We start from the raw sequence: 144,179 nt of genomic DNA, 5'->3' as shown, positions 1-144,179 counted from the left end.
TATACAGATATACAGTACAACCCTTTTAAAAATGTGATATCTGCCAACTTAAAGGTTCCCTCTCTTCTCTTTCTGCCTAGGATTCTGCGAAAGGAGCCTGTCTTCAATGATGAACTCCCAAGCCGTATTATTTGTGGCACTGTTGTGGTGAAACCCAATGTGAAGCAATTTACAGAAACCTCTGCAATATTTCAAGATGGGACTGTGCTGGAAGGCCTTGATTATGTCATCTTTGCTACAGGCTACACCTTTGCCTATCCTTTCATGGATGATGAATCCATTATAAAGAGTAGAAATAATGAAGTCACCCTATACAAAAGCATCCTCCCCCCATTTCTGGAGAAACCAACCATGGCAGTCATTGGCTTAGTCCAATCTCTTGGATCAGCTATCCCAACTGCTGAGCTTCAGGCTCGCTGGGCTACAAGAGTATTTAAGGGTCAGTGATAAAGCTGTACATCAGGATGTTCCCTATTTCACATCTTACTTAATATTTTCATGTTTTCAAATTAATAAAATTACTAGTGCTAATGTTACATGAATCACACAGAGCTGGCTTATATTCAAGTAAAACTTAACTCTTATATGAATGATCCAGGACCAGTATCTAAATTTCCGCTTTGTAACTGCAGTTACCTTGTCAGATCAGGGTCAAAATATTCTGAATGTTTAATATTTTCTGCAGGTACCATTGTTTTTTAAAACTTCTTTTTGATAATTCTTCACGTATATCCAGCTTCTCAAGGTTCTCTAAAGTTGTATATTCTGAAGTCACTTCGCTTAAAATAATGTAGAATGTATGAATAAAAAGATGGGTAGAAGGATATGCTTTTATCATAGCCAATTCTTCCTTCTTCTACAGGATTGTGTAAGCTGCCTTCAAAGACCACCATGATGGATGATATAGACGAGAAAATGGGGAAGAAGCTCAAATGGTATGCAGATATGGCCTTTTAAATTTCTACCCATGTAAGACATTTTCATACCATCACTTCAAGTCCTAAAAGTCCTTTTAACTTCTGGGACAATACTAAAAGTACTTTGAAGACAATCCACTACTATCTTTGTCTTCATTCTATTTTATTTTATTCAAAAGAAAGTTGAAATACAAAATGCCAAAAAAAGATAAAAAACAAAAGACTCAAAACAATCAAGATATTTTAAAACAGAAAAAAATACATATACACATAATCTCCTCTAATTGAATACTGATTAATATATTACTACAATATAAGTTCCCACTCCTTGCGAATCCCCCCATTTTTAAACTATGAAATCTATTTCCAAATTATTGACCTGTCTTCTATACACTATATTAATGACAAAATAGTTAACAGGAAAAGGAACAATAATAAAAAAGACAAGATTAAGGTTTCAAAACTCTGTTAACAAACATTTATTGTAAACCACTTGTAGAAAGTTTGCCACGGCATCTTATCTATCCCAAATCATCCTGAAAGTTAAAAGTCATTTGTCTTGGATCAAATATCTACATTTGTTTCTTATTGCCATCTCTTATCAATCGTTGTCCAATTAAATATGATAGATTCACTATCCACAGCGTGTCTATCTTCCCAATAAAATCCAAATAGTGGTTTCCAGTTAGGTGTAATAAATCCAGCTTCCAATCTCCCTCAGTCTTCATAGGAAAAAGGAATTTGTCACTTTCCCATTCAGATAGACTCCTAGTATTGTAAGGCTATGCAGTTTTGGACTTCAAAGAGATGCATGGGATCAACTCAGTTCTCTAGCTGTAGCGAAAATCTCTCTGGTCTGCAACTTTAAGTTCAGAGTCCTTTTGTGAATCTTTATCCAAACCTACATGCCTCTGCATATTTTCCATTGCCATTATCATGTCATCAAACTTTCTTTTCAAAAAACTTTCAACTAAAGATTGTCTGTAATCTGATATATTGGTACTTTGTGTTAATTGATCAGGGAACAAAGAACACTAAAACAGAAGGAAACAAGAAGATATTGTCTGGATATTTCAATCCAAGGTTAAAAGAAAAAAATAAAAGAGATAAACTTTAAATATTTTGGGAATTCAAAAAGTACAAAAATCCTGCAGTGAGAGTCCAGTATTAACGTAAATCAAATTAAAGCACTTCCCCATCCAGAAACTCATCATGCTTCCTTACAAAGAGAACAGAAGTTATTCAAAACAACAGAGCTCCCATTCAAATCCAGGGAGCAGCACTGCCAGAGAACCAGCTTTGGCAGCAAAAATAGCAGGTTGTGAGTAAGAGCGAAAAAGCCAACGTTCAGCAGCCACCTTGGGGAGCAATCTAGGACTGTCTTATGTCATGATACTCTTAATGTTGAGAAGAAACAAAAAAAAACCCCTCTGCTTCTTGTAAAAATTCTGGAGGAGTTTGGTAGCATTTTCCTACTAAGACATTTTATTTAAAGACATAAGCTTTCATCATGATCCACAGCTTACGTCATCAGAATACAAAATAACAGAGTTGAAAGAGGCCTTGAAAGTCTAGTCCAATCCACTACTCAAGCAGAAGATTCTATACCATATTATATTATAATATTCTTTCCTTACATATATTTGGCCCATGGCTTCCTAACAGAAACCAAAATTAAATAAAGGAAAGTGAGGCTTTCCTTAGTTTTTCCTTGTCCTTTGAAATGCTTCTACCAAACTTTCTGTTTTTTTTCTTTCTTTTAAGGTTTGGCCATAGTGACACCCTGCAAACAGATTACATTGCCTATATGGATGAACTCTCCTCCAACATAGGTGTCAAGCCCAACATCCCACTTCTCTTTTTAACAGATCCTTGGCTGGCACTGAAAGTCTTCTTTGGCCCCTGCAGTCCATACCAGTTTCGCCTCACTGGGCCAGGGAAGTGGGATGGAGCAAGAGATGCCATCCTAACCCAATGGGACCGAACACTGAAGGTCACAAGGACACGAACTGTGCCCAACTCTCAGAAGTGTTTCTCTTTCTCTGTTTTGCTCAAAATCCTTGTAATTCCATTTCTCCTTGCTGCTATTTTTATGGTGTTGAACTAAAAACTTCAATGTCAAACTAGACAATGTCATGGGATTCTAAACTATGTTTTACTGGAAAGCAAAATTATCTCAATTTTTATAATAAACATTTCAAAAGAGTGCTTGAATTTCACATATTCATATATTCACATATACGGAGTCCACATAAAATCTGAACATTTTAAGAGATCATCAACCAAGCATTACATGTACAGATTCTTGTGCAGATGCCAGACATCTGGCATCTCCTACAGCCTAAGCCAAAAATGCCCTGTAGAACTGACCAGTGACCTTAAGGGTTTTATGCAGGGGTGGGATTCTACCAGTTCGCACCTATTTGCTAGAACTTGTTGTTAACATTCTAAGCAGTTTGGAGAACTGGTTGTTAGAAGAAATTACTGGCCTAATCCTGTAAGGAAGGCAGGAAGGAAACATTCTGGTGTTGCTTACAGAAACTGCCTCTCCATTAACCCTTATTACATTCTTGCCAGGACTAGACTTTCTGTTTCTGGAACTTCTCTGGAGTTTTTTTCCCCTTCTTTGCTGGTATTTTTTTTTGTGTGGAGTGACCATTCAAAGTTACAATGGCACTGAAAAAAGTGACTTATGACCATTTTTCACACTTACGACTGTTGCAACATCCCCACAGTCATGAGAGGCCAGGTGAAGAGATGCGTGGCTCGATGTGAGTGATATTGAGTTGGCCACACCCAGCCAATAACATGACCACCAAGCCATGTCCACCCAGTCACATGACCACCAGGCCATGCCCACCACTTAAGCCACGCCCATAGAACTGGTTGTTAAAAAATTTGAATCCCACCCCTGGTTCTATGTGACAGCAATTCAGACACTGAAGGTGTTGCAATCCCTCTGCAATCTTCTCCAGTCTAAATTTATCCAATGCCTCCATCCATGCCCTTTATCAGTTTGGTTGTTCTACAATTGTATTAGCTTTTTTTCCCTTTAAAAGTATTCCACTAATGTTGGGTCTGGGTTCTTTTCTTGCCCATTATGAGGGCATCAAGTTAATCCAGAAGTAGTAAGGTCTGTTGCAATCTAGGATTGTATTTCAAAATCTTAATGTATTGCTAACTTTCCTCCTTCAAATATTCTCTAATTACAAGAGTTTCGTTATTTATTTAATTTATTTATCTTGTTTTGTCAATCACTTACAAGATAATAGGTATAAGTATATACATAGTTATGAATACATGAAATGGGTACATATAAGAATAATAAAAGAAACAATAGGACAGGGACGATAGGCACGTTGGTGCCTATTATGCACGCCCCCCTACAGACCTCTTAGGAAAGGGGTGAGGTCAATAGAAGACAGTCTAAGGTTAAAGTTTTTGGGGTTTGGGGAAGAAACCAATTCTATCAGGAAAGAAGAAAACATGTTTTGTATTATTCCACTTTAATATTATTCTGAAATATAAATTTATCTTTAGTTGCAGCAACTCAACTTTCCCCCATTTCAGTATCCAGAAAATAATGAGAAATATTAAACCCGGGTTCTGTTGTTTATTTTTCAGTGTTAATCATTACCACAATCTTGTAAGGGACAAAATTCTATTTTTAGACTTCTCCTTGAGTTGGTAGAAATGAATGAAAAGGAAGCAGACAACGAGGCTTCAATAGAAAAAAAATATTCATAAAAACTAAAGGAGTGTGCATTTTTCCTGTTCAGAAGTAAGGACAAAGGAAAGTAGAAAAATGATTTTCCAAAGATGTCCAAAGCCCTGAGTTTTTCTTCATTTGCCCAAATTATCCACTGATTTGCTCTTGGCACTGTGCAATTGGCAGAGTTGCATATAACAGCAGAAATGTGGTCAAAGCATCGTGTTACATGACTGATTCTAATCTCACCTATAATAATTGTATTTCCTCTTTTATATAAGCTTATAAGATACTTAAACTGGCTATAATATTTCACTTCATCATAACTTTCATAGTTCCAATATTTTTGTAAGTATTGAAGCAAATATTTAAAGCAGATCGTGTTAGAGGCTTACAAAATCCAACACTGCAAAAGCTTAGGTTACATAATCAGCGAAGTGTTAACATTATTTTAATAGCAAAACTGCCACTGAGTAGAGGAAAGTTTCATTTACTGCAAGAATATAGGAAAGTATGTATGTGTATCTCTTTGATTGGAAATGTCAGTGGAACTGGGGGGGGGGGGGAACAATCCTATAAAGTGAATCCCAAAATGAGAATATAAAGCACCAAGATGCTTAAATGCTCAATGGTGTTTTAATTCACAAGCATCTGACAAAATAATTCAATGCTAATGTTTTGTTCAACCCGTGTAATTTCATTTACACCAACTCCTTCAACCAGATGTTTCAACTCAATTATGAGGTGATAAATTTTCTTCTCTATATAGTTTTACATAATCCTTCTTTTGTGCAAAGCAAACTGTAATACAAAAACATTTTCTTAATGAACTGCAATACCAGAACTTCAGCGATTTAATGTCCTATCTCTTAAATAGACAATTAATCAGCATGTTTTTCTCATTCCAAACTTTGTTATAGTTGAACTCATAATTCCATTGTAATCATTCTATATAATCTACTCTAAATTTATTTTGTATTGGCATTTACACAATTGTGTCAGATGCAAGTAAGAGTTCAGTTAAAGCACTAAAAGTTTATTATATGCTACCTTTACACAAGAATCTAATGCTCAAGGCAAATTAGCACAAGATAAGAGTCAACAAAATTCACAGGAGGCTGGATTTAGGCCTCTTGTGGGAACACAGCAACTTCAAACTGATGATGTGTTTGACCCCACCTTCAGCCTTCTCCTGGTCATCTACAAATTGTTTCAGAACTTTTAAAATGGTGGTGCAAACAGAATCCCAAATACACATTTTCAGCAGGAAGTTTCCATTTTATCTTAACTTATATTTCTCATTGGAAAATCTTACCTAATACAGCATATACCTGCTATACATGTAACATTCCTTATATTTAACAGTCCAAAACTTCGCAGTTTTTGTTGCTGGTTTCAACTGAATTTTATTCAGCTTTAAAAGCATATGTAACTCCAATGTAGTTAACTAATTTTATCTTGTGTAACAATCTCAATGTTTTTTTAAGAAATTACAATAAATAATACAATTATCATCTCATCACATAGATTTTTTTGAGAGGGAATATGCTCACTATATATAAATGAAAGCCCCAGTAGACTTCTCTAGGTAACAGAGAAGCTGTGTGCATCAGAATCAGTGATGAAAGCATACAAAGTATACAATATAGAATGGCTCCAAAGTAATTTATAGTTCCCACCTTACATTTGTATGGCAGATAGCAAACCTATATAGAATCCATACAAGAAATTGAGATCTAAATCTGGGGTGTCACTCCTGAATGTTTATGGATAGAGCGAGTTGCACAGAATTCTAGAATAGTCATGGTCCCTAATGTATTTGACAACTTCCAAATCAAGAGTGCCTCTCAAAGAGGATATTCTGCCTCCCCTCCCCCCCAATATATAGGACTGTATTTCTTGGCACTTTATCAACAGACTCTTGAAAATGGATAATTTAGATATAAGAGGAGGCCAGAATGCAGGATTAGAATTGCAGAATTCACTTGAAGATTAAGTATATGCCAGCACTATATCCTGAAACTGGATATATGCCAGCACTGCACCCAGGGTAACTGGGGGCATGCCAGCACTACACTGGGTATATGCCAGTGCTACACCCTAAAACTAGACATGGAAGTAGACAGGTTTTCAAAAATACATTACAAAACAGGCATTATTCATTTCTAATTTGCACTTTTATTTGTAGTATTGAGATAAATAGATGTGGGAATTTTCTAAAGTATTGCCAAAAGTGATCCTGAATATCTTTTTCATTAATGTATTGGTACATAGTGGAAATCAAATGAATCTGATGTAGCTCAGTCTCTTAGGTGAGAAGCCTCAAGTGTTTCTTTCATTGGTCTGACATTGCTTTCTTATTCATGTCTCCAGTATTAAAATATCTGCAGCAATGATGGTTGGTCTTTGTCATATGGTATTTCCTCCTCTTTAAGATCTTATAATTAACTAAAATGCCAATATTTTTTCAGGAACACTCAGATGGTTAGAAGCAGTTTTTGAAAACAGAAAGCTGTCCTAGTTTCAGAAGGCATCAGGAGAAAGTGAAACAAAAAAAAAAAACCATTGAAGTCATATACTTGTGTTTGAGAATTTGGAGATGGATAAGAGCTAGAAAGCAAAGCAACCCTGCTTCAAATGATAAAATGGTCTCTTGAAATCAAGCCTGTATCTTATAAACTGTCCCAGAAGTCCAAGTCAAATGTAGCAGTTCCATGAACTTATCAAATGGACTGCCCCAATTGTATTAAAAAAAAAGGAACTGGAAAATACTACAAAATGTTTAGTTTGTGGGAAATGGGAAATAACACCTTTCTGGTTTCAGAGAATATAATCTATTACATTTCTTTCCACATCATTTTCATGTTTCACTTAAATCTGATCAGACAATTTTCAAAGATACGTGTCCTCTATGTGAGGAAATGTTGGGTGACCCAGATCAAATGTGTCTCCAGAATTTTGAAATTTGCAGGTCGTTTATTTCAAACTAACAAAATAGATATTCACATGAAATCTTCTCTGGAAAAAATTATCCCTATTGTGGGAGGAGAGTTAGTCAAAAACCAGAAGTATGGCAGCATCTTTTTATATTTATTCAACAGTTTATTCAGACTGTTTTATTAAAAGACATATAGTGTAAGTGTTCATGAACTCTAATGGTCTCAAAAGTGTTATCAGAACTAAGCAATTGAGAGAGGGCAGAGCTGGCATCGCGGCGGTACGACGTGCGATCTTGATCCTCCAAGATCGTCGTCAATATCTCCACTGCTGGATGGTCCCGATGGACCTAAACCATCCCGTAGAGACAGTGATTGATAAGGGCATGTCCTGTCGATCCCAGGGACATCGCAAAGTCCCTCCTTGATCCAGGAAAAGCCTTTTTGCCGGCGGCGGAGAGGCAGCCATTCAAGCTGCTGAAGCTGGGACAGCTCCAGAATGGAAGAGATTGAAAGAAAGTGTGTCAGTTTGGTGAGATGAACTTTTACTTATTATTTCTTGAAGAGAACACCCTGAAAGATTTAAAGTGAAATTAAAAGTGAAGAGAAAAGAGTTTAAGCAGCAAAATTAAACTAGTTAAAGTGAAAGTTTTTTTCCCCTTTGATTGGAATTTAGAATTTGGCAAAGCTTAATTTTAAACTGGACTAGTCTCTTTTAAATTTTCTATTTTTGTTTTTATTTTCTTAACAATTTTTTAAAAAGTCTGTTTTGATTAAGACTCTTCTTTCTGATTTGAGATTTATTTCTTTTCCAAAAGAAAGGATTTCATTTTTTCTTTTTGTTCTTGGCACTGGATATATGAGGGGGGAGTGAAAGTGAAGGAAAAAAAGTAGCACTACCATCTAGAGGCTTGGACATATTGTTTCTTTTTTCTTCTATTTGTTTATGTATTCATGTTATACTTAAGGACTCTGAGCTTTGCACTGGAAAAGATAGTGGGATGAGCATGGCAGATTGTTTATGCAGGTTCCCATCTGTGAAACTATAGATAACTAGAGTCTGGAGGTGAAGTTGAAAGAAAGAAGATTGAAGTGACCTTGAAAATACTGGAACTAGAAACTTTGAGTTGATTTATTAAAGAGCCTTGGATACTCAGTGGCAGTGGCTGGTTTTACATTAGAACTGTTTGTTACTTTTCACTTCCTTTTTTACTCCCCCTCCAGTTGGATTTTTATATTTGGATCTTAACCTTTCATTCCAGGAACTAGAATGTAATTTTTTTTTTTTTTGCTCTCTTCCTTTTCCCCGTCTTATTAAGAGAAATAATTGGATTAAGGTATACAAGTGCCTGAAGATTTTTTTCTCTTTTTATTTTTTGGTGTGGCAATTGTCTGCCTGTGCTCCTTTTTTTTTCTTTTTTTCTTTTTCTCTTTTTTCTCTTTCTTTCTTTACAGATAAGTACTACAAGATGAGCAGAAAGACAACAGCCCCAGCTTCCTCAATACCAATAGCCTCTTTACCATCTGGAGGACAATGGTCAATACAGAAAATTTTACAACAGGAGAAAGAGAAGGAAGTGACATTACAGATGATTATGCAAGGAATTCAGAAGATTGAAAAGAGAATGGAGAATATTGAGCAAAGAACTGAAAAGACAAATGAAAAAGTAGAAAATATTCAACAGATGATGATGATTCAAAAAAAATAAAGAAGATACACAAAGGGACAAGAAAATTGGAGATATTGATACTTAATTGAGCGATGTTGAGAAGGGCAGGTGTGAACCATTACGATGGGAAATTGATAGATCAGAATTCTACCTAAGATTTCAAAATGTAGAAGAAGGAAAAGGTGAAAATCTTGTTGAAATAATGACAGAAATACTGGCAGAAGTGTTAGAGATAACCAAAGAGAAAATGATGGATGGGATGGATGAAGTGTTCCGTGTCTATACAAGATATGCAATGAGAAACAGACTACTAAGAGAAGTTCACATCAGATTTACTAAGAAGAAATTTAAAATTTGATATAATTTGCCTACAAGAAGTACATATCAAAAAACAACATGAATATATATTGAAACAAAAAAATAGGGAAATTATTTATGTTGCTGGCACAATCTTTAAAAAGGGGCGTGGTATTATATATTAAAGACACAATTTTGGCGGAACTAATTTACACAGATGACGATGGAAGGATTTTGATGGTGGAAATAATGGACAACAATGTTAAAACTTTTAATTGCACATCTCTCCTCGGCTGGCCATTACTCCCTTTCCCAAAGGCGGTTGCAGCAGTGGTCAGAAATGGCCACCTCAAAGAAGAACCCGACCAGACAAGATTGTGCAGGAGGAAGTTTAAAGGAGAAGGTTTGACTGACTGGGTTGAATGGAGAACATCTATTTAAGGTACCTGGAACCTGAATTTTAAAGACATACTATTCCTAAAAAAGATTTTAAGCTGCAAAAGAGAAAGGGAAAGGAAATGGAATTGGCCTTTTTTCCTCTAACATCGACAGTTTTAACTGACTTGGAACATCAAGAAGAAGAGATTTGAATAAGAAATTGATACTAATCTACTTTGACATTAATAGGCTATTTCTAACTGAAAATAAAGTGTCAAAGGGATAAAGATTCTTGGATAATTTAAAAACTTTCTTTAAAAAAAGAAAGAAAGCAGCGGAGGGAAAAAGGAAAAAAGAGGGTGGAATCTGGAAAATGGAGGAGACCACCTGGAACTTAAAAAAAATTGATAGTGGAATTTTAACAAAGCTTGCAAAAGATACATTGTAGCTGAAACTATTACAAAAGAACGAACTGTTACAAAAGAATAAAGCCCCTGGAAAGAGAAAGTGAGAAAAGAAGCAAGAAACAGTTTTGGATTATTGGATGATTCCTGGAACTTTGGATGGAGGATCCTAATGAAATAAAATAAAATCAATTGGGGGTTGTTTAAATTTTTTTAAAATGGCATCACTCCTTGAAGAGTTAAAAATGAGACTTAAAGAACAAAAAGAAGCACAAGATGGAAGAGGATCTTTTGGCTTCGTATTTCAATTTTTAGAAATACAGATCTTGAACTATGAAAAACAACAAGAAACACTGGCAGAACAAGAAGGGCGGGACAACAAAGCCATCTTTAATGATCAAGCAATTTTAAGCGGGTTAAAAAAGTGAAAGGGGGGAAAGAGAGTTAAAAACTTAAGTACTGAAGCAACAACCAAAAAAAAAAAGAGTAATTTGAAACATAATCATAATATTAGGAAGAAGCAGAAGGGAGGATCACAGAAGGTAGAATCAGATAGAAAAGGAAATAAAAAGGGGAGGAAGAAGAAGAGAGGGAAGAGGGAAAGGAAAAGAAGCTACAAAAGACAGAAACAAGATGTAGAGGTACAGGAAAAATGTACAAGAATTAAAGGTATAAACCTATTTAAAAGACACAGAGACAATGGTTAAAATTTAACTTAAGGAGAGGATTCTGCAAAGGTGCATAGCATTGTTATATAATATGTTAGATGATTAAAGTGATAGAAAAAATTTCTATTGATGTGTAGTGGAATATTTGTTTGTAAAGAGAATAAGGCTCTCAATGATTTAAAAAGAACGTTTAAAAAAAACTGAAAAGAAATATGGAAGATTTTTATCAGTTGATAAAATGAACTTGAATAAGAATAATAACTTTATTGACTACTGTTAATAACTATTGTTTGGTTTTTTATTTAAAGACAATAATAAATAAAATATGAAATATAGATGAATAAAGTGAAAGACAACTGATATTACTAGGTAATGTTCGTTAAAAGAAATAGAAATGTAAAATATTGTTATTAATATTAATGGCAGAGCTGTATTTGTATAGAATAATTATTCCATTTACTATCATTATACATATATACACAGATATATATACATATATACTTTTTTCTTTTAAGCATTTACTGTGTATTTTAAGGGAATGTACCAAGCAGAATTCGATTGAACATAGGTATGTGCTGTAAAATAGAGGTTAGAAAATGAATGTTATAACTGTAAAGATGTAACTTAAATTTTTAAATAAGATTTGAAAAAAGATACAAAGGTGTTACACTCCAGTCTAGTAAGTACAGGGGAAAATTTGTTTTATGAGAAAAGATAATATGAAATTGTAAACAGGACAGACGAAAGTATTAAAACATTGATTAGAAAGATTTTAAAAATTAGAAAAAGATATGTAATTGAATTAAGAAAGGAATGAGATAATTTAAAATAAGGCTATAGGAAGTAAAGAAAGGGAAAAGCTATTGAAAAAATTGTGAAAATAGTTATAAGATATGGATTAGAATGTATAAGATAAATATGTATTGAGTTTATGTCTGTATGGAGAAGTGATAATCCTGGGGCCACGCTGATCTCAAAAAAGGATATTTTATTTGTATTTGTATGTTTTGTGAAAACTTAAATAAAACTTTTATTTTAAAAAAAATGGATATAATTAAACATAAAATGGAACTAATGGAAAAAGAGGAACTAGCACAAAAAATTAAAAATGCTAAACAGAATTACTTTGAAGATGCAAATAAACCAGGCAGATGGCTAGCCTATAAACTGAGAAAGGAATGAGAATCAAGAAGGATTAGTCAATTAATAAATGAAGAAGGACATGTTTGCTATGGAAATGAGGAGAAGAAAGAAATTATACAAGATTACTATGGAAAATTGTATTTTCAAGAGAATATTCATGAAGAAAAAGTTAAGAAATATTTACAGAAGGCGAATTTACCTCAGATACCTAAAGACATTGAAACAATGTTAGAAGGGAATGTAACGATGATGGAATTAACAGAAGCATTAAAAAAACAGAATGTTGGAAAAGCACCAGGTCCAGATGGTTTGCCAGCGGAATTTTACAAGACTTTTCAGGAAATATTGAATCTTCCCCTGTTAGAAATTATGAACGCAGTTATGCTAAAGAAAAGAATACTCAAAACATGGACAGAAGCATATATTACACTTATACCGAAGGAGGATACAGACCTGCAGCAAGTTAAAAATTATAGACCTATATCCCTATTAAATTCAGACTATAAAATTTTTGTTTCAATTCTGGCAGAAAGACTGAAAAGATATTTAAATAATTTTATCCATATTGGCCAAAATGGATTCCTGCCAAAGAGACAAATCAAAGACAATGTGAGAATTATTCTGGACACTCTGGAATACTATGAGGCACATCCTGAAAAGCAAATGGCTTTGATGTTTCTAGATGCTCAAAAAGCTTTTGACAATGTGAGTTGGCAATTCATTTTATTTCAATTGATACAAACGGGCTTTGATAAAAAATTTATCCAAGCCATTGAAACAATATACCATGAACAAACTGCAAAGGTTATGGTAAATGGAGAATTAACAGAATCTATAGATATAAGAAAAGGGACAAGACAATGTTGTCCACTGTCATCTCTGCTGTTTGTGTTAACATTGGAAGTGTTGAATAGGAATATTAGAGAAGAAAAAGAAATAAAAGGAATGAAAATCAAAAAGGAAGAGTATAAATTGCAAGCCTTTGCAGATGACCTGGTATTCATATTAGAAGATCCATTGGAAACAGCACCTAAATTAATAGAAAAAATAGAAGAATATGGAAAAGTAGCAAGTTTGAAAATAAGAAAGATAAAAGAAAGATATTAACAATGAATATGTTAGCAAGACGAAAGAAAGAATTGGAAGAAGTTCTAGAAATACAGGTCACAAACAGGGTTAAGTATTTAGGGATATACATTACACCAAGATGTAGTACACTGAAGGAGGGTAACTATTTTAAACTCAAACAGCAGATTGCAACAGATTTGATAAAATGGGAAAAACTACAACTATCATTGATTGGGAGAATATCTACAATTAAGATGAATGTATTGCCTAGAATTTTATATCTATTCCAGACAATTCCAATCTGACTAGGGAAAGAGTTTTTTGAAGACATAAATAGAATTGTGCTGAAATATATTTGGCAGGGTAAAAAAGCAAGAATAAAACTAAAGCTGTTACAAGATGCAAGAATAAGAGGAGGGTTTGCCTTGCCCAATTGGGAGTTGTATTACCAGGCGACAAATCTGATGTGGGTAAAAGAATGGATAACATTAAGGAACAGTAGACTATTGACCTTAGAAGGGCATGACTTGCTGTTGAGATGGCATGCTTTCCTCTGGTACAAGGGAACTAAAACACAGGGGTATTTTAGAAGACATTACATTTGAGAGGCATTGTTTTTTAATTGGGAGAAGATAAAAAGACAATACTACTTAAAAATTCCATTATGGATATCCACCATTGGAGTTTTTTCTTATCCAATAATATATAAAAAGGAACAAACAGTTAGATATAGTAAGATATTGAATGAAAAGGGTGAACTTAAATCTATGCAAGTGTTGGAAGAACAAGGTGTAAAAATGAACTAGTTTTTATATTTGCAAATACAGTCTAGATTTGATAAAGATTTTAAAACAGAAGGTATTTATGATAAGTTGACTGATTTAGACAAAATTTTGATGGGTACTGATGAAAAGGTAATTAAAAAAACTTTATGAACATTTATTAGAATTTAAATTGAAGGAGGAACAAGTTAAAGAAACAATGATTGCCTGGGGGAAAAATTTTGGATATGGGATTGATTTAGAAAAATGGCAAAAATTGTGGTCTCAAAATTATAAAATGACAATGTCAACTGCATATAAAGAAAATTTGTATAAGATGTTTTACAGGTGGCATCTACCCCCCATGAGACTTGCGAGAATGTTTAAGAATAAATCGGATAAATGTTGGAAGTGTCATCAGATACCTGGTTCATATTACAATATGTGGTGGACATGCTCGGACACAAAAAAATATTGGACTAAAATCCACACATGGTTGGAAAAAATGATAAAACAACATATAGACTTTAAACCAGAGATCTTTTTATTGGGAATTATACTGGAAATATACAACAAAGAGCTGAAATATTTGATTGCAAATGTTTTAACAGTGGCTAGAATTGCATTTGCTAAGAATTGGAAAAATGATAAAATACCTATGCAGGAGGAAGTTATTAAGAAAATTATGGATTTTGCTGAAAGGAGGAAATTGACATTTGAAATTAGAGAACAAGAAGATAAACAATTTTATATGATATAGGATTTGTTTTATCAATGGTTGGACAAAAAGATATGGTAATGTAACAGAATAGATAATCTTCTTATAGAAGTTTAATAGATTGACATAAAATATAATGTAGACATATATAACCATTGGATGAAAGTACAATATAAATTTTAAAATAAAATTTGGGATATCTTATATAAAATGATGGAATAAATAGTTTAGTTATGGATGATTACTAACCGATAAATATATAAGCATATGTTAGTTTGACAATGTGAAAGCTATATAAACTGTGAGTAATGACTATGAAAGGATAGCGCAAAAGATTTGTAACCAACTGACACACTGTATGTATGTAAAATGGAAGATGGTTTTATGTTTTTATGTATTGTTTGTATATGTTTGTCTTAAAAAATAAAAACTTTTATTAAAAAAAAAAGAACTAAGCAATTGAAATTCTTAGCATGCAGGAGAGGAAAGATAAGTCCTAATTATACAGTTTTAGCTTAAAATCTAATAGAAGCTGGAACATAAATAGACCCAAATATTAGATTGCGTAAAAAGGCAGCTTTTTATTTGTATTGTTTTGAGGTATAGGAGTCAATATCCATCTTAGGGAATCAAATGTATCACTGCTCATTTGCTAATATAATCAGGACCCTTTCTAATCTTCACATGCACCATTCACAGCAGGATCATGCCCCTGCCATGCCTTATGAGACAGGCCACATTTGAAGCAGCTTAAACTCATTTTCATCTATTCTAATTTAAATGTTTTTTCTCCATCTTACAAATCAATTTTTTGCTGTGGACACTAGGAGACTTGAAAAATAGTCAGGGAATGAAATCTACCCAACAATTTTTGACCACTTTAGGCTGGTGCAAATGCTTCCTCTCCTCTGGTCTCTGCCATTCACAGCCATTTTGGCTTGCGTTGCAGGACAGCCTGGCACTTGACTTCTGCAAAAGAATTTGTCCATGTAATACCTGACTAGTCAAGAGACCTAGATTCATTATAAACAAAGGTATTGTGTTGTTTTGAAAGAACATCAGATTTGGATTTAAATAAGTTCAGATCCCTCAATGTTGCCCAGAAGCTCAAATTAAACAGGAAAAAGTCAACTTGATTCTGCCAACTGTGTATTGTGAGTTCTATCACCAATAAATTCATTTAAATTCACATCTTCTATCAACGAGAGGTCATAAGGTCATACTTTTTATTGTTCTGTTATTTTGGTGTGGACTGACATTACATTTTCCTTTATATTCTTCCATGCCATTTTCCTACATTTCTGGCTATTAACATGTACTGCTAGCCATAGCCACTCTTTGCTAACAATACTACTCTTTAGTCAAGGAAAGAAATTACTTTTTATCCATGTCAAAATTCTCTTGGCTATAAACAACATATTTTTCTCCCCAATACTCCACACTTGCTGATTTGCCAAGGGCTCTAACACAGATGTCTTGAAATTGAAAATAGCACTGTTCAAAAGATTACAAGTATGGCTGAAATATGATGTAAGTTCTCTTAGAGACATTGTAGAAAGACTTTTTTCTTCAATGTTACTCAAGGGAAATTCAATGTATGTATCCTTCATAGTAAGGAAATGTTCTAAACAAATGGCACAATTTTTAAAGAGTTCCCTGACTAGTTTCTAAAGTTTGGTTTAGAAAAAGTCAAGGAAGAGTTTGATCTTCTAGAGAATACTTACATCAAAAGTCACTGTGCCTTCTCCAAAGCTCCAAAGTTTAATGCCTCTCCTCTGGCATGTCTAGCAGGCAGATGTAATAATCTTCTAGTCATGCAGAGGCTATGACCATGTGAATTAAGATAGGTGAATGTAGATAAACCTCTTATAAAAAAATATCTGTCCACCCAGATGAAGGCTATGCCTATTATTTTTTGGTTAGTTAACATCTTTGGATCTGTCATAGTCTGCTATTCTTGGTGAAGTTAGTTTAGTAAGCACTTTTTTAGTATTTTCATAGGAAATTCTTTCATGTTTGTATTTTATATATATACTGAGTACAATATGTGTATTAAGCATGTGATAAAACTATTTCCTTTGTTACCATATTTACTGTATAGACCCATCTTTATTTAAATACACTGCCTAATGTGAGGCATTGGTGAGTATTTATTCTGTTCAAATACTTCATATTAAAAATATTTTCAGGTGACTTTTTTAACTAGGTAAGAAACTCTGCAGTTAAGAGGTCAGAGTGGTCAGTGGTTTTGAAGTATGAAATTAACCCTGTGAGATGGGGTTGAGAGAGAATGAATGGCCCCAAATCGCCCAAGAGCTTCTGTGGTCAAGAGAAGACTAGAATCTCAGTCTTCTCAGTGTCCCTCAAAAGGCTTATTCACCCTTTCTGACTTCCCCACTGCCAGAGGGGCAGGCAATAGAGGCCCTATGTCCTATTTCTCAGTCCATGTATCTGTTAGAAATTATCTCTGTGGTGGGGCTGGGCAAATGGGGGTTTGGGAAAAACATGCTGTTCTTTGTGGTTTGTTCCTCTTGCACAATCCCTGCTCTCTATGACCACTTGGGCTCCAAAGGAAAAGCACTTGCCAGGCAAAGAGTTGCTTAATGAATTGTTGGATGGGACACAAGAAGGAGTGCAAACAGCTGCCAAGAGGAGTGACAGGAGGAAGAAATACTTGCTGACTGAGGAAAACTCTTCAAGAGGTCTAACACTGTTAAGGAACTGTAGGGGTAGCAAGGACTCAGTCCAAAAAGAACAAATGTCAATTCATGATCCCAAAGAAAGATTTATACCATCTGAAGAGAAACCAGAGAAACAAGATTTCATTTTAAATCGTATTTTATTCCAATTTCACTTAAAATTGTATTTCATCCAATTCCATTTTAAATTGCTTTTATCAAATTTTAGTAATATTTTTGGGGGGAATTCTGCACTTTGATATGGCCCAGGGCTAATAAATAAAGATTGAATTGAATTGAATTGAATAGAAAGGAGAATGATCTATCAGTCAGGATTGATGGTTAAGAGTGCACAGTATTGATGACTGTGGCACTTTCCAACTTGTTTAGCTGGAAAGAGCATGGTGGCTCTGCATGCTCCCACATGCCCCTTGTATGTATGTGTGCCTTTGAGTGTTCACTCATAGTGACTGCCTGGACAAGTCTGCAGTATTCTTGGCAGGTTTTCAGAAGTAGCTTGCCATTGCCTTCTTCTAAGTGCTGAGATGGCCTGGCCCAGGGACATACAAATGGCTTCCTACCAAAGGCAGGAGTAGACTCAGTCTAATTTAAAATTTAAAACTGGAGTTGAGTATGGAGGACATGATTGAATAAAAGAAAAAAAGAGACATAAGATCTAGTTAGAAGAATCCTATTAAATTGGAAAGCTGCCTTATCGAGCCAGTTTGTTCCCTAGAGCCCTAGTGGTGCAGTGGTTAAAATGTAGTAGTAAAGGAAAACTCTGCCCAGTGCCAGGAGTTTGATCCTGATTGGCTCAAGGTTGACTCAGCCTTGCATTCTTCTGAGGTCAATAAAATGAGATCCAGATTGTTGGGGACAATATGCAAATAATGCTTCTACATTTTAAACCGCTTGGAAAGTGTTGAGCCAAAAATCTGTTAGGTCATTGGTAAAAGATTCAGTAGTAGAGAAGGGTATGAATAGACATTACACTACATTAGGTTCTGGCACAGTAAATAATTGTGGCTTTGCTTCTAGCTAGAATTTGCATAACCTGAATGTCCAGTATAAAACTGATCTAGGAGTTTTCTTCCGTAACACAATAACTGTCCTTCTCGGTTGAAAAAGGTTGAATTATCACCTTGGAGAAAGAAAACAGAGAATTTTCTTGCCCACTTTTATCTTAGCTGCTGCTTTATAAATGGACTTATTCTCATATTTGTGGCTATTCAATGGTTTATGGAGAAAAGGATTGAATAAGCAGGAAGATCATTGAAGGAAAGCAGGCAGACAAAATGCAGCATCTGAGAGTATGGCCAGTGTTATATAAAAAAATTTTACCTCTCGGGATCTAAAAATAATATGCTCTTTATGTTCAAGTTCCCAACATATTTTTTTTCTTGCAAGCCCACCTTCCTATCCTGTCCTCTATCTGTATAATATTTTAGTTTTTCTTGGCATTGGCTTTGGTATTGGCTTTTTATGTGATGACTGGTTACAAAAGAATGGATCTACATGAACACTGCCATCAAATACATTAATATTTTCCCAGAATAAGAATTTGCAAAACTGGCAAGAAGAAATCTATAATCAGTATTGGAATTTATTCAGTGAATGGATTGTTTCCAGAACAAAAAGTTGTTAAAAAGATTTTGCATTTGTTTTCAGATAGCCATGCCAGTTCAAGGAGGCTCTATTAAATATTTGTCCTAAACTTTTTTCCCCTTGGGATATTAAATATTGTCCAAACCTCATTTCCTGTTGGAATCAATTTTATCAAATATTATCCTAAACATTGTTCCATCCCCTCACTACATTTCACTCTTTGTCCAAGTTTATGGCAGAAAGGAACACTACAGAGGCATTGCTAGTAAATCACCTTGAAGAGATTACAACCTTAAATTCCATGAAGACTTGCAGAAGAGAGAGTCAAGGAAAGTACAAAAAGCAAGCTGTTTGTAAAGTAAATGAGAAGACAGAACACATGAACACCCACCCCACAAATTTGTAAAATTATCCTTTCAGTTTGGAATTTTTGGAAGGAAGACTGTAATAGGGATTGAACTCATAGGGCTCTGGGGGTTTTTGGCAAAGATTTTTTTTTTCCTTCTTCATTTCTGTACCAACCAAAAATACCTCCTCTAAACAATTTCAAAAGTTAGTGTCCTTTTTTCACATTTTATTACATCATTTATTATTAAATATTTAGAGTATTCCAAAAAACAAGGGTTAAGATACTTATTGCTTCTTCATTCCAGAAAGTGTTCCATCTTTGATTCCTGGTTAAACTTGAAAAATCTCCCACCCCAAACACATAAATTTTGTATGACAACTAACTCTAATTTCTCCAATTATCATTTGATAAATGCAATGTCTCAAGAAAAAAGACAGGGTGGAAGGGATTAGGCAAAATTCATAGCCTTCTGGGTCTTTGCCAGTAGAATAGAAAAACCACGTGAGGTTTTGCCTGTTTGTTTAAAGCTCTCTGCATCTTGTTTGTCAGTATCCATTTCCCTCCAGATACTAAAGGAACAATTAGCTTATTCTAGAAGACAAGACACCAGGTAAAGACTGTTCCTTCTCTAATATTTTTCTCTTCAAAGCAGCTAATCCTGTTGAAAAGAAAACAAGTCTAGAAGGAGAGAAGAACAATTCCTGTTTGATGGAAATAGCAGGCAAGTGGAAGAAACAGTTAAAATTTGTCTCTTACTTACACACGCATGCACACTGCTAAATGAATTGGAAGCTTTCCAAGATCCTCTCTGTATTCATCTGATGTGATTCAATTGAGATTGTAAAGACAGCATTGGGGAAAGGATTATAACTCTTTTTATTCCATTCAAAATCTGAGCCCTCTACAGTTGTTCTACATAATTAAAAACAGACACAGTTGATCCCAATTTTCCAAAGTTATGGTTTATTTAACTCCATTTCATTTTTTTTCTTTTCCTGAAGCTAATGCATAATTGCTGACTGTGTTATATGGTGATAATTGTAATTCATATGTATTAATGGCAGCCTGAAAAAAAAGAATTGCAAAGTTTGACAAGTTAATATAACAATAATGCATGAATAGCAAAGCCTGATATTTAATCTTAATCAAAAGTATGATATGTAAGATATGAGCTGTAGAATCCTTTCTTACAGACGAAGTGTTTTAACCTGATCTACCCAAATATGGGATGGAGCATATCAGCCCCAATCCAGAAGCCCTTGCAGGCAGTCGCTTTCGCGACAAACTATTTTGTGTTGAATTTATATTTTGCCAACAAAGAAATAAAGGGAGACTAGCATAGATTTATTTCAAGCTGCTTAGCTCTCGTCAGCTAGCCATACCCTTTCTTGGAAAGGGGTATGAATCCTGGGTTTGAATCCCAGAAAGGGTATGGCTAGCTGATGAGAGCTAAATAGCTTGAAATAGATCTATATTAGTCTCCCTTTATTTCTTTGTCAGTAAAATATAAATTCAACACAAAATTTTCTTGCAGATTATTTTATTGAGTATTTCTGTGTGCTTTTCCTTTTTCTCTCTCATTTACCTGATTTTGGTCAATTAACATTTAGCATTTCTTAGATAATATCTATTCTTTAATTCCAAACTTGAATAATTATAGCAAAAAATATTTGATGGATTCATCCATACTAACAGGGATGGTATTCAAGGGGTTCAGACCAGGGGAACCTCTAGGGAAAATTTTAAGTGGTTCATAGAACCGGTAGGGAAAATTTTGACTGGCCCAGCTCGCCTCTCACCTCTCCTACATTCTATTGTTTATTAGCTCAGCTGATTCAAGCAGCAGAACAGATTGCTGCACCTCAGCTGAGCTAAAAAACAGCTGTAGGTCCGTCTTAGACTCATTTGTGTTTGGCGTGCCTCCGCTGAGCTTTCAGAAAAGTGTATCTGTGCTAGGTTGGTCTCATTTGTGTTTGGCACGCCTTTCTCTTTGCCTGCCATTTGTCTTCTCCCCATGCCGGCAGCTCCCTTTCTCGTTTCCCTATTGAGCCAGGATCCTCTTTAATGGGGAGGGGAAAGAGAGAAGCCAGCGTGAGAGAAGAAAGCCACTCTTTCTCTTTGCCTGCCAGCAGCTTCCTTTCTCCTTTCCCTATTGAGCGCAGCTCCCAGGATCCTCTTTGAAAGCGCACATGCCTAAGGTCTCCTCCCTTGCAGCCCAGCACTGTGATGAAGGAGATGAAAACATCAGGAGAAGCTTGGGGCTGAGAAAAACAAGCATTGCCAAAAAAAAAAAAAAGTTTTTGTTTGTTTGCACTCTGCAGCTTACCATCACAGAAGTTTGTTTGTGTGTGTTTGTGTGTGTGTGTACGTGTGTGTTGGGTTGAATAAGCAGGATGGCAACTCATTCAAATAAGTTTTTGTTGGGGGTAGGTCTTCTAGCCTTAGAAGGAGAGAGGGAAGGAGGAAGGGAAAGGAAAGAAACAGAGCAAGAGAGAGAGGAGGGAGGGAGGGAGAGAGAGAGAGAGAGGAAAGAAAGAAAGAAAGAAAGAAAGAAAGAAAGAAAGAAAGAAAGAAAGAAAGAAAGAAAGAAAGAAAGAAAGAAAGGGAGGGAGGGAAAGGAAGGGAAGGGAGAAAGAAAGAGAAAGAAAGAAAGAAAGAAAGAAAGAAAGAAAGAAAGAAAGAAAGAAAGAAAGAAAGAAAGAGGGAGGAAAGGAAGGAAGGGAGAAAGAAAGAAAGAAAGAAAGAAAGAAAGAAAGAAAGAAAGAAAGAAAGAAAGAAAGAAAGAAAGAAAGAAAGAGAAAGAGGGAAGGAAGGAAGGGAGAAAGAGCGAAGGTACAGTGAATGAGATAAGAATGGATGGACAGATGGATAGAGGGAGGGAGGGAGGGAGGGAGAGAAAAAGAAAAGGAAAGAAGGACCACAAACCCTGGTACTAGCTGCAGCTTCAGAGATTGCTGTGAAACAGCACAGCAATCCGGTCCTGGAAGGGACCTCGGAGGTCATCTAGTCCAGCCCCCTGCTCCAGCAGGAGACCTTATATCATCTTGATAATTTTGGTGCCTCTAACATAGAGGAGAAATTTCCAGAAATCCCTAGGTATTGCCAACCTCTCCTCCTTAGTAAAAAAAAACCTAGAGAAAAACTTCATGAAGTATTAAAAAGAAGAAAAGGGGACTGCTGTGTATTGTTTAATGGACTGCTAAATTGGCAAAATGGACTGCTAAATTGGCCATGCCCACCCAGTCACATGACCACCAAGCCATACCCACCAAGCCATGCCCATAGAACTGGTAGTAAAAAATTTTCAATCCTACCACTGCATAGCAGGGATGAGATTCAGCCGGTTCAGGTGAACCAGATGTTAAATTTACATCTGGTTCACCGAACCAGTAGTTGAACCAACCGGCTGGCCCCACCCACCCCACCCCTCCCAGGATGTCTCCCCGCAGCCCACTTTGGATGCAGGTAAGTGCAGGGTCTACATGGAGGCTCTGGGAGGGAAAAACCGGTCCGCCCAGAAGTTCTTGAAGTCCAGAAACAGGCCTGTTTCCGGTTTCCGGAGGGCCTCCGGAGCCCAGAGGAGGCTGTTTTCACCCTCCCGGAGGCCTGAGGGAAGCCTCCGGACGCTGAGGAAGGCGAAAAATGGCCCTCCTGGAAGTTCTGGTAGGCCACACCCACCATGGCCACACCTACCCAGCAACCAGTTGCTAGGATTTTTGAATCCCACCCCTGCTGCATACTCAATATAAGTTGCCATGGTTAATGGAAATGCATATCAGGATGTCCTGTAAGTCTAGTTCCAAAAAGAAAGCTAGGAGAATGGGTGCATCAGAACAATCCTATTCATTTCATGTGTATAGACCTGTAAGTGGATAGAAGAGTTACCCTTGCCCCACATTCTTGAGGATCAATGGCAGTGAAAGGCTATATATGCAAAAGGTTCTCCCACTGTGGATAGGATCTATGATTACTATGAGCATAAAAATGACAACGGCAGCAGGAACAATATCCTTCCTTTAATGCATTCGTTCATTTTATCTTTCTCTCACTGTTTTGAGGGAATTGAAATTAGTTTTTCTAATCTAGTGAAGCTAGTTGCAATGTATCTCCATTGCTTAATGGCTGGCTTCAGACTCCATTTAAGCCTCTATTTTTGTTGCATGATCCACAGTGTATCTGTTAGCATAATACACAAAAGCAAATATACTACATTATGCTTTAGAATAATGTATGCCCAGTTGGGTTATGAATTCTAGAAGAGTGAAAACTTTTGAGCTATAAGTGCCTTGGGCAGGAAAAAGGGGGCAGGAAAGAGTTGGAAAAATTGGAAAAAAAATGCATAAAAGGACTAAAAGAATAAAAAAGATGGTCAGATAAATGACTGCACAATAGAAACATGGGAAGAAATGTGGAAAAAATGTGGGTGGAGACCCGTGATGCACACAAAAAGAAGGAGGAAGCCAACTTTGTAAAAGAAGCAGTTCAAGCTTTCTATTATTGCAGAAAGAAGAGAAAATGGATACTCTGAATCAGGTTTGGGAGGAGTCTGTCACTTTCTTCCCAACCTGTTTGCACGATTCTTATTGAGTCCACATTGTGATTTGGAGGTCACTTACTCTATGGAATGACATTACCAATCACATGGTGGGTTGGTGTCAATGCTATTTAAGAGCCTGGACACTTTGGAATGCCACCTAAACTTCTCCTTGTGGAAATCTAACTGAGACTCTTAAAGTTCCATCCATCACTCTGCATACACTCTGCACACACAGATGCAGCTCTGAGAGTTGCATCCAATGATATGGAATGTCCTCTTGCCTTTCCAAATTAGTAACCTGAGTTCATAAGTGGCCCTTTGCTCTAAGTAGCCCACTTAAGAGCATTCCTGAAATAATTCGTTCTGCCTTTCATTCTCATATTGCTGTCTTTCATCATGGCCCTGCACACTTATACATTCTGTCAATAGAAGAAAGGGCGAGAAGAAAAAATGACATAAGAAAATAAGAAGGGATGGCCTACTCACAACTGGAAATAAATAAATCAGGAAAATATCTCTTTTGATAGAGGAGAACTAGAAGCACAGGGAGATGAAGTGATTGGATTTTTCCCCCTCCTATTTGCAAAATTTTCTCTTTATATAAAACCTCAAAGCTTCTCAGACTGCCGTGTCACTCTTTTAGTATTTGGCTCCTTCTTCCAGATTCTCCATGTATGGCAAAGAATTTTTAAAGTCTTATTTTTTTGATTTTCCATTTATTTTAATTCAAGTCAAATTAAAGTTTTCATATCCTGCAGGTTCCTTGACAGGCAATGTATCTGTATTTTCCAAACCTCTTTCCAGTTGATTCTTTGTGATTACGGTAGCTAAAGATGTCCAGAGTATGAGGTTCAAGCCACATTACAGTAGTTATCAGCAAGATTTGTTAAAGGATGGAAGAGACAGAAGGAGAAGAAACTGAAATTATCTGGGCAAATGGAAAAAGATCTGAACTTTTATGAACCTTAAACCATGGATTCAGGTGTTTTTTTTTAAATCATGGTGTTTCTGACAAAAGCAGGCTTGCCTTGTTGACTGCTTTGTAAGTTGTAAGAAAAAATATTAATAGAATTTGTTAAAAGTAAATTCCTAAGATAAGTTTTATAATTTCTACCCAATATTAATATAACAAATTTGCAAAGATACTATCTTGAGTTAATAACATTTATTGGAGACCTTTAAGATTTGAAGGAGGGATTTGAGTTGGGGTCCCCTGCTCTAGAGGAATTCTCCTGATCATTCTGTATTGTAGGGACCATGTCAAAGAGAGTAGCAGTTATTGGGTCTGGAGTAAGTGGGCTGACATCCATCAAAGCTTGCCTGGAGGAAGGCCTTGAACCCACCTGTTTTGAGCAAAGCAATGACATTGGTGGCCTATGGCGATTCACAGTAAGTAGATAGAAAAATTTTAATTGCTTTCTTATAGAAACAAGTATGATATGCAGACAAAGTTTGATAAATTGGAGTATTGAAATCCTCTTGGGAATTTTCCCACTTCAAAAGAGAATCCTATACAGAGTATTCCTCTAAATCTGACAGCAATCCTAGGAAAAATGTAGTTGTGTAAACCTTTTATGAATTGAATTTTGAGGTTAATCTAGCAATTTGTATCTTTTAGACAGGATTCCCCAGGGCATATACAGACAAGATGGGTCAAAAAAGTTATATGATTGAACTCTCACCCTGTTTATGTGGATTGGATGCATGATGCATATAAAAAAGTGCAAAGCCCTCTCTTATCAACATAACATTCATCAACAATTGGTCCTAAGAATCAACCTAAGAACTGTATATAAACAATTAACATATATATACTATATATATATATATATATATATAGAGAGAGAGAGAGAGAGAGAGAGAGACAGAGAGAGACAGAGAGAGAGAGAGCTTGCAATTGAATGCTGTGTCTAATTCTAATGCTGTGTCTAATTCTAATTTGCTGTGGGCTGAGCCTTCAATAGAGTTCAACTAAAGGTACTTTGTGCATTTTATGTAGTAGTTTCAGTTCATTACAGTACTTGATTGATTATGCACCATTAAGCCATTACTGAACCTCGGTGGCGCAGTGGTTAGAGTGCAGTACTGCAAGCTACTCCTACTGTAATTTAGCAGATCGAATCCCACCAGGCTCAAGGTTGACTCAGCCTTCCATCCTTCCAAAGTGGGTAAAATGAGGACCCAAACTGTTTGGGGCAATATGCTGACTCTGTAAACTGCTGTAAAGCGGTATATAAGTTTAAGTGCTATTGCTATTTACCTTTACCACATAGATATATCTGCTCCATGATGATCTGTCCCTAATCTGATCTTTCAGATCTTCATCATCACATATTAATACTTGCTCAAAAATTCCCAGTAAATACTCTCCCAGTAGGCAAATCTGCCTGGAGACCTACTAGTATAAAAATATTGCCTCAAAATAAGATCACTTTTTATTTTCAGTGTTGCAAAGATTAAATGCATCTTTCTCAATATTGCAACTCAGATAATGTCTTGGTGTTTAATCAATACCACTTATTATTACTGACCATTACCAATGAAATATTCCAGCCTCTCATCCCCAATTGAATGCGGTGTATATATTCTATGAGTTACTTGTTGCCTAGTGTGCTTTTTAAAACAAACATTTTCTCAGATCACTAAGAGTACTATATTCTTCATACTGTTTCTAAAACAAGGCATTTATTTCTTATAGTTAAATGGCTTTCCACCTGAAGGAAAGAGATTCTTTTTTAGTTAGTCTGAGTTTTCCATATATCAATTTTTCAATTTCTGAAATATTTTTTGCATGGTTAAATTAAACAAAGCTAAAATTCTTGCCATTTTGATGGTATAGATTTGGATAGATTTGGTTCTAAGTTCATTTTTTATAGGAAGAATGCAGATAAATAAATGTGAGCAATCAGCTCAAGTTTAAAGTTAGGCCTGTCATCAATATTTGTTTAGAATGCAGAATGTAGTCTGGCTCTTGTTCATCGTTGAGAATTGATGTTAGAGATACTAAAGAACCAGTATTACAGATCATACATGGAAGCTTTCTGTGTAGAGAATACTGGAGAAAAGGTTCTTTTTATATTCTTTAGGAAACTGTAGAGGAGAGAAAAGCAAGTATCTACAGGTCACTCACCAGTAATTCCTCCAAAGAGATGAGCTGTTTCAGTGACTTTCCAATGCCGGATAACTTTCCAAACTTTCTGCACCATACAAAGTTCTTGGAATATTTGCGACTGTATGCAAAACACTTTGATCTACTCAAATATATCAGATTCAAGGTGAGTAGAATTGAATTCCCAAATGGCCATATGGATGCATTATACAAGCACTGTTTAAATTAGTGTTTTTCAAAGTTGATGACTTTAAGATATATGGATTTCAACTACCAGAATTTTCCAGCCAGCATTTGAAAAACACTGATTTAAATTTTAAAAATGGAAATCATCTCTGTAATAGTAGTACATCGCTATTAGTACATCTCAGAGGACTACACAACATGTACACTGTACATTGATATACACTGACATATATATATATCAATGTACCGGTTTAAATAAACCAATGCAACTCTAAATAGAATGAAGTACAGTAGTCTATTAACCATATAAAACAAAACTGAGAAATAACCATTTTTGTACAGAAGAGCAGTTAGTGAAATAATCAGAACTGTAAAAGGCATTCCTTTGATGGTATATTTGTTTTCCATCAACCCCAGACACAGCACTTGAACTCTGAAAGAGAGTGCAGCCCTATCGGATCTGGTTGCAGATCTCCATCCTGATTGGTAAACTTCCCAATCTAGAGTAATTCCACTTAATCTAGTTTTCTATCTAATTACTCTAGTGGTGCAGGCACCAGATGAGAACTCAGGAGACTTTAAATTCTAGTTCCACTTTAAGCTTCAAAGCGAGCCAGGTGACTTCAGGCCAGCCACTCTCTCTCAGCCCAACTTACTTCACAGGATTGTTGTTGTTGGGGAAATAGGAGAAGAGAGCAGGGGTGGGATTCAAATGTCTTAACAACCGGTTCTCTGGGCGTGGCCTAATTTGTGGGAGTGGCTTGGTGGTCATGTGATTGGGTGGGCATGGCTTGCTGACTGGGCATGGCTTGGTGGTCACGTGACTGGCTGGGCATGGCTTGTATATAAATATTGTAAATATTGATGTAAATATTGATTCTTTTAATTAAAAAAAGAGCAACTTTTACCCAAAATCAGGCAAAGCGGGCAGATTGAGTTGCTTGCAGAATCATAGATTCACTCACAGATCTACCATTCTGCAATCTGCTGCCTGAGTCTGCACTGAAAAGTAGAAGCTTCAGTCCTAAGGAAGGTTCAGCTCTGCTCTCAGGCCACTTCTCCCCGCATCCTACCCCCTGAATACCACCCCTGACTCAGGGAAGGCTCCTGGGCAAAGACAAAGCAGTACAACAGACATTTTGATTAGCTAGAAAACAAGAAATTCAATGATTTCCTGCTTTCTAGCTAATATAAATCACCTGGCACAGCTGATAGTCGGAACAGTTGATCATCAGAAAAAAGAAAAAGAAAAATAGCAACTTACCAAAAATTAATTGAAGGTACAACGTAGGCAAGTTGGATGGCACGCATGCCAGGTAAGGAGTGACTGGGGAGGGAGGGGAGGGGCAGGGACAGCCAGTGGTGTGATTTGCCAGTTCTCTGAACTGTGCAGAATCGTTTCAACCAGTTCTATAGAATTGGTCCATACCGGTAGAATCCCACCCCTGGAAGAGAGGCATGTTCACATCTTGAGTTATTTATAAAAACAATAAAGACAGGATAAAAATAAATACAGGTAGTCCTTGACTTATAACTGCAATTGAGTCTGCCTATTACGATTGCAAGTTGTAACAATCATTAATAGAAATGTCAAGCCTAATGGTCCCCCATCCCTGCTCTCCCCAATGAATCATTAAATGAATGTACAGGTTGTTAAGTGGAGAACTGGGTGCCTCAGGGGTGGAGCAAACCCTTGGAGGCCTAGTGCAGTCTCAGGCCTGCCTGCTGCAGGCCTCTCCCACTCTTGAGGGACTTGATGTTCCCTGTCCCTTGGGATTCCCCCAGGCCGAGTCCTGCTAACAAGCTGGCCCTGAAGCCAAGCAAGGGAGCCTAAAGGAGCTATCAACACAGGGAAGAAAGTTATAGCTTGTAGGCCTCAGCCAACTGCCTATCCAGCCACTCACTTCCAGGGCAAAGCAGCACCCAACTTCCTTTTATTTTTTGCAGAGGAGCATCTGTCTGTCTATCTGTCTGTCTCTGTCTCTTTCTCTCATTCTGATTCTCCAGCACTCTCTGGGTCTCACGTGTACTTCTTCGGTCTTTGTTGGTGCTCAGTCGCTCAGGGAGATGCATGACCTACTCTCCACCCTGAGACACTTTCCCACCCTGGCTGTGGCCAATGCTCCACATCTCCAGGAGAAGAAGGGGATGCCATCTCCTCCATTGTGAAGTGTGCTAAATTTAACTGTGTTGTGCAAGGCACAGCAAGAGCAGGCTGGTTCAGTGTCTCAAGGTGGAGAGGAAGTTGCACGCCTCCCTGAGTGACCAAGGTGCACACAGCACCAAAAAGGGCAGAAAGAAGGGCCCGCGAGACCCAGCAAGAGATGAAACAAGTACAGGGTGCTTTGCTCCCACTCTGGAATATGGAGAGAATCTCCATCCCCCACCCTTACCTTCTCAGGGAAGGCAAGGAGTGATTGGGAGGGAAGGGCGAGGGGTGGGGCCAGACACTGGTGAGTTCAGCAAACAGGGAGCCACAGCAGGGGGACGAAAGAGCTGCGGGTTCCTGACACCCATTGCTTTGGCCTGCTTGCACTGCTGCCACCCCCCTCCCCACCACAACAGCACCATTACCTTGTTCTGGCCAGCAAGGGCTGTGCTATTCCTTGTACATTGTACCTCCTGCAAAGTTGCACGTTGCACGTACCACCCTCTATGGTGGAGATTTCCAGCCCCCACCATGAACTGCCTGGCCAGTCCTATATTCCAGAGCTCTAGTCACAGGACTGGCCCATTGGTCATCCCGGAGCAGCTCCTCCACCTGGGTACACTGTGGACCACCAAAAATTTTCTCACGGACCACTGGTGGTCTGCAGACCACTAGTTGGTGACTGCTGATCTATAGAACATTTTATACAAATTTTCTTTATATGCAGTTGACATAGTCAATTTAACATTTATATCCCACAATTTCTGCCATTTATCTAGTTCTATTGAATAACCAAAATTTTTAGCCCAAACAATCATTGTCTCCTTTACCTGCTCACTTTCAAGTTTAATACCTAATAAGTAACAATATATTTTCTTTATCAGTTTTTCATCTGTTCCAGTTAGTATCTGGTCCAATTCTGTTAATTCTTTATTGAAACCATACATTTTAGCATCTTTCTCATATCAAGACTGTATCTGCATTTGTTGCCACCATGCAATGTCTGTCCCTTGACTACTAAGTTTCTGCTTGGTTTTTAGTTCCCCTTTTTCATTCAAAATATCTTTCTATCTTATAATTTTTTCCACATTGATAACGTTAGGATATATCAATGCTTCCACTGTGGAAAGCCAGACCTATATTTTCAAATAATGTTGTTCTTTAATTTTAACCCATACTGATAATAATGCATTTCTAACATGATGTCTTTGAAAATAGCTATGTATCTTATTCTCCCCATACCATAAAAAAGCATGCCAACCTAGTTGAAGGTCGTGTCCTTCTAAAATTAATAGTCTTTTATGCCTCAAATTGATCCATTCTTTCACCCATGTAAATACCAAGGCCTGATAATACAATTTCTAATCTGGCAACCCAGCCACCCCTCTTTTTTCAGAGTCTTGCAACATTTTCAAACCTATTCTTGCTTTTTTCCCTAACCAAATATATCTTAATATTATTTTATTTAGTTCTTCAAAATATTTTCCCCCAATTTTATTGGAGTTGTTTGGAATAAATATAATAGTCTTGATAAAATGTTTATTTTTACAGTAGTTATTCTTCCTGTTAATGACAATAGCAGATCTTTCCATTTCTCCAAATCTAATTAATTTGTTGCATCAGTTTCATATAATTATCCTCCTTAATTGTTGCACATTTTGCTGTTGGTTGTATCCCTAAGTAGTTCACTTTTTTGATTATATATCAGTTCTTTCAATCAACACTCTTTTTTGTGTATCTGTGAGGTTTTTAACTAATTTTTTTGTCTTGTCTTTATTTATTTTCAATCCTGCAACATCCCCATATTCTTCTATCTTTCTAATTAACTTCAGTCCAGTGGTTCTAGTGGGTCTTCTAGTATAAAGACCAAATCATCTGCAGATGTCTGTAGCTTGTATTTCTTTTTTTTATTTCCATATTTTCTATTTCTTCATCCTGTCAAATATTTCTGGCTAATATTTCCAGAATCAGTATAAATAGTGAAGGGAACAGTGGACATCCCTGTCTAGTGCCTTTTTTTATATCAAAGTTCTCTGTCATGTCCCCATTTACCATCACCTTAGCTGATTGTTTGTGATACATTGTTTTAATCATATTAATAAAATTCTCCCCAAAGTCCATTTATTTTAGTTGTAATAACATAAATTGTCAATTAACATTGTCAAATGCTTTGTGTGCATATTATTTTTCTTTTAGGGGTTCCAAGGTCCAAGTTTTGCATTCCCAAAAAGTTTTGAGTTCAATAAAATCCAATTAATATTGTCATTAAGATAGCCAGTCCAATTTTCCTCTTTTAACACTTATTTCTCTCAAATAGTTCACTTCTTGTCCAGAACTATTTCATCGTTTGTGCTTATTCACTGCTACTCTTAGGGGGTGGAAGGTATACAAATCCACCTCCCTCTTTTACAGTCCCTCTGTCACTCAAGCCAATTTTTAAAGGGGAGAAATTCGTCAACAGAAGTTGGAAAATTCTCACCCAGTTCAGCCACACTGTTCCTCCTCAATCTTCATTCATTCTTCTCCAGTTGGGCTGTCACAGTCTCAGTCAGGCATGCAATGGCCATCTTTTTCTTCCTACTGGATTGAGAGCTTTCCTTCAGATCAAACAAGAGTGTCCTCTCTTCTTCACCACCCCTCCAGGGTGGCTTAGGTCCCAAGAGACCCTCTAGCACAGGGGTCCCTAGCCACCGGGCTGCGGACTGGTACCAGTCCGTGGAACATTTCCTACCGGGCCGCCGGTTTGCTGGGCGTCGCCATCTTGTTTGACGAGAAAGTGCTTCCGGGTGAGCTTTTCCGGTTGGAAAGTGGTGTTTGGGTCCTGAAGGAATCCTCGCGCCTTAGTTTCATTGAAGGGGGGGGCGGCTTCAAACAAAACTAAGGCGCTGGGATTCTTTCAGCACCCAAGGCAAGGTGAGCCAAGCGACCGTGCCAAAGCCGTCCCGAAGCGAAGCCCATCGACAAAGGTACAAAGGAGGAGTTGAAGGTGGCGGGGAGAAGCGGAGGATGGCTGGCTGGCCGGTCGCTCGCTCGCTCACCTTGCCTTGTCATGTGTGCTGATGCCGGTACCGGGCCGCGGATCATTTTGTGATGCCGGTACTGGGCCGTGGCACAAAAAAGGTTGGGGGCCACTGCTCTAGCAGGAGGAATTTGGCAAACTTCCATAGAGCCCTATGGAAAGTAAACAATATCACTGTGACAACAGCTTTGATTTCTTGGAAGGCTCTGTTTTTTTAAGGTTATTTTAAAAAAGATCCTATGAGTTTGCTCCCTAGTGTCTCTGTAATTTTTTCACAATCTCCCTTGTTCCCAAAATGTGCACTGTGCAACAGTCAAAAGTCTCTCTTCCTCCAATCCACAGGAAGAATGATTGGTGTACCATATTTATTCCTCACTGACAGATAACATTTAGTGAGAGATAAAACAAAGCAAAGCACCTTAATTTGTTCCACATAAAATCTGTAAACACAATTCCAACCAATCAGCCTTGTCATTTCTTCTGGCTGGAGAAATGCATATCAAACATGGCAATTGTGTAAATCCCAGGCTTGTTCTTTAGCTTCATAGCACTCAAGGAAACAAAATGAGACAAGCAATTTTAGCAGCCAACAATTACTGTATATAATAACTATGACCTTCTCTGTTTTTATATTAGTCTCCAGTTGTCCATGTAGAAAAATGTGAAGATTTCTCTACCACTGGCCAATGGAATGTGATTCTAGAGAAAGATGGAAAGCAGGAATCCTTCACCTTTGATGCTGTCATGGTCTGTACGGGACACCAGATAGAAACATATACTCCATTAAATTCTTTTCCTGGTATGGCTTGGCTTAACAGAACATGGAAGCTATGAATGTTTTTGCAAATGTTTAGGAATAGCACATTCTAGTCCCAGAATCCAGTGATTGGGGATGAGATAAATTCAGCTCTGTCATAGAGTTCAATGAAGTAGCTATGGATTGTGCTGGAATGTTGGGATGCAGAGGGATGTTTAATTATATCTTTTTAAACATTACATAACAAAGAACTTGACTTCTTGCCTGGCACCCAGATGCATTTGTAAATTGAAGGGAAAATGTTACAGACCAGAAAAATATAATCAGAAACAGTATTTTACTTAGCTTTTTATATTTGATTATAATTTTATAGATTATATGTATAAGGAGAGATTGAAGGAAGTGAGTAAGTACAGCTTGGAGCATAAGAAGGAAAGGGGAGGACATTACTGAAACCTTTAATTATATTAAGGGTGTGAATAAGGTTCTAGAAGGCAGTATTTTCAACATTAAGCAAAAATCAATAACACGGAACACAACCTCAAAGTGACAGGAGGAAAGTTCAAAAGTAATGGTAGAAAGTATTGCTTCACAGAAAGAGAAGTGGAAGCTTGGAATCAACTTCCAGTGGAGGTAGTGAGTCAGTCATATGTTTAAACATGCCGGGTTTAAACATGCCTGGAATAAACACATATCCATTATCTGACAAAAATTGTATTATTATGTACTTTATTCATTAAACATAAAACTCAGTCAACTGAACATTTAAAAATGTATCACCAATATTAACTGGAACTGATGGTTGATAGGGGTTGCTGCCAGCATCCTAGGTATCAACCAAATATTGTTGCAGGAAGCCGCAATTTCTTGATATACTGTGTACAGTTCTTGGACATGGTGCTAAGTGTCCCGATGACAGTGGGTATCAGTGTCACATGTTTCATCCATAATCGGATATTTTCAATGGCCAGGTCATGATATTTCATGATTTTTTTTCTAGTTCTTTTTCTTTGACTCTGGCGTCTCCTGGTACAGCGATATCAATAAATTGTACGCTTTGGTTTTTGATAACTGTGATATTTGGTGTGTTGTGCTCTAAATGATGATCCATCTTTATTCGAAAGTCCCACAAGATCTTCACCTTCTCATTTTCGACAACTTTTTCCACTTTGTGTTCCCATGACTTTTCGGATAAAGTAAGTCGTATTTTTTACATAATGGCCAGTGGATTAGTTTAACAACTTGGTTGTGTCTAGCTTTGTAATCAGTTGGTGCAATTTTGCTGCATTCACATATTAAATGTGAAACAGTTTCAACTTTGTCATTGCAAAGTCGGCAGTTTGGATTGTCAGTGTTTTTTTGTATCTTCGCTTTCATGGCATTAGTTTGTAGTGCTTGCTCTTGAGCAGCAAATATTAAACCTTCCATTTCTTTCTTGATGGTTCCCATTTTAAGCTATGCCCATGTCAAGTTGTCATCACATTTTCCTTCAATGTTTTTTAAGTGCTGTCCATTATATTATTATTATTAATATTAATATTAATAATAATTATTAATATTATACAAATTTTACAATAACAGCAGCAGACATGCAAAAAACTGTGCTACTTGGAACATCGTACATTTTAAGAAGATGGTTGATACCTAGGATGCTGGCAGCAACCCGTATCTACCATCAGCGCCAATCAATTATATCTGTGATACATTTTTAAATGTTCAGTCGACTGAGTTTCATGTTTAATGAATAAAAGAGATAATAATTTTTAAAAACCAAAGAAATACAATACCTCAAAGGGCACTAGGTCCACTTGATGGACCACTTGAACTTTTTACGCTGTCAGTTTTCTATGTTTCTATGTTTTGTTGTATAGATGCAGCATTTGTCAAGAAAAAATGAAGAAAAAAATCACTTTTCTTTATATTCTTGCTTGAAATTCCATGATTAAAAAGATTTCTTTTCTCACCCATGATATCTATGTTTATCCCTATGTCATTCTTGATGTAAATTTTTATCCTGAGTCCAAACAAAATGTTACAAAAAGTTACTAATTTTGCAACATATCCTTTATGTCCAGTTGTGCGAACAAAAAGATGAAAGCAAATCATGTAGTACTCTTTATTTTTATATTATAGCAAGCTCACATTTTAACTTCTTAAAGAGGGAAGGAATTGAAATTCTACATGGAGGAGAAGGGATGGCACACCTTTTCTCCTTCCTCTTCCTCTAGTCACAGCTGCCTGCTGAAGTTTACCCATCTGCTGCAGAGGGAAACAAGGCATCAGTACTTTGTTTCAAGTTTGGTCTTTAACATGTCACTGGGATAGAAGGCTATGAGTTCACATAATCATATTTGTAAATAGTGATGTGATATAATTAACAATATTTTCTTGTACATTACATTTTAGTCACATTTTAAAAAATGATTTAGAAATAAAATACTAGAGAAAAGTAAAGTCCTACACTTAGGAAAGAAAAACCAAAAATACACATATAGACTGGGTGAAACAGGCTTAATAGCAGTAACTGTGAGAGGGATCTTGGAGTCTTAGTGGACAACCAGCTAAATATGAGCCAGCAGTGCATAAGCGCACCAACGTGCCTACTGTCCTTATCCTATTGTTTCTTTTATATATTTTTTATTTTTCTTATATGTATCCATGTATTCATAACTATGTTTTTACTTATACCTATTATCTTGTAAGCAACTGACAAATAAAATAAATAAATAAAATGAATACAGAAAGTGTGCAACAGCAGACAAAAAAGCTAATGCAATCCTAAATTGCATTAACAGAGGGATACAATCAAGATCAAGTGAGGTACTAATACCACTCTATAAAGACTTAGTAAGACCACACCTAGAATACTGCACCCAGTTTTGTCACCACACTATAAAAAAGATGTTGAGACTCTAAAAAAAGAGAAGAGCAACCAGGATGACTAGGGGACTGGAGACTAAAACATACAATGAACAGTTACAGGAACTGGGCATGGCTAGTCTAGTGAAGAAAAGGACCAGGAGAGACATGATAGCAGTGTTCCAATATTTCAGGGGCTGCCATAGAGAGGAAGGGGTCAAGCTATTTTCTAAAGCACCTTAAAAAAACAAGGAATAATGGATGGAAACTGAACAGGGAGAGATTCAACCTGGAAATAAGGAGAAACTTTCTGACAGTGAGAACAATCAACTAATGGAACAGTTTGCCCTCGGAAGTTGTGGGAGCTTCGTCACTGGAAGCTTTCAAGAAGAGATTGGACTCCCATCTGTCAGAAATGGTGTAAGGTCTCCTGCTTGGGTGGGGGTTGGACTAGAGGACCTACAAGGTCCCTTCCAACTCTGATTATCTGTTATCTGTTAACTTTTAAATATTTTCACTTCAATATTGTGTGAATTATTTCTTTCTTTCTACAACCAAAGTAGCCACATGCAACCCCAAATTATTATATTATAGTTGTGGTTTGTTTCATGGCAGGTTTCGAAAAGTTCAAGGGGAATTCATTCCACAGCCAAAATTACAAGGATTCAGAAGGATTTGAAGGGAAGACTGTTGTGATCATTGGAATGGGAAATTCAGCTGCTGACATTGCTGTGGAGATCTGCAAGAAAGCAAAGAAGGTAAAGGGAGAATAAGTTGTTTGGGGGAGATTATAATATTTCAGATGTGGTCTTAAGATTTTGCAGCAGGTCCAAAGCATGAAAGAAGACTCAATTCAAAAAGAACATGCACACGCACACACAAGAGAATAGGATTAGGGGAAGTGAAAGAGATACAGAAAAATATAGGTATAAATATAAAAATTGCATACCATACTCCTGAGGTTTTTTTTTTTTTTTACAAAAACAGATGGTTAGAAGGGATCCTTGAAAGGAGTAACATGATATTGGATCATGCATCCATCAGTTTCTTACAAAAAGAAAAATCTCCCTAGGCCTTCTCTGCTTTTCTTGAATTGTAGAATCCATTTGCCAAAACATAAAACCCAATCTTGTTAATGGAAAGCAAAACAAATTCATTCTTGGCTTCATCAAAATAAAAGAGGACAAAAGAGGTTTCACTTTTCAACCATGCAAACACTCATGTAATAATTCTGGAATAAATTCAGAATTTGCCAGATTAAAATAATCCCACATATTCTGTACCCAAATGGATTACCAAGAAAGGGAGGATAATTCCCCTTTTACCTCTAATTTCAGTGTGCCAGAATTAAAAAAACAGATAAACCACAGAAAAAATATGACTGTCAGGACTCCAACAAATCCACCCCCATTCAAATCATTAGTCTCTAGCCACATCTCAGAGAAAAGAAAATTGAGAAATTAGAAATGGACATGTTGGTTTTAGCTGGGTGCAGCCGATATTAAAATATATCATTCATTTCCCCCTTGACCCTGGTCTTCCCCCCACCTCCTGGATATGTATTCTCTAATGGGAACATCCATCCCCAAGAGTCATCAATCATGCTGTCCAATAATTTTCTTGCGCTCCAACAACTTTGGGCTGCCAGGGTGGTTATCTAGGCACTTAAGAATGCACTATTTTCCCCCACTCCCTTTTCCTGGCAGCTAAAAAGACCAAAAGAGTATCTTTTTAGATGACAAATGCAAACAAACGAATTTTAAATGTCTCAGGACAAACTCCATAGAAAAAGGCAAAAGTGATTTGTCAAATTCAAATGAATGCTATTCCAGCCCAATTCAGAGTGCTAATCTTGCTTCTGAGTTTTCCCTGTGTACATTGCTTTTTGAATAATATGAACTGCTTGCATCACAAATCTCACATATTTTGAAATTTGTTGCAACAGTTGAACATTCTGACCTTCATTAGAACCAGATAAACTTTACAATTTTGTAAGTGTTTGAATTGCTAAGAAATCTATTTCAAGCTAATTTAATGGTAACAATATTTTCAAAGAGCAAAGGATGTTTAAGATCTCTGAGCATTCACTGATCTTATAGCCACATTAAGTACTCTTCATTTCTGAGCAACAGAATAGCTTTATGGTACTAACATTTCCTTTTCTCAGATCTTCGGATATACTTTGGATATTGAAACCTCAAATTTGCTAGGTTTCATGTAGTTTGGCCTATTCTCTGACTTGGTATCATGGTTCTGTAGTATTTTTATTTTCATCATTTATTTGCATAGGAAATACCCACTAGGTGGGACATATTGGAATCCCATACCTCTACCAGCAAAGCAAAGAATTATAATATAATCAAGACAGTGGTGGGATTCAAAAAACTTTTCTACCGGTTCTGTAAGTGTGGCTTGGTAGGTGTGGTGAGGCTTGGTGGGTGTGGTGTGATGGCCGTGGCAGAGGAAGGATACTGTAAAATCTCCATTCCCTCCCCACTCCTGGGGGAAGATTACTGCAAAATTCCATTCAGTTCCCATCCCACTAACCTGCTTTCCAGCTCTGTTCTCCTGTGCAGGACAACAAAAAAAGATCCAGCTGATCAGCTGGGACTCAGGAGGCAGAGAATAGTTGGGGGAGGGGCCAGTCAGAGATGGTATTTGCCAGTTCCCTGAACTACTCAATATTTCTGCTACCAGTTCTCCAGAACTGGTCAGCACCTGTTGAATACCACCTCTGAATCAAGAGCTAAAATCTATAGCATCCCTCCTGTAACTACAGCATGAGTGTGTGGTGTATGCTGAAAAAAAAAAGCTGTTTCTTTGAGAATCAAAGCAATAATAACACCTCTAATTATAAATTAAATGATTAAAAATAACAGAAGACTATAGAAAAGTTCATATTTATAGAGTGGAAAACGATTATGAGAGCATCATGTACCTATACTCAAATGTTGCAGTAGGCTAAAGAAAAGAAAGTTGGTTTCAGGAAAAGGATAGCTTCAAAATAGATATCTTCAACCCTTCCCTTGTGGTTATATAGGTGGTCCTCAGTGCCAGGGGAGGCACTTGGGTGATGAGTCGAGTATCTGACAATGGCTATCCCTGGGACACCATCTATCACTCTCGTTTTATTAATTTTATCCGAAATTCTATCCCGTGGTTTGTTTTGAAATGGATGACAGAACAGAAGATGAATCAATGGTTCAATCATGAAAACTATGGCTTGGTGCCTCAAAACAGGTATATGAGGAGAAATGCATAATTATGTAATTGTCATGAGACTGTCTTTATAGTTATTGCTAGTTATTACAACAATCACTTGCAAAATTAGTAATTTAACCTTAAAGCTAGTCAAGGTATTGAATTGTGCTGAATTTCACCACCTGCACCATTCTGCAAAACCAAGCAAAATTGAATTGGTAAAAAATAAAATAAAATTTGATGAGTAAAGTTAAATAATCTTTGACTATCAGTATTAGTTTCCATTTATTTCTATGTTGAAAAACCACTTTAAAAACTCAGATATCTGTAAAAACATGTTTCTTACTGTGTCTCTTCATGGATCACTTTTGTTGCCTTGCTGATCTCCAGAGATTTATTCAGCAATAGCATCTACTCCTGAAATCCCTTCTACTTCTTGGGTATTAGTTTGCTGGTTGTTTTTGCAATGCAATATGAGAACTCTTTAATGAATACAGCATGGTCTTTACTGTATTGTACAGTCAAATAGGAATTAAATCGAATAGCAAAAATCAACAACCCAAATGTCTGAAATTGCAGAAAACCTCCCAATAGAGACAAGAACAACAAAAACCAATCAAGAGCAGAGCTTTCTACCTCTCCCTGTCCCCACCCGAAATGCCTGGGGAAACAGCCAAGTCTTTATTGGCTAGAGTATGTAGGAGAAGCAAGTGTGGTGTCTTTCAGTGACTTAATAGTCTTTCAATCATCTTCATTGCAAGTGTATTTGTATACTACAATTGTATAGGAAAACAGGCTGCTTTATGGAGAAAGACAAGCCTTCAAATGTCTAGTTTCCACTTTCAAGGTTTTTTTCTTTTCTTATTCTTTTAAAGAACATTAACAATGTATGCACTTTCTCAGGTTTAAAATAAATAGTGAGTTATTCATACCTATGCAAGGACAAAGTGAGAAATATCCTTTTTAAAAATGTTTATCTTTTCAACAAATCCCTCCCATCTCTACTTACAGGATTAAAGTGGGAGAAAATGTTGCAAAAAAAAATCTAGAGTTTTGAAGTTCCTATTTTCCTGATGAAAAAGAGGTTGTACCTGGCCTAAAGTCACCCAGTTGGCTTTCATGCCTAAGGCTGGACTATATCTCACAATCTCTTGGTTTATAGCGTGATGCCTTAACCACAAGACCGAACTGGCTCTTTTAAAAATTTTAATTAATTTTCAATTAAACATTTTACAATTGAAAATTAAGTTTAAAACTAGTTTTGAAAAAAATGGTAAATGTCATCAAATTTTAACAGGGAAACCGTTTTGTATAGAGTAAGAGTTATGTTGCAAAACTGTGGAGCGATGTTAGTGTAAACTGGCTTAAGAAAACTGGAATGAGTTCCTGAGGGAAGATAATGTTTATCTTCTGGGAAATGCTCTTCTCTTCACCGAATATGACAAAATTGAATTGCACAAAGTATTATGAAAGGTCAACTGGTGATACTATATTTTTCTTAGCAGTGCTTTCCATCTATTGTTTTGTACGTTTTAGGTATTTGATGAAAGAACCAGTGTTCAATGATGACCTGCCAAGCCGTATCCTGTGTGGATATGTGAGCGTGAAACCACTTGTCAGGCAATTCACAGAAACCTCGGCCATATTTGAAGATGGGACAGTAGTGGAGAATGTAGACATTGTCATCTTTGCAACAGGCTATAGCGTTGCATTCCCTTTCCTGGACAAATCAGTCCTTGAGGTAGAGGATAATCGTGTCCCACTGTATAAGCATGTCTTCCCTCCTTATCTGGAGAAGCCAACCTTGGCTGTTATCGGTCTCATCCAGCCTCTTGGGCCTATTATGCCCACTTCAGAACTGCAGGCACGCTGGGCTACAAGAGTCTTCAAGGGTAAGATTATAAAGAGGATGAATATTTTATATAAAGTGAGGTCAACAGTGGGCATCATGACCTACAGAGTATCGAGGGATAACAAGTTGAGTTAAAAAACTTGATATCTAACATTTGACACAGGATAATAATAAAAGGAAATGAAGAACACAATATTTACTCAAGGTACAGGTAGTCCTGAGAGTACAACCATTTATTTAATGACAATTCAAAACCACAATGACCTTGGTAAAAGTGACTTATGACTTCTGCTCACATTTAAGACCATTGCACCATCCTTGTGGTCATGAGATTGCAATTCAGGCATTGGAAAATGGCTTATGTTTACAATGGTTGCAGTGTCTTGCAGTTATGTGATTGCCATTTGCAATCTTTTTTGCTGATTTCCAACAAAAAAAAGGACAAAAATGCCAATTGGAGAAGCTGAATTTGCTTAATGACCACATGCTTTGCTTAATGTCTACGTGATTCACTTAATGTCTTCAGTAAAATTTGTTGCAAGTAAGGTCCATCTCAACTTATAACCACAAAAACTTATTACAGAAATTCTGGTCCCAATTCTGGTCATAAGTCCAGGACCAACTGTAATATGTATTATTCACTTATATAAACAAACCAGAATTTATTTGAGGTTGATAAACCACAGTTTGGAAACATTAGTTTGCTGTTGGCTTTTTGATAGGAAATGCAGTTTAAAGGTCCACCAAAGTTGCAGCCTTTTTAAATAAATATAATTTCATTTATATTTATTTTTCTTAGCAATTTTCATTTTATTCAAAAAAATTAAAATACAAAACTCAATTTTAAAACAACAACAAAAAGACACAAAGCATGCAAGACATTAAAAAGGAAAAGAAAAAATCCCATCATCTTTTCACATATTATCCCCTCTAGGTTGAGTATTGAGTAATACATGGCTACACTATTAGTTCTAACCCCTTGTGAAACAGACCTCCTAATTTTTTAAAAATGAATAAATCTATTTGCAAACTACTGACCCATCATCTATATGCTACATTAATGACAAAAAAACTCCAAATATTTTGCAAATTAAAAGGGAACAAATACCTTACGATGAGAGTCCAATATTAATGTAAATAAATGAAAACACTTCAAAATCCACAAGCACATTATGTTTACATACTGAAAACAAAAGTTATTTAGAATAGCATAAATCAAAGGAAAAAGAAAAAAGAGAACAGCTAAAGTCCAGAACGGGTTTGAAATAAATCAGCATTCAGCCAGCCAATCTACTAGAGAAAAAGCAAAATAAAAATTCAAAAAGTGAAATTAAGACACAGGCATACTTTAAAAAAAAAACCCAACCAAAATGCTAACAGGAAGATGGATACCCAAGACTTTCTGATCATTCCCAAAGGGAACTGGGATCTTCAAGATTCCCTTTCCCAAATGGGTCCACAGCTGTCCCAGAATCATCTTGGGCCATTCCCTATGTGCTCCTATTCAAATCCAGGGAGGAGCACTGCCGGAGAGCAACTTTAGGCATCAAAATTGGCAGATTGCCAGCAAAAGAGAAAAATCTCCTTACTGCTCAGCAGCCATCTTGAGGAGGACTGTTTATGTTTTAAATATAACCAAATTGATCTAGATTGTTTTGACTGCAGGTACTTCTTGAGATATGACCAAAATGGAGAAAGCACATTACTGTCTCATGTTTCTTTATAAAACAGTGTTGTTCTGACTCAACCGGGTTCCCAAAGAGCAAACACAGACTAAGGCAGCAGCCCCTACCTTTTAGGTTTAATAACGAATGCTGTTCCTTTACAGATAAAAGGCTGCTTCCCACTAATTAGCTCCGACAAGAAAGAGTCTTGCCAAAGTGTTCGTCAATGCTGCCAAAAACCCAGAGATAAGAACTAATTTACAAGATTCTACAAACATGAACTAAGATGTCCGCAAGTTGAGCTTCAGAGCTTCTTTGCTGTCTGAAAAGAACGCTTTTCCAAACCTGGCTTTTATCCTCTTGAGGAAGGGGCCTTTACCTTGCAGTCTTACTCCCGAGTCGCCTGTGCTGCTATAATTGTTCTTTCCTCCGAGCAATCCTTCGTGCACGTGCACTTGGCACAGGCTCCTCGGGAACCTCATCACTGCTGCCAGCCCCCACAATCTCTGAAGGCCACTCCCTGATGGGTCTGGCCCCTCATCAGAGTCCTCGCTCTCCTCAGCCATCTGCACCTGCTGCCGGCTTACCACAACAAGTGTATACTGAAGCTTTGCAGAAGTTATCTTTGTATATTTCTTAAGCCAAGAAATATTTGTTTTCTAAATCCTTCCCCTGGAAACAACTTCACTAACATGAACTCTGATTAAGATATAGAATAGCTGGTTAGAACAAGTGGTGGCTTTTGCTTCTCTTTGCAGCCTGCCTACTTCACACAGAAGTCTATATTTCTCTCAGTTTTGTACATCTTTAAAAAATAAAAGAAGAGGAAGAGGAAAAAGAAGTATCACAATCTTCCAGCTCTATAATTTTTAAACTTTTTCAAGCTCTGGAACGTATCTTTTCTTAGATAAAAGAAAAAAAATTGATACGATAGTAAACAAGGTACTAGTGATAGAAGATTGGCTGAATTTAAGTGAACTGTTTTTTAAAATCTTTAGACTCACAGAATCCCAAGTTAATTTTTCACTAAGACACTTTACATTTGCAAACCAAGCGTTTGTGTATTGTGGAGTACTTAACAATTAAGTGTCCTATGGTTTCTATGCTCTTTCTTGAGCAAATCAGAAAACCTTATTGATAGGATCTGATTGATTATTCTACTATCTTTTGCAAGAATCCCAACTGTCATTTTTAGAAAATCCTGAGGTATAGCAATTTCAGTACTCAGCATGTGGTCCTCAATGGAATTACAGCCAGATGCAGCAGAACATGCAGTGGGGTACCCCAAGGTTCTGTCTTTGGCCCAGTTGTCTTCAATGTCTTCATAAATAACCTAGATTAGAAAATTGAAAGGGAGATGATCAAATTTGTGGATGACACTAAGCTGTGGGAAATTGGTCACACTTTGGAAGAGAGACTCAAGATTTGGAATGATCTTGACAGACTTGGACCCTAACCAACAAGATGCAACAAAGTGAGAAAATGTAAGGTCCTGCACAGGTGCAGAATAGGCAGTATCTGGCTCAACAGAAGTACTTGTGAGAAGAAGCAAGGACTTCTAGTGGATCACTGCTTCAGTACAAACCCGCAGTGTGATGCAGCTGCCAAAAAAGTCAATTCAGTTCTAGGCAGCATCAAAAAAAGGGATAGCATCAAGGTCATAAAGAAATGATAATAACCCTTTAAATAATAAGGCCACAGTTACTGTGTCAAGTTCTGGTCACCACAATATAAAAAAGAGATAAGAAAGAATGCAGAGAACAGCAACAAAGATGATTAGGGAACTGGAGGCTAAAACATATAAAAAACAGTTTCACTAGAGCCTAAACTGCAGGGTGAATGGCTAAGGGCTTAACTAGATATGTTTAGCCCAACAAACAGAAGGATTAAGGTTGATAGCTGTCATCCAATATTTGAGGGGCTGTCGTAGGGGATCAACTTATGTTCCATGTACCTGAGGGCAGGACAGAAGTAACATTAAAGAGAGATCCAATCTAATTTCCTAACAGTGAGAACAATTAATTAATGAAACAGCTTGCCTTCTAGAATTGTAGAATTATGTATGCTCCATTGCTGGAGGTTTTCAAGAAAATATTGGACAACCATTTGTTCAGGATAGAATAAGGTCTCCTACCTTGGCCAAAAAGATACATTTTGGAAGCTTAAAGAATCGATTGGGCTCTTCTACTGCTGCTCTCTAACATTTTTGGCTGAAAAATAGGAAGTTTAGGATTAGAAGCCATTGATAACCCAATTCATCACAAGTTTGAATCACTTTTAAAACCATCTAAACTGGTGACCACCACTCAATGCAAGTGAATTTGACAGATTAGTTGTATATAAGCTAAAATAATAAACTAATAAAGGAGAATATTTGTAGCTCAGGGTTGAAATTAGGGGTCTTTGGTGCTCTCTGAGCTTGGTTTTTTTCTTGCAGACTGATGATATTACCTAGTTTGGGTAATGAAACTTCTGCAAGAAAACAACCAAGCTCAGAGAGCATCAAAGATCCTTCAAAATAGCAAATGACAGTAAAGGAAAGAATCAAAATGACTGGTGCAGCTATATAAATTATATTCCTAATTATCTATGAAGTTGATGGACAATGTGTGCATATAGGTTGGTGTAATATGTTCATCATTAGAATATAAAGATAAGATAATCTTGCCCTTTTAATCTTTTTTCCTCCCCCCCATTTTCATCATTGAAACAATGAATGACTTTTCAATTTTTGATTCAAAAGTACACTTTAAGTAACATAGACAAAGGCTTTAATACATAGAGTATGGGGAAAATTGAAGAAATGATAAGGGGAAGTGATATTAAAAATTTTCTCTGCTACTGTCACCCGCTCCAAGCAGAATAATCTCTATATATTAGTTATCAAAATTATAAGAAAAAGCAGATGACAGTGATAATGACTATAAAAACAATAGCAACCACGTCTAGGATTTTTATATCACTGGGAAGAAAAATAGGATTCTATCTTTTTGGAGGGCAAGAGTGAGTTATAAACCAATTATATTGTATATGTGTATGCCTTATGTAAAAATGGAATGGACTGAGATGACTATCGTGCTGTGATGTCTTCTAAGAGGCATAAGTGACTTGTTCAGGTTTTTCTCCCTAGGGTTAAGCCTTCTGCCTTCAGAGCGTGCCATGATTGCTGATACCATTAAAAGAAATGAGAAGAGGACTAAGTGGTAAGAGAACTCTCTTAAACATTGGCATATATAGAGAGGGTAACAGGTAGCAAGCAATGAAGCCTGTGTTGTAATGGTTACAGTGCAAACATTGTCCATTATATATTTGCATGCAATATCATCATGCAAGTAGAAAAGAACAGAAGTTGCCTTATGACATCACAACACACATTTTGACATTTGGGCATCAGTATGGTTAGGACTGGATAATTGTATCCTAAAGAACATCAATCTTCCTTATTTGGAGACACTTCTCCATCTTATAAAGCTTTCCAAATGTGAACAAATTTGATGGGACTAAACATGATGATATGTTATTAATACTCTCTGCTATAGATAGGTGGGCAATAGCTTTTTAAAATAGTTTAACTTGAGAGAAAAATCAGGAAACATGCCTTGGCATGGATTTATAACATTAAAATATTATAAATATACTTATTTGCTCACCATGAAATAATTAAGAATGTTTTCATATCAATAATGTAAAACCAAATATCAACAGGTTATCAGATGATTAGTGAGGGGAGCTGGATAGTAGCATTATTATTTGGTTTTCTTGTTTCTAACTCATCTAAAATTTTGTTTAGCAAATATTTTTGTTCAGACATAAAATGCTGCCAGGAAGAAAGAAAATACAAAATCTGGCATAGAGAGTTTTTTCTTTTCAAAATAGGGATGGTCCAATCAAGTGATCAAAATGTGGCATTTTTACATTACTTTTAATAACATTCCACAAAATTTTAATTCACTTTGTGCCAAGGATATGTGGTAAGTGGGACGGGTAGAATTGACAATCTACTGTTGGAAGGAAAATAATTATTTCCATCACAGAATTGCAACTCTTCTCAACTATTGTTTCTTTATTTCCCCCACAAAGGTTTGGCACCAGCCGCAGTCAGTCAATCCAAACCGTTTTCATAGATTACCTGGACGAGCTTGCTGCAGCCTTGGGATCAAAGCCAGATCTATTCTCACTGCTATTGTGGGATCCCATACTGGCCTGGGCCATGTTTTTTGGACCCTGCAACCCTTTTCAGTTCCGTTTGAAGGGGCCAGGAAAGTGGACTGGAGCCAGGGATGCCATCCTCACCCAGAACGAGCGGATCATTAAACCCACAAAAACACGAGTTGTGAGCAATTCTTCAAACCACACTCTGTTCTCTCTGCTCACAGCCATTGGTTTCCTTGGTATCTTGGCTGCATTTTTCTTTTTCCTTATTCAGCACTGATCTTCACCTTAAAACACATTAGTGACAATTGCTTATGTCCAAACTCTGCTTTCTATTCCTCTAATGACATCATCACAAGCTTACCATTTATACCAGGGGTGTCAAACTCAATTTCATTGAGGGCCGGATCAGCATTGTAATTGTCCTCCAGGGGCATGGTCAGAGCAGGCAATTGGGTGTGACTCAGGGGCATGGCTAGTTTGATGACTCACGTGGGTGGTGCCTGTGGGCACCAGGCGGGATTGAGAAGGGAATCCAGGGGTCTCTGGTGGGTGGGGTGGAGGATTCGTCCTGTGGGATGAGGTGAGGCAAGGCAGGGGGCAGGGCAGCTACAGCCAGAAACCATTGGCCACCACGCACTTCCCTTGTGTGCGAGGGAATGGTTTCCAGCTGTAGCCACAGCCTGCGGGCCCCTTAGCTGGTGCACACTGCAGCTCCGGAGCCCACTACCAGCACTGGGCTGGCTGTCCATGTGGACCGCTGGATGCGCTTACTCCGTCTCACTGCCTGTTTTGGCTTGTGGCTGGAGAGCAGTTGCCGCTGGTCATCAACTCAGCCCCTTCATGGGTCATGCCTTTGTGTGGAATGCATGCCCCTCATCTTGGTCTCATGCACCGAATGCACCTTGGCCTTGCGGGGTGCTGCTGCTCAGCACACCCACCCAGCCCGAAGGAGGCGAAGCAGCCAGCTAGAAAGGCCGAGTAGAGGTGATAGAGCACACCCAGGCCCAGCAGGCAAAAGATGGCCACTGCAAGTGGGAAAAACCAGATCTCCATCAGTGCCACAGCCTCCCAGGCCCAGTAGAGATGTGGGGAAGGCATGCAATCCTGGCTGAGCCTGGGCAGCCATGGTGCAGATGGAGATCCAGCTTTCCCCATTTGCGATGGCCGCCTTTTGCCTGCTGGGCCTGGGTATGCTCTACCACTCTACTTGGCCTTTCTAGCTGGATGCTTCACCTCCTTCGGGCCGGGTGGATCTGCTGAGCAGCAGCACCCCGCAAGGCCAAGGTGCATCGGGTGCATGAGACCAAGATGTATCAGGTGCATGAGGGGAATGCACTCCACACACACACACTCCAGGCAGCGACACAGCAACTTAATGGACCTGCGCAAGCTGCTGGCAGCCTTGGTGGTGGCAGCAACCCATAGCAGTCCAAGGTGCGATGGGTGCACAAGAGGAACACACTCACAAGCCAAGGGCAAGACCCGCGAAGGAGCCAAGGAGGTGACCAGCAGTGACCTGTTTTCCAACTGCAAGCCAAAACAGACAGTAAGAGTAGGTGGGCTGATGGTGCCTGGCAGCAGAAGCCGCCACCCACCCTCCTCACCTTGTCTTGGCCCATGGCAGTGGCAGTAGCTGGAGGCAGAGGCACAGGGGTGGGGCATGCAGTCTGGCCTGCTGGATGCACTGGGCAGCCACCTGTCCTGTCCCAGCCAGGTGCATCTGGTGGTCTGTATCACATGCCTCCCCACCAACTCTGCCTGATGCCAGTACTGCCATTCCTGCTTCTTGGAGGGCCAACTGTGGAGCCCCTGCTGCCGGACATTTCCACCCCACACACACATACCTGAAAGGCTGGTAAGTACAGCCATCCTAGAAATGGTAAGGGGCTGGCCCAAGTTGCTTTGGCCCATCCCATCCCAGTGGGCACGTGTGCATACAGGAGGCAGGGGGCGCACACATGCACAGGCCTGGCTCACCCCATCCAAGCATGCGTGCATGAGTCCACCTCCTGTGCGCATGTGTACCTGCTGGGATAGGATGGGCCAAGCAATACAGGCCAGCCCCTTACCCAGGGTGCGATTCAGTTTTTTTTAACAACAGGTTCTTTGGGTGTGCCCTAAATACCAATCATTAGATTAAAAATACCTGCAAGCCAGAGTTACAAATCAGGCAGGGTGCCAGAGCACCTTGGGAAATGAAAATAGTTAAAATGCAGTGATAACTATCAAGCAGCCAACTCTTCTCATAAAGTGAAACCCTTTAGCAGAGAGGTCATTTAAGCTCTCCAAAAAGAGCACACCCAGGAAAAGCAATCCTTAGATCCATTTGCACCACTTAAAAATACCAGCTGGTCTCACTCACCTCACAAGATATCCTAAGGAAATCACCCAGATTTAAGTAAAGGTCACATGCCCCCCAGAAAGGCAGTAAAAAAAATCAGTGCCAAGCTTGCATCCTGCCTTTTGGAAGTATACCCCCAAAAGGACAGTGCCAGATAGCACTAAAGCAGTGAGGAAGACCCCCTCCCCAGATAGAAAAAAAACCCGATGAGGCAGGAAAAAATTCAAACACAATACAAATAATTAAATCACAACAGTAGCTGCTGCTTGTTGAAGCTGAATAGGGAAAGTTATCCCTCCAATAAACACAGGATTAAACATCACCAAGCACAAAATTAACTTTTACCAAAAAACAGTTTTAGACCAAAACTCAGAAAGGGTATGTAAACTCAAACTCAAAGAGCTTGGTTTTTACGCTAAAACTGCCATCATGGTTGATGTAGTATAAAGTAGAGCTTAATGTTTTATTCAAATTCACCTAATTTGTCTATACAATTAATCCTGGACCAATAAATAAAGATCTTTTACTTCTTAACTGACAAAGTGCAATATGTAGTGGGAATGAAAAGTTTAAAGCCGATGTTTTTTCAATTGCCTTCAGTCAGACAATTTTCAGATGGTTGGTTGTGCAGATCAAAATGACTCAGACATACATGCATACATCAGATGACTCTGTAGCTTTAAGCTTATGAAAACAAGGAAAGCCTTTTTTCCTGTGTTTCTCCATCAATTGGTTTTATACAGATTTAGTTTCCCTGTGCTTAGTTGGTGATCTCTACCCTACTAGGAGTGTCATGGTTGGCCTGCTTCACAGCCCAAATTCTCCTATTACAGCAATATTGATTCGACTGGTCAAAGGAACCAAATATCAGGAATCTTAATGTCAATGATTTTAAGGAGGCTGAGATCAGGTGCTGTAGCAAGCAAAAACATGGGTTCATCATATATTATTTCCTCTTCAGTTTCTCTGAAGAGCTATTACTCTTCAGTCAACCTATTCACCAAAGCACCAGAAGGAAGGACAAGAAGTAACAGATGGAAACCTAGCAAGGAAAGATCCAGTCTAGAACAAAGGATCAGTTTCCTGACAATGAGAACAATTAATCAGGCTTGCCTTCAGTGATTGTGGGCGCTCCATCACTGGTTTTTAAAAAGAGAACTGACAGCCATTTGTCTGGAATGGTATAGGGTCTCCTACTTGAGCAGGGGTTGGCTTAGAAGACCTCCAAGGCCCTTCCATTTTTGTTATTCTATATACTGTAGAAACAAGTGTTGCTTTATCTGTTAAAAGATAACCCTCAGAACAAAGGTTAATGAAACTATACAAAAAGTATACAGTTTATTCCAAATTTTCAAAAAGATACCAAACGGTGTGGATGTATTGGTGGTGGGGGAGTGTTTCCTGGGAGGAAGAGAACATAGGAATTGCTTTTGGATTTATGTTTCAGATGTACAAAGTGATATTCGGAAATTTCACATTAAACATCATTGATTGCATGATAGATGTCTATTCAACATCTGCCTCTGAAGAGTAACTGCTGATTGACTGGCGGTTCTTGGTGACCCAATACACTCACAAGCATGTAAATTTGTCTATGCCCACTGGATATGCTAGCTTAGTGATAGAAGTTTGTATGAAATAGGAAATGTATTTTGTTTTTCAATTTCAATTTCATTGTACTGGAATGAAAATTGGCTTAATTTGTCTTTCATTCAGGAGCCATAAGAGTAAGTGAGATGGCAGTCCATGATGAATTTTACTATTTAGTCAGCTTGTAGACAGATTTATAAAATGAATATTTTTTAAAAGGTTGACAGGGCATATTAAGTATTAACATACTCACCTGCAATTGGTCGGTCCGTGGCAGCGGGAAATTTGAAGAGCCATCACTGGCCACAGCCGCGAGCAGCCCGACTGTAAAAGGGCTGCCATGGTTTCTTCAGCACTCAGTCCCAGAATGAAGTAAAGACAAATGGTTACTACGCTGCTGTCCTGAGTCTCATTCCCACGATCCAACACTGGAGACGAGGGTGGGATACTGAGACAAAGGAAACCAGCGAGCACATGATGACTGACAAAAACCGGCAACCCATTGAGACGAAATGGCCGGAAACCACACACCACCCGCACCGTTCGATCCAGCAACCAAAGACTGGGAATTGTACATTGACCAATTCCTCATGTTCCTCAAAGGGAGCAACCTCAATAACATATCTGAACACAGGAAGAGAGCTGTCTTCCTCACACATTGCGGTCCCACCGTATTCAAGATGGACAAAGTGTTAGTGGCACCCACCAACGTGAAAACGATGGTCTGGCTGGATCTGGAAAGAATACTGAAGGCTCACTACACACCAATCGTTTCCTGCCTCATAAAACAACACAAATTTTATCGGCGGAACCAAAATGAAGGCGAGAGCATCAGCGATTTCATTGCAACTCTAAGGGACATCGCCGGAGCATGAGAATTCCTAAACATGGATGAAGCCATGAGAGACCAAGTGGTCCTGGGACTGAGAGATCTTACACTACAAGGTCGACCATGAACAAAACCTAAAATAACACTCAAGGAAGCAATAGAAGAGGCTACTGCAGCAGAAGCAACGCAGAAATCGGCGGCCGCCATGCAGAAAATGAATAAAGTGCCACCGGAAACCCCCCAAAACACTACCACAACCCACCACGAGGACATCGAGTCCACATCAGAAGACACTGAGGAAGGAGAAGGGTTAAATCAACTCTGTTTGGAACAGGGCAGAAGGGACCAGAACATAAAAAGGAAGGGATTTCGTTGCACTGGCTGCGAGGGGAACCATCCACGTTCCGAGTGCCGTTTCCTAGATGCAATCTGCAAGCATCGTGAATGGTGGGGACATATTGCTAGGGCACGCTGAGCAAGAAAAAACTACGGCCCCAGACAAAAATGGAACACACACACACCCCGAGAGAGGGAGAAACGAACAGGGAGCAATTGGAACCAAAACAACTGAAACAGGTGAGGAAAGGAGGCAAGCAACGGAAGAGATGAAACACACCAGACGGTGACCATCGGACACTCCAACACGACAAACACCAGGAAAGTCTATGTCCAGGTAACCATAGAGTGCCAACCCTGTCGGATGGAAGTGGATTCCAGCTCATATTTTTCAATGGTATCATGGGACACTATAAAAAGATTGATACCAAACATAAACTGGGAAGATCGAAAGACGAACACTAATGCTGAAAGACTACCAGGGAAACAAAATACCCCTAGTGGGCACCGGAAAATTCAAGGTAACATTCAAAAAATACACCAGAGTCCTTCCACTAACCATAGTTGACCGGAATCGGCCAAGCCTACTGGGACTTGAATGGTTTGCACTTTTGGGAATCGAAGACACAGGAATAAACAATATCACCGAGACAGAGTGGAAAGGGGACCTGATGGAAGAATTCCGAAACATGTTTGACAGACAGCTGGCTAAGTACCAGGGGTCCCCAATTTCCTTTAATCTAAACCCAACCATAGCCCCTATAAGATTAAAGGTGAGGCAGGTTCCTTTCGCACTCAAACCAAAGATCGATGAGCAATTGGACAAGGGGTCCTAGAGCCAATTGACCATGCAAAGTGGGAAACCCCAATTGTTACGCCAATTAAACCAGATGGGTCTGTGTGCAGCTTCGGAAACTACAAAGCAACCCTTAACCATGCGCTCCAACAAAGCACATACCCTGTCCCAGTGGTACAGCATCTATTACATTCCCTTGGGGGGGGGAAATCTTCATGAAACTAGACCTCACACAGGCCTACCAACAAATACCCGTCGACCCCGAAACAGCAGAAGCCCAGACAATTATAATGCACAGGGGGGCATTCAAATGCAACAGATTACAGTTTGCCATCAGTGTTGTGCCATGGGTGTTCCAGAGCTTAATGGAACGCCTATTGCAGGAGATAAAAGGGGTGGTGCCATACTTTGATGATGTCCTTGTATCAGCCAAGGACAAAGAACAATTGCAGGACGGCCTAAGGGAAGTCCTAAGTAAATTCAAGGAGGTGGGACTACAAGTAAAAAAGGAGAAGTTCCAATTAGCCGCCAGCAAAGTTGAATTCCTGGGATACCTTATAGACAGCAAAGGACCACAGAAAATAAAGTCAGAGCAATCAAGGAAGCCCCCAGACCCGCGAATAAAATTGATCTGCAAGCTTTCTTAAGACTCATTAACTTTTATAATATATTCCTACCACAGAAAGCAACAATTGCGAACCACTACACAGGTTGCTTGACAAGAAAGCAACCTGGACCTGGGGGCGACGGGAAGAAACAGCATTCCAGGAAATAAAAAACTTGATCACATCAGACCGCGTACTAATACAATACAGCGAAACACTCCCAGTAACCCTAACCTGAGACACATCACCTTTCAGCATAGGCGCTATCCTCAGCCACATATTACCAAATGAGAAAGAAGCACCCAGAGCATTCTATTCAAAAACCCTGTCAAAGCCAGAGCAGAACTACAGCCAACTAGACAAAGAGGCATTGGCCACTGTCACTGGAATAAAGCGTTTCCATGAATATATCTATGGGAGAACTTTCACACTAGTCACAGATCACAAGCCACTCCTGGGCATCAATGCAGGAAACAAAGTTGCATCTAACATACTGTCACCCTGAATGATGCAGTGGTTGGAATTCTTGGCTGCCTACAACTACAATTTAACATGCCAGCCCGGAAAGGACATAAATCATGCTGACGCACTTAACGGTTGCCCTCTACTGGACATAGAAGATGAACCAGCACCAACCACATTGACCCTTCAAATAGAGACATTAGAAAACCTACCCATAACAGCAGCAGACATCGCTAGAGAAATGACTAGAGACAAAACTCTGGCACGAATTTTAAATTGGGTAGGAAAAGGATGGCCAGAGACTGAGATTGACAAGACCGCCAAACCGTTCCAGAATAGACAAACAGAACTCTCAATGCTGAAGGGGTGCGTACTATGGGGGGATCGGGTGGACATACCAGACGTTTTAAGGAAAAGCATACTAGAAATGCTACATGAGGGACACCTGGGTATTGTAAAAATGAAATCCCTGGCAAGGAGTTATGTATGGTGGCTAGAAATGGATAAGGAGATAGGGGACTGGGTGGCAATGTGTAAATGCTGCCAGGAATCTAGGCCAACACCCCCACAGCACCAAAACACAAATGGGAAACACCAAGGGGACCATGGTCAAGATTACACATTGATTTTGCAGGCCCAACCAAAGGACACACATTTCTAATAGTCATAGACACTTACTTCAAATGGCTAGAGGTAAGCATCATGCACTCCACCACGACAGAAGCCATCATTAGTTATCTCAGGAAACTTTTTGCAACACATAGATTGCCACAAACCCTGACAACTACAGACACACAACAACCACTACTAACACTAGCCCCAATCAGAAAACGCAAGCTCGTACCTGGGACCAGGGAAGAAGGCAGATCAGGGAGACAGAAACAGGTCCAGAAGGATAGCGGGGAAGCAGTCCCTGGCGGGAGCGGCTAAGCCAACTCAACCAGCCAGGAAATTCCTGGCGGGAGCAGCATGGCTGACTCAACCTTCCAGGAGGTTCCAAGAAGGACGGGAGGAACAACAGATCCATTAAAATGATCCAGAGGCCAAACCACAACTGAGTTGCGCAGGTCCAGTTGGACCCATAAAAGCCCCGCCTCCCTATGTGATTACGTACGGTAGGCGAGGCTCAGACTGGTTGGACCGGACCAGGTGGGGAGGGGTGTTATGTATTAACATACTCACCTGCAATTGGTTGGTCCGTGGTGGTGGGAAATTTGAAGAGCCATCACTGGCCACAACCATGAGCAGCCCGACTGTAAAAGGGCACTTCTTCGGCACTCAGTCCTAGAATGAAGTAAAGACAAATGGTTACTACGCTGGTGTCCTGAGTCTCATTCCTGCGATCCAACAGGTCATTTAGGCAAAAATAACTCAGACATTTCTAACTGACATGCTGAAATGTTGGTGCCCAACATTTAAGACAAAAAGCTAAATTTTTCATCAGTCAAATGCCATGATCCTAAACCCTTTACCCACACTGAAACTGAATAGCACCAGTTCAATTGGAGCAACACAAAAATCATTGGCCATGCTACTACTTGTGAGTTCATTGAAGCCTGGCACTCCACAAGCAATTCCATCAACAGACACTGTGATGACCCATAGTCTCTCAAAATAACCCAAAACCCAAAACATATATTAAAGTCCGGTAAAGCCTTCAACTTAACTTCACTGTTTTATTAGGCAAAGTTTAAAGTCAAAAAAGTAAATGATGAGATAAACAGAAAACCAAAACAAACCACATTGATGAGAGTTCTGAAGCAAGCTGAGATAACTAATTATAAACTCCAGGAAAATAACTGAGAAAAGTCCATGGGAAGAACGCCAACAAAGATAAACCTCTTTCAAGGTGAACACTAATTGACTTCAGCAATTCTAACTGCATAGTTACAAACTTATATACATAGCTCCCACCTGCAAGCCACGAGGAGGATCATGGTAATCTCCTCTTGAGTAGACCTCGCTTTTCCCTGATCCTCTCCTCCCTGTGTGACCTAGGATGGATAGGGGATGGGCCTGGATCCTCCTCTAACTGCTCAGCCAGCCTCTGCCCTTCCCCAGCCTCCTCCACCACCTCTGGAGCCACACTCCCACTCCCTTTGGCTGTTCCTCCTCTTCCTCAGAGTCAGACTCCACCAGGGGCATGACAGACATGTTGACTTACAACCAGCCTACAAACCCCTCAAAATCCAAATCAACACACAGCTAACCAGAGACAGCACTGACCCTCAACCAACCCATGCAAGCACCCCCAACCAACACTTCACCTGATGTAATCTCCTCATCACAAGACCCATCAAGACTCCCACTGATGACTCCCATCTGAGTCATCACAAGACCCATTATACCACCCTCACTTGACACACCCACACTAACTTATCACAAGACCTACTGACCACATGAAGCCCTTATAAATAGAACATTGACACCCCCTAAACTCAGCTGAAGATGTTACCTAGCCTGGTAATGAAATGTTTGGAAACTAACCCACAAGAAGGAAGAATGAATCTCTACTCTCATCCTTCATCATTATTCTTCAATTGGCTATATGTTAGATTCTACCAAAGTGAACATACTCTCAAATTTGTAGGCTTAATTGCATTTATATTTATTTTTATAGGGACATTTTAAATGTTTTCAGGCTTAACAGAGGAATGACTGCTGCTTAGCTGCAATTGTAAATGTTAACATTACAAAAAATGCCAGAAAATATTGCTACCTCCCACCCCATTACTATTTTGACAGACTCTGTCAATAAAAATCAGCATTTGAATATATGCTCCAGCAGCTGTTCAGTAAAACAAAATCAAGTGCTGGTAACAACCAAGGATAATAATGTAGGTTTCTTAATACATCCTTAATTAACAAGATAGAGATTTAAGCCAAAATACAGCCTATTTCCTTCCCACTTATCAGTAACCCATTACACTACATTCCTTTAATAATAAAATACAAAAGTAACGCACTTGAACAAAATTGGGCTGGCACTGTGTTCTCCAGACATGGACAAGTACAGTAGGTATATCACTAATTTCAACATAGCAATCTAATTGTAGGAATCTTACAAATGGCAGAGACAGAGCTAGAAGGGCTCCTTGAAATACAATGTGCTCTGTTCTGCTTTCTGTGCCAGCATTCCACACTTTCTTCCAAGTCATCCCATTCAAACCAATAGCAGTTGATATACAGGCCAACCAAGGATGTTTTTGCTTTTATTCAAAGGTCAGATGAATTTTCCAGAAAAACAGAGAATGCTTAAACAATACCACTCAAAAATGCCTTATTTTGTTCCAAGTATGAAGCAAAACTATGTACCTCAAAACACAGCAGAGGATACTCAAAGCAGCTGTTCGGAGCTCTAAGGAGCTCACATGGAAACTATTTTGAACTTTCCTATTTAAAAGGAGTACAAAATAATCAGAACAGTTCTGCCAGCCCAAGCTACATTTTAATTATGGGATACACTATTTTTTGTGAGTACCGTATGGGCAGAGGCAGATTGCAAATACCCTAGCCATATAGCCACATAGTGGGATGAAACAATTGCTGCATTTTATGCAAATAACCCCCACCCCATTGTGCTATTTGAAAACAGCTTTCATTTTGGTAAAGAATTATGGGAATTGCATCTAAAGAACACCAAGTTGGATAAGTTTGTTAAGCCCTTTTGAACACCTGTATGTCATTTGTTAAGAAACAGTTCTTAAATAGCCAGAACATATTTCAAAAATCCTACATGTACAGGTGAAACTTGAAAAATTAGAATATTGTGCAAGTTCATTTATTTCAGTAATACAACTTAAAAGGTGAAACTAATATATGAGATAGGCTCATTACATGCAAAGCAAGATAGTTCAACCCGTGATTTGGCATAATTGTGAAGATGATGGCTTACAGCTCATGAAAACCCCAAATCCACAATCTCAGAAAATTAGAATATTACATGCAATCAATAAAATAAGGATTGTACATAGAACAATATCAGACCTCTGAAAAGTATAAGTATGCATATGTACTCAGTACTTGGTTTGGGCCTTTTTTGCAGCAATTACTGCCTCAATGCGGCGTGGCATGGAAGCTATCAGCCTGTGGCACTGCTGAGGAGTTATGGAAGACCAGGATGCTTCAATAGTGGTCTTCAGCTCTTCTGCATTGTTCGGTCTCATGTCTCTCATCTTTCTCTTGGCAATGCCCCATAGATTCTCTATGGGGTTCAGGTCAGGCGAGTTTGCTGGCCAATCAAGCACAGTAATCCCACCGTCATTGAACCAGGTTTCGGTGCTTTTGGCAGTGTGGGCAGGTGCCAAGTCCTGCTGGAAAATGAAGTCAGCATCCCCATAAAGCTCATCTGTGGAAGGAAGGATGAAGTGTTCCAAAATATCCTGGTAGACGGCTGCATTGACCCTGGACTTAATGAAGCACAGTGGACCAACACCAGCAGATGACATGTCAACACAGACTGTGGAAACTTCACACTGGACTTCAAGCGTCTTGCAGTGTGTGCCTCTCCATTCTTCCTCCAGACTCTGGGTCCTTGGTTTCCAAATGAGATGCAAAAGTTGCTCTCATCAGAAAAGAGGACTTTGGACCACTGAGCAACAGACCAGTTCTGTTTTTCTTTAGCCCAGGTAAGACACTTCTGATGTTGTTTGTTGTTCAGGAGTGGCTTGACAAGAGGAATACGACATTTGAAGCCCATGTCTAGGATCCGTCTGTGTGTTGTGGCACTTGATGCACTGACTCTAGCCTCAGTCCACTCCTTGTGAAAGTCCCCAACACTTTTGAATGGCCTTTTCCTGACCATCTTCTCCAGGCTGCGGTCATCCCTGCTGCTTGTGCACCTTTTTCTTCCATACTTTCCCCTTCCACATAACTTTCTATTAATGTGCTTTGATACAGCACTTTGGGAACATCCAACTTCTTTTGCAATTACCTTTTGAGGCTTTCCCTCCTTATGGAGGGTATCAGTGATGGTTTTCTGCACAACTGTCAGGTCAACAGTCTTTCCCATGATTGTGATTCCTACTGAATTCCTACTGAGAGACCATTTAAAGGCTCAGAAACCCTTTGCAGGTGATATGGCTTAATTAGCTGATTAGAGTGGGACACTTTGAGCCTAGAATATTGAACCTTTTCACAATATTCTAATTTTCTGATTGTGGATTTGGGGTTTTCATGAGCTGTAAGCCATAATCATCTCAATTATGACAAATCACGGGTTGAACTATCTTGCTTTGCATGTAATGAGTCTATCTCATGTATTAGGTTCACCTTTTAAGTTGCACTACTGAAATAAATGAACTTTTGCACAATATTCTAATTTTTTGAGTTTCACCTGTATTTGAATTGCATTTAACTAGCTGCTAGTTTGAAAAACCAAAGCATACTTATTGAAAGAGGCAATTTGATGCAGTGGTTAAAAGCATTAGACCAGAAGCCTGGAGACTGTAAGTTCTAGTCCTGCCTTAGGCACAAAACCAGATGGGTAACCTTGGACCTATTACCCTTTCTTAACCATAGGAAGAAGGTAATGAGAAACTACTTTGAAAATATGGTCATGAACTTGTCCAGGGAATTGTCAGGAGACAAGACAAAGTCAAAGGGATTTTTTAAAAAGTACTGAAGTGTTAAACTGTTTTAACTGCAGGAAGTTACAGAACAGCCAATTATCCTGTAGATACACCTCATGGGAACAACTTTCTGCAATATAAAAAATATTCTGGTGAATTTTTTCTGGTGAATATTCTGGTTTTTATTTGTATTCTAAATGGCTTAGAAAAGAGAGCTATGGATCGAGAGCTCTAATGTATTTTATTTTTATTTGAGAAGTGATCTTAAAGTATAGTTCCATTTAGTAATTACCATGACATTTTTAAAATCTTCCAAGCTCCTATGAATGCAAGTAGAAAGTAGTATTTAATCCTTCTTGCACTTATCAATATGCCCATATAAATGCCTCCAAGACCATCACATCTGACAAGTTTATTTACGGTCACCTGATCCTTTTGAAGGAAAACAAAATGTATAAATTCAGGTTACCAATTCTCATCCAACTTTTCTTAAGTGCCCTTTATCCCTTTATCAGTGGTTAGAGAGCTAGCCTAATATCTCAGATATGTCAGGTATGAAACTTTCAAAATTCCTAGCTAATATGGCCAAGGACATTTGTAGAAACCTGATTGGAAAGGTTGTCCTAATTCTAGTTTTAGATTGCTGTATTGATGTCCTTACCTTATCAGAAAAATTCAAAAGCGAATACTTTCCTCAGGAACTAAATCTCACTTAAAATTCCAAAATCAATCACTTTTGCACAATTATCACTTGATGTATAGCCAAAAAGTTAAACCAAGTAAACATTTTTATCACCAAAAATGAACCTATGACAAAAAAAAAAAGTTGGAAGAACCACATTTTGGCAATTTACATTTTGTATGTAAAGAAAAAAAATAAATCTCCACAGAAATTGAAGAACCAGGGCATAGACATCCTCTTGAAAGTATTTGTGTAAGATTAAAAGGAGAGAGAAACATTGAAGGAATGTTTTTATAGATCAGCTAAACAGGCAGAAAATATAGATGTGGTCAGAAGATTAGCAATCTTTCAAAGATCTATACAGGAGTGATCATGCAATATTGAAATTCAACATTATGCAAGCACAAGCAATAGAACAAAGTCAAACTAGAGTCTTGGACTTTAAGAGAGCTAATTTCAAAAAAACTTAGAGCTTGGGAAGGATTCCATGGATGAGAATCCTTAAGTAGAAAACAGTTCAAGAAGCTTGGGAAAGTTTGAAAAATGAGATTATAAAAGTCCAGTTTAGCACAATACTAATGAAGAAGGAAAGTAGCAGCTCTCAAAAGAAACCAACATGGCTGCATAAAGAACTCTCTGATAAATTAAAAGATAAAGTGGAAAGATGGGCACATAACTAATATCAGCAATTAGCCTGATCCTGTAAAGATTAAGTGAGGAAAGCTAAGGTTCATAATGAACAAAGGCTTGCAATAAAAGTTTTAAAAAAAATGTTTCTTTCAACATGTTAAAAACAAGGGAAAAAAGTCTAGGAAACAATTAGTCCATTGATGGGAGAAAGTGGCAAGAAGGTGACAAGCAACAGAGAGAAAGCAGAACTACTTAACTCATTTTTTGCATCTGTCTTTACACCAAGAGAAAAAACAGTCCATGTTGACATGATAGCAGTGTTTCAGTATCTCAGGGGCTGCAACAAAGAAGTGGGAGTCAAGCTATTATCCAAAGCACCTGAGGGCAGGACAAGAAGCAATGGGTGGAAACAAATCAAGGAGACAAGCAATCTAGAACTAAGGAGAAACTTCCTGACAGTTAGAACAATTAATCAACTTGCCTCTAGAAATTGTAAATGCTCCAACATTGGTAATTTTTAAGAAGAGATTGCATAACAATTTGTCTGAAATGGTATAGGGTTTCCTGTCTAAACAAGGGGTTGTACTAGAAGACTTTCCAAGTCCCTTCCAACTCTGTTATTCTATTCTATTCACTAAAAATCTAACTCAGACAAGAGTCAGTGGTCTTGTCCTTTCTTGTTGATAACATCATTTGTCAGAAGATGATAGAAGAAACAACATGGAGGTCTATACTGGACATAATTGTCAGGAAGAGATTGGTTGAAGAAGTGAAAGTACAGTAACTGGCATCCCAGAGGAAATGATTACATTATCTTTGAATTTGTGATATCCAAAAGAGGAGCAAATGAAAAGAATTGGAGATGCAAACTGGATTTCAGAAGAATGGATTTGATGAACTCTGAGGGAAAATAGGAAAGGTTTAAAAATCTTGAAGGAAAAATGTGTTCAAGAAGAACTGGAAATCCTACACAATGAGACAGTGAAGTACAATTGAAAACAATCTCCCCTATAAGGAAATATGGAGAAATCTAAAAAGGCTAGCATGGATACATGCAGAGCTCCATAAAAAGAAAATGTGATATGTAAATAGAGGGAGGAGAATATAGCCAAAAAATGACATAAGATCATCTTCAGAAACTGTAGAAACTGTCAAAAAGATAGAACTTCAGAATGACTGATGGCTGTGATGGACACTAAAAATAAGGATTTATTTGAATGTGATAGGGATGAAAGGAAATGCAAAGAGAATGTTGCTTGATTGCAAAAAGATGGTGGTGAAGCAATAATAGTTGATGATGAGAATACTGAATTGGTTAACTTCTATTTTATATCTGTCATCTTTCAGAAAGGAAATGGAATCCTGATTGATCATAGTTCTGTTACTGGAGAAGAGAAAAGTGCAACTTACAACAGAGAATGTAAGGTAATGCTTAGATAATCTAAATGAATCCAAGTATTTAAGACCAGATAAATAGCACCCCAAGATACTGGAAGAAGTGGCAGAGGAATGAATGTTCACATCCTCTCATGATAATCTTTAAGAATTACTGTAGAACAGGTGGTCCCAAAAGATTAGAGGAGAACAAATACAATAATCAAAAAGGGGAAAAAAGAAGGACCTGGACAACTACAGATTTCATTTTATTTATTTATTTTATTTGTTTGATTTGACAATTGCTTACAAGATAATAGATATAAGTATAAACATGAGTAGGAATACAGGAAATAGGTACAAATAAATGGGGACAATAGGACAGGGATGGTAGGCACGATGATGCACTTATGCACGCCCCTTACAGACCTCTTAGGAATGGGGTTAGGTCAATAGTGATTAATTTGAGGTTAAAGGAGTGGGGGTTAGAGCAGTGGTCCCCAACCTTTTTTGTACCAGGGACCAGTTTCAGGCAGAAACACTTTTTCAAGGATTGGGTGGGGAGTGGAGTCCGAGTTTGGTGGTTTGCTTGCAGACGTTTCATTACCTGACTAGGTAACATCTGATGTTGTTACCTAGTTGGGTAATAAAACGACTGCCAGCAAACCACCAAGTTCAGGGAGCGCCAATGCCTCCTCATTGCAACCCTGAGCGATAGATATTCTCTTCTATTGGGACATTTAAAACAGAGGGTTTCAGCTGCAGATTCAGGAACTGCGCCTGGCTGAGGAGCACCTTCAAAACTGAGCGCCTTCAAAACTGAGCGCTGGGCGGTGGCGGCCCATGGCTGTCTCTGCAGTCAGGACAAGTCCCTGCAGGACGGCTGAGAAGCCCTGCCTCTCGGCCCTGCCTTCCTCAGCCTCATCCCTCAGGTGTCTCCTCCCTTTAATAACTATTCACCTCTTTTTCTCAGCCAAAGCTGCTCCGAAACAACCAGAAACGAAGGCAGGCAGGCAGGCAGGCAGAATGGAGCACTGGATTAAACCATGGGCGGCTGTGTGGGGGTGAACAGGCGCTTCGGAGGAGCTGCGCCGTCAGGAAAAGCCACCCTGCCGGCTTCTTTGAAGCAGTTTCTTCCTGGGCTGGTGGAGGAGCGAGAGAGCGACTGAGAGAGGAATGAGGCGGGAGGAAACCGAAGCCACTGAGCCGGAGAGCAGGACAGGCTTTGGTTGCTTCCTCCCTCCCCTTCTTTCCTTTGTGTTCTTGATCCCTGATCCCAGCAGCATTCACCGAAGGCAAAGAAAGCCACCATTTTTAATTTATTTTTTATTTTTATTTTCTTTGCGGCCCAGTACAAAATGATCCACGAACCGGGCCCAGTCCGGGGCCCGGTGGTTGGGGACCCCTGGGTTAGAGGATGTAACAACAGTCATTTGACATCTCTTCTGGGAAAGGTCCTTGAAAAGCAGTTCATTTGTGATAGGATGGGCATACTACAAATAAGAGGAGACAGCATGAGATTGTCACAAACAATTCATGTCTGCTGAAACTTACCCTTTTCTCTGATAGAGTTGTTAACTTAGTAGACTGGGGAATACTGTAGAACTAGTATAATGTCAAATCAATGAAATGTTAAATTTACCCTGCAATAAACTAAATCATGCTGTCCCAAATGGACAGGAATGCTTGAGGCAATATAATAAGAATAAGTAGAGGAAAAGAATGAGCCTTGAGGTCACTTTGAAGATGATCAGGGGATTGAAAGAAGGCAATATCATCTATTTATGCCTCTGGAAACAGTTGTTTGCCCATTCTGTTGATGGGGCAACCTGTCCAGGTAAGTCCTTAATCATAATATTTAGGTGTGGAATGTTTTTGCTACTGTTTGCAACAAAAATTTCAGGTGTTAAATTTTAGCTAAATAGGTGTTTAATGCCTTCCACCAGGAAAAAATTGAAGAGATGTTCATGCTTATTATTTTTTTTCCCTTTGGCTCAAATGTCAGAGATTCCTCTGGTCATTTTGATCTGATTAAACAGCTTCTTTCCACATGCTGATCATCTCGGTTTACAAAGTTCTGTTATGTAATCCAATATTAAACAAAAGAATGTTTATTTTGTCCTCTCAGAAAAAAAGCAGTTCTACCCTTCCACAGTCTTGCAACATACTTTACCCGTATCCATTGCAGTACTGTGCCGTCTGCATTTCAGAGCAATTCCTTCAAAGCAACTTATGTAAGCCTGTGAAATTGAAAACAATTTGAATGGGGACTTCTGAAATGAGGTAAGATTGTGACAATCTGTCAGTCTTCTGCAAGAGACAGTCCAAAGAAGAAAAATATGCATTATGAGAATAAATAAAATTTTGCTGCTGAATATAGCTAGGGATTGATTTGTCACTAAAACCCTTTCTATTGCTTTGTAAAATTATATAATACAGGGAGGATTAATTTTGCCAATTGACCAGAATAACTATAATTTGTCTTTGTAGCAGTTTTGAATACGGAAAGTAATCTTGTATGTGTTTATACTGTATACTTTGCGGTGATACTATATATATCGTTGATCATTAATTTCAGCACATAGCATTTGTTCATAGCATTTGTTCTGCTTAGTTACTTGTTTTCACACTGTATTCACCTAGTTCTTACAATGAAGCTTATGATGATTTTCCAGCCAGGAGGTCACAGAGCCTGAAACTCATTAGGGCTAAGACTAAGAGGGCAGAGCATGACCAAAGAAACCTAGCTAATTTTCATGCCTAAAGGGGGGGACTAAAACCAGGGTTTCCCACTCATTTTACAGCTCATTAAACTACTTCAGGTACTAAAGGCTTTGACCGAATCATATTAAGCTGCAATAGGCATAGTAGCTTAAATTTGTATCCAGAGGAGGTCACCAATAAGGTCGCCAAAAGAAATTCTGTGGAAACTCTAGATGTCTGTATGTGAACTGGTTCTCTACTTCTTTGCAAATCATTCACTTTTCATATCCTAGGAGAAGTCTGGTACTTTAAGCTACGTATTCTTTTAGGGATAAGTTTTGAATCCAGACTTAATTCTTAGGAGTGCTTGCTCATAGTCGGAGATACAAGCTAAGACAAAGGTAAGCAACCAATTATGATCATGACTCTTCCCCTTGAAGGTCTTATACTCTCTATTACACTTTTTAATGGGTGGATAAATAATTGATATTTTAAATTGGTTTATAATATTTTATGACAATTTTTCAATACAATAAAAGTATAAAAATTAAAGAAAAAATGGAAAAAAGAAAAGAAAAAAGAAAGCATAGAATTATGACTTCCACCTTTCTATTAAGTAATTGACTCTTACTCTTGCCCCTTCCTCTTAAACCCTTTTTAATCCCCAAATCCATAAATCACCAGATCAGACTTTTCTTCTTTCAGCAAAACTTCTATATAAAGTTTCCAATCCTTTAAAAGTCTCTATTGCATTTTCCCTGATCAAATTGGTCAGCTTTGCCTTTCTGCAAGCTCCATTCATTTTATAATCCAATCTTCTAGTCTGGGCAATTTATTATTTTCCCAACTTTGTGTGTACAATAATTTTGCCACAGTTGCTACAGTACTGCTTTCTCATATTTCTTTTCTAGCTTAACAAATATTCTAATTAAGAAAATAATTTGACACTAACTTACAACAAAATCTCTGACAGCATCCTTATTTCTGTACCTTGCATGGACATAATAAAAATAGAGGGAAGGGTATTCGAATACGTGCCTTGCTTGGAAGCACCCACTGCTCAGAAAACAAACAAAGGCAAGATGATCATATTGGAAGTATTACAGGGAACGAGAAAAAGTAGAACCTCCTTTGTGTATTGTGCCAGCCACATGTGCCAGCCATTTTATGACTAGCTATCCCACTCATTCACCTCATATTTTCAAATTTTCAAATGGATGTCCAGCACAAAAAAAAATGCTGACTTCGCTAAGAAATAGAAATTTCACTTCATACCTATGTTGTTACTTCTGCTAAAAATTGTTTATTTTAAGCTATTTCATATATTTGTAGATGAGCCCATCTGTGGATAAGCCAATCCTTAAAATTTTAACCAAAATGCCATGAAAATGTACCATCATACCATACAAAAATGTAAGTGTAGATTTATGTTTATCATCATTTTTTTCCACTTTATCTACTAACTGATTGCTGTGTTTACAGTCTTGCATGAAGAAAAGTACTGGAGAACTTGAAAGCTTGCATACTTTTTAGACATCTGAAATTGTCATAATAAAGGTATTGTTTTATTTTTAAATGTATTAATTCATCTGTTCATGCTTAGTTTTCATCTTTGATTTAATTATATTTGCCATCTCAGTCTTTGGGTTCTGCTAATATTTTGTATAATTACTTTCTCTTATATGTCAATATATTTACGACAAATATTCTGCTGCTTCTTTTCCCATGTATAAAAAAATGCTTATATATTACATCAAAATGTTAGGATTATTGGAGGAAGAAGGCAGAGCCTCCTCGCTGACGGACCATAGATCGTGACTCTCTGCAGCTATGGTCCATGCTCTTTCATTGGAGAGCCCCAATCATTATGATTAGGGGCTGAAGCTGCCTTGGAGGGGTGGCGGAGTAAGGGGAAGCCACAAGCCAGGTTGAGGGGAGCCGTATCTCCCCTCCTGGGCTTGGTCTTTTCCCCCCCGAAGACGACTGCAGCGGTGGTTTAAAATGGCCACCCCGAAGAGGAGGACTCAGCTGGACTAAGCTTTGTGCAGAAGGGAAGAAAGAGGTGGATAACATCTGAACTGGGACAACTGGGCAATACAACTAAACAAAAGTACCCTGGGATTAAGGTAACATGGAATTTTTACAAAAAGAAAAGTGAGCGGCGAAATTACAAAGGGACAGGAAAAAAAATAAGAAAATATTTTTGAGAGCTAAGTGGGGCTTCGAACCGGGAAAGGAAGAAGCTGGAACTAAAGATTTAACTAAATTGGACTAAAATATTTTGGCATAAAACAGGCTGGACTTAAGATTGTCAAAAAATAATAATAATAAAGTTTACAAATTGGAGACTGGACTGTGCTGGAATATTGAGGTTCGAAAAACCCTAAACAAAAAAATAGGGGAAAAAGGTGAAGACTTTGTATAATGGAGAGTGCCACCTTTTGATAAAAACTTGAGCTCAAACAAAAGGGAAAGGATCCTGTTTCTGAATGAACTTGTGTGGATATAGCACTAAAGAAATATTGAAACAAAGTAAGAATCTTAGAAAGTGAAAGCAGAACCAGAATAAAGAAAAAAGAAAGGAAAGACTGACTGTGAGATTGATTGAAGTTTTTGGTATAGACCCTGGACTGGAATAATTAAGAACTTTAGAAAATTGAAAGAAGAAAGAAGGAAAGTAAAAGTGGTGGATTTTTTGTGGACTTTAACGATCATAAAATACAAGAGTGTGTAATGATAATATATCTTCGGGAATTAAAAATGGAACTTAAAAATATGAGAGAATTACAACAGGAAAGAGGCAAATCACTTTGCTCTGTGTTAGAAAAAATGGAAATGGCAACTGAAGAACAAGAAGAAAGAGCTTCAGAGGAGGAGGAGTCGACTCAAGGAGAAGACATTTTAAATAGACAATTAACACAAAGAACACTACAAAGAAGTGGGGAAAGAAGGAAGGTTTAAAAGTTGAGATTTAAGAAGGCAATGAAAAGGGGGAATAACTGTGAAGTCGGGAAAAGCAGAAAGACCCAGCAAAAAGGGGAACGGAAGATATTAAGAGAGGGATATAAACTGGAATGAGAAAAGATATGGGGAAAAGAGGGGGAGGAGAAGCAGTAAGAAACAGGTGCATGAAATAAAGAAATACGGAAATAGTAAAACATTGAAAAGAAATTGTTTTTTCAGAGATAATGGTTGATGAATTAAAAAGGGGATTCTGCAGGGTGACAAGGGGTAATAAGAATATTTCTGCAATTCAAATATTTAGAAAATAGGGTAATATAGATACTGATAACTTCTATTAAAAATTAAGGGGGGAAATATGCTGCGGAATCCAAATGAAAAGATATAATGATTATTATTGTAACTTCTTAAAAATAATGGTTTATTGGGAATCAAGATGAGGGAATAAAGGTATATTTTAATCACTGAGGTGTCATACTCAAAGCAGTAAAAGGGGGGAAACCTTTTTTTTTCCTTTAGTGTTAAAATTTGTATTAATCTAGAATTTATAAAAAGAATGTGTAATGGAAAGGAAATATGACAGACTAAAGAACCAGTTAAATTAATAAGTTAATATAGACTATTAAAAGCAAGGAGAGACATTGGTAACCTTTATTATTACTATTATTATTATTATTATTATTATTATTATTATTAGGCAAACACATATTATTTATCTTTATTTTTAAAATAAATATTAAAGGATTATATTTGAAATAATTGAAATGAAACAAAAAGATGTTTCAACTGAGATTAATGAAAGAGGCTAGAATTAATGTGTTTGTTTCTCTCCTTACTGAAAATTTGGAATGGAAAAGGTAATAATAGAATTAAGTATGCAGATATGAATGTATAATTGCTGTCATATTTGTATGTAAAGGTGATGACCTGGAAATATGTTGTCCACTAAAAAGAGATTTTTGTTTTTAACATGAAAAACTGAATAAAATTTGATTTTAAAAAAATGTTAGGATTATTACAATATTTGCTCTCTTTTCCTGCAGCTTATAATCAACCATGTTCCTTCCCTATATGTTGTTTCATCACAATGGCAGCTCTGTCCAATCCTCTTATTGAGAAAAATTTGTACTATCAACTGTTTCTCTAAATTATTTTTTTCAAACTTGGCTTTAAGATGTATGGACTTCAACTCCTAGAATTCTGGGTCCACACATATTAAAGTTGCTACTGCTGTAAACCCAGGCTGTATGTATTACACTTGGCATTTAGAAAGCAAAATATATTTAAGGAATGGAAAAGAGATGTTATTTGACCTCAAACTGTGTTAAGAATAAATATATTTACTGTGTAATTTTGTTATTAGCAGAATTCCATTTAATTTCAATACAGAAAAACAGCTATATCTTTCTAACAATTGGCACAGCTTCCTAGCTACTATTTCTGATTGACAAGCTGATTGAACTCAACTGAAAGTTGAAATGTCAATCATGATCAGTTCAAAGTTAACAGTGAGACGATTTCCATTTCATGAGGACTACAGCTGATCCAAGTGATATTTAAATGTACAGGTTTAAGTTAACAAATCATGAAACTCAATTAATTTTGTAATGAGGGGATTTTCAAATGGCTGGGAATAATCCAATTTCAAAAAGTTATGCAATATTTTCAAGATAAGAATTTAAGTGTTTCAGCAAAAAGAAGCAAGAAAGCAAACAGGACTGCCAGTCAACTCAGCCACCACAGTCTTTTCAAGCTGAATGCTTTCTTTCGCCATTCTAGCGTATCATGTGAAGGAGTGCATCAGTTGCCAATAACAGGCCATCAGTGATATGGTAATTGGTGCCAAAGGGGAAGAATCTCCTATGCCTCATAAAGTTGTGGAATTTTGGCCGCACTTATCATCTGGGAGACAGAAAGAATGCACTTGAATATTCCCAGCTACATATTTTTTTAATAGGAGAGGAACTGACCACAGTTATCTTTCCCTCTGACTCTTTATGCCCTTTGTCCTATCCATAACATTCCTCAGGGTGGGGCAGGATATAAAATCTGTTATTTTTGGCCCTTGTGCTTTAAGGGTAGAAAACTATTAACACTGAACATTGGTGGAATATTTACAGTCATGATAGACTAGATTAGACTAGAATAGAAGTTGGAAGGGACCTTTTGGGTTATCTAGTCCAACCCCCTGCTCAAGCAAAGAGACCCTATATCATTTCTGACAGGCGGCTGTCCAGTTTCTTTTTGAAAGTTTCCACCAATGACTAAGACTAAAAGCAAATTTTTGTTGAATTGAATTAGAACAGCATCAGATGTAAGCAATGATTTGACTGCATTAAAAGCACAGGCTTCCTTAGGTCCCCAATGCCACGAAGATTGTTTATCCAGGAGTCTATGCATGGGTTCTGCAATGGAAGCCTTATATGGCAAAAATGAAGCATGGAAGTTAAGGGGTCCTTAAAAAAGCCTGGAGTTCGGTTTTGTTAGTTGGTGTGGGTGCCTCATGAATAGCCCTTACTTTGGATTCGATTGGGTAAATACCAGAGGCATCAATTCTGTACCCCAAAAAATCAATCTGTGGGGTGGCAATAGTGCATTTCTCTTTTTTTAATTTGAGACCAAACTTTCTGAAACAATCAAGGACACCTTTGACTCTTTGCAGTAACTGAGACTTGTCAGGGGCAGATATTAAAATGTCATCGAAATAAGGTATTACGTCAGGTAATCCTTGAAGCAGTCTTTCCACTAATGATTGGAAAATTCCTGGGGCCAACAGGGAACTGTTGATAGGCTTGTGACATGTCTAGTTTCGCGAAAATGGTTCCTGGCTCAAAAGAATGCAGCAGGTGCTGGATAATTGGGACTGGATAAGCGCTGATTTGTAAATATTTATTCAATGAGCTCTTGTAATCAGCGCAGATTCTTAAACTGCCTCCTTCTTCAGGGGTGTCACTATTGGGGTTTCCCATTTTGCGAAGTCCACAGTCTCTAATATGCCCTGTTTAATTAATTTGTCTAGTTCCTTGTCCAGCTTGGGGTGGATTGCAAAAGGTACCCTTTGAGGCTTTAAGTGGATTGGGACTGCTAGAGGGTCCAAGTTGAAAGATATTGGGGTTCCCAAGTAAAAGCCTAGGCCCTCGCTGAACACATCAGCATAGTCATTGAACAAGGCATCCACCTCTGAATTTGCAATAGAGTGGATTCCGCCTATATGGAGGCCAAGGGCAGGGAACCAGTCTAACCCCAGCAGGCTTGGGAGGGCACCATCCACTACCACTAAAGGCAAGTGACCTTTAAAATTTTGAAATTGAATAAAAAACTTGCCTTTTCCGATGACTGGGATGGTTCTGCCTTGGTAGTCATGTAGGGTTAAGTCGCAGCCTTGAAGCCTCTTCTTTGCCATTCTGGGAAGCAGTCATTTCAAGGTGCTCCATGAGATGATGGACAGTGCTGAGCCAGTGTCTACCTCCATCCTGAAAGGTTTTCCTTCTAAAGAAATGATAACACTGATTTTGTTAGAGCCTTTGTTTGTTAGTTTGGCTTAGTAGCAGGTGAAACAGTCTTCAATTTGTTTTTGAAAATGCTGAGTTGTCTGAGGTTTCTGTGGTTGGGCAAAAGTCTTTCCTGCCTGACAGATCCTGGCTAAATAACCCTTTCTCTCACATTTTAGACAAATGGCATTCCTGAACTTGCAGGATGCCCTGAGGTGATTTCCTCCACAGCTTAGACAGATGGGCTGAGACCGTGGAGGTTGGTTGGGAGTTGACCTGTTTTCCCTTTGACTGGTTTTGGGCTGCCTGAGACGATTTACATCACTAGCCTCTTCAGAGCCTTCCTCTGTGGAGGCTTCATCCTAATGGATGGCTCAGCTGCTCTGGCTAATTGGATTTCCCTGAATTTTTGCTGCTGAAAGTGCTGACAGCTCTGCAGCTTGAGATTCTTCAATTGCTAATTTAAGGGTTAAATCCCCTTTAGCCAATAGATGCCTTTGTAGTCTTAAATCCCTGACTCCACAAACTAGTTGGTCTAATAACATGTCCTCCAGATAGTCTCTAAACCCGCAGTGCAAGGCAGCTGTTCATAAAGCTGCCATATACCCACTAATAGGGAAAACAACTCAAGAATCTTGGGAAACTCTGAAAAACATGATCATAAAAGCCCATATCAGCACAATACCACTGAGAAAGAAAAACAAGAGATCCAAGTAGAAAACAGCATGGCTGCACAAAGATCTCTCTGACAAATTGAAAGACAAAAAGTCCAAGTACAAAATAATGGAAAGAGAGACAAATAACTAAGGCAGAATATCAGCAGATAGCCAAAATCTGCAAAGATGAAGTCAGGAAAAAAAAAAGGTTCAGGATGAACAAAGACTTGGCAACAAAAGTCAAAGATAATAAAAAAAAAGTTTCTTCCAACATATAAATAACAAGAAAAAAAATCAAGGAAACAGTTGGTCCACTAAAGAGAGAAAATGTCAAGGAAATAACAGGCAACAAAGAGAAAACAGAGCTGCTTAACTCATTCTTTGCATCAGTCTTTATGCAAAAAGAAACTATATCCTAACCTACCAAAATATAATTGCAAAAGACAGTCCAGAAATAAAAGTTAAAACAAGCCAAAAAATAGCAAGAGAACACTGTCTGATCTTGATGAATACAAATCACCGGGACCTGATGGATTATATCCCAGTGTTCTAAAGGAGCTGGCAGATGTCATCTCAGAACCTCTGTACCACATCTTTCAAAAATCCTGGAGCACCTGGGAACTACCAGAGGATTGGAAAAGAGCTGATGTGGTTCCCATCTTCAAAAAAGTGGGAGGGAAACAGACCCAGGAAACTACAGACCAATCAGCCTAACATCAATACCCAGGAAGACACTGGAAAAGATGATAAACAATCTGATCTGCCAAACATCTAGAAATAAGTAAAGTAATAACTAGCAGTCAGCACAGGTTTGTTAAAAATAGATCATGCCAAACCAATTTCATTTCATTCTTCAACATAGTGACTATTACAGTAGTAGACCAGCGAAATACTGTCGACACAATATACTTAGACTTCAGGCTAAAATATGAAGAACGGTCACAGGAACTGGGCATGGCTAGTCTAGTGAAGAGAAGGACCAGGGGAGATATGATAGTGTGTTCCAATATTTGAGGGGCTGCCACAGAGAGGAGAGGGTCAAGCTATTTTCCAAGGCACCTGAAAGCAAGACAAGGAATAATGGATGGAAACTGATCAAGCAGAGATTCAACCTAAAAATAAGGAGAAATTTTCTGACAGTGAGACCAATCAACCAATGGAACAGTTTGCCTTTGGAAGTTGTGGGAGCTTCATCACTGGAGGCTTTCAAGAAGAGATTGGACTGCCATTTGACAGAAATGGTCCACCCCAAACTCCATTTGTGTTGGTAGAGGAACTGCAGGCTGGTACTTTGCTTTTTCCAGGCCAGCCTCACAGGCCGGATCTAAGCATCCCTCAAGCTGAATCCAGCCCACGGGCCTTGAGTTTGACATCCCTCATCTAGAAGATAGGTACAAGATCCAAAAGGATCTTGATAGACTTGAATATCCTATCCAACAAAATGCAGTTATTTGTTTATTTAGTCAAGCAATTATAAGATAACAGGTATAAGTATAAACATAATTATGAATACATGAAATGGATACATATAAGAAAAATAAAAACAAACAATAGGACAGGGATGGTAGGCACTTTAGTGCACTTATGCCCCTACAAGTGGTTAAAAAAAATAAGGTTTTTCACAGGCAACAAAAACCAAATGCTTAGATATACAATAGGCGGTACCTGGTTCAAAAGCAATAATTGAGAGAGGAATCTGGGAATTATAATAGACAACAGTATGAGCCAGCAGTACGCTGCAGTTGCCAAAAAGGCTGGTACAGTCCTAGGCTAATCAAAGAGGGTAAGTATCAATATTTTGTGAAGTGTTAGCACCATTTTATACTGCACTGATCAGGTCACACTTGAAACACTGCATCCAGTTTTGGTCACCATAATGCAGAAAAGATGTTGAGACTCTAGAAAGAGTACAGAAAGAGCAACAAAGATAATTAGGGGAGTGGAGGCTAACCCGTACGATGAACAGTTGCAGAAACTGGGATTGTCTAGTTTAATGAAGAACTGTGGGTAACATGATAGCAGTGTTCTAATATTTGAGGAGCTGTCACAAAAAGGAGAGGATCAACCTATTCTCAAATAGAATAGGGCAGGAAAAGAAGTAATGGATGGAAGGTTTAAAAAGAGAGATCCAGTCTAGAATAAGGATAAATTACCAATCAGTGAGAATAATTAATCAGTGAATGGCTTGCCTTCAGAAATTGTAGATATTCCATCATGGCTTGCCTTCAGAAATTGTAGATATTCCATCAATGGAGGTCTTTAACAAGAAACTGGGCAACCATTTGTCTGAAATAGCATGGGGTCTCCTGCTTGCATTGGGAGGGGAGGTAGACTAGAAGATCTCCAAGGTCCTTTCCAGTTGTGTTATTCTGTATTCTACCCAGAGGAAATCTGAAACAGATTTATGCTACTGAAAGGAAGCTCCAAACAAAAGTTGGGAAACAAAAGTACCTTGAATGAAACCACCTATGTGAGAAAAGCAAATTTCAGAATTCAGACTTGAAAGTGTCATTTAAAAACAATTTTTAAGAAAAGTCCAACCAGCTGTCATGACAAGTTGAAACAGGAAACTACTTTCATTTTTTAAAATAGTAACCCCATATATTTCTGCTCTTCTTGCTTCAAAAAGCCATGGTGAAAAAAGTAGCCATTGTTGGAGCCGGTGTGAGTGGACTGACCTCCATTAAGTGCTGCCTGGAAGAGGGACTAGAGCCAACCTGTTTTGAGCAAAGTGATGACATAGGGGGATTGTGGCGATTCACAGTAAGTTATGACAGTAGAGTGTAGTAGACCCATCTCCACCATGTCCATGTGTTGTGTTGCTTAATTAGACAGCTGAAAGTTTATACTATGTGAAGTTGGCTTTTATTACAAGTTTTATTATTTAAACAGTGAAGTAACTGATAAATAAAACAATTTTTTCCTCAGCAGGTCCCGATAAAAAGTATTCAATATATTTACCCTACCAATAATTTCAAAATATTCACAAAATATTTAATAATTGTACAATATCTATTTTCCCCATTCTTTCTTTAAATAGCAATAGCACTTGGACTTATATACTGCTTCACAGTGCTTTATGGCCCTCTCAAAGGAGTTTACAGAGTCAGCATATTGCCCCCAACAATCTGGTCCTCATTTTTACTGACCTCGGAAGGATGGAAGGCTGAGTCAACCTTGAGCCAGTGAGACTCAAACTGCTGAACTGCTGGCAGCCGGGAGTCAGCAGAAGAAGCCTGCAGTACTGCACTTTAACCACTGCACCTATCCAGATGGAAAACAAAACAAACTGTTTAATACACACATAATACTTATAATTCAAATAAGAAGTATAAGGTGATAATGCAAAATCCCATAATTTTTTACATATCTCATTTACATGTCTCATTAACCTCAATGTTCTCCAGGCGTAAACTTATGAGGAGTTACATGCAAACACTAATATCAACATGACTTAATTTATTTCTTTTTACTATTATGCCCTTTATTGTGCAAAATAAGTCCCATATTTTATTCACAGTGGGCGAATCATGAAAAAATGTACTCAGCTTCCAAATATTGTACAGTATTTGATCTATTTGGCATCTTCCAGTTTTGGGGGTCTAAATCTTTGTATTTTAACAGATATTGCCTACAGATAATAGAATTGCAGTTAGTGTTCTTTAATCACCTTACATATCCTTTTCATAACAAGTATTGTGCTTAATCTGAAAATGGCATAGTTTATGACTATTGAATGGCAAATATGCCTGAAAATGTTACCTGAATCTGTCTAAACTCAAAAAAATGGCATTTTACCCCTTTTTAAATTAAGAAATTAAGAAACTTAAGATTCCCAATTCCTTTTGGAACCCTGCCCAAGCATTACGGTCCCCTGGTTTCTAGTCTGATGCCTTAACAAACTGGCTTTTTAATACATAATCTTGTAATATTTTATGGATAGGACTATGTTGAAGATGGAAGACCCAGCATGTACAGGTCAATGGTTAGTAACAGCTCTAAGGAGATGTCTGCCTTCACAGATTTTCCATATCCAGAAAACTTTCCAGCCTTTTTATCGCATCACCAACTCCTGGAATACCTGAGGATGTATACAAAACATTTTGATCTCCAGAAATACATTCAATTAAAGGTAAGCTTTAAAAGTATTAGCTGAATATTAACATTTTTTTTAAAAAGTACTACATTTATTTCTAGAGACTTTGGTTCAGTGCAGTTAAAACCCAGACTTTGCCTTTCAAAGTATAAACTTTCCAGAGCAAATATATGATTTTGGCTTGTTCACTTTCGCTCATATTTAATTCATCCATTTTCTATTTCTAATCTAAAAAGATGCCTATGAACTCAAAGCCAGGTGTATTTGCAAATTCAGTCCTTTTTGGATCATCACAACTGATTAGTTTCTGAAAATGTTTCAGACAAAAGTGATCAGCATAAAGAAGTGTCCTGATTTCTCTAATACTGGCCAGTGGGAAGTTGTTATAGAGGCCAATGGAAAGCAGAGCTCAACCATTTTTGATGCTGTGATGGTTTGTGTGGGCTACCTTACTGAGCCTTTATTGCCACTCAAGAGTTACCCAGGTATCTCTATTTGCAAGCATATATTTAATTTAAAAATGCGTAATCAGATGTTCCAGGTTTAATATTTACTTTCAAAATGCATGGGCAGAATTCTTAAGAAGTGATCAATTGTCACTTTGCTGAACTTGTGTTCTCTGCTTCATGGGCAGGGATTTTTTCCATTAATACATCTGTTTTATTTGTTAAATTACAGGTTGTAATATTTAAGGTAATGACAATATAATATGTATGTACATACACACCTAAGTATCTTTGTAAATATGATGGTGATGATTTTAACTGTTCAGTCAAGTCTGACTTGACAATTCTATGGGCCAGGTCTCTCCACATCTTGCACTCTTGCACTATTTCTTTGTGTTTTTCTATGCTCTGGCTGGTGTCAGCTTTGATGTTCTTTAATGGCCTGGTTTCCTTTTACCACTAACCAGTGACACTGACTAAAGTAAGTGAGACACAGTTTCATGATTTTGCCTTTTAGGGACATGTCTGGTGTTATGTGGTCCAGCACTTGCTTGTTAATTGCCTTTGCTGTCCAAGCACTTTGTAAACACAGAGACCACATTTGCAATGTTAAAACGAAGAAATTGTTATGCTAAACAATTTTGGCCTTTTACAGGAGTCCCCTGGCCCATCCACAATTAATGCCTTTGAAAATTGTCATATTGCTGCAGCCATATGAGAGCTCTCTGTAAGGGCACAAAATGGAGTCTAAATCCTTCTCCAGTCCACCGTTTCCACCTCTCAGTTATAATGATCCATTGTAATTCAGTATATTGATACATAACGGAGCTCAACAAAACAATTTCTTTAAAAAATAAGAAAGTCAAGAGAGCCTTGCTGTATCCTGTTTCACATCTGCATCATTATCTTTAGCTCTGGTTTCCCTGTTAATTTGTACTTTGCTTCCTTATGATGAGATGGTTTCATTTCTGCCAATTTAGGTTTTTCTCTGTTTTTACAAAAGTCTTCATTAAATATGCTTTAAATTTACAAAGTTGGATCTCTTAAAAATTAAGTCATCCTAATTATGCTGTCTTGCTTAAGAACTGGCACAGACAACTTGTGGCCTTCCAAATGATGATCAACTGCTAATCCTACCAATTTTCATCTTGGTCATACTGCGATTGATAGGAACTGAAGCTTGAGAACAATTAAAATATTTGTCTACTTTAGAATTAGATAACAGTTTTGTTGGGTAACCAAGCTGTAGGTAGGCCAGCATTCTTCACAAAAAACAAGGAAACCTGTGGCTACAAAGGTTGACCTTCTGCCCACTTATAAAAATCTTCACAAAAAACAAACAGAATTAGTTTACAGTAGATAATAGCAATGGAGGGCTGTAAGATAATTTATGTGACAGTATCCAGTATCCAGTTGACAGTTAGCATCAACTCTATTCCACAAACATATTGTTGAATATTGTTTTATGAAATTTAAGCATGGTTATTAAATGAAGGAATATCAGCAGCCCTTAAAATCTACCCAAATGCTATCCATCTTTGTCTTTTTACATGAATATTGAGGAAAGAACTTTATGAATTTCTTAGATAGTATCTAGTTGGCAAGCTACAGTTTCAGATTTCTCACCAATAATGGGCTTTGGTATACTTTGTTAGGCTCACGTGAGGGTACTGGGATAATACATGTAAAGCTCTTTGCATATTAGGATTGCTCTATATAAATGCCACCACTGCAACCAAATTGGAATATGTTATTCTTTATTATAAGTTTTATTTGAAAGTTCATTGGGTTGGTCTTTATTTCCCCACAGGCTTAGAAAAATTTAATGGTCAGTATTTTCACAGCCGGAAATACAAAACCCCAGAAGTATTCAGAGATAAAAAGGTACTTGTGATTGGCATGGGAAATTCTGGAGTTGATATTGCTGTAGAAGCCACTCAAACAGCAAAAAAGGTAAAGTACATCAGAACTGCTTCGCTTTTGGGAACCTGACTGGGCTATGTTTTAGTCTTGATTTTGATAAACAAGTTCCTCACACTTTAAAACAATACTGGTAAGAGAATAGTCACCCAGATTATTCTCTTATCAGTATTGTTCTAATGTGTGAGAAACCCAGTTCTATGTAAATCTTCCTGCAAAACATGTTCCTCAACTAATATGAATGTGAGAATAATAAAATGAGAATTTGTAATTTATTCAGTAAATCTGCTCCTTATTATTGTACTGAATAACTTCAGAACCTAAGATTGGTAGTGCTTATTCCACACCAAATTTAAAATGCTAACAGATGAAGTCTTCCAAGTGAAGGCATAATGCCTGTGACTAAGTGAGCCAATAACATGTTATATGGCTTAAACAAAGGGCTTGTGGATACAAGCACATTCAGAATATTCCTTTGCCAGTGTTTTTATATCTATGGACTGGAAAATGTAGTTTCATAACAGCAAATATCATTTTATAAATGACAGTCTATCACTGACTTGACTATGTGAGCTACAAACTTACTGGAGTCTGGATTCATACTTCTTGGTTCATTCTGGAATTCCCCTGTGGTAGCATGATGAGGGAAAGGAGCTCAGATGCAAATTACTGCCACCCCAACTTTAGCAATACAGCTGACCTGGGGGTTTTGGTCTTTCTTCCTCCCATAAGAAATAAACAGAAGCAAATTTAACAAGAAAAAGGTTCAAATATGAGTGTGCAAGAAGACAAAGGCAGAGTTGCCTCAACAAAGTAGCTTTTTCCAAATAAGTTTTAAAAAGGAACAAAGATGCAGCATCCCCAGCAGATTTTAGTCCACTATGTGTTGCTTAGCTTAGGAACTTGTCAAGCTTGTCCAAGAAAAAGTATGACTTAAGGGACTATAAAAGAATATTTAGCTACTGTATTTACAACTTCACTGTTAGGAATTTGTTAGGCAGATAAGATTTATTTATGTATTTATTTTTGCCGTGAAGAATGGAGCAAAATGCAATTCTTTTGTTTTTATGGAAAGATGAAATTTGATGTGTTTATGCTTAGATCTTAGCAGGGAGGATATGGCACTCACTTATTGCCCTGCAAGTGAACATTGACTGATTGCTATAGTCTTTCTGTTTGACTATTGGTCAGAAGGAGCTGTTAACTTTTTTGGGCTCCAGATTCATAAAGATGTGTTATCCAAATATGCAAACAGCCTTGATCAGCCATCCCCAATCAATACAGCCAAGAAATGGGTTCACCCTCGGGATGCCAGGTCTCTCAGGCCTTGCAAAACACCAAAGGTCTGATCTCCAAAGAGATGATGTTCTAGAGGTGAGCATTGCTGTGTCAGAAAAGGCCATCTTCCTGGGTCCCACCCACTAACATTTTGTCACAGACAGGACCTGGAGCAGCTTCTACTTCTGCTGGATCCAGCAGGATGGATAGATACCACTGGGGACAAACGGTGTCATAAGCAACATCTCCCTCATACAATCCCTTCCTATTGTTCACATTGGTTGAATATTACTAGAACCTAAAATCTGAAATATTTGGACAACATTAAATTCCCTGTCCTCCATACAAAAGCAAGGGCATGTTTTATTAGCAGGCCGTATGTTCTGCATGCAAAGAATTGCAACCCATCCTTTTCCAGATTAGGCTTGGTAAATCATCTATCAGAAACATTCAGCAACAACTACAAATAATAAGTGGATGGACATGACATAGAACTGTTTGATGTAGAAAAATCCTCATTTTTCTCAAAACAAGATACAGAAGAATATATTACAAAAAGGTTTAGGAAAAATTCTGATTTTCTGTATTATTGTTTGAAGTTGTAAGTGGAATGATAGCTCCATCTTGTGTGAAAAACTATGCCCTGAATATTTTTTCTATAGCCAATGGAGAGATTCTTCATATGCTAAAGTATATTAACTATCTTCAGGTTTCCCCACTAAAAGCAAGACAGGGTTTTGTACAAGAAGAATGTTGTCCCATATAACCCTGACTGTACAGTTAAGATCATTTACGGAGTTCTTCTTCTGATAGTCCCTTCTAAATGATGTCACTGGAGTTTATTCACACAAAGGAATAAGGAGTATGGAGTATGAATTACCCTCCCATTTAAATTGTATTTTAAAATTTATTTTTATTAACTTTTATTTGATTTAGACCCAGGCGCCACATCTGGCCCTATGGCTGTCCTTGTCCAGTCCATGGGATTGGTGGCATTGACTACAGGGAGCAGGGCAGCTGTGGCATCAGGAGGCAGAATAGCAGTGGTGGGTCAGGGGCTGTGGTGGTGGTCCTTCAGAACATTTCCAGTTTTTCATATGGCCCCCTGGGAGAATGTATTGCCTGTCAACTGTTCTATTGAATAGATACAATCTTATTTTTCCCCTCCGATTTAAATTACAAAAGACAAAACAATAGAATGGAAAATATGGAAAAGTCGCAAAATACAGTATATATGAGCAATACTGAAAACTCTCAAAATTAGATCAGATGAAAATTGAATGGAGAAGTCTAAGAAAAAAATAAATATTATATGTGGATGCCAAAATAACACAGTAGTAACTGCAAGCTTCCCCCAAAAGCAACCCACAATCTGAACACTTCCATTTTTTTTTTCTGAGAATACCACCTTTCATCTTAGTAGCAAAATGAGGGACCTCTGATGACCAACTTGGTTTATAGGTAAACTCGAGACCCTTCAGATATTACAAGACTGCAGTGTTCCAATATATAAATCAAACTGCTGGGTGTATCATCAGGATCTTCAAGGCATTGCGTTATGCATCTCTGCCCAGGCTATCCAAATGATGAAACTGAAATGTTCTCCATGTGCCTGGAGACTGTCTAGTCTGACTGTGGAAGAAATCAGCTTTGCTCAACTCTGACAAGGCTTTAGGAACCTTGGTATCTCATGATTTAGATAGCTCATAGCTCTTACTCACAGAACAGCCTTTGCAGAAATACCACCTTGTATGTTTGTTACAGCCATTCCTAGACTGGGAGGCACTGCTCTCTGTCATTTGTGTCTTAATCAATTCCCACTTTCACTACTACAGCAGGGCTGCCCTGAACAGCTTTTGGACACAGTGGCTGGTCTAAAAGGCAGCAGCACCTACAGTTCTGAGGGCATCACAGCCCACTCATGTAATACCACGATTGCATCAGCTGCACTGGCTCCCAGAGGGCTTCCAGTAGGTGCTGACTGTCAATTTCTAACTGCCCATGAAGTTTTGGCTCATCTCACAGGCAATAGGGCCTGGAGGGATGTCAATTTACTGTAGGTTTGACATGCATATACAAATTACATGGGGGAAATTGATATTTTATTGGGGCCTCAGCTTTGTGTGTGTGTGTGTGTTGAATGTTTCTTTTATATAGTGGGCATAGTTAGATGGATATTGGTTGGCCACAATATAGCCAGCAAAACTAAAAGAACCAGGTGGGCACATAGAAGTACTGTAAGCACTTCCTGGATCTGTCTCAGCCCAGCATGAAGTCTGGAACTAATCTATGTAACTAACGCCTTTCAAAAGGGTCAGCACTACATGGGTTAATGTTATTTATAAAGCTTTATATTACTTCAATTACAATTGGCATTAAGCAATTCACAGCCAAACAGTATATTGTACATATGGGAGAGAGATAATGGATGGGTGGATGGATGAAAACAGATTATCACCATAAGAGTCCCAAACCTGGACTGAGATACTATTAAATATTTTTGTATGAGGTGTAGATATGACTTGAGATTGTTAATTATATCAGGCTGCTGCTCTGTTTTCATTGTTTTCTATTTTTTAGGTGATGATCAGCACAGAAAGAGGTTCTTGGGTTATAAGCCGTGTTTTTGACAATGGCTACCCCTGGGACATGGTGTTTCAAAGTCGTTTTTTGAATATTATCCGAAATAGCCTTCCTGGGTGTATCACAGTATGGATGATTGCAAACAGAGTGAGCCAGTGGTTTAACCATGCAAACTATGGCTTAATTCCCAAGGACAGGTACTGGAAATAAATTGGATGCTAAAGATGGGTAGATAATAAAGTTAACAAATACCTCAAACTTCTTCCTCCCCCCCAGAATTCTTGTTGTCTTCACATTCTGGTCCTTTCCCCTGCATTAGTGATTGTGCGTAATATAGTTGCCACCTGCTGGCCATTTATCCTGGCCACATACCTGTAGTCTAGCATTCTGACTAACCAGTTCCCCTTGAGAGATAAACCAATCTCACTGGAAATAAAGTAGTGTTGTGTTTTGTTGTGTTATGTTATATAGAAAATTCTTTTTAACTTTATGTATTAAAAATCAGGTTCATGTAGTGGTTAACTAGACTAGAAACTGGGAGAGTATGAATTGTAGTTTTGCCGTAGGTTAGAGTCCAGCTGGGTGATCCTGGGCCAGTCATTTTTTCTCAGTCCTGGGAAGCAGGCAATGGCAAACTACTTCCAAAAACTCTTGCCAAGAAAACTTCAGGCAGTGATTTAAAAAACCCACAAAACCCTAACCCAATGAAGTGTGTACATACACATTAAAATACAAGTTTTCAATGGAGAAAGAGAACCGTTAAGATCACATTACTTGGAAAGTAGTTTAAAAAGAACAAAGGAAAATAAAACAGCCCGTGGTGTGGCATGTTCTATCACAAATGAAGAGCTTGCAAGAAAAATTCTTTCTAAAGAAATTAGGGATTCAAATTATTACCAAGCATAATGTTCCAAAGAAAATTATATTATTGCAGAAAATATTTTACAGCTTCTTGGAGATCCCAAACATTAATCAGAGATTGCTGGGCAGATGATAGTTGTGTTCCTGCCCAATTTTCTTCTCCAGATTTTTGCCCTTTTTTTAAAAAAGACCAAGCTGTTTCTTTATTCAAAAGAGAGAGCGGCCGCTGACCTGTTTGTGACAAAGAGCCATTCCTCTTTCAAGGAGATATAAATTTTACATACCCATACATACAGTCTCCATTCAAAACTTGAACATTAAAGGTGACTCCAAGTTTTAAAATTATTTTGTTCTACAGCTGATTGTGCTATCTTCTGAATAATGGCATTCCTTGCCTTGAACAGATTCATTTCAGTCTTTCAGCACAAGACAACACTCTTTTGCAGCCAAGGTGGCAAGCACAACAACTTGCTAATTATATATGTACAAATCTATCTATAACTGACAAGATAGCAAGCATTTTAAATTCTAGATTTGCGAGGTTTTTCTTACATAATGCTTAATAGCAATAGCACTTAGACTTATATACCACTTTACAGCCCTCTCTAAGCGGTTTAGAGAGTCAGCATATTGCCCCTAACAATTTGAGTCCTCATTTTACTCACCTCAGAAGGATGGAAGGCTGAATCAACCTTGAGCCTGGTGGGATTTGAACTGCCAAATTGTAGGCAGCTGGCTGCAGAAGTAGCTTGCAGTACTGCACTCTAACCACTGTGCCACAGAGGCTCCTCTCCTCTTTTAATGCTTCTCTCTGGGTTTAAAAATAGTTTTCCTAAGCTATGCTAGAGAAGAGAAGAGCTTTGCAAACTCAATTTCTTTTATCTTATTTAAGAGAGAGATAAATGAATTTTCCCCTCACCATATTACTAGATCTCTAAGTCATCTAATGGCGTTGATAGGTAAGAGATTTGGAAAACTTCAAAGGAACTACATCTTTACATCATGCTAATTGACTTCATTGCCATTAGTTTAGCCAGCACAGAGATACACATTCTTGGAAGATAACTTTATTAGTCACTATATATTCATAGCTAAATGAATGAAAATTCCAGGCTCAGAGTCAAAAGGAGACTGTCTTTCTCATAACTTTCTCTGATAAGAATGATATGTAAAAATGCTGAAAAGAAAGGATAATCCAGGGGTTATCTCCTTTGCCTGCAACTTACTAATTGCATTTATTTTTCTTCCTAGACGTGTGATGAGAGAGCCTGTATTAAATGATCTACTTCCTTCATGCATTATCACTGGAAAGATCTCTATTATGCCTGCAGTGAAAGAGTTCAAAGAGAATGCTGTTGTATTTGTAAATGTTCCCACTGCAGAAGAAGTAGATACTGTTGTCTTTGCCACTGGATACAAAGCTTCTTTTCCCTTCATTGATGAATCAATCCTGAAGGTTGAAAACCGTCATGCTTCCTTGTACAAATACATCTTCCTTCCTCAACTAGAGAAACCAACACTAGCCATTATAGGCTTCATCAGGCCATTTGGTGCAATCATGCCAGTTGTGGAAATCCAAGCACGCTGGGTCACACGTGTCTTTAATGGTATGTAGATTGAGTTGCAACTCTCTAATGCAGGGGTGTCAAACTCAAGGCCCACAGGCCAAATCCGGCTTGTGGGATGCTTAAATCCAGCTGCAGGGCCAGCCTGGAAATATCAAAGATGCTTAAATCCGGCCCATGGTGCCTCTGGTGGCTAAAACAGGCTGTGTGCGTCCCCACACATCTTGTTTTCACCCTCTATGGCCTCCTGCAACACTCTGCTGGCCGAAAATGGGCCAGAAAATGGCCTGGAAAATGGCCTGAAAACAAGATGGAAAACGGGCCAAAAATGGGCCTGAAAATGGCAGGCAGAGTGTTGCAGGAGGCCACGGAGGCACAGTGGGGCTGCGCATGGACCCGCCGCACCCCATTTTGGCCAGCAGGTGCTGCAGGAGGCATCTGTCCTGCCCCTCCCTCCCAACTGGCCTGCAGAGGAGAACTACAATGCTAATCCAGCCCTTGAAGAAACCCAGTTTGACACTCCTGCTCTAATGAGTTCTTGAGCATATCTATTTTATATGCAATCTGCTGGACAACAGAGTGGCAATATAAACTAAACTTGGTATACTTTAAAAGTAACTGTGCAAAAGAGATAGTTTGCATCCATCAAAGAAAGGGACCGAGTTACTTGGCATTAAATTCACACATTTTCTGGATAAACATTTAAACTAAACAGTGGGGACAGGGAATTAATGGATACAGAACATTTCTATCCCCAACAATCTAAAATTAATAGGGTTATCATTGCATGTAACACAGTGGTGCGATTCAACCAGTGTAACAACCGGTTTGGTGAGCGGGCGTTTCGCCTTCATTTTTCTGCCTTCTAAAATAGAAGTACTTGGAGATTCAAGGGGCCTATTCTAATTTCATAGTATTTCCATTTAATTTCCAGAATAACTTCCATTCCAAAGATTGCACTCATTACATGCCTTAGATGAACTGAGGCACAAATCCCTTCTTACTTCTACTCTTTAAAGCCATTTATTTACTTCATCTCTTCATTCTTGTTGGTGTTTTTAAGATTAAGGTGAAATTAGTAATAGGAAGCCTTGGGGTGACAACTTACATCCATTTAAATTCTCAGAATATACCCCTATGGAAAACAAAGTACACCTTCAAGTGTAATTTGAACCCAATTACATGATAATCTCATGATCATTTCTATTTGGGCATTTTTAAAATTTGCTACATCTTCTTTGAAAGATTGACAGTTTTTTGTTTGGTAATAATCTTCCATTAAAGTTTCATTGACTTGCTTTGATGCAACCCCACCCCCCTCCAAAATATTGCTGAAACATTCTCTCTCCTTTCAGGTTTGTGTAAATTGCCTCCAGCCAAAACCATGATGGAAGAAATCAATGAAAAGAAAAATAACAAAGTTAACAGGTAAGTCTTTTTATGTAATGAAGACCATATTGGACCAAATCTCCTTGGCTGGAAAAAAAATGCACTGCAATTATTAGCTGACCAGCTCCCAACACATGTTTGATCTTTGGAAAACACTAAAAAATGTATACAGTGTAAACATTGATTGCTAATACTTTTGTATTGCATGGCAGATAAACAGTCTAATCATAAACTAAAGCTGCTTCAAATGAGAGAAAAGGGAACTATTATCTCTACCAAAGATGTTTGTCCAGAATTAAGAGGAATTGGTGTGACATAGATAAAATCCTCAAGTACGTAATAGCCTAAGCCTACTAGTTCAGATCACATGGCTAAGTACTGGCAATATAGTTAAAAATGCTGAGAGAACCAAATTTTATTTCCATAAATGTTAATTGATTTAAACCAGATTTAATCTTGTATACAGCCATTTCATGACCAGTTTGATTTTAAATTCAGTTCTATTAGAGGGCTGTTTTAATGCTCATGGTGATATAATTTGAATATCTTAATAACGTACTATTCTTGGAAAACATGCTAATATTTACATCTGGTTTAAGACTCCATGATCTCATAAATAACAAAAACAAGCAAAACTTTAAAGAAAAAGCAGCTTCAAGCACTTTCTTCCTGATCTATAGATAAAATCCTTGAAGTTGCACCCTTATATTTATGTGCATTTGTCTGGTGGCATCTGTAGTTTTAGAGAACTACATCATCTTCTCTTCATGGTGGCACCTCAACCTAGTAGATCGGGATGTCAAACTCGTGGCGTCATGGTGGCGTCATGTGACGTATCGGGATTTCTCCCTCCCCCTTTGTTAAACTGAGTTTGGGCGTTGCCAGCACATGACAGATCCGGCCCACGGGTCATGAGTTTGACACCCCTGTAGTAGATGAAAGATAGTTGCCTTGCAAAGCTTGCAAAATGCTATGATTGCTGACTTTTGTGTTAGCATTACAAAGCTCAAATGGGAGAAACTTGAATTTTAAATCAAAGATAATGGCAGGCAGTATTTCCAATCAGTGAACAGATGCTCAGAAGAATATGGGGTAGATCTCACTTAGCAATATTCGTGTTTAGCGAATATTCAAAGTTACAGCAATGTTAAACAAATTATCTTGGTGACCAATCCTTGCATTTATGACTGTTATTAATGTGCTTTGCAACTGATTTCTGACAAGCACAGTTAATGGAGAATGTAGAAATAAAATCACAAGTCACAGTCATGTGATATCTCATTTATCAATCACAGTGATTTGCCAAAACAACTGAATGGGAAGTGACATCATATGCCTGTTGCAGTCACTTGATTTTCCAATTAGCAGCCACAGTGGTTAGTGAATTGCCAGTCCCAGTTGTGGTCATTAAGCATGATCTATGGAAATACAATCTTTACAGTAGATCTTGTTTAATGACAATTGGGACCAACAAATTGGTCATTAAGTGAAGTGACTGCTAACCGCATCCATATTTATAATTTTACTTCAGCTTTCCATTGCTTTATAGATCCGCAAAGTAATAAATGAAGGTATTGGTCATGAAATTATTTTTTCATCCTCATTGCAACTGCAAATGGATGACAAATAGGTCAGTCGTTAGATGAAGTCTATGTGTAGGAACATTTTCTTCACGTGATACCTCAAATTTTGCATGCAGATTTTGTCCATTTTCTGGAGCAATCAATCTATGAACCAATTTCCTGATGAGAATTCTTCTTCTAGCTCAGAAAAGCAATAAAATAATAAATAAAACTGGCTCTCCTGGGGCCACTGCAAATCTTTTGATTTTCTAGGGCAAATGATTGTAATTCAATCACAAAGAATTTGTTTTGCATGCAGGCTACATAAAAATATTGATGGCATGGTCAGCTTTTAATGTATCTTAAATGCAAGGAATGAGACTGCTTGAACTATAATATAGTACAAAATATTAGAACAACTGAACTGATGGATTGATTCTGTTTTCACTGCCCAGCATAGCGTTATAGGCTAAATGTCTAGTAGCCTTTACAAAGCTGACTTTCCCTATGTCAAGAGGCATACAAATCCATCTTTTAAAGGGTTTTACAAAGGAGCACAGTAGTCTTCACTTCTAACACAGAAGCAACCTCTCTTCTTCATTTGGAGGTGCTTCAGGGCCTCCCTCACAACCTGGACTAGCATTTTGACTGCTGGAAGATGTTCTATGTGAGCCCCTTTCAGATACTGGAAATGCTGACTGAAATTGTGCTGCCTTCATACCGCAGTGTGGTAAATTGTGTCGCCCTTGCTGTAGGAGGCAAATAATGGTATCTCACATGTTGCTAAGTTAATTTTTTTTTAATCAAAAAAGCAAATGATAAATATTTCTGCGCATCTAAATTAAATCATAACTATGATATATTGTCTCCAAACAGAATTGTAGAAATGTTAAGTTTTGGAGGAAACTAAATATTAAAGATCCAGAGTCCCCAAGAAAAAGCACAGAATTTTCAATGCCAGGTTGTATATTCAATTTACTAACTATACATATTTCCTGTCTCTTCCTTTGTGCTATTTGATTAAGGTTTGGCTTGTCCTTTGATGAAGTCTTGAAAACAGATTGCCTTGTGTACTGTGATGAACTTGGTTCCCTCATTGGTATAAAGCCTAGTGTGCCAGCTCTACTTCTCAAAGATCCCATACTAGCAATGAAGATTTTCTTTGGCCCCTGCTCTCCTTACCAGTATCGTCTGACTGGACCAGGAAAGTGGGATGGGGCCAGAAATACCATCCTGAACCAGTGGGAACGAGTCCTGAAGCCCACAAGAACCCGGGTTGTGGAAGATTCCTCGAACTGTTTCTCTTGCCTATTGAAAGGGCTTGCTGTATTTGTTATCTTGGTTGGAATTTACCTTAGTTTCAATTAGTTTTTGCAGACCACTTTGGGACAGCCAAGGTGCAATTTTCTCTTTTTAAAAAGGACGTGCTGCTCCACATACCACTTCTCTAAATGTTATTGCAAAATATTAACTTTGAATTTAGTACTTGACCAGATAGCAGATAGTAATCATATTCATTGTGTTTGATTTTAGTTAAAAGTAGATGTAATGTTAACTTCACCCAGTTAACTATTTTTTTGAAGGGCAGCCTTGATATGCCACCCAAAAGCCATCATCTAGTCTTCAGCTTTAGCCATGACGTTTTCTTGAGATTGTTATAGTCATTCAGGTAATATAAAACTCCTGCTAGAATATATAAAAGCTTCAACTAATTGATCATTCTGTGGCCAGAAAAGTAGGACATGATTAAAGTTCCTGTTCCCCAAAAGCCAGTACTCAGAGTCATGGTGATTAATATTATTGACAGACTTACTGTATTTTTCTAATCCCCTTCAAAATCATTCAGGTTCAGCTCCACATTGTTTGAGTAAATTCCATATTTCATGTGAAGGATTCCACTCTTCTTTCTAAAAGCAAACCCACTACATTGCTTTACTTTGCTTTGCATTACTCTTATTTCATCTGGTAATTTTAGTTGCCTCTTCCTGCCTGTCAGCCTTTCAAGGTAATCCAGGAAGGAAACCAAAACATGAGAACTAAAGCTACCTTTATTGTTACAGTAAGAGAATTTTGCAAGTCTAAAAGCATTTTCCCCTCCCTTGCTTTTACTTTCCACAGAATTAGGAAAAGTCCTTTCTGAGATGTTTTTTCCACCTGCATTCATCATTTGGCCTCAAATTTTGTTCATCAGATCATTGTTTAGACTACAGCTCTTCCTTCTGTCTTACAAGGTTACTTCCACAGCCCATTACATCACCCTTCTAGTCAGCATCTGAAAGAATCTGAGGCTTTGGTGCATATCTATTGCAGGTAGTCCTTGACTTACAAACATTTGATTAGTGACCATCCAAAGTTACAGTGTCACTGAAAACAGTGATTTATTACTGTTTTTTACGCTTACAGCTGTTACTGCATCCCCAAGATTACATGATCAAAATTAGATCGCTTGGCATGCATTTATGACAGTTGCAGTGTCCCGAGGTCACCTTTTGCTACTTCCAACAAGTAAAGTGAGTGGGGAAGCCAGATTCATTTCTCAACTGTGTTACTAACTTAACAACTGCAATGATTCACTTAACAACTGTGACAAAAAGGTTGTAAAATGGGGCAAAACTAATTTAACAACTATCTTGCTTAGCAACAGAAATTTTGGGCTCATCATTATTAAGCTATCCACTGCCATAGCTGAATCTCTAAGCATAATCTTTGAAAAATCTTTCAAGACCAGCTCCTTGCCAAATCTATGGTCACTAGCCATAGTCATCCCCATCTTCAAAAAGGGAGACCCCAGCCTAGTTGAAAATTACAGACTAATCTCTTTATGCTGTGTCACCTGTAAAGTCATGGAATAAATTATTAACCAATCCATTATCCTCCACTTAAAGACAAACAACCTACTCTCTAACAAACAGTTTGGTTTCAGAAGGAAACTGTCCTGTAACCTGCAACTCTTGCACTGTAAAAACATATGGACTACACAACTTGATCAGGGCAAAGCAATTGACGCAATCTACATAGACTTCTGTAAAGCCTTTGATTCAGTGGTACATGACAAATTACTCCTAAAACTAAGGTCTTAGTGGCCAACTGGATGCAGTTACAAAGATAAAAAGGTAACATCCAAAGGGGATCCAAACCAACCTATCTTTAGTGTTCAAAGAGAGGTTAGAATTCCATGCCAGTGTTGCAGATTTAAACTGATCAACTTGTTTTCATTTGGAAGGCTCCCGTGCAGGAATTAACTTTTTCTTCAGAGTCTGTGACCAATAACTGTACAACCCCTCTCCCTCTGCTGATAAGATGTCTTGTTTTGACTGCAAATGCAAGAAAGCTAGGCTAAAAGATTTGTTTGAATGTTGCCTTCATTTTAATTTTGGTTTAATGAACAATAATGGTGTCTGTTTACAGAGCTGATCAGACAAAAAGTATATTAAAAAGTTTATTGTGTGACTGGACATGCACTAGTTAAGTCAGCCTTCCCAATCTACTACTCTCCAGATGTTTTAGACCAACTTTACTACTGGTGGACTTCAACTCCCAGAGCTGGCTGAGGAATTCTGGGAGTTGAAGTCCACAAGTTGTAAAATTGCCAAGGTTGGAGACCCCTGTTTTAGACTATACCCCAAATCATCTTATATGGCTAGAAGCAAGGGACTGTAATCATTTAGCATTTGTGGTAGCAATATCTTCCTATTTTAAGTAGCATACTTATTAATGAGCTATTTAAACACAAAGTGATTTCATATGTTTGGCTACCATATGCATGTGTGTGTGTGTGTGTGTGTTATTAACACATGTGTGTGTGTGTGTTATTAACACATGTATTTTTTATTCCAACCAGATATGTTTGTACTTCCAGGACATTAATTTACTCCATAGGACATTGTGCTATCTTTTAAATAATGAAAACTTGTAGAGAATATAGGATGACTTAGAACTTTGCTTTCAGCATTGCTGAACCTCATCCCTTGGGAAATGGGACATGAAAGACTCTGTAATAACGGAGTCCTACCAGACTCCGTTGTTATAGCCTCAACCCCTCACAGCTTCAACCTCAAACTGCCTACCGTGGACCTCACCCCATTCTTAAGAGGTCCTTAAAGGGGGCTTGCATAAGCACACCAGAGTGCCTACTGTCCCTGTCTTACTGTCTCAATTTATCTGTATTTACATTTGCATGCATTTTAATGCTATAATTCTCTCAAAGCACAGTCATCATTGTTAGTAATGAGATATAGCGGGAACTATAATTGAAAAAATTGTGAAACAAAATTGACAAAAATATCAAGTTTCAGAACTCAACTGAAATTTCATAATCATATCTTAGATAAATTAATGTTCATGATATCAGTTTTAATAGTTGTGCCTATTAAAACCTGTTTTTCTATTTCTTTCTATGCTTGCCATATATTGGTGCCTTCTATGAAGAAATTTGCTTGCACTACATCAAAAATATTTAAACTTTAACTTCATTGCTAGTGCTTGCAGTGAACAGTATGGTTTTACTTCAATTTTGGTACTGAAAAAATTATTCTTCTTAGAGTCCAAGGTATTCTCAAAAACTTTCTCTACTGTCACAATTCAAAGGCATCAATCCATTGGCCTTTTTGATTGTTAATTTAGTTTTGATATGTTAAATTGATAAGACTGTGGCCTTGACAATAGGTATCTTTGCTGTCAAGATATTATGCTTTGCAAATTGCACTATGAACACTTTAAATAATATTATATAAAATATATGTTTAATACCATTGATACTTTGCTGTCAGATATGCTATAATAAACAAATTATACTATGAACACTTTAAACAATTTTATACTAACTACATTAATAATTTTAAATGTCATTGCTTAGTCATTAGCAAGAATTTCTGTTTTTATTCATGATAACAATTATGGAATGAAATAGATGGCAAATTTCAAAAACAAAAAATGTTACACCAGAAGACAAATTGGGAGTGGTCAGAACCCAGGCAACAAAGAGATGAACTGGCAGATTTACTGAAAATTCAAGTTACGAATAAGGTTAAATATTTGGGGATACATTTGATGTCAAGACTCACTACATTGAAAGAGAATAACTATATTAAACTTAAACAACAGATAATATCTGATTTGAAGAAATGGGAAAACCTACAATTGTCATTGATAGGTAGAATTTCAACAATCAAGATGAATATTTTACCCAGAATTTTATATTTGTTCCAAACCATACCAATTAGGCTTGGTAAAGATTACTTTGAAGAGCTAAATAAAATTGTGTTGAGGTTTATATGGCAAGGTAAGAAGGCCAGAATAAAATTAAAACTTCTACAAGATGCTAGAATTAGAGGAGGATTTGGCCTTCCGAATTGGGAGTTGTATTACCAAGCTGCAAATTTAATGTGGGTTAAAGAATGGATAACATTAAGAAAGACTAGATTGTTGACATTAGAAGGACATGATTTATTACTGGGATGGCATGCTTTTCTGTGGTATAAGGGAACTAAATCGCAGGGCTATTTTAGAAGGCATTATATAAGGGAGTCTTTATGGTTGAACTGGGAGAAAATTAAGAGAAAATGTTATTTGAAAATCCCAGTCTGGCTATCAACTATTGAAGCCTTTTCTTATCCTATAATATATGAGAAGGAACAAACAGTTAGATATGGGGAAATATTGGATGAAAAGAGTGAACTTAAAACAATGCAAAAACTAGAAGAACAAGGCATAAAGATGAATTGGTTTTCATATGCGCAAATACATTCAAGGTATCTTATAGATTCTAAAACGGAGGGATTTTATGACATATTGACTGATTTAGACAGGATCTTGACAGGTACTGATGAAAAAGTGATTAAAAAATTATACAGTTATTTGTTGGAAATTATATTACATATACATGACATGTATACATGTCATGTATATGTACATGACAAACTACTCCTAAAAATAAAATCCTATGGTATCTCTGGACAACTGCATAACTGGATAGAAGCATTCCTGTCAAACAGACAACAAATGGTCAAAACTGGAAGCGTCCTATCAAATTCTGTACCTGTCAATAGTGGTGTCCCCCAAGGCAGTGTTCTAGGACCAACTCTCTTCATACTCTACATAAATGACCTCTGTGATCATATTAAGAGCAACTGCGTTCTTTTCGCTGATGATGTAAAGCTGTTCAATACCACAGACAATACTGCTACCCTTCAAAAAGATCTTGACTGTGTATCAGAATGGTCAAACAAATGGCAACTTCAAATCTCAACAAATAAATGCTCTGTCTTACATATTGGCAAAAAAATCCAAAAATAAAATACAAGCTGAATAGTCAAGATCTTGTTGATGATCCAAGCTCTGTAAAGGACCTTGGAATACTCACCTCTAATGATCTAAGTGCTAGAGCCCACTGCAACTACATAGCCAAAAAGGCATTAAGAGTTGTTAACCTAATCTTACGTAGCTTTTTCTCTGGTAATATCACACTACTAACTAGAGCATACAAAACATTTGCTAGACCAATACTCGAATACAGCTCATCAGTCTGGAACCCACATTACGTATCTGATATTAGCACAATTGAGAAAGTCCAGAAATATTTCACAAGAAGAGTTCTCCACTCCTCTACTCGTTGTAGAATACCTTATGCCACCAGACTTGAAATTCTAGAACTAGAAAACCTTGACTTACGCCGTCTTCGGTCTGATTTAAGCATGGTATATAAAATCATACATTGCAATGTCCTACCTGTCAATGAATACTTCAGCTTCAACCATAACAACACAAGAGCACACAACAGATACAAACTCAAGGTTAACCGCACCAAGCTTGATTGCAGGAAATACGACTTCAGCAATAGAGTGGTCAATGTCTGGAATACTCTACCCGACTCTATAGTTTCTTCGCCAAACCCCAAAAACTTTAACCTTAGACTGTCTACTATTGACCTCACCCCTTTCCTAAGAGGTCTGTAGGGGGCGTGCATAAGCGCACCAACGTGCCTACCGTCCCTGTCCTATTGTTTCTTTTATTTTTCTTTTATTTTTCTTATATGTACCCATTTCATGTATTCATAACTATGTATACACTTATACTTATTATCTTGTAAACAATTGACAAATAAATAAAATAAAATAAAATAAAATAAAATAAAATAAAATATATTAGAAGAGGAACAAGTTAAAGAAACGATGATTGTTTGGGGGAAGAATTTTGGATATGGGATTGATTTGGAGAAATGGGAAAAATTGTGGTTTCAAAATTATAAAAGGACAATGTCAACAGCTTATAAAGAAAACTTGTATAAGATGTTTTACAGGTGGCATTTTCCCCCGACAAGAATTGCAAGAATGTTCAAGAACAAATCTGAAAAGTGCTGGAAATGTCATCAGATACCTGGCTCATACTACCATATGTGGTGGACTTGTCAGGACACTAGAAAATATTGGACTAAAATTCGCATATGGTTGGAAAAAATGACAAAGACACATATAGACTTGAAACCAGAGATTTTTTTTATTGGGAATCTTACCTGATATATATAATAAAAATTTGAAGTATTTGATTGTAAATGTATTAACAGCGGCTAGGATTGTATTTGCTAAAAACTGGAAGAGTGTGAAAACTCCATCAGAGGAAGAAATTATTAAGAAAATATTGGATTGTGCTGAAATGAGTAAATTAACATTTGAAATTAGAGAACAAGAAGATAAACAATTTTATGAAGTTTGAAAACTCCATCAGAGGAAGATATTATTAAGAAAATATTGGATTGTGCTGAAATGCGTAAATTGACATTTGAAATTAGAGAACAAGAAGATAAACAATTTTATGAAGTTTGGGATCTTTTTTATCAATGGTTAGATAATAAAGCATAATAATAGAACATTCAGACTTAGCATAAAAAAAAAAATTTTATATTATTTTTATAAAACATTATCAAGATAGATTTGGTATGATCTTATGATTTATTGCAAAATAAACTAAGTAAACTATAGTTATTTCGTTAAAGTATGAATTAATAAAATTATAGATAAATGATTTTTTTAGTGATGATATTAGGTTATACAATTATTGATTGATAATATGAGCTATTATGTAATATAATTATATTAGTGACTAGGAAATGGATGCACAAAAAAAAAGTGGTAAACCAACCGATGCACTGTTTGTAAATTTATGAAGAAGGATGATATTTTTATGTTTTATGTGGTATGTCTATGTTGTTTTGTTGTTAAAATAAAAAACTTAAAAAAAACAAAAAGAACCCAGGCTGAAGGTGTGCCTACCAGCAAAGAGGGAAAAGAACAGCTAAAACAAATCGAGGAAGCTCTCAAAACCTGTGGCTATACCAACTGGGCCTTCATCAAATCCAGAAAAGACCAGCAGAGGCTCCTCCAAAACAGACAAAAAAGAGAACAACACAGCAATGTTTTCACTCCATACATTGCAGGAATATCTGAAAAGCTCAGGAGGATTTTCAACCAACACAACATACATACATACTTAAATCTAAGAATACACTAGGTCAGAAGCTTGTCCACCCCAAGGATAAAACACCAAGACACAAACTGAGCAATGTGATATTTGCAATACAGTGCAATGAGACATGTGCAGATCTGTACACTGGAAAAACAAAACAACCACTTCACAAGTGCATGGCACAACATAGGAGAACAAATCCATCAGGAGAAGATTCAGCAATTCATTTCAACAGAGGAGGAGAGATATGATACCACCTATCTCCTGTTACAACACAGTCCTTTCAGCAGTTCCAAGAAGGTTTCACAACCATTTACACTCTGATTCAGGTGTCCTGAGGACACAGATTAACCCCCAATTGGTCTCAATGACTCTCAGAGAACTAATGACCGACTTTCAGAGTACTAAATACCAGATGACTACAAGGAATATAAATCCTTCCAATTCCTATCATTCAGTTTGAACTAAAAAAGCTTCTTAGATGAGAAGCGAAATGTCTTCAGGGAAAAACAAAATCCAGTTGCCTTTTGAAAAAGCATGGGACAACCATGACCTGGATGACTGAGAATCTCCATAGACATTCACTAAATGACTTGTTCTAAGTCAAGCACTAGCCATATATACAGTGCATGTATGAGCTATCCAACAATTTCAGGAAGAGAGGTAAAATCAGAGTGGTACACGCTGTCCCTTCCCTTAAGCTCTCAGAGCAGAAAGATACAGGTGTTTCAATATATCTCATGATGTAAGCATGTTTTCAATTTCCTATAAATTGGTATTTGTCCGGTTCTTTGCAATCTTTAAATGCATATTGGTTATGAGGCCTATAAATACTTCTGTGAATGATACTTTCTGTGAAGATTGCTACTTCCTTTTTTAAAGGAAAGGGATCTAAATAATTTTTTAAATGTTACATAGAGAGCCTGGTGGACGCAAAAGTCCATGAACAAACGGTGACCTACAAGAAGAAAAATGCTTGTTCTCTCTCAATACAAGAAAAAAGGCAATGCAATTCAACAGGAAAATATTACTGGGGGACCATAATATTGGGGGATGACCTTTGAACATGACTAGTGCAACTCTCATAGACTTACTGAATTTCTCAGTAGCTTTTGATAACTTCAACATATAGCAAAGAATAATGGTAATCACATCTATCAAAATACTGTAACTTCCTGGTCCAAGGAGGAATGGGAGGCACTATTTTACAGTAATGTTCCTTCTTGAGGGGGAGATTTGGGGGAGCAAAAGAGAGGTTATATCAAAAGTCTTCCACTATGTTGCACCGTAAAGGTCAACTCTGACACCCTTCATTAATATGAAGTTAATTGGTATCATTGGTAAGCAGATGATATCCAGTTGAATATCACAATCTTGGACCAAGAAAAAGAATACATATAGTAGATGTCCTATTCTGGTTTCTGGAGGCAATTTAATCCCAATACTACAGAATTCCAGTAATTCTGGTGGCTATAGAAACCTTCTTATTCCATGGATCTTTCTTTTTGAGTAGCATTGCCCTTCTTTGTGTGAAATGTTCATAATCTGGGACTTGCCCTGGGAACAAAGCTATTGGAAAGACTGAGAACAATCACTTATCTCCCATTCACCATCTCAACCTTTTCCAGGTGTCACAATATTTCCAAGTGATGAAATCCATTTAAAAAGAAATTCCATCTTCCATAATATATTTTTTTTATTTAGGAAAGCATAAAATTGGCAAAGTCTGTTGTAATTCTGGATCTGACACAACATGGAATTACACCACATAATATTGGAAGTTAGAAACAGCCCCCAAAAGTCACATTCCCCAATAGAAGTAATTCAATGTTGACTGGTGTCATAAATCTCCACTTCAAGGCCTCTGCAGGGACAGCTCGTGTTCCCATGGGAAGAAGAACCATCTAGACTAAACAACCCCATCAACACTCCTCCCACCTTAGGAATGTGGCAAGCCTGAAACCCTTCCCCGCATAACAAAGAGAAAGAAAGAAAAAGAATATATAATAAGGCTAAATAAAATGGCTACACATATATCAATTTCAGGCCTGACAATCTGGAGGATTCAGCATCTGAGGCAGTGGTGGCATTCAAAAAAATTTACTACCAGTTCTGTGGGTATGGCTTCGTGGGCATGGCATGGTTTGGTGGGTGTGGCAGAGAAGGATATTGTAAAATCCCCATTCCCTCCCCACCCCGCTAACCTACTTTCCAGCTCCGTTCTCCTGCGCAGGGAAACAAAAGGAGACCCAGCCAATCAGCTGGGACTCAGGAGGCAGAGAATAAATGGGGGAGGGGCCAGTCAGAGGTGGTATTTTTCCAGTTCTTCAAACTACTCAAATTTTCTGCTACCGGTTCTCCAGAACTGGTCAGAACCTGCTGAATACCACCTCTGATCTGAGGCTTGCAGATAAGCCCACTAAAACTACTCAGATAATATCTGCCAGCTGTAAACTTTGCAAGAGAAAAAAGCCTTTTGCGGGTAGGGAAAAGCCTGAATCATATCTCTATTTGGTGCTGTTAGTCAAGTCAAATGCAAGTTATGATTTGTGTAGTTCTCAAGGGGAAAAACAATGTATGTAAATATATCAATAAATCTCTTTATGTAGAACAGTGGTGGGATTCAAAAATTTTTTACTACCAGTTCTGTGGGTGTGGCATGGCGGGTGTGGCGTGGCAGGGGAAGGATACTGCAAAATCTCCATTCCCACCCTACTCCAGAGGAAGGATACTGTAAAATTCCCATTGTTTCCCCCCCCCCCCCACTAACCTGCTTTCTAGCTCCCTTCTCCTGTGCAGGGAAACAAAAGAAGACCCAGCCGATCAGCTGGGACTCAAGAGGCAGAGAATAGATGGGGGCGGGGCTAGTCAGAGGTGGTATTCCAAACTACTTCCAAAATTTCCTCTACCAGTTCTCTGAACTATTCAAAATTTCCACAACCAGTTTCCCAGAACTGGTCAGTACCTGTTGAATATCACCTCTGATGTAGACACTACTGGAACATTGTGTCAAGATAAAGTTGAAGAGGGGAAAGTTGAAGCAGGTAGAAAGTGCTTCCTGTTAAAATGAGAGTTTGGGTTAATGGAAACACTGCAAAGTTTAATAAACCTCTCCACAAACTTTCCCCATAACTGTGGTGGATTATGCAATTCTGTCTTCTATAAAGCTGTATGAAGAGAGTTATCTATTTACAGTAAAGTTTGTGGATTAAAGAGAACAGAAGAGAACATTCCTTTCAGTTACCTCACCAATTTAAGGTATGTACAATAATTTTCTTTTAACCCCTCCCTCCCTCAAAAGCAGCTGTGAAAGCAGCTACTGGATGGATCATTTTCACACTCTTCTCTGCCCCTCCCCACTTCTCCTTTCTGTTCTTAATTCCTGACAGATGAGTCAAAATGCTTTGGACAGCATAAATGCAAGTGATTTCTCTTTCCCCCTTAGCTCCTCCTCCACACTTAAACTTTTAGAAATGCTACATTCATGCTGCTCCTGAGAAAGAAATCTGGAGCATTTTTGTTTCTTAACCACAGTTGTAACAACAGATTTTAATTTCTATTCCTTTGTTTGGCCTGGATTTTTGGCCAACGGCAGATAAATTTGTACAGGTAGGTTCTGCAAACAGTTTATTAATCAACAACTCATTAGATGAATAATATATGAATATGAATGATACAGAAGTATCCTGTAGAATGCATTGAAAAATATCCTTGTGATCACAGAACAAGGAAGGCAAACACTTTTTAGAAGTAAAATAAACGAGCTCAAACTTACAATATCAGGAAGTAGTATCATATGAATATGATTTTATTTGCAAAAAGTATGCTCGGAAAGCAACTTCAGAAATACGTTATGGGGAAAACATTCTTTAGCCCTAGGACAAATCCGCATAAGGGTTTTATACACTCAGCTGGTTTTGAGTGGCAAGAGGCATTTTCCCTGCACTCTATATTTTAGCTGCAATACTGTATTGAAAACAAGTCCACATACTGCATCTCTGTGGATGTTTTGGCAGTAGAGAGAATGAGGGTTTTTTTTTATAAAAAGAAGAGTTGCAAAAAAGTAAAAATCAAATTTTATGCAGTTGTAGAGGAAACAAAAATTAGTTCAAATTGTTTTTGTGCAAGACAGAATATTTGTGATAGTCCGCAATTTACTTCATGGTCAGCATTTAATCTCTACAAATTAAATACAAAAATTTTAACCATTCTATAGTTGTTTGGGGAAGGGAAATGCTTGAAGTTCTTCTGAGAAATGAATTCTGCATTTTTTTAACTACATCCTTTTCTGGCTATTTTTATTTTATTTTTCAAAATTCAAAATAAATTTAGCATACTTCTAATGTTCACAGTTATACAGTTAAATCTAGAGCTGTCGTGCATTCCTCTGACAAATCCTCAAATGAAGAAGAACTACTGAATGAGCTCCAGAAGAAATGATCAAGGCACAGTTCCCAATTCAAGCTGAGGCTGGTCTGTGCAATGTTCTTCCATGTCAAGGAAATTAATCCAGAATCTACTAAATCTAGATTTCTCCCCAGAGAAAACTGATGCTTGTAGAGAATACACAGGAATGGGAGAAAGACTAATGCTTAGGAGTGCAGGAAAACTCAGGCAGACCTTCCGGGAGTAGATCTGCTGCAAATTCATACACAAATAAGGGAGGAACTATGCTGCCATCACAACATTTAACTCTTTGCCTTCCTTTCAGTCTATATTACCAGCAACTGTCCACTAATGCTAAATGGCTTGTAACCTTTCTTGGATGGAGTTTTGATCACCCCAATACAAAAAAGATATTGAGACTTTGGAAAGAATTCAGAGAAGAGCAACGAAAATGATTAGGGGCCTAGAAGCTGAAACATACGAAGAACAATTGCAGGATCTGGATATAGTCTAGTGAAAAGAAGGAGCATGGGTGACACGATAGTAGTATTCCAATACTTGAAAGGTTGCCACAAGGAAGAGGGAGCCAACGTATTTACCAAAACACCTGAAGTCAGGACAAGTAACAATGGATGGAAATTAACCAAGAAGAGAAGCAACCTAGAACTAAGAGAAAATTCCTAAGAGTGAGAAAAATTAACCAGTGGAACAAATTGTTTTAGAAAATTGTGAGTGTCCCATCATTGGAAGCTTTTAAGAAGAGAGTGGGCAACCATCTGTCAGAAATAGTATAGGTCTCCTGCAAGAGCAGGGGCTAGATGACCTCTGAGGTCCCTTCCAACTCTATGATTGTTACATCACGCGATGAAGCTAGTTCCTGTGACTATTGGTCACCTTTTGCGTTTCTCTGTGGTAGCGACTCAATCCTGACAAATTACATTCACAGCCATTGACCCTGCCTTTACTCTGGACTTCACTATAGCTTCACCTCCTCTAGAAATAAAGAATTAAAAATGCCATGGTAAAGCAAAATGCCAACCATCTTATGGAGTTTGGAAAGTTGTGCCAAAACAGCAAGTGTTGACTTATTCAACAGCCAGCTGTTTAAAAATAAAAATAGTATGACCTGGCAATGCAACCACTTTCATTAACTTGACTTAAAATGCTATATTGTAGCACCATTCACTTTTTTATTTTTAACTTCGCTTTTTTCATGACCACATAACCAATAGAATCTGGGGTCCCTGTTTTCTCCATATTTATTTTTATCATTATTATTAGTATCTCTGACACTTCATAGAAGAACGTTGTTTAGGAATGGTAGTGTTAAAGGAGGCAAGAGAGCCTCCCTGAGAAAAGAACAGTAAGTTGTGTTCCAATATACAACACAAACAGTGCTTGAATTTACTGAACTAACAGATATTTACAGGCAAAAATATACTTAAGGGAGGAGAGAAATGCTTCCTGCTTATGCAACGTCACAAGGAAATAATAAAAGTACTGATACGGAATTATAACCTTTGCACTTTGTGTCCAACAGATAGAAGTGTGTGAATTAGTATCAGTGCAACTTTCTAGGTGCCTCTTCAGAAAAGCCTCTTTCCTGACCTCAAGTTATGGGACGAAAAGTGGCCATTATTGGGGCAGGAGTGAGTGGGCTGGCCTCTATCAAGTGCTGCCTAGAGGAAGGACTGGAGCCTACCTGCTTTGAAAAAAATGAAGCCATTGGAGGACTTTGGCAATTCACAGTGAGTAGCACTAATTGAAATTTAAAATTCTGAAAAAAACCATCAAACTGTAGTAATTCTACAAGCATCAACAGAGAAGAACTTCACCTGAATCCAAAGATTCTGGAGTTTGGGGTTTTTCTCCTGTGTGCTGTGGGCCTCTTTTGCTTGTTCCACCAAAGAAAATGTAGGGACATTAAACTAAAATACAGGTCGTCCTTGACTTACAACAGTTCATTTAGTGACTGTTCAAAATTACAACAGGACTGAAAAATGTGACTTATGACACATAATTACATGTAATTTCATAGTTACAATCATTGCAGCATCTCCATGATCATGTGATCAAAATTCAGATGCTTGGCAACTGGTTCATACTTATGGCCATTGCAGTGTCCCAGGATCACATGATCACCCTTTGTGACCTTCTGACAAGCAGCAACAATGGGGAAGCCAGGTTCACTGAACAACCAGGTAACTAACTTATCAACTGCAATGATTCACTTAACAACTCAAAGTCGTAAAATGGGGCAAAACTTAACAAATGTCTCACTTAACAACATAAATTTTGGACTCAATTGTGGTCATAAATTGAGGACTACAGTATTATCTGTAACTGTTTTGCCTTCCAGATATCATGTTGCAATGATTAAAGTATTTTTAAAACAATACCCATGAAATAATAGGAAGATTCTTTTTTTTAATAATTTTTTTTATTAATTTTCAATAAACAAACATACACAAACAAAACACAAAACATGAAAACATAAAACTTCTTTTTGGAAAGCGGCTTAGTCCCGGGTTACATCTTTTTGTACAGACATAAATCAAATTCATGCTCACTTTATATACCATTTCATATCTTATTTACCATTCTACATTTTCTATATAGCTTCTCCCCTCTTTTCACTCTCTTAATTTTACTTTATTTATTTCATCTCAATTTTAAATCATTATGCTTGTATCTTTTGTCTGTTCTATTTCAATTATCTATTATCTTTTCTCATTAACACAAAATTTCTCCTGTAATCACTGATTGAAGTATGACGCCTTTATATCTTTCCCCTAAATTTAACACTTAAAATAATATATAATTTTCATTCTGATTCTGCTTAGTACATTCTAAAGCTACGTACTATATTTTAAAATAGGAAAATAAGTTTATAATATAATTAAAACAATAATCCATAGCAAATTAAACTCTATCATTAAATCTTAAGCATTTTACACATTCCTTTTAATATTTTATCCCATTTTATAATCCAGTTTTCTAACATTATTTCAAATACAAATACAACAATACAGTCTTATGTACTTTTGCAGAATCTCATTTTTAATCATATTTTTACCCATTATCTCTAAATAAGTCCTGTTTCTTTACATCTTGTTTCAAACCTTTGTAACTTCTCTTGCCTTTTTCCCTTCCTTTCTTCTCCAATTTAGCCTTTTTACCCCACTGTCTCTTGATCTCCACCCTCTTAATCTCCACCCTCTTCTGTATTCCTCTTTTCTGTTGCTTTCTGACATTGTATTGATTTTTCACCTTATTTTTCCCTTTTTTGGTTTTTTTTTAAGTCTTAAATTCTCCATTCTCTTTCCCCTCTTTCCCTTTTCTTCCCCAGCTAAAGTTGTTTGTTCATTAAAGATGGCTTCTTCTTCATCATCCCAACCTTCTTGTTCTTGTAATTTCTGATAGGTAGAAATCGCCATTTCTAAAAATAAAAAACAGATCCAGAAGAGCCCTTCCCTACTTGTTCCTCTTCTTTTAGCTTTTTGAATTCCATTTTCAGTTCATCAACAAGTAATGCCATTGTGGAAAAAAAAATTTAAACAACCCAAATGTTTTTAGTCTTTCAAATAATAATTTCCAAAGGTCCCAAAGCCACCAAGCAATCCAAATATACACAAACTGTTTCATTTAGCACTTTCTTCTTTTTATACTTTCTCTTCCTGGGGTACAGTTGAATTGCAACGTTCCAAAATATATCTTTTAGAAGTCTTGTTACAATTTAACTCTAGTCTTATCCAAGCAGCCTCCTCCAGCAAAATCTTAATATTAATTCTTTTCCTCTCCCTTCCCACTTATAGCAAAAAAAAAAATATTTTTCTTTCCAATGTTCAGAAATCTTTAATGTCCCCTTGGCTTTAATTTTCAAATTTAATTACCTGCTGGTGCCAAAATGGGTTTTTCTGATTTCCATCTGCTATCACCGTAAGGAAGGAGAGTGAGAAAAAACAAACTTTCCCTTTTAACTTTCATCCACCACTTTTTCCAATCTTCTTTGGGAATGATGTATCTTTAATGAAATTAAAACTCCAGGGTATTTAAATGTTACTTATTATCCCAGTCAGCCAAAACCTTTCACTTCTCAGCTTCCTCCTGCACATTCTTATCCGGATGAAAGCTTCTTTGTGGCGGCCATTGCTGACCGCCGCTCCACCACTTTCGGAAAAGGGAGTTAAGACAGCTGAGGAGGGCGGTTGCGATTCCCCCGGACCCCTGCTGGATCTCCCCTGTCTTCAGTTACCTCTACGGGGTAACTATTAGCCCCCAAATCTGGCTGGATCGGGGGCACTCCAGTGGCGAGCGCAGCAGAAACCACGCACGATCACAGATTCCTGCCGCCACCAAAGCCTTGCAAACTGGAAGTCCAATTAATAGGAAGATTCTATAGACCAGGGGTAGGGAAACTTGGCTCTTCTATCACTTATGGATTTCAACTCCCAGAGTTCCTGAGTGAATCATAAAAGGTTCCCCATCCCTGGCCTACTGTTTTTTTCCAGTTGTGGGGGAAATCAATTTTTGACTTGAATGGGACTGTTTAATATACAAATGTGGGACATATAAAGAATATAAAGAATAATAATATAAAGAATATGTCCTACATTTGTATATTAAACAGTCCCATTCAAGTCAAAAATTGATTTCCCCCACAACTGAAAAACCAGTAGGCTAGAGATGGGGAAGCTTTTATGGCTCACTCAGGAATTCTGGGACTTGAAGTCCATAAGTGATAGAAGAGCCAAGCTTCCCTACCCCTGCTATAGACCAAAAAGAAAGTAAGGGATAATTTTGCTCTGATCAACTATAAGCTGCTGTTTTTAAGTTATAAGCTAACTTGACTGTGGAGGAAAGATATGTACAAGAAACAATATCTAACTACTGATACTGAGGTCAGAAGGGTCCAAGGGTGGTACCAAGACAGGCAGACTAAAAAATGGGAAAATAAATAAAAGATGAAGCTGTGGGAGGTCTGGAGAAAAAAGAAGGAGGAAGCATTATAAGCAACTCTTTGAGAAAGCTGCCCTGCTGCCAAATGCAACCAAGATTTCTGTGTGTCTTTCTTGGATGAGAAGTACAATACATGAACCTTGTCAAAAGAGCAGATATCTATCACTTCCACCCTGAGACCAGCCCAACCCTGTCAGCTAACCAGAGAAGAAAATAAATCCAGCCCTTCAGGAAATTTTCATCCCTACAGGCAGTTTTTCACGGATTTTGTTTATCCCAGACATCACAAGTTCAGAGGCAGCAGTCAGAGATTGTGGGGCTCTTAGAGAGATTGCTCAAGTGAATGTTGGTTGAGAACATTGGTTATCTGGCTGTGACTCTTTCCAAAGTTGGCAGGGAGATAAAAACCCTGAATTGCCTACAGGCAGTCTGTAAAAAATTAGGAAACCTTTCTTTAATTAAGCATTGTTGAGAAACACTGAGAAAACAATGCTCTTCATATTGATAATTCCCATGGACTTTAGCACCTTCATATGTTAAGATCTGTTCATATGTGGGTTGGACATATAAAAAATTAAATTAAATTTAAATAATAATTTAAATAATAATAATAATTAATTTAATAAACAAAAACATCCAAAAGGCAGATGAAATGGACCACTAGGTCCTCTTCAGCTATCAGTTTTCTATGCTTCTATAATGAAATTCAGGATACACGCATTTAAGTGGTTATATACACATTGACTTCACCATATTAAAACTCCTTTGTAACCTTTCCTGTTTGATGAAGCACAAAGAAAGCAGGCATTCTCTGCTTACAGAGAAGCTAGATATTCCCAGGATTAGTTATATAGACTCCAATGCTCATCCCCAAATGACCTCATTCTGGGAATCACTAAAATGACATTCTCAAACACATATTCACAGATAGGAAGCATGATGTCTATAGATATCAGTGTGTCACAGATACCATTTTTTGTGTTCTCAAGCCTCCCTGCACTAAAAAATGTCCTTTGGAATGTTAAAATCAAACAAATGAATACACAAACACGTATCTAATTAATATTCACTTAATTATATTTATATGTCACTCATTTTGTTGCCCAAAGGAACTCTGGGCAGCTAAGGTCATTAAAATAAAGGTAGCTACATATCAGTGGTCAGCAGAATTAGATAAAACCAGATTTATCCCATGGCTAAAATAGATTACGTATACTGTATAAAGGTAAAACTCGAAAAATTAGAATATCGTGCAAAAGTTCATTTATTTCAGTAATGCAACTTAAAAGGTGAACTTAATATATGAGATAGACTCATTACATGCAAAGCAAGATAGTTCAAGCTGTGATTTGTCATAATTGAGATGATTATGGCTTACAGCTCATGAAAACCCCAAATCCACAATCTCAGAAAAATAGAATATTGTGAAAAGGTTCAATATGCTAGGCTCAAATTGTCCCACTCTAATCAGCTAATTAGCCATAACACCTGAAAAAGGTTCCTGAGCCTTTAAACGGTGTCTCAGTCTGGTTCACTAGGAATCACAATCATGGGAAATACTGCTGACCTGACAGTTGTGCAGAAAAACATCATTGATACCCTCCATAAGGAAGGAAAGCCTCAAAAGGTAATTGCAAAAGAAGTTGGATGTTCCCAAAGTGCTGTATCAAAGCACATTAATAGAAAGTTATGTGAAAGGGAAAAGTGTGGAAGAAAAAGGTACACAAGCAGCAGGGATATACTGCAGCCTGGAGAGGATCGTCAGGAAAAGGCCATTCAAAAGTGTTGGGGACTTTCACAAGGAGTGGACTGAGGCTAGAGTCAGTGCATCAAGTGCCACAACACACAGACAGATCCTGGACATGGGCTTCAAATGTCGTATTCCTCTTGTCAAGCCACTCCTGAACAAACAACAATGTCAGAAGTGTCTTACCTGGGCTAAAGAAAAACAGAACTGGTCTGTTGATCAGTGGTCTAAAGTCCTCTTTTCTGATGAGAGCAACTTTTGCATCTCATTTGGAAACCAAGGACCCAGAGTCTGGAGGAAGAATGGAGAGGCACACACTGCAAGACGCTTGAAGTCCAGTGTGAAGTTTCCACAGTCTGTGTTGATTTGGGAAGCCATGTCATCTGCTGGTGTTGGTCCACTGTGCTTCATTAAGTCCAGGGTCAATGTAGCCGTCTACCAGGATATTTTGGAGCACTTCATCCTTCCTTCCGCAGATGAGCTTTATGGGGATGCTGACTTCATTTTCCAGCAGGATTGTCACCTGCCCACACTGCCAAAAGCACCGAAACCTGGTTCAATGACAGTGGGGTTACTGTGCTTGATTGGCCAGCAACCTCGCCTGACCTGAACCCTGTAGAGAATCTATGGGGCATTGCCAAGAGAAAGATGAGAGACATGAGACTGAACAATGCAGAAGAGCTGAAGACCACTATTGAAGCATCCTGGTCTTCCATAACACCTCAGCAGTGCCACAGGCTGATAGCTTCCATGCCACGCCGCATTGAGGCAGTAATTGCTGCAAAAGGGGTCCAAACCAAGTACTGAGTATATATGCATTCTTATACTTTTCAGAGGTCCGATATTGTTCTATGTACAATCCTTGATTTATTGATTGCATGCAATATTCTAATTTTCTGAGATTGTGGATTTGGGGTTTTCATGAGCTGTAAGCCATAATCATCACAATTATGACAAATCATGGCTTAAACTATCTTGCTTTGCATGTAATGAGTCTACCTCATATATTAGTTTCACCTTTTAAGTTGCATTACTGAAATAAATGAACTTTTGCACGATATTCTAATTTTTTGAGTTTCACCTCTAAATAGTAGGCTGCCTTGTAAAACTTTCAAAAATGATCTTTAAATGCTTATAATCATTTTACTATGTTATATAAAACCATTGTACAGGACATTCCTGAAAAGGGAAGGACCAGTGTTTACAGATCTGTGGTGAGCAACACGTCCAAGGAAATGACCTGCTTCAGTGACTTCCCATTTCCAGAAAGCTATCCTAACTATCTACATCACTCCTTAGTCCTGGAGTACCTCAAGGATTATGCTAAACATTTTCACCTACTGGACTGCATACAATTTAAGGTGAGGGGAAAATAGATATTTCTGCAACAGCCAGAATAGGATTTCAACCACTAGGATATGTTAAAAATATTAGGATTCCACTATACTAGAGAGATGCCATAGAATCATAGGACTGAAAGGGACCTGTTCTGGGTTATACCACATAAAAACATGGAATTTACCATTTAGATTGGCTTACATAGAAAAAGAGACACCCTGCTAGATGTGGATAGCAGTGAGAGATTTATACTAAACCGAGAATTTCTTCTGAATGCTTAATATTCTTGTTAACTTGTATGCAAAGGGTTTTTTTTTGAGAAGTTCTACTCTCTTATCTAGTAATCTCTACAAATCTCAATAGAACACAAAATAACAACAAAATTGGGAATGTCATCACTCTATAATGATGCTGAGTTATTTTGTTTTGTTTGGGGGTTATACAAGACTAAGGTATACAGCGTCAGAAAACATCCAGATTTCACAACTACTGGACAGTGGGTGGTCTACACAGAGGCTAACGGAAAACAGGCATCAACTGTCTTTGATGCAGTCATGATTTGCAGTGGCCATTATGCAGAAGTTAATCTGCCCTTAGCTTCTTTTCCTGGTGAGTTTTGAACAAATTTGCTAAATTCAACTAAGCTAATGTGATTGTGGTTCCAGCTATTTAAAAAAAAAACTGATCTTGCTGTTTTGTAGTGCCAGGTTGATTCAAAATAAAATTGATTATCCATTATTTGATCATGGGCGAAAAAGCCAAATGCATTTTTTGAGGGGGGAGGGGACAAAAATGACTTTAAAATAGTACAGGACTCGTGCTGGTGACTTCTACGCTTAACAAAGGTGACATGCTGTATGTGGGTCTACTTAGTCTAGAAATTGTTTATATAAAAATCAAGAGCCAAACTGGTTTGGGGGGGCAATGCAAAGAGCCCATATGATATAGGTCCGTGATGGTGAACCTATGGTACGCGTGCCATAAGTGGCACGCAGAGCCATTTGTGTCAGCACACAAGCTGCAGGCAAACTTACCTCACAGCACATGTGCGCACCTCACAGCTGATTTTTGGCCAGTTTGAGGCCTTTTTCAGCCTCCCAAAGGCTTGAGGAAGGCTTCTGCAAGCTTTACAGGCCAAAAACTAGCCCCGATTTGTCACTTCCGGTATTCGGCCTCAAATCGGCTGAAAATCAGCTGTGAGGTGCAGTGCAGGTAAGGGGGTGGCGGGGTGGGTGGGTGGGGTGCGCATGCATAGGGGTCATGGGGGGGCGCATTGCCTTCTGGGTGCTGGCATGTGAGGGTGAGTGTGCAAGCGCGCACATAATTTTTGGCACAGGAGCCCAAAAAGGTTAGCCACCACTAATACAGGTACTCAAATTATTGCACTGGCTGCTTTGTTCGTTTTCTGCCAAAATGCTGGTTGTAAGTACTACAAAACTTTGGTCCAAGCTGGTTGAGAGAATGTTTCTTTTTATAGGAACTTTGCTGACAGCAGTGATGATGTTTACCTACAGGGGTTTCATCTGGCATTGACTAAGGTCAAGCTTTCTTGGCTGACACTTCCAATTCTTTGGAATGTTTTTCCTGCAGAGTTCAAGGTCCTAATGTTTCCATTAACTTAAAAAAAAAAGTCCTTAAAATACATTTTGGTTTATAACTGTTGCTTAATTGTTTATTATTCATTTTATTTGCTTCACTTGTTTTCTGGCTTTTAATTGTTATTTTATCTATCTAACTTCAAGATAGTTGTTTTATTATAAAACTGCCAAGACACTTTAGAGGCCAACTACACACCAACTTAAAATAATAATACAGGCAATCCTCAATTTATAACAGTTCATTTAATTATAACAGACACTAAAAAAGCAACTTATGACAGTTTTTCAGTTATGACCTTTGCAGCATCCCCTCAATCTTGTGATTAAAATTCAGATGCTTGGCAACAGATTCATATTTATGACCATTGTTGTATCCCAAGGTCATGTGATCACTTTTTGTGACCTTCTGAGAAGCAGAGTCAATGTGGAAACCTGATTCACTTAACAACCAGATTACTAACTTATCAACTGCAGTGATTCACTTAACAACCCTGGCAAGAAAGGTCATAAAATGGGCAGAAACTCACTTAACAAATGTCTCACTTAACAACGGAAATTTGTGGTTCCATTGTGGTCATAAGTTGAGGACTACCTGTAGTCTTCCCATTGTCTTCCATAGCGGATTAGCAGAAGAAACATGCCCAACCATCAGTGGCATTCAATCAATCAGAATAGAGCTGGAAGGGGCCTTGGAGGTCTTCTAGTCCAACCCCCTGCTCAAGCAGGAGACCCTATCCCATTTCACAGTTGGCTGTCCAGTCTTTTCTTAAAAACCTCCAGTGATGAAGAACCCACAATTTCTGAAGGCGAGCTACTCCACTAGTTAATTGTCCTCACCATTAGGAAGTTTCTCCTTAGCTCTAGGTTGCTTCTCTCCTTGACCAGTTTCCATCCATTGTTTCTTGTCTTGCACTCTGGTGCTTTGGAAAATAAGTTGACCTCCTCCCCTTTGTGGCAGCTCCTCAAATATTGCTATCATATCACCTCCAGTCCTTCTTTTCTCTAGACTGGCCGTATCCAATTCCTGCAACTGTTCTTCATGGAAGTTTTTGTCCCCAGGCCCTTAATTATCTTAGTTGCGCTTCTCTGCACTTTTTCCAAAGTCTCAACATCTTTTTTGTAATGTGGTGACCAAAACTGGATGCAGTATTCCAGGTGTGGTTTTATTAAGGATTTATAAAGAGATACTAACACTTCACGTGATTTTGATTCTAGGCCTCTATTTATACCACCAAGGATTTTATTAGCTTTTTTGGCTGCCGCGCACACTGCTAACTCATGCTTACAGTAAGTGATCGTCCACTAGGATTCCAAGGTCCTTCTTACAGTTACTGTTTTTGAGACAGGTTTCAACTAACCTCTACTTGTGCCATTGGTTTTTCCTGCCTAGGTGTAAAATCTTGCTTGTCTCCAAATTAAATTTCATGTTGTTGGATAGGGCCTATTGTTCAACTCTGTCAAGAACTTTTTGGATCCTGAGCTTGTCTTTTGGGATGTTGGCTATTCCTGCCAGCTTAGTGTCATCTTCAAATTTGATGAGTTCCCCTTTTATTCCCTCATCTAAGTCATTTATGAAGATATTGAAGAGTACTGGGCCTAATACTGAACTTTCTGGTATCCCACTGCTTCCTTCCTTCCATTTGATGTGTTACCATTAAGGACTACTCATTGAGTACCGTTTGTCAGTAATCACTGTTGGGACTATCCTAGATCATACTAAAATTTCCTTTCCAGTCTTGGCATGTATAATTTGAACAATAAATAGCCAGTGGTGAAGGATATAGTGTTATGTGGTCTGGGCAAAAAGCAATTTTATTACATGTTTTTGCCTTATGAGAATTGCTATCTTCCCCATATGCTTGCTTATTTTCAATGGGAAGAATGATTCCAAAATATTTTTCTCCCACGAAGTACAGCAGACCCAGAAAGCAGAGAGGCAATTATAATGGGAATTATACTAGGGATAAAGACCTAAAGCCACCTTATCTCACCTGTTGTCTTAGTCTACCCCATTTCCACCCATTCCAGCTATTTATGTTATCAAAATTACACAATTCCCGTCATATCCTTTTTGGATTTCAATTTCTTGTAGATGAGAGATGGATCATTACAATCACTGCCTGAGGCAGAAGAATTAAATGGTATTACAGACAACAAAACAAGTTGCCTTCTTACATGGAAAAAAAAAACAGAAGGAAATCAGTCCCATTTACAGTTGAATAAATCTGATAATATCAGAGCTTCAGTGGACCTGGACTATTTAGTCCAGCATAATGTTGCCAATAGATCCAACCAAGTGCTTCTAAAAAACTTTAGGGAGTCAATACAGAAAAGGACATTTTAAGGTGTTGCCTAGAGGTATTATATTTGCACTCAGATGCTTTGAAGCCCCTTTGAGAGGATTAAATCCAAGGTTTGGGGCAGCCTTTTTGCATACAATTTAAAAAATGGGCCACGTAGCCGCCTCTTGCTATGGTACAGTATTTCCTCTAACTCTCTTGGCAGATAGCCTCTGATATATATGAATAAACACTGTAAAGTTTAATAAAGAACCTTTGGCACTGTATTGAGTAGCTGGTAATAATGGAAAAAAGAACTGTTTTATTGTCAGGGAGAAATGTGTCATGAAACGTGACATTGTCTTCTCTCTCATTTTACAGGATTGGAAAACTTTAAAGGTCATTACATGCATAGCTGGGAATACAGAGATGCAAAAGGGATGGAGGGTAAAAAAGTTCTGATACTTGGTGCTGGGAATACCGGAGGAGATGTTGCTGTGGAAATGAGCCGCACAGCTGCCAAGGTATCATTTGCTGAATCAGTGACTGCTATGCTCCTACTCTTCAGTAGGAAATAAGTGGTCATCTTGGAGTCATCATCATCATTATACAATATCAATTTTAAAAGAGCAAAGTCAGAATCAGTGAAGCATGCTTTTGCCATATCTCTAGTGCAAAGACAGGGTCTACTTGGTGCTCCTTCACTCTTCCTTTCATGAGGAGTCATATGCTAAGTCAGGGTGGAATTCTACTGGTTCTATAGAACCGGTTGTTATGATTCTGCACAGTTCAGAGAACCAGCAAATCATGCCCCTGGCTCTCCATCAGACCCTCCCCTCCCTTCCCCATCAGTCCTTATCGCGCATGCGCAACATCACGCACATGTCCGACATCGCTGAGTCCTTCCCTGTCCAGTCACTCCTTAAGGTAATTCTTTTTTTAATTCCCTCCCAACGACCAGCTGTTCCTACGATCAGCTGTGCCGGGATTCCCCTCGCTTACTTACTACTTTGCCCAGGAGGCTTCCCTGAGGCCCAGGAAGGCAAAAAATGGAGGGGGGCACAGCCCCCCACCTCTCTCTGTTTTTTTCCTTCCTGGGCCCCAGGGAAGCCTTCTGGAAGCAAAAACACCTGAAGCCCAGGATGCCCAAAAAATGAGGGGTGGGGTTGCTGCCAAAGAAAGAAGCCACGGCCACCCAGTCACATGGCCACACCCACCTGGCCACACCCACAGAACCGGTTGTTACAAAATTTGAATCCCACGCCTGTGCTAAGTGCATGACAAATAAACATTAAGTACAACTTTTATTACTACAGTATTTTCTTTTGAGTTGCTGACTATGACTGCCATAGCTATTTCAACAAAGCCGGTCTAAGCACATGCATCTCCTGAAAGCTTTCATTTTATCTGTTACTTTAGTTGTTTTCCATTTTCTCCAAGTATAGTTCTAAAGGCTTTGTTCAGAAAACTATTTCTGGGCTGCAAAATTCTAACGAAAGGCCTGGTGGTTGATAGACAGCACCTAAATGTTCCTGTTTTAAAACTTCATAATGATTCAATCAAATGTTCCTTGACTGCAGGTAGTCCTTGATTTAAAACCATTCATTTAGTGATGGTTCAATTACAATGGCATTGAAAAAAGTTACTTATGTCTGTTTTTCACACTTACGACTGTTGCAGAATCCCCATGGACATGTGATCAGAATTTGGATGCTTGGCAAATAGTTCATATTCATGACCATTGCAATGTCCTGAGCTCATGTGATCAACTTTTGTTTCTGAGAAGCAAAATCAATGGAGAAGCCAGATTCACTTAACAACCATATTACTAATTTAACAACTGCAGTGATTCATTTAATAACTATGGCAAGAAAGGTTGTAAAATGGGACAAAACTCACTTAAGAGCTGTCTCGCTTAACAACAGAAATTTGGTCATAAGCTGAGAACTCTCTGTATTTCAGAATTATTGCCCCTCTTGCATTGCTTTCTAATTCTTTCTTGAAAATATTGCCAAAAGTTTAGCTTGCCATATTCTGTAGCCCCTTATACGTCATGCATTATTAGATATTACTCATGTCCTTAGTTGTAAGCCTAATACAATATTGCTCTTCCATACCATGTGCCTCCATGGGATATTGTTTTAAAGTGTTTGTTTTGGATGTGTGGTGATTCTGTCTATCTTACCAAAGGACTTAACCTCCTTTTTGCCTTTTACTGCTAGACTAGATCACTTCCCACTCATCAGTAGTTGGAGAATTTCTAAGAATACTCATTTCAGTTTTTCGCCCCTTAGGTCTTTCTCAGCACCAGAAATGGAGCCTGGGTAATAAGTCGGATGTCAAAAGCTGGCTGGCCTAACGATATGGTCTTCCAAACTCGATTTATATTCTACATTCAAAAACTTCTTCCTATCAGCATTAGGGACAAGTTATTGGCAAATAAATTCAATCAATGGTTTAACCATAAGAATTATGGATTAATCCCTATTAAAAGGTAACCTCTTTTACTATGCATAACATTGTATTCGCCAAATGCTGAGTTTACTTACAAAATATGAAGTCTGCTAGTAAACAAAAACTAATTTGCTCTTTGCAAGACAAATTTTCTTTTCCCAGTGCATTTTTAACAAACTTTGCTTCCTCAAGGGAAATATATACTGTTAAAATTGCTAGCTAGACCAGTGGTTGCCAATCGGTGGGCTGCGAGAAAATTTGAATGGTCCGCAGAGAAATGTCACCCCCAGAGCACCCCCCAAAGCAATTAATTCAGGCTGCGCAGCCACCCACATGGCCCATGGGAACCCTCCCCGCCCATTCACTTCTTACCTGGCAAATTTGCTGCTAAATTGTAATTTTTCCTTTTTTTCTCCCCCCCAACCATCAGCTGTTCTGCTGTGCCGGAAGATTTAGATTAGCTAGAAAGCAGGAAATCATCAGATAGCTAGTCTTTAGATCTAGTCTTTTAAGCATGGCCGAAACTTCCTTAGGACTGAAGCTTCTATTATTCAGTGCAGACTCACTGCAAGCAAATTTTATGTGACAGACTCAGGTAGCCGATGGCAGATAGATAGATCTCTGAATGATTCTGTGAGCAACTCAATCTGCCTGCCTGCTTTGCCCGATTTTGGGTAAAAGTTGCTCTTAAAAAAAAAAATGCAATATTTACATAAATGGTATGTTGTGAGTTAATTTTGTGAGTTTTCTTGCAAGCAAATTTTATGTAAAAGACTGAGCCAGCCAATGGCAGTTAGATAGATCTCTGAATGAATCTGTGATTCTGTGAGCAACTCAATCTGCCTGTCTGCTTTGCCTGATTTTGGGTAAAAGTTGCTCTTTTTTTAATAAAAAATCAATATTTACATACATGGTGTGTTGTGAGTTAATTTTGTGAGTTTGCTTACTAGAAAATTTTATGAGTTTGCTTGCCAGCAAATTTTATGTGACAGACTCAGGTAGCCGATGGCAGATAGATAAATCTCTGAATGAATCTGTGAGCAACTCAATCTGCCTGCCTGTTTTGCCTGATTTTGGGTAAAAGTTGTTCTTTCTTTATAAAAAAAAATCAATATTTACATAAATATTTATAATATTTACATACAGGCCATACCTAGCCAGTCACATGACCACCAAGCCATACCCACAAATTAGGCCACGCCCACAGAACCAGTTGTTAAGAAATTTGAATCCCACCCCTGCCTCTGTGTGTTTGTGTGTGTGCATGTGAGAGGGAGGGAGGGAGGGAGGGAGAGAGGTTAAATCTCTCTCTCTCTCTCTCTCTCTCTCTCTCTCTCTCTCTCTCTCTCTCTCTCCCACCAGCGTCAGCAAGCCACCATCAGTCAAAATTCATATTAATGGTCCCTGGGATTTAAAATTATGAGTTTGGTGGTCCCTGAGGTCCAAAAGGTTGGCAACCCCTGAGCTAGACTATGTGTTGATTTTTGATCCTTTTCCCAAAGTGTTCTGTGAACTATGTTCCTAAAGAATTCTTAGATCCATATCGGGCAACTTGTTGCTTATGATACACACAATTATTTTTTCTTTCTCAGAAAAACAGATTGTTGAACTGACCACTAACTCTGTTACAAAAGGCATTAAAGGCAGGGTATCATTTGCACGTTGATGATTTAAAAGAAATGAATTTAGAAATGTTAGAACTCATCTCACAAAGAAGAGATTATACCTATAGGCCCCTGTACCAAATCTATCACCCAGGCTGATCTGTTAACAATTTGATTGCCCTCTGCTGATTAACCAGCCAGTCACCTACTTACCATAGGTCACTTCTCATATCTCATTTGGAGGATAATCTATGTCTAGCCATACTGAAACATCTGAGATAAAATTAGGAGGAGAAAGAAATTTCTATAGCAGTTGATGGCAAACCAGACTAGGATTAAAATTCTGCTGTCTTCTATCTGCTATCTAATTCTACCAATTGAAGAACAACATTTGGAAGTATTTAATATCCAAGCAAGCAATTACAGTAAGGGAGGTGGTGGAAGTGGGAGTAAAAAGGCATGCTGACATTTTTTGTGTATGCAGTGTGAGTCAATATGAATAGGTAAGTCTTTCAGAAGAAAACTAGGATAATACCTGACAATGGGACTAGGCTAATGGGGATAGTTGAGCTAATGGTGCTTCTTTCTACTTTTGTTCTTTCTGACAGTTCATTGTCAAACATCATTGTAAATGACGAACTGCCCATCTGCATCCTCTATGGTTCAGTGGTTGTAAAGCCAAATGTGAAGAGGTTTACTGAGACTTCTGCCATATTTGAAGATGGAACTGTAGAAGAAAATATAGATGTGGTCATTTTTACTACAGGCTATGCTGCTTCATTTCCTTTCCTGGAAGAATCTCTTCACAATGCTTGCAAAAGTAGTACATTCCTTTATAAACAAGTATTCCTTCCTCACTTGCAGAAGCCCACACTTGCCTTCATAGGTTTTATATCAGTAACGGGATCTATTTTACCACCAGTGGAACTTCAGGCTCGCTGGGTTACAAGAGTGTTTAATGGTAAGGTTAATCTATAAACAGCATATTTCTACTTTATGTTGCTTTCCAATTTAATATTAATATTAAATGTAATACTAAAATATTCTCAGGTTTGTCTGAACCCATGTGAGCTTTAAATTTTATGAAGCCAAAAATCATAGAAATCTCATTACAATGCTACATTGTAATTAAATGGCATGTTAGTTTCTAGAATGCCAGCTAAGCAACTGGCCTCTTTATTATGAGATCCATAAAAACACAATTAGGGGGATCTTGCAAATGCATTTTTGGAGCTCATGCCTTTTATAAGTTCAGCCCTCATTTTCAAGATGGTCCAGATCCATCTTTATTTTCTGTATCAATTTAGTATAGTTGTCTTCTTTAATGGATGCATATTTTGCTGTTACCACATTCCCAGGTATTTAACTTTTTTAGTTATCTGCATTCCATCTTTTCCGTCAGTTTGGTTTTCTCTTTATTTGTAAGATAAACAGAATATTCTTTGTCAATATTTTGGTCTTTCCCTTGTTTATTTTAAGTCCTATCACCGCACCAAACTCTTCTATTTTTTAAATTAATTTGGATCCTGTTTCTAGGGGTTCCTCCAAAATAAATACTAGGTCATCTGCAAATACTTCGTATTGTTTTTTTTTTTATCTTCAAGCCTTTTATTTCTGGGTCTTGTCTAGTCTGTCTAAGTAAGACTTCCAGGATTAATATAAATAAAAGAGGGGATAGTGGACACCTTTGTCTTGTACCCTTGTTTATGTTAAAATTTTCTGTTATTTCTCTGTTTATTATCACTTTTACCATTTGGTAGGAATAAAGTGCTTGGATCTTTACAAAGTTTTCACCAAAATTCGTGCTTTTCAATTGTAGTGTCATAAATTGTCAGTTCATATTATCAAAGGCTTTTTGTGCATCAAAAAAAGTCAATGCTGTTTTTTGGAGAGGACTTCGTAATATTCCAATATGTTCATAATAATCCTCATGTTATTTTTCTGCTGTCTTTTAGGTAAAAAACCAATCTGGTCAAGATGTATGAATTCATTTAAAAATCTTTTTAATCTTTTTGAGGTTATAGAGGCAAATATTTTACAATCTGCATTTAATAATGATATTGGTCTGTAGTTTTTTTATCTGTTGAAGATCTGTGTCTTCCTTTGGGATTAGTGTAATGTATACTTCTGTCCAAGTTTTGGGGAGTTTGACCTTTGATAATGCTTCATTGTAAACCTCCAACAATATGGGTCCTAGTGTCTCTTGTAGGTTTTCGTAAAGTTCTGCAGGAAGTCTGTCTGGTCCAGGTGTTTTCCTGTTTTTTTGTCTTTTAATTGCCTCCGTTATTTCCATTGTCATTATTCTTTCATTTAACATTGCTCTCACTGTATCTGGTATTTTGGGTAATTCAGCCTTTTCCAGTTATGGTTAAGTTGTATCTTCTGGTGTTTTTTCTTGATTGTACAATTTCCTGAAGAATTTGTAAGTTATTTTCTTCATTCTGATGGTGATCCATTCTGATGGATCCCCTTTTCATCTAGCAGTTGGTGTATCATTTTCTTCTCTTTTTCTTTTTTCAACTTGTACACTAACCATCACCTTGGATTATTTGCATATTTTAAAAAGTTTTGTTTCACCATTTTAATTTTTTGTACCATTTCATCTTGCACTATTAAGTTCAGTTTATGTTTTATTAAATCACTTTTGTCTTTTCTTTTCTTTTTTTGCAGATACTTCTGCAGTTCTCTCTCTAGTCTTTTAAACTCATCTTGTAATATATTTTGCTGTTGTTTTTCTTGTTTCTTCTCGCTATGTATGTTACCACTAATCCTCACATGTATGCTTTTGCCGTGTCCCAGACATTTTGTAATGATGTTTCCTCTTTTTTTTTCTTTAAAGAAAAAATCCATTTCTTTTTCCATAATTTGTGTGAACTCTTTGTCTCTTAGGATGGTTTGATTCATTGTCCACTTCAGTTTCTTCTTTTGGCCCTTCCATGCAACTTTTATGGGATTGTGGTCTGCCCATATATTCATTGCTATCTCTACCTCTTGGACCTCAGTTCTCATTCCTGGGGTCATCCACACCATGTCTATTCTCGACCACGATTGATGTCTATTCGAATAGCATATGTATTGATTTACTTTTGGGTTAAGCTCTCTCCATATATCCTGCAAGCCTAATTCTTGCATTATATTGAAAAGGTTTTTGGAAGTGTTCTTTTTTTTAATTTCTTCTGCTACTTCTGTAATCTTTCTTGGCATTCAGAATTGCATTGAAATCCCCTAGTATGCATATATTTTCATAGTACATTTCTGTTTTTATGAAGGCTTTTGTAGAACTTTTCCTGCTTATTATTTGGAGTGTATATTGTGATCAAGAGGATTTGTTTCTGGTTTATTCTATCATTAGTATTCTCCCTTCTTCATCTGCATATATTTGTTTAGTGTTTAATGCTCCTCTAACATATAGTACTACCCCTCTTTTCTTTTAATGTGCTAGTGATGAGTACAATTTCCCAATTTTGGGGTATTGCAATAGGTCATCGTGTTGCTTTTTAATATGAAGTTCTTGAAGACAAATTATATCCAATTTTAATCTTTGTAGTTTTGTAAAGGTTTGTTTTCTTTTTGTGGGGGAGTTCAATTATGTTAACAGATAGCATCTTTACTTCCTCTATCATATTTTCACTTATATATAGGTATTACCCTTCTAGTTGTTACTATCTCTCTGTGTGTTTTTGTTCTTGCACCTTCTCGTTTGTCCCACTCTTTGCCCACCCTCCTTCTTTCTTCTTGCTCTAAAGTTTTTTCTTCTACTTGCAATTCATCTTGGCTTTTACTTTCTATCTTCTCTCTACTTTCCTGTTCTTCATTTGATGTAAAGTAGTGTTCAAAAAATTCATCTGCTTTCTACTCTGAACTTGTTATCTTGCCAAGAGATCAGAATTCCTTCTGGTATCAGCTACCTAAACATCACATTATATTTAATCAGTTGTGCTGTTAAAAATTGATTCTATATCCTCTGTTCTTAGACTCTCCTAGGTATCTGTTTTAGGGACAGGATTTCTCTTCCTTTATACTTCATAAGTTCATCTCTCGTTCTTTTGTATACTTCATCTCTCAGTGTCTTCCTGGTGAACCTCATGTGCACCTCTTTTGGTAATCTATGCCTTCTTGCATAATTCATATGAATTCTAAAAATTTCATCAATATCTCTTTGTATATCATTTATTTTTCTGTAGTATTCCAGCCAGCAGCTCTGTCATCACCTCAACCAAGTCTTCTTCTTCCTCTTTCGTAACGTTCTAGAATCTCAGATAAAAAGCCGCCTTTTCCATCTTGAGGAAGATTATGGTCTCTTCTAATTTTCTATTAGCCTGGGATAGTTTGTGTCCATTTCTTCTATTTTTTTTTCTGTTTGCTCAGTCCTTGTTTCTATTTTCTGTATCCTCTGCTCGTTTTTCACTATCGTTTGTTGGATGCTCACTATCTTTTCATCCTTCTTACATATTTCCCCCTTCATCTCCCCCATTTTGTTTTTGATCTCCTCATGGTTTTTAGATATAACTGCCTGGCTTTTGGTTATAGCTTCTTGGATTGATAATAGGATTGCTTGCATATTCTGCATCAAGCTTGACTTCTCCAGGCCTAACATGCTTTCTATCGATTGTAGATTAAATGGTGATGATGTTGCAGATGAGGGTTTAGATGAGGCTTTCTTTCCTATCTTTGATATGATCAGTATACTTGTCATCTCTAATAATCTAAGGTGCTCCAAGAATCCTTCTTCTGCTTGTCTTTCTGGCTGCCATAGAAACAGGGGGAGGGAAGAATAATTGGGCTTTGTGGGGAGAAGGGTGCTGGAGGGTTAAGTTGGTGAAATGTAAAAGTTGATATGTTTTCTTGACTATGCTTATTTGCTTACTGCGCAAATGTAGCCTCTTATCTGTCTAAGCCAAGGTCAACCATCTTGACATACCAGATGTCTGAAACACCACATGAAGATACCCTATATGACATTATACACATCTCAGATGGGATGGCCAGTTTGAACTATTGAGGGTGGGAACATGGGGTAACTTTCTATATGTGATTTTCACATTTATTGTCTCAAATCTTGTATTCTTCTGATGCTACCACTTTAATTTTCAGTAAAATTTCTTTTCTCTATAACAATGGAGTCTAAGGTTTTCTAAGGTGATTGTGTGTCCAATCACACTTGGCCAATAAAGAATTCTATTCTATTCTCTATTCTTTCTTGGATTTTGAATGGAGCCTCATTTGACATTATACAAGATCTAAGGCAATAGATACGATATCTGACAGTACTTCTCCAAATTAGCAGACACAACAATTATTTTTACACTGCTAAAGATTGCTTTGCACACCCCTTGGTGTTCCACCTTCAACTTTCTAATATTATATTAATAAAGATATCAATAAACCCACAATCTCAACAGAGTATATATAGATGTGATTATCCAGGGTAGGATACAAATTAAACAAAGTCACAAAAATAGGTAAAGCCCCTTTTTATTCCTTCAACTTGGCTTCAAAGCTCCAAATATCCTTGACTGGAGACAAAAAACTCCCTCACAAACAGTTACGAAAAGGAGGAAATACCGTTTAAACTAAAAATGCCTATAAATTATAAATATCAAAAACAACACAAACCACACTGAAGCAATTAAGGGAACCAGGCAAGATAAGGGCTTGAAGTCATCCATAGATATCAGAATACACACTGGGAAGGACGCCAAACTCAGATAGGAATGGACAGACTAGAGATATTTTCACACTTTGTTTCCAGCACTGGCCCATGCGCATGTCCTTCCTTTTAAACAGTCCTCACAGCTGCAGCCCATGAAGAGGATCAAGGCCCTTTCCTCTCCCCGTAGACCATGCCATTCACATGTCTCCCTTATCCTCTCCTCCCTATGCACCCTAGGATGGAGAGGGAATGGGCCTGGGTCTTCCTCTGACTGCCCGGCCAGCCTCTGCCCTTCCCCAGCTTCCTCCACAACGTCCCGAGCCACACTTCCACTCCCTGTCGGCTGTTCCTCCTCTCCCTCGGAGTCAGACTCCAACAGGGCATGACAATGGATCTTATTGATTACAAAGTTAATAATACAATAATTAATAATTATTAAGCATTGTGAAATAATAATTAACTACTCATAAATCTTAAGGGTAAGCGCTTCCTCCATTTCTTCTTCCTTCAACAGTCAAATTTGTAATCCACGTTAAATTAATCCACACTATTCTTATTGTAGTCCTTTGGGAATCTTTTTGCAAAATAAAATTTGTAATCCACCAAGGCCCCAAAACACTTCAAGTCACTAAGCTTTTTTTCCAAAACAATAGATAGATGCACAGTTCCCAAGTTCACCAAAAGTATTTTTCTTTTTTTCACTCTTCCACATTCAAGTTGGTTAATGTCCTCTCTGAATATCACAGGAACCTTTATGAAAACTTTATAAATATTACATCAGTCACTTCCCTTTTGTATGTACTCTTCTGGTCAGTAGATGAAGCCCTTACTCTTTTTTTTAAATGTTGAAAGGGCTCCTCCTTGAGCATTCTAAATCCAACGTCAGTCCACCCTCCCAGAGTGCCACCACTCTGGAGCTTGCCTTCCACCTTCCGCTGCCACCTTCCACCACCGCTATCGCTCTGGAGGCCTTCTGCCTTCCGCCACTGCTGCCATCACTCTGGAGCTTGCCTTTTGCCACCACTCTGGAGCTTGCTTTCTTCCTTCTGCCATTGCTGCTCTGAAGCTCGCCTTCAGGACGGATCGTCCAAGCCATGCTTTGCTTCCCAGGAAGGGCTCCGTTGTGAAGGGCTGTGTGCCCAGACCAGGCACTTTCTCTTGGGCCTCCTGCCTCACATGGGGTGGTGGGGCAAGGAAGTGTGTGTCCAGGAAGGCTGCCTGCAGTTCTTGCAGTCAAAGCTGGGATATTTGTGAACCCGCAGGTATATATGAAGTCTTCTGCCTTGAGCAGAAAGTTGAACTGTAAGACCCCCAAGGTACCTGTTTCTAGCCTACGATTCTAAAGTCTCCAAGACAAGGGAATTTGCATAAATTGTGTGTGTGTGTGTGAGAGAGAGAGAGAGACGGGGAGGGGGGTGGCTTCTTGGGGTGCATTTTGGAGAAGTATCAAGAGAAATGCCAAAAGGGCAATCAGTTTGGGATTAAATTCCAAATGAAATTGGGTCTTCAGGGTAAGGAGACATGAAGAACTTTCAACTACAGGTTTCTAAAAATCTTATTAAAATGAATGTCTAGAGACAGCTCTTTAACTCGTTAGTCCAGAGGGAGCAAAAGAGATAGGGTCCCAATGAGGGTCGTAGCAATTTAGCTCAGGAATAACAGGTAGAGGGCCTGGGAAAGGTGTCAGAATAACAGAATAATACTTAGATGGGAGTTTGGGGTGAACCCTATACCATTTCAGAAAAATGGTTGTCCAGTCTTTTCTTGAAAACTTCTAGAACACCCAGAACTTCTGGAGACAAGCAGTTCCACTGGTTAATTGTTCTGTCTGGAAGTTTCTCCTTAGTCTTAGTTTGCTTCTCTCTTTGTTCAGTTTCCATCCATTGCTTCTTGTTTTGCCTTGTGGTGCTTTGGAAAATACATTGCCCCCCCCACCCCCTTCTTTCTGGCAGCTTCTTAAAAGTCTGTTGCCTATTACACTCTTGGGCAAAGCATGTGGGCCATTCCCTCTTTTCAGTGGTCCATGAAAATACATCTATAGTATGTAGATAATAAAGTCAAAAAAAAGGTGAACCACATTTTAGATATGTTGAGGCTGGGTGTGACAAGGAATGGCTGGGGGGGGGGGCAGACAAGGCACCCCTTGATGTGAGTGACATTGGCCACACCCACCCAGTCACATGCTCACCCAATGTCCACCCGGCCAGTCATTAGGACAGAGAACCAGTTGTTTAAAAATTTGAATCCTACCACTGGTTAAAACCTTCAGATAACACAGCATTGTTTTTCACATAGATATCTTATGTGCTTGGTTCTGAAAATAATGGCAATGAGAAATTGATTAATTTGTATTTCACATGTAGTGGCATATGAGTAAAATTTCATAAATTGCTGGGATGGATGGACAGACAGACAGACAGACAGACAGACAGACAGAATGCCAGCGGACAGATTACTTAGAAACTTACTCTCTACAGTAAAGTAAACAGAGACTGTGAACACTTTGGTTAATCATCTGTAACATGATTAATAAGATGATCATCTTCCTAATGACCATAGTTAACATTGTGATTAGCCATGGAGTGTGAGCCTAACAAGTCATTTCTCCTAAAGAAACTCAAAGCAACAGCTGAGGTTGTCATGGTCAAAACTTATCCATATTATTTCTTTTTCCCTTACCAGGATCTAATGAGTTGCCTCCAGTGAACAGAATGATGAATGAAATTGCTAAGCAGAAGAAAAGACTCCTTAAAAAGTATGAAAAGTTATATATTATTTTAAAAGCTATGCTTAGTCCTTTTTGCCTCTCAGCTTCACTGAATTAGGGAAAAAATGTTAAGCCAGAGATTCAAGAAACATTAATTCAAGGTGTCATTCTGGCAAAATACCCTGAAAGGTATATGCAAAGTTCCTGGAAAGATGTCAACAGACAGAAACTCTTCAAGGAGAAGACATGATACTCCTAAAATAAGATAAGGCAAAACATATCACAAAGAATTAAGTAAATTGGAAAGGGCATAACAAAGATCCACACTTTTTTTAAATGTCAAAAAATAATCTCTTTTTCTATTTAGCTCAACTCCTGGTAATTTCTTGGATACATTTATGTACATTTTAATAACTCTTCTCTAGTGACATTATGTTGTCCTGGTTTAGAAAATAAATTTGAGCCTAAGGTCTTAACATGTTCCAATTTTTAAATACCATGTCCTGATGACATTGCCTTCATCTCATCATCAAAACCTAGCTGAATCAATTTAACTCATATTTATCTGTTCCAGTTTTAAAGTATTTTTTTCTTTTTTCTCCTGATGCAATATAATTTAGCTCATTTCATCAATGGTGTGGTAACTCATGATTAGGATATGCAGTTTGATCATGGTAAGATTGGACATTTACCCATATAATGCCTCACAAATGGTTTTCAAATTTCTTTTTATTTTATTTTATTTTTTTATTCTAGAAAAAACATGTATTTGACATACATTTAAAACAGAAAAATCAACACACACACACACACACACACACACATATACATATATACATTTTATAGCATATATTGAGCAATGGTTATTTTTTTTCTTTATCTTTATCATTGATGTGATCTGCCTTGTTACAATAACTCCTTCCTTCTTTTAATGTTTTAATTTCTCTATATAGTTTATAATTAAATGCACATCTTCTGTCATTTCCATAACTTATCCAAATATCAAATATTACCTTTTCTTTAACCACTTATACCAAATGTTCCATATTTCATAATAGTATCTTGTTTATTTTTTAACAATTTGGTTTGGCTATCCATCTCAGCACATTTATGTATTTTTTTAATCACCATATCCTCTGAAGGAATGAAAGATAGTTTCCAGTTTTGTTATTCTGGCTGCAGTTATGATGTGCAAAATTAAATATTGATTTTTTTCTCCATGTTTAAATCTATCATACTTAGCAGAAAGTTTTCAGGTTCAGGTTTTAAATTTTGTTTTGTTATATTTAAAATCCAATTTCTAATATTTCTCCAAAACTTCTGAGCACATGGGCAAGTCCACCACATGTGAAAATATGTTCCTTGTGCGTAGTTACATTTCCAACAGTTGGGTGATAGGTTGGCTATATCTTAGCCAGTCTCGCAGGAGGTAGGTGCCAGCGATGAACCATTTTGTATAAGTTTTCTTTATACGAGACTGACATGGTTAATTTGTAATTTGTTTGCCAGATATGTTCCCACTTATCTAATTCAATACTATGACCCACGTTTTTAGCCCAAATTATCATAGATTCTGTGACTGTTTCTTCTTTTAATTTGTAGTCCAAAAGATATTTATATGTTTTACTAATTGTTTTCTTTTCCTCTCCTAGCCATATTTTATCTAATTCTTGTGGGGTCATATTAAAGCCAAATTGTTCTCTATCTTTTATATAATGGGTTTGTATTTGTGCAAAGAGCCACCATGCTATCTCCTTTGCTTGAATTTGTATTTAGTTCCTATTTTTAAGCTCTCCAGTATCATATAATAAATCTTTATACCTGACGATATTTTCATAATCCAATGCATGCCATATCATCGGCGAATGCCTGGAGTTTATATTCCTCTTTTTTAATTTTTAGTCCTCTAATCTCTTGTTTTTGCCTACTTTGTACTAAGAGAGTCTCTTCTGCCAATATATACAATAGAGGAGCTAGGGGGAAGCCTTGTCTTATTCCCTTATTTATCTTTATGGTATCTGTAGTTTCCCCATTTATTAATATTTTTGCGGTTTGCATGTTATAAATTGTCTTAATAAATCTTATAAAATTTTCACCAAATTTCATGCCGATCAGTTGTTTAATAAGGAAGTTCCAATTCAGGTTGTCAAAAGCCTTCTGGGCATCTAAAAATATCAATCCTATTGTCTTGGTTGAGTATACTTCATAATATTCTAATATATCCATAATGGTTCTTGTATTTGCTTTTATTTGCCTATGGGGGAGGAAGCCATTCTGATCAGTGTGAATAATTCTACTCAATACTTTCTTTAATCTTTCCGCCAATATTGTAGCCATTATTTTGTAATCTACATTTAAAAGTGATATTGGTCTATAGTTTTGAATTTTTTGTGGGTCTGATTGTTCTTTATAAATAAGGGTAATATATGCTTCCAACCATGATTTAGGCGTGTTAGCATTCTCCAGGGCTTCATTGTACAAATCCACCAATATCTCCTCTATTGTTTCTTGGAATTCCTTATAGAATTCCAAAGAAATTCCATCTGGGCCAGGGGTCTTATTTGCTTTTTGTGTTCCAATTGCCTTCCTAATTTCTTCTATAGATATTTTATTATTCAAATTTTGTTTCTCTTCATTCAGTAATTTCTGGCAAATCCTTTTCATTCAAATATTGATCAATAGATTCTTCTGGCATTTTTTCCTATTTATACAATTTCATAAAAAACTCCTTAGCAATTTCTTTCTTTTCTTGGGTCTGCGTGCATAATTTCCCTTCCTGATCTTGGAGAGCTACGATCGTTCTCTTTTCTTGTTCTTTTTTAATTGTAAGGGCTAACCACCTCCCCGGCTTATTTGCATTTTCAAAATAATTTTGTTTTGCTAATTTAATTTTTCGGGCCAAATCTTCCTGTACATTTAGATTTATCTTATGTTTTACCAGATCAGTTTCTTTCTTAATGTTTGGATTGTTTGGGTCTTTTTGTCTACTTGTTTCCAAATCTTTTAGTTTCTCCCTCTATATGTTTTGTTGCTGTCTTTTTTTTTTATTCTTTTTAATACTATAAGCAATAGTTAGACTTCTCACATAGGCTTTGGCCATATCCCAAAGATTCTGTAGCGAGGTATGTTCTCTTTTGTTTATTTCAAAAAATACGTTCAATTTTTCTTTATTATTTCAATATATTCTTTATCTCTTAATATGGTATTGTTAAATGTCCATCTTCCAATTTTTCTCTTTCCTTTCCATTTAATTTGAATGGGATTATGGTCAGCCCATAGATTTGGCAAAATCTCGATCCTTTCAATATTCTCCATTAACCCAGGGTCCATCCATATCTGATCTATTCTGGACCAACAGTTGTGGGGGTTTGAAAAAAAGGTATATTGTTTTTTATTTGGATTTAATTCTCTCCACACATCTTTCAAGTTAAGTTCTCTTACCATATTATTAAAAGACGAAGGGAGTATTATCCTTTCCATTTTGGGAGGGGGAAGTTCTATAATCTTTATCTTTATCTGGGACTGCATTATAGTTTCCTACAATGCATACATTAGCATACTCAAATTTTATTATCTTATGGTGAAGCCTATTATAAAAGTCTTTTTGATTTGTATTCGGGGCATATATTGTGACAAATAACATCTTTTTCTGATTTACATTTATTTCTATAAAGAGCATTCTCCCTTCTGGATCTTTGTATATTTGTTTATGTTGCAACCAATCCTTTACATATACTACAATACACCCCCCCCCCTTTTCTTTTTGTTTGCAAGTGCTGAGTAGATTTTACCCAAATTTGTATTCTTTAAGAGGTCTGCTTGATTGTCTGGAATATGCACTTCTTGGATACAAGTTATGTCAGCATTTTGTTTTTTGAGTTTCTCAAATATCTGTTTTCTTTTTGATGATAAATTTAAACCATTGATATTGACTGAAAATAAAGTGATTTCTCCATCAGTGTCACTGACTGTGTGAGGCATTTCTCGTTTCATTCCTTGTTCTAGGCTCTCTTTTTCTTAGTCTGTTGCCTTCCCCTTCTTCTGTAAGATTTTGGGATTCAGAGTGTAAATCAGATTCTTTTTCTCCGGAGAGTTGTTCCTCTTGGCTTCTGATATTTAGGTCGTCTCTACTTTCTTGTTCTTCCTGGGTCCTAGGTGTCATTCACGAAATTCCTGTGCTTTTTCAATTGTATCAATTTTGTATTTTTTGTCCTGCCATGAAACTAAAAGCCCCTCTGGGGTGAGCCACCTAAATGGAATACCATTTCTAATAAGATGAGTTGATAAAAATTGGTAGCCCCTTCTCTGCTCTCTGACTCTCCTGGGTATTTGTTTCAGTGTAACCACTTCATGATCTTTGTATACAAGTGGTTGATCTCTGGTTTTACTATAGAGCAGGTCTCATGTTGTCTTTCTTGCAAATCGAATATGAACCTCTCGGGGTAGTCTGTGTCTCCTCGCATAGTGTGTATATACTCTGTATACCTCGTCTACATCATTTTCAATTTCCAGTTTGGGTTTCTGTAAAGCCGCCACTATCAGATTCATCATAATTGCACGTAAATCTTCCTTTTTGTCTTCCACCACATTTTGGAACCTAAGATGAAATGATGCCTTTTCTAATTCCATGTGTATCATCGAATCCTGGAGTTCGCAGTAGAGCACTTTCCAATTTTGTTCTGAATCCTCTAATTTCTTCTCCACCATCTCCGTTCTTGCCTCTACTAAATTTAATTTCTGTTCATTTTTTACCACTTTTTCCTGCATCTTTCCAATCTTACTATTCAATTTTTTTATTTCATTTTTCACTTGTCCTATTTCAGTTCTCATCTCTGTTTTCATATCTTCATGGTTCCTCGCTATCAATTCATGGGTTTTTGCCATCATTTCCTGCACCATAGTGAGCATTGCCTGTACTGTCTGCAGGCTTTGAGCTGAACTAGTTTTTTCTGCCAATAGCATTGCATCTATAGATCTCTGCCCCCTAGGTGAAGACATAGTTGTAGTTTTCTTTCCTGATTTTACATTTGTAATTGATGTTGTTGCCATTTTAACTATCTGTGGCAGCTCTTTCCAATCTACCATCAACTATCCCTAGTAGAGCACTATTTTCCTCTCCTTTTCAGTTCAATAGTAATATTAATACATATATTATTATATTAGTAATTACCAAAATTCTACTATGGAAAATCACAATCAGCTCTTATTTCCATTTTTTCTTATTGAACGTATTCAACTATTATAATACTTAAGATAATTCAATATTAATCAAATACAGATATATTTACTCACAAAATCAACAGTCTAATATGCTCAATTAATTAATTTAAAGCAGCCAATTCATTAAAGTAATTAAATTCTTATCTATATATAAATATCAATTAATCTATTTCTTTAGAGTTTTTAATTATAAGCTTACCTCAGAATAAAAATACCTCAATTTCTTACTATGTGATTATTATTTAAAGGTCTGAGTTCTATATTTATACAACACACTTTCAATTGTCCAGTTATTCAAAAATTATTAACCAGTATTCTTAACTCAATATTCTAACACGTATATATCTATTAAGATTATGTTTTACCAATATTAGTTACATTTATATATGAACAGTTGAATGATGTCCATGGATCTTTTTCTTCTTCTTTTTCTTTTTTGATAAATACCTTATTACAGTTCTTAGTTCAAGTTCAAAATGTCCTCTTTAAATTTGCACAGTCATTTCCACCATTTCGTTTCTCCTTTCTGTTTGGCTTTTTCTTCTTGCTCCTTTATTCTTTTTCTCCACACAGTCCTAGTTCCACTTATAAATCTTAATTATCTTATTTCTTCCTTTTTTCTTTATCACAGTTATCAGACAAATATTGCAATTATAAAGTTTCTTTCCTCAATCCTTTCCTTAAATCTTTCAAAGTGTCAATTGTTCTTTCAAGTTTTTACTCTCAGCTGTCCTTCCGATCTCTCTGTCTCACTTGGACACGTCACTGTCACTTTCTCTTTCTTCCCACAGTTCTCAAATGTCAAACGCCAAAAAATAAAGTTATACAACCCCCTTTGCAACTCCCAAAGTAAAAGTAAACGCTGTTGTCTCACCCTTCAGCTCCTCCATTTTCAGCACTCCATTAATCAGCACAAACTACTGTCATTTCTTTGGTTAGTACTCCTTCCAATATTTCTGCCGCTTCGCTGCACTGTTCAGTTTGGAGTTTCAATTTTCAATTTCCCTTTGTAATACAAATCAGTATTCTGGAAACCTTCTGTAAGTTCACCTTTCCACTACTCAATTTGCTGTTCTCCACTCTTTGCTTCCTTCCTTCTTCTTTAAGCTGCTGGACTGCCACGTCTATGGTTCCGATCTGTACAATCTCCCTCTTCTGCTGCTGGTTTTTGGGGGATTCTCTTGTAATCTCCAGGATCGCGGCACCTCCCCGAGATGTCCAGGTCTTCCCCTTTCATCTATCTACCCCTCCGAGGTCCAACACGCTCCTGGAAGCCACCAAACAGTGAAAATCGGATCCTTTCAGAGCGGCGATCCGCTCCTCAGCTCCGCATCAATGCAGCGCCCAGCTGGAAGCCCCAAGTTTTCAAATTTCTTATTAAATCTTATTTGTCAAATCAGTTCAATTCTTTGTTATAGTAGATCAGCATATCTAGTAGATTATCACATATGTATGAGCCAGCAACGTGTTACAGCTGCCAAAAAAGCCAATGCAGTCCTAGATTGCATCAACAGATGAATAGTTTCAAGATCACATGAAGAGGTAGTACCGCTTTTATACAGCACTAGTGAGACCACAGTGGGAATATTGTGTCCAATTCTGGTCACCACAATACAAAAAAAGATGTTGAGACCCTAGAAAGAGTGCAAAGAGCAACAAAGATAAGACAAGATCGGGAGGCTAAGCCATATGATGAATGATTGAGGAAGCTAGGTATGTCTAGTCCGGGGGTCAGCAACATGCAGCTCTTTGGCACCTCTCCTGCGGCTCCCTGTCAGATAGTCCCTCCACTGGCTGGCCCCACCCCTCTCACCCTCCCCTCCCACTCACTCCTCGCCTGCCCTGAGAAGAGAAAGCCAACGGTGGCGGATGGAGACTCGCTCTGAATTCCAGAGCGGGAGGAGAGTGCCCCCCTATTTGCTTCTTCTTCCAGCCCTTGGTACTGCACGCACCGGGGAGATGCGTGACGTTTTCTCTGCCCCAAGACACTGGCTGGGCCAGCTGCAGCCGATGCTCCACATCTTAATGGGCTCCAGGAGGTGGAGGGGATGCCACAAGGCACTGCAAGAGCAGAGAGCAGGCCATGGAAGCGGTGAGAGGAATATGGGGAGACGCAGGACTTTCTCTCTGCTCCGAGACACCAGCTGATGCCACTGCTCTCGCTGCCTCCATGTTGCTAGCTGTTCTTGCAGTGCCTTGCACCGCATCCTTAAACTTAGCACGCTTCACAATGGGGGAGATTGCATCCCTTCCTCCTCCTTCTGGAGCCCATTACGACGTGGAGCATTGGCTGCAGTTCACCCAGCTGGTGTCTTGGGGCAGAGAGAAAGTTGTGCATTTCCCTGGTGCACAAAGCACCAACAAGGGCCAGAAGAAGAGGCAAGTAGAGGGGTGCTTTGCTCCCGCTCTGGAATACAGAGTGAGACTCTATCCACCGCTATCGCCCTTCTCTTCTTACAGTTTTGAAAAGATAAATTAATCTATTCAATTAATCCCAGACACTGATATTAATCTCATTTCAACAATCCTCATAGCTCATTTCAATTGTTTTCTATATATTCATAAACACATTCAATAAATTTACCAGTTTCCCTTCTTTCACATTTATTCCATTTATCCCTGTATATAGTTTAAGAAAAAAAAAGATAAGCATTCCAATAGCAAAGAAAATATCAGTTCCCATCCTTCATCTTATTTAACTATATTTCCCTATCTTCTAAATAGTCTATAGCGTCTAATATATTTATGCTACTCCTCATCACCTTGCAGAATCCCCTTCCTTGAACTAGGGAGAAATTTCTTGACAGTGAGACCAATCACCAGTAATCACTGGAATGGTTTGCCTTGGAAGTTGTGGGTGCTCCATCACTGTAGTTTTCAGAAGGAGACTGGATAGCCATCTATCCAGAATGATTTAGGATCATCTGCTATAGGCAGAAGGTTGCACTAGAAGAACTCCGAGATCCTCTCCAACCCTATTATTCTGTTCTGTGTGTCGTATTAGGTAACTTGACAGATTGCTAAATCAAGCATTCCAAGCAGCTGCCTATCCTGACCCATTCCTACCTGAGGGACTACAACTGAAGGTTGCTTTTTCCTGCCTACAGGGGTATATATTGGGAAGGAAAGCTGGGAGAATGTACCAATAACTTTTTTTTAATTTGTCCTGCATTGAAACACTGCAGTATTGTAAAGACCAACAATTGGGACAAAACATTTTATCTTTATACTTCTTGTGGATATTACTGGTATATAGCTGTGGCCTAAGAGTTGCTGCTTCACTTATGTAGGTAAAAAAGCTAACAGGTACAAAAGTGTATGTGACTCTCCCTGGCTGTTTTAATACTCTTTATCAAGTTTTTTTTTTTATCTAAACAGATGCTGAATGCTATTTTCAGAGCTACCCAGTGTACCCTCTGAATAGAAAGGTGATATATAGTAAACATAAAAAGAAATACTTTAGGATCCTCAAGGCAGAGGGTTTGGTTTGGTGACCTGAAATACTGGCCCCAGTCCCTTTAAAGAAAACATAGAGCAGGTTTGAAAATCCTTAAACCATAGAAGGAAAAAAATATTATATGGTGCAGTTTGTAGTTGTCAACCGTCCATACGGTGCCATCGTGTGGCCATAGAAAATAATTTCCACTACACCTTGACTCATGAAATATTTCCAGGCTTAACATCATTAAGAAAAAGATATTGTATAGCCACAGATTCACTCTTCTTCTTTGGGTTTTGAGTGTGATGAGGAGAATATAGGAGTTACAGGGAGAAGGTGTTACAATGCTCAGCCTTTTTTCTGTAAAATTCTGTGGATGAGGCACAATACAAATGTAACCTAGAAGCATCTGAGTTATTCAATGGTGCCCCTTCTGTGCGGTTAGACACTTCTAATTAGATACTTTTGATTCCAGGTAACTTTCTTATAAATTTGGTGTGTGTGTGTGTGTGTGTGTGTGTGTGTGTGACACAATAGCAGGGGTTTTCGTTGTTTTTGATTTAATCAGGAATAACATTAAGAAAAGCAAATAATATCCTATTGAGTTTTTCTTGTGCTAGAGAAGAGAGAGGTAAACAGGCCGCAGGGACAAGGCAAAATGTGAGGAGACCTGAGCAATTTACTGCTCTGGGTGGAAGATAATTTGCTGTGACATACATTCAACTGATTGACATATGAATGGGTCACATTTAACTTCACAGAGGAAGAAACCTTTCTGTTTTTCAAACATTTCTATTGTTTCTGCTGTTTCAGATATTGCCAGTTTCTTTTTAGTTTCAAAAAGAAAACTCAAACTATTACTCAATATGTCATGGCTTAATACGGGGATAGAGGTTTTTATTCATTATTACATTGGACTGTAAATTGCATGTACAAAATTCTGCCAAGAATATGAATCTGGTCAAGAATATTTTATTTAATTTCATGTACATTTAAACTGAATTAAATTTGCTATATAGCATCTTTTACTCGTTCTCTACTATATATTATGCCATCTGCTGCTGTTTTATTTTAACAAATTTCACTTTCACAACTCTCTGGTTTTCACTAATGCCTGAATCTAGAATGTACTTTCAAATTTATCACATCAAAGTTCACAATAAATGTCCTTCTGGATGTTGCTGAACTACAATTCCCAGTGTCAAAGCCAGTGTGGTATCAAGTATGAACAAGCAGATCCACACATGAAGAATTCAATTAGCTACTTTATTGCTCATGCCTATTTCACAGCAATCTTCCAGACTAACGGTTTGCCCTTGGGCTAGACTAGATAATATTCAATGGCATCCAGGGGGTGGGGGTGGGGTTTCACTTTGCCTTCTTGTGCCTATGTAAAGATTCTAGATTAATTCCCCGCTTGACCGATCAGGCTGTCTCAACACATTTATTTTATTTATTTGGTTTGTCAATTGCTTACAATTTAGGTATAAGGAAAAACATAGTTATGAATACATGGATACATATAAGAAAAATAAAAGAAACAATAGGACAGGGACGGTAGGCACGTTGGTGCGCTTATGCATGCCCCCTACAGGTCTCTTAGGAAAGGGGTGAGGTCAATAGTAGACAGTCTAAGGTTAAAGTTTTTGTGGTTTGGGGAAAAAAACCACAGGGTAGAGTATTCCAGGCATTGACCACTCTTTTGCTGAAGTTGTATTTCCTGCAATCAAGTTTGGTGCAATTAACCCTGGGTTTGTATCTATTGTTTGCTCTCATATTGTTATGGTTGAAGCTGAAGTATTCATTGACAGGTAGGACATTGTAATGTATGATTTTATATACATGGCATGGCAATTGCCCCATAAGTTCTACTTGTCTTTCTCACCATCTATAGCTACAGAATACTGATTATTATTTCCATTTGTCTTCTGCTCCAGGGATACTTCCAGCACAGAGAAAAAAAGAGAATTATTTGTTCGCTACATGGATGAAATTGCTGCTTGCATAGGGGTTAAGCCCAATGTGCCATTACTTTTACTACAGGACCCCAAACTAGCTTTGAACATCTTCTTTGGTCCTTGTACCTCTTACCAGTATCGCCTTTGTGGACCTGGACAGTGGAAGGAAGCTAGAAATGCAATTCTGACCCAGTGGGACCGTGTTCTCAAGCCCCTGAAGACTCGGATCATAGATGATTCTTTTTCAAAACATACCATGCCATCCCTTTGGAAAAAAATATTTCACTTCACTGCATTCCTTGGAACTACTATATTCATATATATTCTTTTGTACTCATTTTGTACCAGATAAGGAAAACACCTAGGTATCATGTGTGTATATATTACACACACACACACATTCAATAGGGGTGTATACATCTTAGAACTTCATTTCATTATTTTATAGCAGGAATAAAAAGTAATCAGGCATCAAAGAAGCATACAAAATGCATCTATATTCTGGACTTGGAAAAATAATCTTGTAATATTCATTTTGTTTAGAAATATTTATGTCCAGTATTTACTGACATGTTCACCCCATAAAATCTGAGTAATTGTTTCACAGATTATGCAGAATAGCACCTTGACTTTATGTGAAGTTGCAAGTTTTTTATTCTTACTTTTCCACAATCTTCCCCATTTTCATCAGATTCGGGCAACTTGTAGACAATTGCTCTATAATCCTTCCTTATTGACTGATCGTTTTTTCAATATTGCTTTCTAAGCTGTATCAATTATTTTAAAATTAAAATGTAATAAAGTATATAGCTTAAAATGTTCCAAGCAAACTGTAATCAAAAATAAACATTTACATTCACTAAATGTATTGTTATCACCCACGTATCTCTACAAAATAAATACCATGTGAGCCTAGTTACAGAACACGGTCATCTCACTTTATGGAATGAGGAATCTTTCAATAGGAGACCTCTCCTGGAATCAAATCACAAAATGACTTGCACCTTCCCATTTTTTAAAGGGGCAATTAAACCTTTAAAACTTTTGGAGATCTTGTGTTGCTGTTGATTGACAAAAATAATATTAGTCTAAAAATAGCCTAATGTTCTCCCAACCCCATCAGGAATTTATCCCAGTAACATTATACAGTATGCCATCCACAGTCCTCAACTAAGGCAGCCTTGAACTCATCTTTACTTCTTCTGGATTTAAAGTATTGATTTTCTTTCTCCAGTTTTTGCTGTTGACATGCCTAGGAAGTTAAATGTAGCAGATGACAGCCAGGAACTGGTATTTGCAAACTCTGAGTAGTCCCCTCAGGCTGCTGTGATCAGACAGCTTTTTCTCCTAGTTGCTAGGAGCTACTCCCTATAACCATTTGGGCTGGACACCTGCCTTTTATGCAGTGGTGGGATTCAATTTTTTTTAAACTACGGGTTCTGTGGGCATGGCTTGGTGGGCGTGGCAGGAGAAGGATACTGTAAAATCTCCAGTTGGAGGTGGTATTTGCTGGTTCTCCGAACTACTCGAAATTTCCGCTACCCGTTCTCCAGAACTGATCAGAACCTGCTGAATACCACCTCTGCTTCTATGAAAGAATATGCTCACACAGTGCCTGAACTGGGGTTTTTAAGTCACTTTTCAGAGCTTGCGTGGATGCCCGATATGCACAGGTTTAGCACTTTTTTTAAAAAAAAAAATTGTCCTGTGTTGCATTTAAATATTCCTCTTCCGGTTTGCAAGGCTTCGGCAGCAGCAGGGATTTGCAATTCCACGTGATCCCTGCTGCACTCACTGCTGAGGTGCCCCCGATCTGGGTGGATTTGGGAGATATAGCTGCCCCGTAGAGGCAGCTGAAGACAGGGGGGATCCGGACAGGGTTTTGGGGGTGTTGCAGACCCCCTCCCCAGCCGGCAAAACCCCCTTTTCCCAAGGCGGTGGAGCGGCGGTCAGCAATGGGCACCACAAAGAAGTCTGCAGCTGGATAAGAAAGTGCAGGAGGAAGAAAGTGAAAGTTTTTTCTTTGGCTGAGCCGGGACAAAGAGGAGCCCTTAAAACCTGGAATTTGCCTTTCTATTGCTACATTGTTCCCAGAAAGACTGTGTAAGCGGCAGAATAAAGTGAAAGTGAAAGTTATTTCTTTTCACTCTCCTTCCCTACGGAAGTAGCTGATGGAAATCTGGAAAACCTGCTTGGGCTAAGAAGGTAATTAAACCTAAAAATTAAAGCCAAGGGGATAAAAGATTTTGGAACATTGGAATTAAAAATTAAAAGTTTATTGCTATAAGTGGGAAGGAAGAGGTAAAAAAAATTATCCTAAGACTTTATTGAAGAAGACTGCTTGAAGTTTATAAGATTAGAAATTAATGACAATAAGGCTTCTAAAAAAATATTTTGAAACGGTCTAATTGAATTTCACCCCAGGAGGAAGGGGAAAAAAAAAAAGAAGAAGAAAGTGTTAATGGAACAGTCCGCTTTGTTTTGGATTGCTTTGTGACTTTGCGACTTTTGGGGAACTATTTCTAGAAAGACTAGAAACGTTTGGGTTGCTCTTTTAAAATAATAATAATAATAATGATGATGATGATGATGGCATTATCTGTGCAAGAATTACAAATGGAATTTCAAAAGCTACAACAAGATAAACAAGAAGGCAAGGACTCTCTTGGATCTATCTTTCGTTTTTTGGAAATGGCGATTTCTACTTACCAAGAAATACAAGAACAAGAGGATTGGGATGAAGAAGGAGAAGCCATCTTTAATGGACAATACATTCAAGAGGAACTATTTAATGGACAAAAAATCATAGCTGAAAAGAATAAGGGGGGAAAGAAAATGCAGAATTCAGAACCTAAAAAAGCAACCAAGAAAGGGGAAAATAAGATGAAAAATCAATACAAAGCCAGAAAGCAACAGAAAAGAGAAACACTACAGAGAGGGAAAACCAAAAAGTGGAATTTGAGAGATGGGGGGGGGTAAAAAGACTAGAATTGATAAGAAAGGAAGGGAAAAGGGGAAGAGAAGCCATAAAGGTTTAAAACAAAATATTAAAAAAAGGTTTTTTTCAGAGACAAAGGGTAAATTATAATTTAATATATGATTCTGCAAAAGTATATAAGATTGTATTGTAGATATTAGTACTTGAAATTGAGTTAGAAAATTGAAATATTATGAGTTAATAATGTATTAAAGGGAATATACAAAACGTTTAAAAGTAAGAGTTTATTTCTCTATGGAATATTGTTTTGATTATACTATAAATTGAATCCCTTTTTTATTGTTGTTTCACTATTTCAAAATGTAGTACTTTGTGCTAAGCAGAATCAGTATGGAAAGTATGTATTATTTCAAGTGTCAAATTTAGGGGAAAGATAAAAAAGTTGTCATACTTCAACCAGTGATTACAGGAGAAATATTGTATTAGAAAGAAAAGATAAATAGATAATTGAAGAGAACAGACAAAAGATACAAATATAATTATTTAAAATGAGATGAAATAAATATAACAGAATTATGAGAGTGAATAGAGGAGAGAAAATATATAGAAAATACAGAATGTTAATTAAGATATGAAACAGTATATTAAGTGAGTATGAATTTGATTTATGTCTGCATAAAAAGAAGTAACCCGGGGTAAGCCGCTTTCCAAAATAAATTTTAGGTATTTATGTTTTGTGTTTTGTATGTCTACGTTTGAATTAATAAAATTTTAGAAGAATGTAAGAAGAATGTTGGAAGAGAATAATGAAATTGTAAATAAGACAGATGGATATAAAAATGTATACAATCTAAAGTAAAAGAAATATAATTTGAATAAATAGAAGGAAAGGGAGTAATAAAGAGAAGTTGGGATAAGATATGAAATTGAACAGATAAGGTAAATATATATATTAAATTGTGTTCATATGGAAATGTGATAATTTGGAATTATTCTGTCTTTAAATAAGATGTCTTATTGGTTTTTTCAGAAAAAGATCTCTTATGTTATTATATCCTATGCTTTGTTTGTCTGTATATTGTTTTGTAAAATTAATAAAATTTGTTTTAAAAAAATGTCCTGTGTTGCATTTAAATATTGGTTTAAATAATAATGGAATTACCTAGCTTTATTTCAGTGGTTTGGTCACCTGTATTATATATTTTGCATTCCTTCTGTCCACAAGGGGTTTCTTATGGAAGTCTGTTTTGATCTGGTGATTTTCCTCCTCCATAGGCTGGTTTCAGCTGGTGCCAGCAATGGCCTCTTGTTACAAGTACGAAACTCAAAGAGTTTGTCCATTATTGATTACTTCCTCCTGCTTTACCACATGCTCTGCCTGTATGCCTGTTAGCCCAACAAAAAAAAACAAAAAGTGAAGCATAGGAAGCATCCTCAATGCATTTTGCAGCCTCACCTCCAAACTTGTGATTTGATATCCTGATTATTTCTAAACACTTGTATCGCAATCTTTTTAAAGTGTGGTGATCCTGTATCCAAAATTAGCCTGACTGAAAAGTCTCAGGTCTAGAGAAATGAAGTACCTCAGCCTGCTAGCTGGGCAATTTAACATGCACCAAAGTCACCATTCAAAGCATCCTCCTACACTTGCTTCACTCTGCCACAGATGTCAAGTTAGCTGTCAGAAGGTGACAAGCAAACCTCCTGAAAACCATACTAGTAGATTAAACTAGTAGATTAAACAGGTAAAGAGCAGCAGAGCATATCCATAAGCACCAACTAGCAGTCACAAGACAAGATTAAAACTTATTAATTGCACAATAATGGACAAGTTTAACCCATACCATAGTTTCACTTGAGAATCCTGGACCAAACCTAGTCTAGAAAAACTAGAGAATTCCTAAAAGCCTGGCACTCAGACAAATCAGCCATCAATAGGTACATAGATATTCATCTACACACCATTCAAAAGAGACAATCAACAAGCTAATAAGGAAACCAAAACATCTCCTCCCCAGCAATACCCAGATAATCAGAGACTAACAGCAGGATTAACTCTAGTGCAACAATTAAGCAGTGAATAATAGCCCAATCAGAAAACTTCCAACTCAGACAAACAATCAAATAGTAAGCAACAGCCTAATCAAAGAACCATCAAGAATATCTTACTAGCCATTTGTATATAAATAGAGAGCGAACTCCACTCTTTGTAGCACTGATGTTACCTAGTTGGATAATGAAATGTCTGCAAACCTCCCCCCCACCCCAAGCTCAGAAAGCATCAAGTACCCCACAAATATGAAAATAGAATTGTCTTTTTAAAATAAATTTACGTATACTATTTAAGATGTTTTGGGACTATGCTATATGCATTTTGTGAAGTTTTTCTTGGTTTGGCTCTTGAATTTTCCTTTGTAAAACGAAGTTATAAGCAACTCCATATCTTATGCAATGAATCTTTCAGATTTGTCCCTTTTTCACATTTGTCCTTTATTTTCCCCCAGAAAAATATGGTTAAAATAGTTACAGTTTTAATAAATGAAGATAATACTTAACCATGCACCTTTTCTTATTTAGAATGATTTCTTTCTATTTGGTATGTAGAACTATGATTTGATAATTTTTTGGTATGTTTTTTATATTACATAGAAACAAAATTCCTTCCTGCTATAAGCACAGGGGAAACATAGAACAGATGCATCAGGATTAGATAGAAGGAAATTTTAGGGAAAAGTTTCTCAAAATTGGCAGTATTACAATTTTCTAAAACTATCAGAGAAGTGATCTAACATTCCCCACCCCCTTAATAAACTAATGATTTTATTGGCCTTAAGAGCTTATTTTAATATTTAAATTATATTCTATAAATCAGCAGGGTTTTGCAAACCTTGTAGTACATTGGTTGCCTACTGTGCTTTTGTACAAGTCAACTCTGGAGCAAAACAAAGAATATTTTTGAGGGCTCCTGCTTTGTCTGAACAAATCTGATTTATTTTCTTAAAAAAAAACTGAGAATACTGCTACTTTTCTCCCCCTAAATATTTACAAATATATTAGTTGCATGGGGATTCACAACCACCGTATGAAAAATCCTATCCTAGGAAGCTATTTTAGGAAGCATAGTTCATGCACTTCTCAATTGTTGTTGCAAAGTCGTGTCCGGCCCATCGCAACTCCTTGGACAACGTTCCCCCAGGCCTTCCTGTCCTCTACCATCTTCTGGAGTCCATTTAAGGACTCCAAAAGGTGGTAGATTCTCCATACAGATGCCCAAAATGGGCCCCTTCACAAGAGTATTCATACAAATACCCACATTCCAAGAAAGCACATAGGGAGAGGGAAGGCGTAACAATTGGTTTTGGCAAAAATCTTTTAAATTTTTTTTACTTATACTGTTGCTTTACTTATAAGTAAAAAAAAACCTCTAGCATCTCTGATCTATACATTTATATAACTTTTAATTTTTAATGGGATTTTTTTTAATCAGTAAATTTGTTTCTGGGATCATTTCTTATTGAAAGACAAATCTGGATAATACTTCTTTCTTCCATCCAAATGTATTTACTTTTTCTTTTATCCATATGTCATATTTGGAATTTGTATTTTGGAAGGTTTACTTGTATTATTACCAAACTAGGACCTTCCAGTAATTTGAAGTTTAACTCCCATCTTCTTAGCATAGGGCAGAATAGAGTGTAGGGAATTGTAACTGGAAGCAGCAGATTAAGGAAGGCATTTGGGTAAATTAGGGATTATAGTCATAAAATAAGAGGAACTTGTTAGAAGAAAAATCAGGTTGTTCCAAGCTGGGAGAAAGATGCTGAAATAAAAAGGAGGCAGGTTATAGGAAAGAAGGTCTCCGTTTCTTTGGTAGCCATAAACTTTGGTGACAGCAGCATGTTTATGGGATAGCTGACAAAATAGGGTTCAGAGTAGGTAGGCTTTTATACATTCTTTGGGGTTTGTGGATGAGATGCTTGTTCCTGTGCAATAATATGTCCTTCACATGCCTCAGGTGGCAAGCAGAGCCCTCTCTCTGGGCATGCACGCTGTCACCCCAGCTCGGCTCCGCCACGCATGCGCACATGCCTCCCAACGGCCAGCTGATCTTTGGGTCTCTGCCATGCATGAGTGAGGGTGCATGCATGGGGGCGGGGTGCATGTGTGGGGGGTGGGGCACATGCGTGGGGTGGTGAGCGCATGTGCGGGTAGTGTGGGGTACGTACAGTGCACATTTTGGGCACTCAGTGCCGAAAAGGTTCGCCATCACTGTCCTAGGAGTTTTGTTTGTCTGAGCTAATCTTGTCAGCTTTGGCTCCTTGCCTATTATGTTACTTATTTGGAGTTTCTGACTCTCTTTGCTTATGAATAGAGTGGCCCACTAGCCCAGTCTTTCTAAATAGATACAAAATCTCCATCCCTAAAGACTAGCCTCTTCTCAGGTTTCTGCTTGAGGTTCTTTTCTTATAGCAGGAAGACTGGGGCTGCTTTCTGTGTTTAAGAAGATGTTTCTCCTCTCATCCTTCAGGAGAAATATTCTATTCTGCCTATTTTTAATATTAAAACTAAGGAATATTATGGGGAGGGGAACTTTCCTACAAACCCAATAATTTGCAGGAAAAGAGGAAGTTACAAAACCAGAGTAGGAAGGTGGCATTGTTTTTATAGTATTTGCTTACCTTGGGTTACTGAATATTGATGGCATGTTCCATTTCTAGATATACCATTGACTGAGAAAATAAAGTTTGTGAGTTCATAACGTAACTTTACTATGCAATTAAAGTTATTGTGAGGCTGCATGTTTTATTTTCACCAATTTGCAAGTTGGGTTCCACTCAGGCCCCTTTGTGCTCTCTGCATTGTGTTCTTAGGCCTTGCCAGGGTGCCAGAATTTTACCTCTAGAATTAGCCATAGAATCTACCACTACCATCATCTCAGTGTTTTAAGTGCATATTGTTTTATTTTATTTAATTGTGAGTTAACCATTTAAAATAATTGCTTTCATAATTTGAGAACATCTGCAAAACAATATACTTAAGGAGTACTTAGCCCTAGGTACAGGTAAAGGTTCAACTTGCACATACATGCTAGTTGTTTCTGGCTTTAGGGGGCAGTGCTCAACTCCATTACAATGCTGAAGAGCCAGCGCTGTCCGAAGACGTCTCCGTGGTCATGTGACCGGCATGACTAAACGCCAAAGGCACACGGAACACTATTACCTTCCCACCAAAGTGGTCCCTATTTTTCTACTTGCATTTTTACATGCTTTCAAACTGCTAAGGTTGGCAGAAGCTGGCACAAGTAACAGGAGCTCACTCCGTTACACAGTGCTAGGGATTCGAACTGCCAACCTTTTTGATCGACAAGCTCAGCGTCTTAGCCACTGAGCTACCACATCCCTGTACTTAGCCCTACATGTATATAAAATTATTTTTTCCAACATCAGAAAGACTTGTTTTCCAATCACAATATTTTTTTTCTAACAAATCTTTATTTTCAAGAACGCATGCTAGTGATAATATAAAATCAACAATGATGCACTTTCCAAATTTCCTCAAAGAAATGTATAACGAGCCACATAATCAATAGGCTAACATGACCATAGATTTGAAGGCACTGGATTACAGCCAATCAGGAAATTATTTAAGCACCGGTCTTTAGCCTTAGGTAGAGTTTGCTACTAATTTTGGCAGACTGTCCTCCACCATAGGCCTCACACCGTTTTCAGGCATGAGCCCCCTTAACCCTGCATTTGGTTCACCCCACACTACAAGTCCTGCCTACAGAAAGTTGGACCCTTTTGGACCTTGCCTGTCACACTGGGCTCCCAGACTAGCAAGCCAGGCTTCTTGCCTAATTAAGTTTGAGATTGTTTCAGCCCCCAAATATCTAGGAAATAAAGGATGCCTGTCCCTGGATCGTT

General features: G+C 37.8%; 4 protein-coding genes across 13 annotated transcripts in view; all 4 read left to right on the top strand.

The window, feature by feature from the left end:
• The window catches only part of LOC113438157 (flavin-containing monooxygenase 3-like), a 22,340-nt gene extending 19,215 nt beyond the window's left edge, over positions 1-3,125 (top strand). For all 3 annotated transcript variants that reach the window (XM_087930512.1, XM_026703424.2, XM_026703423.2), the window contains 3 exons: positions 81-439; positions 863-935; positions 2,682-3,125. In XM_087930512.1, the coding sequence (XP_087786638.1) occupies positions 81-439; positions 863-935; positions 2,682-3,024 (775 nt within the window). In that variant the 3' untranslated portion in view covers positions 3,025-3,125. The remainder of the gene's footprint in view (positions 1-80; positions 440-862; positions 936-2,681) is intronic.
• Positions 3,126-19,848: 16,723 nt separating this feature from the next.
• Positions 19,849-49,664, top strand: LOC113438148 (dimethylaniline monooxygenase [N-oxide-forming] 2-like). Of its 2 annotated transcripts, none has more exons than XM_026703406.2 (9): positions 19,849-19,911; positions 25,091-25,227; positions 26,925-27,113; positions 32,938-33,100; positions 36,533-36,675; positions 38,958-39,157; positions 40,655-41,010; positions 45,765-45,837; positions 46,715-49,664. In XM_026703406.2, the coding sequence occupies exons 2-9, from the start codon at positions 25,096-25,098 to the stop codon at positions 47,064-47,066; spliced, it is 1,608 nt and encodes a 535-aa protein (XP_026559191.1). In that variant the 5' UTR covers positions 19,849-19,911; positions 25,091-25,095; the 3' UTR covers positions 47,067-49,664. The 2 variants fall into 2 exon arrangements, with proteins under 2 accessions (XP_026559191.1, XP_087786637.1); XM_087930511.1 differs by having other exon boundaries at positions 19,901-20,022.
• Positions 49,665-64,125: 14,461 nt separating this feature from the next.
• Positions 64,126-92,315, top strand: LOC113438151 (flavin containing dimethylaniline monoxygenase 1). Of its 5 annotated transcripts, none has more exons than XM_026703413.2 (11): positions 64,126-64,287; positions 65,001-65,108; positions 66,190-66,264; positions 74,445-74,578; positions 75,759-75,947; positions 76,234-76,396; positions 78,168-78,310; positions 82,136-82,335; positions 84,251-84,606; positions 85,920-85,992; positions 88,541-92,315. In XM_026703413.2, exons 4-11 carry the CDS (start codon positions 74,447-74,449, stop codon positions 88,881-88,883), a joined length of 1,599 nt encoding a protein of 532 aa, XP_026559198.1. In that variant the 5' UTR covers positions 64,126-64,287; positions 65,001-65,108; positions 66,190-66,264; positions 74,445-74,446; the 3' UTR covers positions 88,884-92,315. The 5 variants fall into 5 exon arrangements, with proteins under 5 accessions (XP_026559198.1, XP_026559196.1, XP_087786634.1 ...); XM_026703411.2 differs by having other exon boundaries at positions 64,157-64,287; positions 74,442-74,578; XM_087930508.1 differs by lacking the exon at positions 66,190-66,264 and adding an exon at positions 66,040-66,120 and having other exon boundaries at positions 64,157-64,287.
• Positions 92,316-98,995: 6,680 nt separating this feature from the next.
• Positions 98,996-136,181, top strand: FMO4 (flavin containing dimethylaniline monoxygenase 4). Of its 3 annotated transcripts, none has more exons than XM_026703405.2 (9): positions 98,996-99,233; positions 101,940-102,109; positions 108,240-108,428; positions 108,852-109,014; positions 112,664-112,806; positions 114,577-114,776; positions 116,949-117,301; positions 124,676-124,748; positions 135,297-136,181. In XM_026703405.2, the coding sequence occupies exons 2-9, from the start codon at positions 101,978-101,980 to the stop codon at positions 135,667-135,669; spliced, it is 1,626 nt and encodes a 541-aa protein (XP_026559190.1). In that variant the 5' UTR covers positions 98,996-99,233; positions 101,940-101,977; the 3' UTR covers positions 135,670-136,181. The 3 variants fall into 3 exon arrangements, with proteins under 3 accessions (XP_026559190.1, XP_026559189.1, XP_087786633.1); XM_026703404.2 differs by having other exon boundaries at positions 101,902-102,109; XM_087930507.1 differs by lacking the exon at positions 98,996-99,233 and adding an exon at positions 99,280-99,588 and having other exon boundaries at positions 101,906-102,109.
• The last annotated feature ends 7,998 nt before the right edge of the window (positions 136,182-144,179 follow it).

This window comes from Pseudonaja textilis, chromosome 3 (genome assembly GCF_049901715.1).
Source record: "Pseudonaja textilis isolate UNSWEBS1 chromosome 3, rPseTex1.2, whole genome shotgun sequence".
Taxonomy (NCBI): Eukaryota; Metazoa; Chordata; class Lepidosauria; order Squamata; family Elapidae; genus Pseudonaja; species Pseudonaja textilis.
This window is presented reverse-complemented; position numbering and strand designations above follow the sequence as displayed.

Excerpts from the sequence above, each read along its gene's own strand:
- LOC113438151 (XM_087930508.1), top strand. The coding sequence starts at position 66,090 with ATGAAAATGTACCATCATACCATACAAAAAT. Across the intron at positions 75,948-76,233 it reads AGAAATACATTCAATTAAAG|ACAAAAGTGATCAGCATAAA; the intron begins GTAAGCTTTAAA and ends AAAATGTTTCAG. Across the intron at positions 85,993-88,540 it reads AAAAATAACAAAGTTAACAG|GTTTGGCTTGTCCTTTGATG; the intron begins GTAAGTCTTTTT and ends TATTTGATTAAG.
- FMO4 (XM_026703405.2), top strand. The coding sequence starts at position 101,978 with ATGGGACGAAAAGTGGCCATTATTGGGGCAGGAGTGAGTGGGCTGGCC. Across the intron at positions 108,429-108,851 it reads TGGACTGCATACAATTTAAG|ACTAAGGTATACAGCGTCAG; the intron begins GTGAGGGGAAAA and ends GGGTTATACAAG. Across the intron at positions 114,777-116,948 it reads GGATTAATCCCTATTAAAAG|TTCATTGTCAAACATCATTG; the intron begins GTAACCTCTTTT and ends TCTTTCTGACAG.
- LOC113438148 (XM_087930511.1), top strand. Across the intron at positions 27,114-32,937 it reads TCAAATATATCAGATTCAAG|TCTCCAGTTGTCCATGTAGA; the intron begins GTGAGTAGAATT and ends TTTTTATATTAG. Across the intron at positions 33,101-36,532 it reads TCCATTAAATTCTTTTCCTG|GTTTCGAAAAGTTCAAGGGG; the intron begins GTATGGCTTGGC and ends GTTTCATGGCAG.